This window comes from Dromiciops gliroides, chromosome 1, assembly GCF_019393635.1.
Source record: "Dromiciops gliroides isolate mDroGli1 chromosome 1, mDroGli1.pri, whole genome shotgun sequence".
NCBI classification, from domain to species: domain Eukaryota; kingdom Metazoa; phylum Chordata; class Mammalia; order Microbiotheria; family Microbiotheriidae; genus Dromiciops; species Dromiciops gliroides.
In genome coordinates, this window is record NC_057861.1 from 525,122,781 (window position 1) to 525,265,537 (window position 142,757).

At 43.9% G+C, this 142,757-nt stretch overlaps 5 protein-coding genes across 12 annotated transcripts in view; 2 read left to right on the forward strand and 3 right to left on the reverse strand.

Moving 5' to 3' along the window:
- Positions 1–1,011: 1,011 nt before the first annotated feature.
- ZNF768 (zinc finger protein 768) lies at positions 1,012–14,021 on the forward strand. The gene is made up of 10 exons (XM_043998213.1): positions 1,012–1,376; positions 1,551–1,658; positions 1,989–2,895; positions 4,965–4,998; positions 9,047–9,130; positions 10,288–10,619; positions 10,917–11,207; positions 11,311–11,500; positions 11,828–11,978; positions 12,172–14,021. Exons 1-10 carry the CDS (start codon positions 1,217–1,219, stop codon positions 13,401–13,403), a joined length of 3,489 nt encoding a protein of 1,162 aa, XP_043854148.1. The 5' UTR covers positions 1,012–1,216; the 3' UTR covers positions 13,404–14,021.
- A 4,720-nt stretch (positions 14,022–18,741) lies between these two features.
- Positions 18,742–60,971, reverse strand: ITGAL (integrin subunit alpha L). Its single transcript, XM_043979369.1, has 31 exons — positions 60,809–60,971; positions 59,493–59,595; positions 58,363–58,457; positions 58,196–58,263; positions 55,708–55,825; positions 55,379–55,509; positions 55,089–55,234; positions 53,502–53,634; positions 53,202–53,343; positions 39,521–39,597; positions 39,146–39,278; positions 38,861–39,015; positions 37,803–37,940; positions 36,641–36,838; positions 36,385–36,515; positions 35,721–35,878; positions 34,743–34,894; positions 34,539–34,610; positions 33,436–33,483; positions 33,270–33,343; positions 32,958–33,099; positions 32,200–32,304; positions 31,705–31,784; positions 31,162–31,248; positions 28,121–28,196; positions 25,859–25,966; positions 25,340–25,396; positions 25,096–25,194; positions 24,882–24,977; positions 24,666–24,776; positions 18,742–21,061 (listed from the first exon to the last, which is right to left on the reverse strand). The coding sequence occupies exons 3-31, from the start codon at positions 58,373–58,375 to the stop codon at positions 20,891–20,893; spliced, it is 3,219 nt and encodes a 1,072-aa protein (XP_043835304.1). The 5' UTR covers positions 58,376–58,457; positions 59,493–59,595; positions 60,809–60,971; the 3' UTR covers positions 18,742–20,890.
- Positions 60,972–91,776: 30,805 nt separating this feature from the next.
- On the forward strand, positions 91,777–96,775 carry DCTPP1 (dCTP pyrophosphatase 1). Its single transcript, XM_043975730.1, has 3 exons — positions 91,777–92,008; positions 93,396–93,506; positions 95,952–96,775. Exons 1-3 carry the CDS (start codon positions 91,887–91,889, stop codon positions 96,265–96,267), a joined length of 549 nt encoding a protein of 182 aa, XP_043831665.1. The 5' UTR covers positions 91,777–91,886; the 3' UTR covers positions 96,268–96,775.
- Positions 96,776–99,890: 3,115 nt separating this feature from the next.
- On the reverse strand, positions 99,891–123,443 carry ZNF771 (zinc finger protein 771). Of its 3 annotated transcripts, XM_043977606.1 has the most exons (4): positions 123,307–123,443; positions 122,718–122,906; positions 101,443–101,523; positions 100,154–101,198 (listed from the first exon to the last, which is right to left on the reverse strand). In XM_043977606.1, exons 2-4 carry the CDS (start codon positions 122,895–122,897, stop codon positions 100,374–100,376), a joined length of 1,086 nt encoding a protein of 361 aa, XP_043833541.1. In that variant the 5' UTR covers positions 122,898–122,906; positions 123,307–123,443; the 3' UTR covers positions 100,154–100,373. The 3 variants fall into 3 exon arrangements, with proteins under 3 accessions (XP_043833542.1, XP_043833541.1, XP_043833544.1); XM_043977609.1 differs by lacking the exon at positions 101,443–101,523; XM_043977607.1 differs by lacking the exons at positions 101,443–101,523; positions 123,307–123,443 and having other exon boundaries at positions 99,891–101,198; positions 122,718–122,859.
- A 15,383-nt stretch (positions 123,444–138,826) lies between these two features.
- The window catches only part of ZNF48 (zinc finger protein 48), a 6,753-nt gene continuing 2,822 nt past the window's right edge, over positions 138,827–142,757 (reverse strand). For 2 of the 6 annotated variants that reach the window (XM_043978383.1, XM_043978384.1), the window contains exons 2-3: positions 142,082–142,175; positions 138,827–141,376 (exon numbers count right to left, since the gene is read on the reverse strand). In XM_043978383.1, coding sequence (XP_043834318.1) covers positions 139,575–141,376; positions 142,082–142,160 — 1,881 coding nt within the window. In that variant the 5' untranslated portion in view covers positions 142,161–142,175 and the 3' untranslated portion in view covers positions 138,827–139,574. Of the gene's footprint in view, positions 141,377–142,032; positions 142,176–142,757 lie in introns of those variants that run through there. The other 4 variants (XM_043978381.1, XM_043978382.1, XM_043978385.1 and 1 more) reach the window with 3 other exon arrangements.

The window sequence follows — 142,757 nt, forward strand, 5'->3', positions numbered from 1 at the left end:
GGGGGAGGCAATCGGGGATGAGTAACTTTCCCAAGGTCACACAGCTAATAAGTGTCAAGTGTCTGAGGTCAAATTTGAACTCAGGTCTTCCTGACTCCAGGGCCGGTGCTCTGCGCCACCTAGCTGCCCCACCATTATTTTTCTTAAATAAAGTTCAAACTCAGCCCTGGTATTCAAAACTCTTCACTATCTGTAACCTAATTTTCCAACCTCAGGTCATTTTCTCCCTCAAATGTAACCTATATTCCAGACAAACTAGTCTGGCTCTGTCCCAAGAAGTCTGAAGCTCATGTAGAAGAGGGAATGCACTCATGTAAGAAGCCTTGGAGGAAAAGGAATTTGTGTCGCTTTCAAAGCATCCTTAACCTCAGCCTCCTTTGGTATTCCTCGAAGTACCTAGGATCAGATTCCTATATTCTGTATAACATTTTGAAGAACCCCATACTTGTCGAGGGACCTTTTTGCTCCTGACTATTTGCAGTGAATCTGGATCTAGAGTGAGAGCAGACGGCCAAACTTTCCTTAGGGGCTTGGGTTTATTGGAATAACGGAAACTGCAAGCCTCTTGTATTTGCTGTGTGACTGATATGTCATAACCTCTTTAGCCCCGAGTTTCCTGCATCTCTAAAATGAGAGCTCGAGTCAGAGCATCTGCTGCGGATAGCCAAAGTTCATAGATTAGGTTCACGGGTTCAGACACCCGTGGATGAAACCCAGGAAAAGTCATACATCCTTCTCTTACTGTTGCTAATCCGCATGCGCCAACTCAGGTTGGCCGGTTTGTGAGGGCATCGCTGGACTACAGATGTTCGATGACCGTGAACCTTTAAATCGAGCAGAGACTGAAGCAGAGTAGCGCCATCTTGGGTAAGGTCAATATCTGAAAGCAGCTAGGGGAGCCCAATGCCTGAGGCAGAGCAGTGAAGCTGGAGCGCCGCCATCTTTTCTGAGGGCACCCCTCGATCATCGCTCTCCCCCGCCCCCGCCCGCAACTTCATTCTCTACACCCCCCCCCCACCTCCCACCCCCGTCACCTCCTGCCCAACTGGAAGTGGATAAAAAGCCACCAGCTTCTCACGCCATCAGTCACGGCGGTGGTCTAGTAAACACTTCCGGTCCTCTCGCTTCCTCGCTGTCTTGCGTGGGCAGAGCCAGGGCTGCCCGAGGGAGCTGAAGCCAAAAGGGGGCTACCCCCGGGCATTCTGCGCCGCGGAGGATGAGCGCGGCCGGGCCCGGGCCGGGGGCGAGGGGCCCAGTGAGCTTCGCTGACGTGGCCGTGTACTTCTCCCCGGACGAGTGGGGACGGCTGCGCCCCGCGCAGAGGGCCCTCTACAGGGACGTCATGCGGGAGACCTATGGCCACCTGGGCGCGCTGGGTGAGGGGCGCGGCCGCGCGTGGGCGGGCCGGGGGACCGGTGGGCTCCGGAGAGGCTGAGGGTAGTGGGGAGGGGACCGCCAGGATGACTGACGAGGGGTCAGATATTCCCTGGATTCTGGGGCCCTCCACCATAATCTTCCGTGTCCACTCCCCCAACTCCCCCTCCCCTCAGGATTTCCAGGTCCCAAACCGGCGCTCATCTCCTGGATGGAACAAGAAGCCTGGGAGTCAGATGCCAACTCTCCCGAGGGTGAATGGGAGAAGGCAGTAACCTGTGGAGGTGAGGGATGGGTGCAGAGTGCTGGACTTGGAATCCAGAGAGATTTAAGTTCTGACTCAGGATTATTTGGGTGACAGTGACCAAATTGTCAGCTTTAACTTGGAAACTAGTTCTTTTTCGTGGCTGATGGAGGGTGGTTTCACCAAAAGGCTTCTGTCACACAGTGGGGGAGTAGGATTAAAAAAATAAAACAATTCTTTGTTAAAAAGTATGATTCTTTGGGGGGGAGGGGGAGGGAGATAGATGATATAAAAGCAAAAGATAGCACTAGCAGAATTTATTTTTTAAAATAATCAAAATAAGTTGGAGTCTGAATTATTCTTTTTACAGCAGGAGCTAAGAACAAGGAAAATAGGAAGATGTGTGGAGATGAGGAAGGACCTGTGATCAGGAGACTGGAAGATGTTGGACAGCTCACAACTAGGGCTGGGAAACACAAGAATCAGCCAGCAAAGCTTCCCTCTGCTCCCCGGGGCCGCCCTCCCTCCAACCCCAGCCTGTGTATCAACCTTTCATCACCCAGGACTGACAAACGCCACGGCTGCAACATATGTGGGAAGCACTTTGCCTGGCGCTCCACACTGGTGGAACACATCTACACCCATACTGGTGAGAAGCCCTTTCGTTGCCCTGACTGTGGCAAGGGCTTCGGCCAGGCCTCTTCGTTGAGTAAGCATCGAGCCATCCACAGGGGAGAAAGACCTCATTGCTGCCCAGACTGTGGCCGGGCTTTTACTCAGCGCTCAGCCCTTACCACTCATCTCCGAGTCCACACTGGTGAGAAGCCCTACCAGTGTGCTGATTGTGGCCGATGCTTCAGCCAGAGCTCAGCCCTATCTCAGCACCGTCGTGTCCACACTGGTGAGACACCCTTCCCCTGTGCTGACTGTGGCCGAGCCTTTGCCCATGCCTCAGACCTACGGCGCCACCAGCGTACTCACACAGGTGAAAAGCCATTCCCTTGTCCTGACTGTGGACGCTGCTTTCGGCAGAGTTCAGAAATGGTTGCTCACAGACGAACCCACAGTGGTGAGCGGCCCTATCCCTGCCCTGAGTGTGGGAGGCGATTCAGTCAGAAGTCAGCCGTGGCCAAACATCAGTGGATCCATCGGCCTGGTGCTGGAGGCAGGAGGGGCCAATTGGCTGAGGTACCACCTGTGCAAATTACCTCTGTCCGGGGAGATTTAGATCCCCCAGTGGGATTCCAGCACTACCCAGAGATCTTCCAGGAGTGTGGGTGACTGGCTAAGGACTATGGGATGGGAGAAACCAAAGATCCAAGGATGTCCCAGAATTAGACGTAGAGTCTAAAAGGGAAGGCCCAAGGATAGTCCTAAAACCCATTGCTATTGCCTCCTCCAATGGTTTGAGAAAGCCAAAGAGTTGTACCATGGACAGAGCTGCTGTACCAATTCCCTAAGGGCCTAATGAGTAAGGATGCTTGTCTTCCCCCTCCCTTCTGGAGTTTGTTATTCAAGTTGTGTCTGACTCTTTGCCTCATGGACTTTACCACACCAATACTGTTCATGGGGTTTTCTTGGCAAAGATACTAGAGTGAGTTTCCATTTCTTTCTCTAGTGGCTTAAGGCAAACAGAAGTTAAGTGACTTGCCCAGGGTCACAGAACTAGTAAATGTCTGAAGCCAGATTTTGACTCAGGTCTTCCTGACTAGCCCAGTGCTCTATCCACTGAGCCACTTAGGTGCCTTTTCTGGAGTTTACCATGCTTCAAAGCCACATCTCTCTACTGCCCCTCTTCCAAAGGAATGGCTATCCAGTATCCCTGAATTCTCAGTTTTGAGCCTGACCTTATTCTTGGTCTTTCCCGAGTTGGTTCCTAGCAGGGAACCTACTTTCCCTTCCCCACAGCAGTTCCTGGCTGTGTTAGGGTCAGGACCTCCCTCCTTTGTATACTGTAGGACAGTGAAGGAGTTTTCCTAAGAACAGCCTCTATATCATGATGGTGTAGCTGGGGATCTAAGTCTCTTCCCTCCCCCAACCATCCTCTTCAACCAGAGTTTTGTTTTCTATATCTTTCCTCCTTACTGCAGCAGGAATGGGAAAATGTTAGAAAAGATAACATTTTAAGGTACAGATGGAAACAAGAAAAAATTCTCCCAGCCCCTATACCATCACACCCAACTGAACACTCATTGATCTGGAAAGGGTGATGGAGGAGACTGAGGTTTGGGATGACACCTGACCATTTTAAAGTTCACCTGAACTTTCTGAAGCAGGTAGAACAGAAAATGGGAGTTTAGGTGGTTGAGGGACCTGGGTACAGAGGAAAGAGAAGTGGCTTGTGTGGCCTCCAGCCTCTCACTAATCTCTTTGTGGGTAGGAAGCAGTTCTCTACCAACCCAGAGTGCTTGAGGCCCTCAACACTAGACTCTGAGAACCAAAAATGAAGCCAGTTCAGACTCATGGCAGAACACAGACCCAGAGTTCAGAATGGCTTCTCAATTGGCAAGATGAATCATTGCTCTCCAGGAACAGACATTTATCTAAAAGCCCAGTGGTGTTGCATGAGGCTACCTCCTAATGTTGAGTCCATATCTATTGGTTGGGGACCTGTTAGTGTCATATTATGGGTTTCCCCAACCTGATCCCCCTTTAACTCTCACCCCACAACTATTAGGACTGAACCCAAACTTCAGCATTAGAAACGTCCACCCAAGAAATGGGTAGCTCCTCCTTTACATTGAAAGAAGTGTCCCATGGCAATGGCTTTGAAGCATGTGAGTTTGAGAGAGATAGCCCCTAGAGGGCATTGGACTGTGGAATGATAAGGGTCTTATCCACCAAACCCAACAGAGATCTCACCAGCATGAATTTAGGCATCTAGCCAATTGGCACTGACATTCATTGTTCATGCATGAATTTCCAAAGCCCCTTTAAAAAGCCATCTGTAGTCTATCTTCTAACACCTGAGAATTGTGCAAAGAAGGGGTGAGGTTAGGGTCCCAAAGCCAATACCCACCATACCAGGCAAGGGAACCTACCCAGAGACGCTCACTTCCTTTATTTTCCCACAAAGCTCTCCATTCCCCTAGAGCTCCAAATTATACATAATGCTCCAATGGTTGGACCCCCATCTATACTTCACTATTTTCTCTGAGTGGGGCCTCTTGCCATCTCTTCTCTAGGTATGTCCTCTACTGCAAAAACAGAGCAGGGTTCACACGGAATCCCTTCTTATACTCAGGATATGTGGGGTTTCTACCTAGTATAGACACGTTTATGCAGAACAAGGACCAAGCTGACCAAACCCACAGTTGAACACCCCACTGCTACACCCTCACTGTAGACCAGTGACTGGGCCTAGAGATGAGGCCCTTCAGGTAAGGCAAATTAATTTCCTAGACTCAGTGCTTTGGTTAGACTTCTGGCCACTATGAGCACACTCTGCTGGAGGAGGGCCAAGCTTACCCCCAAAGTACTTCCCACAGTTAAGACATCTGTAGGCTCTTCTGCCTCCAATTGCAGTGGCACTGGCAGTGACAAGATTGGTTAGAAACTTCATATGCTCTAGCTATTAGGGAGGCTGCTGCCTCAAGTGGGAAAGCTGGTGATGAAACAACTAGGAAGCCTGACTTGGAAGCCTTTATCCCTCAGGACTCATGTAGGGGCTTCTGATTTGGGCTATGGCTAAAGGTCTTGTTATAGAACTGGCAGGAATATGATCATTTCTCAGTGTGGGTTCTCTTATGTATGATATATATTCTGGGAAAAGCCTTTCTGGTAGTCTGACCACATTTGGATATACTGGTAAGTGATTGGGTATGAGTTCTGTAGGAAGTTCTTACCAAAGTCAGAGTATTTATAGGGCTTCTCATATGTGGATTCTCTGGTGCTTGCTGAATGACCAAGTAGGGGTTCTGGACAAAATCCTTTCCATAAACCCTGCAGCCACCTGGATGTCTAAAGACAGAGAAGGTGCCCCTGCTTAATTTCTGAAACTATATAGACAGGGTGTCCCAGAAGTCTTAATGCAGTTTAAAGCCATTAAAGTGTCAATTAAATCATCTTTAATCTCTGTATCCTTGCCAAGTTCATCTTCTGAGGGTCAAACATATTGGAAAGCTGGAAATATTTTGATGCAACACGGTTGTAAATGTTTTGTTTGTTTGTTGTTGTTGTTGTTGTTGTTGTTGCTGTTGCTGTAAATTGTAATAGCTTAAAAGAGAACTATGACTTTTGGGACACTGTTCCCTGACCTGAGATTTTCTTTGAAAATTCCCCTCTCCCCAGGACTTTCCCACTGGGGGTTCTTCTCATTCTTATTCTCAGTCCCAATGGTAAGAAAGAGAGAATCCAGATACTAGCCATTTCAGAAACAATTTCCTAGCTTTTTCAGTGTCCCTGAAAGCAGTGGTACAGTAGTATGAGTCAGGAGACCTAGGTGTGAATCCTGATCTTACACTTAGTTTTACAAGTGTTCATGGGCAATGTTCATGGATGTGGTGTTTCCTCATATAGAAAACAGGAATAACACAACACAACCTACCTTGCAGGATTGTTATGGAAAATGCTTTGTAAACCTTTAAGCACCACTGAAACTGAAATGTGGGGCACCTAGGTGGTGAAGTGGATAAAATACTAGCCCTGGATTCAGGAGGAACTGAGTTCAAATCCGGCCTCAGACACTTGACATTTACTAGCTGGACAAGTCACTTTAACCCTCACTGCCCCCAAAAACAAAAAGAAAAAAGAAATTGAAACTGAAGGTTATTATCAGATCCTTCCCACTCATCACTTCTCAGATACATTATTGCAAATCCTCTTAAGTGGACCTCCCCTTTCTAATCTTTTCTCCCCATGGAATATTTCCAAAGCAAGAATCTAATCATGTCACAGGATCACAGATTTAGAGCTGGAAAGGACCTAGAAGGTCACCTAGTTCCACCTGTACCCCACCCCCCTTATTTTACAGATGAAATTTAGGCCCAATTAGGGGAAATAATTTGCCCAATGTCTCATGGGTACTAAGTGACAAACTGGTGATTGAACCCTGGTCCTCTGACTCCAAATTGAGTTCATTCACCATGTTGTCATTTCCTCTACTTAGAAACCTTCAGTGGCTCCCTACAGCCCCTAGCATATAATATATAAATTCCCTGCCTTGCTATTTAAAGCCCTTCACAATCTGGCACTAATGTACTTATCTAGACTTATTAGGCATTACACTCCTTCAGGGACTCTATCTCCCAATTGAACTGACTTACTTTCTCCATCTCCGGCCTCCTTGCCTTTGCCCAGGCTATCCCTGAATGCACTCCTTTCTCCCCTGCACTTCTTTTTTTTTGGCAGGGCAATGAGGGTTAAGTGACTTGCCATGGCTCACCCAGCTACTAAGTGTCAAGTGTCTGAGGCTGGATTTGAACTCAGGTCCTCCTGACTCCAGGGCCGGTGCTCTATCCACTGCACCACCTAGCTGCCCCCAAAGTATGTGAAAGAGAATCCCAAGAAGGGAAGGAGGAAATCCCCCTGATCCTCAATAAAGCTAGTGTGTCATTTGAAAATATATGGGGTTGGGGCAGCTAGGTGGTACAGTGGATAAAGCACTGGCCCTGTATTCAGGAGTACCTGAGTTCAAATCCGGCCTCAGACACTTGACATTTACTAGCTGTGTGACCCTGGGCAAGTCACTTAACCCTCATTGCCCTAGGGGAAAAAAATAAAATATATGGGGTTGCCTATCTCTGTTCTAGGTTTTAGGGAACTTAGCTAGGGCTTCTAATATATTGCTACTTATAAATTGGAGGCTATAGCACCAGTCTTCAGAATTAAGCATTTATTTTTTTTTAGCATTAAGCATTTATTAAAGCATATTAAATGTTAGTAAAGAGAGAGCACATAGCTCCAAAAGTTCAGAAGCCCTACCTTACCTAGGATAAAGAAGAGAGAACGAAGGGGAGAGAAGAAAGTGAGGGGGAGCGGAGAGGGACCCCCTTGTCCCAAGGGTTTTTATTCTCTCAGGTAGAGGTGGGTCACTGCACATTGACCCAAGCTAATTGGCTAGTAACATGCAAGTCCATTGATTGGCATGACTTGAGGGTGGTCCTTTAGGTAGTCAGGAAGGTCAATCTGCATTTCCTTTGCCATTCTCCTGAACTGGACTGGCCTTAAAATAGGTCAGGCAAGGCTCCCTCAAGTTGGGGGGCCTCTGGGACCCCCAAACCCATTATTTTCTCACACTAGCAACCTTGATCTCTGCTATTGCTGTTCCATTGTCCTGGCCACACACTCTGCATCTTCCTCAAATACTTTCATGCCTTCAGATGGACTTCCAATTTTTTGGGTGAGGAACCTATACATACCTTTGCTCTCCCACAACAAAAACTTGGTGCTGAAATCCAGGAAGATCACTTCTTTTTTTTTTTTTTTTTTTTTTGGTGAGGCAATTGGGGTTAAGTGACTTGCCCAGAGTCACACAGCTAGTAAGTGTTAAGTGTCTGAGGCCAGATTTGAACTCAGGTCTTCCTGACTCCAGGGCCGGTGCTCTATCCACAGTGCCACCTAGCTGCCCCAGGAAGATCACTTCTAATCTCTGATACCCTCCATCTGGAGGTAAGAAAGAACTCCCTAGTCGCTACTTCCCTGGGGTCCTTGTCTAGCAGCCGGCTTTAGTTAAGAGCAGGATAGAATGCCTGTGCCTCTGGCTCAGGCGGTATCTGTTTGGCAGGCTTTATACAAACAGAGGATGCCCTGTTTTGAGTCTCACCTGTATGGGCACTGAGTCTGTCGGGTTGCTGTGTTGGGTTGCTGTCGTATCCCTGTGTACTTGACACAGGTGGAAGTAGTGGGGATGGGACAGGGATCTGTTCCCCAAACTTCACATTTGAGATGAAATGCGGATGATCTTTTATTGCACTGTTGCCTGGCCTTGGTATACCCTTGGGGACCAGGAGGTGTGGCCAGTAAATGGGACCCTAAATTCTAACACTATCCTACAATTGGATCTCTTCTGCCCTAGAGAGGGCAAGTGGACAGAAATACCTTATGTTCTGGCTTTTATGGCCCTGGCACAAGGACCCAAAGCTTAGCGAGCAGCATACAATATGTCTGGTTAAGAATCTAGCCTCCCCTCCACCTCCTAAACCCATTGAAAATCCGGAGTGATCTTCTGGATAAACCTCTCCTCACTCCAGTCCCAACCTCTGGCTCTACCTTGGTTTTGACCCCTCCCCAATCTCCCCCTCTACTTTGGTCCTGCCTCCTCATTCTCCTCTGGTCCTCAGCACCTCTGAGGTTTTTGGAACTCCCAAATCCCTCCTCCCAGTCCCTGCCCGCCCTAAGTCCTCCCTTTTGCCCACATCACCATCTCAGTCTCCTACCTTATACCTTTCCATGCCAACAATTCCTGACCCCCTTTCCTCTTGCTCTCAGTCCACTGCATACCAGGAATGGCTTATCATATGGGCCCCTCAGCAACTGGTTTACCCCGAGGGAAGTGGCTACCGGGTTGGGCTGGTACGAGTTCATGTCCCTTTTTCCTTGTCAGATTTGTGACAGATCAAAGAGAAATTAGGTAGATATTTTGGGGACCCCACCAAATTTATCGAAGGGTTTAAATCCATTACCCTGCAATCTGACCTGGCATGGGGTGATGTGGACATCATCCCGTGTAAGTGCTGTACAATGGATGAGAAGTGGAGAATTTGGGATTTGGCCCAGCAGAAGGGAAGAGAGCTAGCAGCCAGGTACCCAGATCTCACTTCTGGTGCTACTGCAGTCCTAACATCTGACCTTGGGTGGGATTACCAGAGGGACAGGGACAAGAAAAGGAATGTGCTGGGACATTTAGTTGGGGGAATGGGGAAGGGGGAAAGGAATAGAGAAGCATGTAAACTATGGAAAGCTGAAGGAGGTTACCCAAGGCTTTGGGGGAACCCTATGTTCCACAGCGGCCTCGTGGAAGTTGTGAGAGAGGACGACGGTCTGGAACCTAAGCCTCCGGAGGGAGGCTCCCTTTTTTTTTTTTTTTTTTTTTGGTGAGGCAATTAGGGTTAAGTGACTTGCCCAGGGTCACACAGCCAGTAAGTGTTAAGTGTCTGAGGTCGAATTTGAACTCAGGTACTCCTCCTGAATCCAGGGCCGGTGCTCTATCCACGGGAGGCTCCCTTCTTAACACGCCTTTCATTGGTCAGTAGGCTCCACTGGGCCCAGGCCAGCAAGATCTGAGTTCAAACCGGGACTCGGGCACTGTGTGGGCAAGTCACTTAACCTCTATTTGCCTCTGTTCCTCATCTGTAAAATGGGGTCACATTGAAGAAGGAAATGGCAACCCACTCCAGTATCTTTGCCGAGAAAACTACCCATGGGGTCACGGAGAGTCGGACACGACTGAAGGAACGAACAACAAAACCGAGTGTCCTGCTCTCCCTTCCCCAATACACTCACCTCTCCGCGTCCCATTTCCCCCTAAGATCATTTACCCCTTTGGCAACGAATGTCGGAGAGAGGGAAAAAGAAACTGAGTACCTAGGAGTCCTGAGATTTCAATCAAGCTGGGGGTAGGCGGGAGGGGAGGCAAGGGGGGATCGGGAGGGTGTATGGACGAGACAGGAAGCGGAAGGAAGCGCTCGGTCCTCCCTGTCTAGGTCCTCTCTAGAATTTCCTGGCTATAGAAGGTGGAAAGCGTTAACCCCTTAGCATCTGGAATCCGTGGGCATCCTAAGAAGGGTATCGAGGTGTGGGTGAGTGGGAGTGGGGAATGTGGGGGGAGGCGGAACTTGGAGAGCTCAGAGGAAAGGGGTGGTCGGGGGTGGCTTTCCCTTCCGTTGTCAGGGAGAACAGGCGGAAAGGGTGGGGACCACTTAAGGGATGCGAAGGACCGCAGGAGGTCTGTGCGCCGGAGCTGGAAGACCCTGCCCCGCGAGCGCCTTCGGGCCAATCAGGCTCCGCGGGAGGCTCCAGGAGCTTGGGAGCTACAGTTAACGCCCCCACGAGCAGGGGGGCGGTGGGGAGGAAAAGGGGCGGGAAAAGAACATAAATGGGCGGGGCAACAGCGCCATGTGACCAATCGCTGGCCCCCTTCGGATTAAAGAAGGTGGAGCCTCCAGGCCATCCTGCTCGCTCCGCCCCGGCGGCGGAGCCGTCTCCTTGGCAACGATCCTAGACCCGAGGGAGGGGCAGGCTGGAAGAGGGGTGGGAATTAGGGCTGGAGAATAGGTCTGTGAGAGAAGGGATGAGCAAGAGGCGGGGTGGGGGGGCCCGGGTGAGTCTGGGGGGCCTGGGTCTGAGTTTTGCTCACTAGCGGGGGCGGCATGAAGGGGCTCTCCCCTTGGCAGCAGGAGGGCTTCGCTGACGGTCACGCTGCTCCCGAGCCCCGTTGTAAGGCCGGGGAAGGCGCGTCGCAGAGATCCCGCCGTCCCCGTGTCAGAGGAAAGGGGCGGCGGCGGAGGTTGATCGCTGAGCCAGAGCCAGGGCTCGAGCCTGTAGGGCCGGCCGCTCCCCGCCTCGCGGTCCCCAGAGTCTGGGGTTGCTGCTCCGGAGCTCCGGAGCACGCTTGCACGAGTCGAGCGGCCAGCAGCCGGACGGACAGACGGCCTGTCTAGGCTCTGGGACCGAGCGTCCAGGCCATTATCCTTACCCCTCGCAGCTTCAGCACCCGCTCAGGCTCGCACCCCGGGGCTATCGGCCCTGCACAGGGTTAATGCCACCGAGTCGCACCTCCGTGGAATCCTAGAGCGGCAGCAGCGCCAGCATAGCGGGGAGCTGGCCGCTCACGGACACTTCCTGTGCAGGGGGGCGGGGGGGGGGGACGGAGGGGGCTGGGCAGCCGCAGCCCAGCAAGGGGCTGGGGAACCGGGCCACCGACACTTGGGTCCTAGGAAGGGTGTCTAGGGGCCAGAGGGCCGTCGATCCTCGGGTTCAGGCCGCCTAGATTCTGAGAGGGGACGGGGGTCGCGGGAGGAAAGTGGGAAAGAGTGAACTGGAGGAAGGAGGGAGGAGGGAGGAGGGGGGAGGGGAGGGGGCGGGGCTCCGGGGAGGGAGAGCTGGAGGCCTGGGGTCAAGACATCTGGATTCTGGGAAGGGGAGCAGGGCCCCACAGGCGCGCGCACACGCACGCGCTCCCGCGCGTCCCCCGGGCTGCGGGGAGCCCGATGCTCAGGTGACTCCTCCTGGACCGCGGGGCTCCCGGGCCCACGCCGAGAGGGAGCTTAGACTTGTAGGGCTAGAGAGGGAAAATCACTCTTGTTCTTCCCCAGAGGCTTCCCTCAGCTCCTGATTTCTAAAATGGAGCGAGAGGCCAGGCCGTGGGGCCTAGATCCCCAGAGTCCCGAGGAGACGGAGAGCCCGAGAGGCACCCCCACAGGTGAGAGGCACTGGGGCCCGATCCTGCCCATTGTACGGGGAGGGGATACTTGGAATTGGAGAAGACATGCAATGTTGGAAGGGTGGGAGGGGACTGAGGACCGAGATGCAGAACACCTGGGATGGAAATTGGAGTAGAGGATATTTAACAGATGAAGGAAGTTGAGTTTCTGACTTTACTCTTCTTTCCACAGGCAGTGAGTGTGGCAGAGCCAAGAGTGTGAGTGAGAATGAGGAAGAGGTTCCTCAGCAAGAAGACTCTGAGAATGAAGATGTTGAAGAGATACCCTTTGGAGTTGAACCTCAGAGTCCAGGTTTTGATGAAATTCCTGAGATGCCCCTGAGCCCTGAGGAAAAGGATCCTCTTGATCTGTCCCTGGACTCCTACACTGAAGGGTATGAACATCAAGCCCCTAGGGACCTGCCCCTGGGGACCACCTTTGAGGTGCCCTCAGGGACCCTGCTCACTGACCCCCGATTTGAGATTCTTCAGGAGAACCCTCTCAACCTCACCCAGGCCATCCACGGCCAATCTCGGCGTGGTGGGGGCCCTCGAGGTCAAGGTAGGCAGCCCCCTCGACCCAATATCTGTGGTATCTGTGGGAAGAGCTTTGGGAGGGGCTCCACACTGATTCAACACCAGCGCATCCACACGGGAGAGAAACCTTACAAGTGTGAAGTATGTGGCAAAGCCTTCTCACAAAGCTCTGATCTCATCAAGCATCAGCGCACACATACAGGTGAACGACCATACAAGTGTCCCCGTTGTGGCAAGGCCTTTGCTGACAGCTCCTACCTGCTCCGCCACCAGCGGACCCACACAGGCCAGAAGCCCTACAAGTGCCCACATTGTGGCAAGGCCTTTGGCGACAGCTCCTACCTCCTGCGCCACCAGCGCACCCATAGCCATGAGCGACCCTACAGTTGCCCGGATTGTGGCAAGTGCTACAGCCAGAACTCATCCCTTCGAAGCCACCAGCGTGTCCACACAGGCCAGAGGCCCTACAGCTGTGGCATATGTGGCAAGTCCTTCTCACAGCGCTCAGCCCTCACCCCTCATGCCCGAAGCCACACCCGAGAGAAGCCCTTCAAGTGCCCTGAGTGCGGAAAACGCTTTGGCCAGAGCTCTGTGCTTGCCATTCATGCCCGCACCCACCTACCTGGCCGCACCTACAGCTGCCCTGACTGTGGGAAAACCTTTAATCGATCATCCACACTGATTCAGCACCAGCGCTCCCATACAGGTGAACGGCCCTATAAGTGTGCTATCTGTGGAAAGGGCTTTTGCCGCTCCTCCACTCTCCTTCAGCACCACCGTGTCCATAGTGGTGAACGGCCCTACAAGTGTGATGACTGTGGCAAGGCCTTCTCACAGAGCTCCGACCTCATTCGCCACCAACGGACGCATGCAGCTGGGCGGCGCTGACCATGGAACCCCAGGAAGCAGGAAGAGGGTCACATTGGGAGGGGGTGGGAATAAGCAGCCTAGAGACATAGGTAGAGTTTTTTTTGGGGGGAGGGGAAAGGGAGAAGGGTTAGGGTCAGATACTTGGTTTCAGAGAAGGAAATTGAACATAAAACCTCCCTTAAAAGCTGGGGTAAGAAAAACAAACCTCTATGCTCTAGGAGAGGGGTCTAGGAAAGATGAATTGAGTATTCTGGCTTTTTCTGGGAAAATATCCCAGAAAAAGTTTTTAAATAAGGGGCAGGAGCCAACAGCCAAGAGCAGGCCTTCCCTGTGCCCTCTGAAAGTCTTTGGGAGAAACAGAGGAGAAGAATAGGCAGAATGCTGACTGCCTATGCACCAGTGCCATCTGCTGGACTCCCAGAGATGGCGAGTTGCTAGCTGTAGGGGGATAGCTCGCTAGGTGGATAGATAGAGTGGGAATTAGCTTAGTTGGGGAGCTCCCAGGCCCACTAGGAGTCAGGGAGAGGGTGGGACTGAGAATTGGGGTGGGGATCCGAGTATCTGGATTGGGCCTGGCCCCAGCATTCAATCTGGGGTCTCCTCTGCCCCATCCTGCTGCATCATCACTGATTCAATAAAAACCTCATTATGGAAATAGAGTGCCTCAGCCTCATACATCCATCTGGGGTTGGGGCTTTTGTTAATCAGTCATTTCTGTCATGTTGGACTCTTCGTGACCTCGTGGGCTTTTCTTGGCAAAGATATTAGAGTGGTTTGTCATTTCCTTTTTACAGATGAGGAACTGAGGTAACATGATTAAGTACATGTCTGAGGTCCGATCTGAACTTGGAACTTTCTTACTCTAAGCAAGCTACTCTATCCACTGCACCACCTAGCTGCCCCGGGTTGTGGCTAAGCTATCACTATCAATTCCCGATCCTGATCAGCCCATTCCAGGTTGAACCCAAACTGTTTGGAGACCAGAGAAGAGACACTAATACATGCTTATTCCACCCTAGCCAAAATGGGAATTGCCAAGTATGGGAAAAATCACTTAAGGGAAGTGTAGCCTAGTGGCTTCTCATTCCAGCTCCAGTCTAGGATCAAAGTCCCTGATGGCTGAGGCCAATGGGAATCTCTGCTCCGGGGGAGGAAGGCAAGGTGAAGAGGTCAGATTGCCTGAGGCCCTCGGGCTGGAGAAGGGTTGGCTTTGTTTTGTTTTCAAAGGTTTCCATTAGAAACACTTGGTAGAGCCCTCTGGCTGAGTCTGCCCTGGTTCCCCTCATATATCCCTACTCTCTTTAGCATTTTGGTCTTCAGTTTTCCAGAACTGAGCCACTGACTGGCTGCAATATGGCTTTTGTTGTTGAGTTGTTTCAGTCGTGTCCAGCTCTCTGTGATCCCATTTGGGGTTTTCTTGGCAAAGACAATGGAGTGGTTTGCTGTTTCCTTTTCCAGCTCATTTTGCAGGAAAAGAAACTGAGGGTTAAGTGACTTTGCCCAGGGTAACACAGCTATTATGTACCTGAGTCTGAATTTGAACTCGGGTCCTTCTGACTTCAGACCCAGCACTCTCACCACCTAGCCACCTCTACAACATGGCCTAAGGGAATGAAAATTTGATAGGGTGTTGGGGGGGAGAGCAACATTGGCCAGGAGAACAGGACCAAGGAGAGAGCTCTAACCGGAAGTGGATAAGTACTATGATGTGTAGAGAACCACAAGGTAGTATTTTCATTCTGATTCACATGTATTTACCTATTTTTCTTTTCAAGTTGGGCTTCTTGTCTGGCACCACCAACCTGGTGAGAGAGCATTGTCACCCAAGTTCTAGTGTGACCCAGCCCAACCCAACCCCTTTTCCTTAACCCTTTAATGGTGCAGACCATTGATTTCTTAGCTCTGTGCTGGGAAATCCTTGCTTTCAGGTATCATTTGCTCTCCAAGTCAAGTACCTCCCCAAAGGAATGATGGAACGATGGGAACACATTCATCTGTCTTCTCCTAAGTCAACTCAAGTGATACCCTGCTTATACCCCTAGCTCTATAAGGTAGATAGCCACATACCACTGGTAGTTTAAATCCCCATCTCTGCAATTCCTTTTTCTTTCAGTAGCAAAAACATTATTTCCTAGCCAGTAAGGTGAGCCTGGAGGAAGGAAGCCACGGGCACAACCCCACTCCTGTAGAGAAACCCAGCTGTCCCCTTGTATAATAGGAAGTTATAGAATCCTATAATAGTAGTTGTTTGTCCTTCATTTTGGAAGAGAACCAATTACATCACAGGTCTAAAGTCGGGTGACAGGACAAGAGTCAAAATGACTGGCAATGGCTCAGGATGTAGTGGATGGCACCTTCTATGCCTGACCAAGCACCTTCGCGGCCATTGGAACAAATTGTTCTCACCCATTCTGTCAGGGAAAGTTCTCAATTCTTGGGGTATACATCTCCCTAACTCACTGAGGGGTTTGAGGCCTGTCTGTTACCCTCAACCTAGCTTAGCCTGTCTGGAAGCTGTACGTGCTACTACAGCTTCTTGGAGTCACAGCTGAGAGTTGAATGAGCAGCCCTGAAAAGTACTCAGCAAGCCATCACACCAAAGGTCCCTGACTGCCCCATACACCTATAGTATTTGTTGAATCAAGGAATGGATGTCCCAAACTCTGTATCCACTCTGACCACCAGAGGGAGCCCAGAGGCAACTCTTGCCCCAACAACCATCCCTGCTAGCTCAATGAGATCTGACCTTTGACAAGAGGACAGAGGCTGATGAAGAATTTCAGGCTAATGCCCTCATACCACATCCCTTCATTTCTTTCAGTCTGTCCTATTCCCTCAGATATAATGGATGGACCTTAGAATTGTAGCAAATATACCTTTAGTTCCAGACTACCTGGTTAAGTCATGAATCTCCAAGGTAATGGCCTCTTATTTGTCCAAAATGTTCAGAGATGCTTTCTCCGAGCAGGAAAGGATGGTCCCCAAACTAGGCAGAAGCCTTTGTACCACCATCCTGATTCCCAAGCCTCTTTTCAAATTCGTTGCATCTCTATTACAGAATCACCAAATCTCTAAGCTACAAGGGGCTTCAAAGGTCATCTCGTCCAAATGGAATCTACATAAGAATCTCTTTAACAACATGCTGACAAGGGTTCAGCTCCACAGTGATGAGAAACAATCACCTTACTGAAGTAGACCATTCCTCTTTTAGGCAGTTCTGTTAGAACACTTTCCCTTCTATTGAGCCTAAATCTGACTCTGTACCTTCTATCCATTACTCCTAGTTCTGCTCTGTGGGTGAGTCCTAAACAAAGCAAGTTTAACCCATCTTCCATATGAAAAAGACAGTCATCAAGTTCCCCTAATTTTCCCTCATTCAAGCTAAATACCCCTAGTGTGAGTTGGCCCAGACACATGCACAGGCTACATATATTTCCTGCTATTGCATAATCCCTGGTAAAAATGCTTGTCACTGCATGTGTTTCCTCCCTGGTTTGTGGCACGGCAACCTGTAGAAGAGTGGACATCTATGTTAATGGGGAAATCTTTTCTTTTTCTTTTTTTTTTTTTTGCGGAGCAGTAGGGGTTAAGTGACTTGCCCAAGGTCACACAGCTAGTAAGTGTCAAGTGTCTGAGGCCGGATTTGAACTCAGGAACTCCTGAATCCAGGGTCGGTGCTTTATCCACTGCACCACCTAGCCGCCCCCGGGGAAATCTTTTTTGTTATCATCTTCTAATGCTATTTAATGAAATCTCTTTTTCTTTGTCCTCTGGTTAGCTTATAAAAGAAACACATCAATGCAGGGTTTGACAAATAAGACTGACCTAAACACAAAATATATCTCAAATCTGGTGTAGGCTTGGGGTGGGGGGGAAGTTCAGCAAAGGGAACGTATTAGTGGTCTTTTTTTGGCTTCCATACAATACTGCTTACTCATCTTAGATTTGTAGTAAATATTTTTTGAATTGTAGTTTATTAAAAAACCCAAGTCTCTTTCACAGAAATTATTGTCTAGTTATGCCTCCACTACTGTATCCATGTAGTTCCCAGTTAACAAAGTAACAACATGTATGATTTTAGTTTGGGAACAGTCCCCTTGAAGGAAGGTATTGTTATATCCATTTCAGATGAGGATAAGGAGGCTCAGAGAGGTTCAGTGATTTGCCCGAGACAATACAGCAAGTTAGTGGCAGAGTGAGAAGTAGATCACATATCCCTTAATTTCCAACCCAGGCTTTTACCCATTGTCACACTAACTTTCTGAAGGATCATAGACATGGGGATGTGTCTCTCTGAGATACAGGAGCCACTGACATAGTGTGATGTGGGAAATAACTGGAAACATCTTTCTTACCCTCTGCCTCTCCCATTGTTGAGAAGCATCTTCTGAATCCTTGGAGACAAGATGAAGATCAGAGAAGGAAAAAAACATGTCATTTGCTATCTTTCTACCTCAGTCTCCTCATCTGTGGAATGAGAAGATTATAGATAAACTCCAGGTTTCATACTAGATTTCACAGATGATCTACCAGTGTATGATTCCAAGTACAAACATGTCAGCCTTTAAGGCTCGCTGTAATCTGTTCCCAACCTCTCCAGTCTTATCTCCTGCTGCTGCCAATGTTCCCACTATGAAGAGCTTTTGCTCACACTGATCCAACCATTCCTGTTTTTCTGTTGGAATTTTTTTTTTTTTTTTGGTGGGGCAACGAGGGTTAAGTGACTTGCCCAGGAGGTCTTGAAGAAGGATGTGAAGGCAGAGTGAGGAAGGAGAGGAATTGGATGAAACAGGAAATGGATTAATAATGTATTAATTAAATTCAGTTCTATCAGGGCTGGGGAAGAGGGTCTGGGGGTCAGGAGCCATGTTTTTTAGGATTCTTTCACCATACCCAAGATACATATGAGTGTTTGCTTCCCACTGTCCTTTCTGGTCATCACAGCTAAAAGGGATGAACTATGGTATGAATAACAACAGCTCCTTGAAGGCAGGGATATTTATTTATTATTTTTTATTGTAGTTTTTAAATCATAAATGTATTTTATTATTATTTTTATATTTTGGTAGGGCAATGAGGGTTAAGTGACTTGTCCAGGGTTACACAGCTAGTAAGTGTCAAGTGTCTGAGGTCAGATTTGAGCTCAGATCCTCCTGAATCCAGGGCTGGTGCTTTATCCACTGCACCACCTAGCTGCCGCCTGGATTTTATTATTTTCCAGTTATATGTAAGGATAGTTTTCGACATTTGTTTTCATAAGATTTTTAGTTCCAAATTTTTCTCCCTCTCTCCCTTCCCTCCCCAAGACAGAAAGCAATCTGATATAGGTTATATATGTACAATCACATTAAGCATATTTTTGCATTAGTCATGTTGTAAAAGAAGAATCAGAAAATAAGGGAAAACCTCAAAAAAGAAAAACAATTAAAAAGTAGAAACAGTATGGTTCAATCAGAACCCACAGTTCTTTTTTCTGGTCAGGCAAGACTCCTTCGAGTGGGGGCCCCCAAAAACCCCATTATTTTCTCACAAACTCCCCTGTGCTTGGTTAAGAAACATGGCTTCCTTAAATGAAGCAATAATATTAAAATACTTTACAAAGGGCTCTCAACCATGAGACCCATGATGATTAACAATGTGAGGGGGAATAAAAGGGAGAGAAAAGACATTTGAGCTATGCATTGACAAAAACTAAAGGGGGCAGTCCCCTTTAGGAGGTAGATATTACAAACAGTGTATGCAATAGGAAAAGGAAAACAAAAAGGAAAATGTCCATTTAAGTCTTTGGAAGTCTTATCTCAGATGATTCTTGGGGTGTCATCTGGATGCAGCTCTGGATTCTGGGCATGGTCTCAGGTGTGGTTGCAGAGAAGTCTCTCAGGTGTCTTCAGATGCTGATGCTAAGCTTAACTGGAAAGTCGACTACAAAATTAGTCTTTTTTTTTTTTTTTTTGGTGAGGCAATTGGGGTTAAGTGACTTGCCCAGGGTCACACAGCTAATAAGTGTTAATTGTCTGAGGCCGGATTTGAACTCAGGTCCTCCTGAATCCAGAGCTGGTGCTCTATCTACTGTGCCACCTAGCTGCCCCACAAAATTAATCTTAACACAACTTCAAACAAGTTTGTCAATAACCATATCAAACAATGAGAGTTCTAAAAAAATATGTCTAAGCAAATTCAGAACCTTTTAGAGATTTTACAATTATGCATTGTCCAGTTGTTACATATGAAACAGATATAATAAAAACAAAAATTAAAGCACATTTTAAGAAACTTAATATTACTGTAAATCCCCCTATGGAGAATAAATTGAGAAGATGTAACTTCATTACCCCCATGGTGGGAGGAGCAGGAGGTGGGGTCAGGGGATGTGGGGTCTCAGCCACCTGGAGAGACACTGGAGTGGGTGGGGCCACTGCTTCCTTGTATGCAGCTCTGGAGTTTAAACATGGCAGCTTAGCTGGTGGGCGGGGACCACAGGGGGACCTGGGAGAAGTGTTCTAGCCTGAGAAGCAGGCTAGGCCTGGGCTCCCTTGTCTCCCGCAGTCACAGTGGTCTGAGCCAGGGGGGCAGAGGCTTCTGGAAGAGGCTAGGTTATTGCCTCCAGGCATGCAAAAGAAAGGCATAGGCTGGGAGCTGCAGGTGGGAAAACAACTCTGCATAAAGTAGGATGGCTAGAGTGAGAATCTGAGAATGTGAGGGAAAAGAAAAGTCACTTTGAGAAGCCTGAGAACAGAGGAGTTTGTAAAAGGAGCAGGTGAGGCAGTTTTCAGAGGCGAGTGCCCACATGGCAAGGCAGGAGTGGGGGAGAAGGCACAAGAAACTGGCGTCTCCCCCCACGTGCTCTCCTGGCTCAATCCAAACCAGAGTTCCCAATAAATTAAATCTTTGGGGGATATGTGGTGTAGGATTATTTGCAAATCTCTCAATGTTTGGAAATCAAATGATCTGTACTCTGGCCACAATGGTTATAAGTTAGAATAATTTTTTTTTAAAGTTAGAATAATTCTTATGCCACCTGAAATAGTTTTCATTCCTGGCTTCACTTTCAGTTTATCCTCATCCCAATCCATGAGGAGCTTTCCTAAAGGAGACTCCTGAGCAATATAGGAGGATTTGGTATGTTTAATCCCCATAATGTAATTCAAAATTTACCTTACTAAATGAAAAACAGACATAGGAAACCCTAACAGGGTCTTATTATAAACTAAGCCTAAAATTGTCTCAAAAACTTTTCCTCATATCTCCCTGTTTGCCTGCTCAAGTTTGAGAAAGGAAAAGTATAGATTAGAAGCAGGTAGAAGAAAAAAAAATTTGAAAATTTAAAGGGACAGACACATAAAATCAGCAAAAATAGGCGAGACATACAAGGCCCTATGACAAGGTGATGGTCATGCTAATACTAGATCTCAGGATTCCTAATTACTACCCTTGGACTTTTTCTGACTTTGGGGCCCCAGGATCAGGACTCAGGATCCCTAGGGTATTCCCTGACAGCTCAGGTTTCAGTCTGCACATCCTTCTCCTCCTCCTCCTCCTTCCTCTGGGGAAAGGAGCTCTGTACAGCTTGGGTCAGCAGCAGCAGCAGAGGGACTGGAGGCCTCATCTGTGATTCCATCCTGGACTGCACCATTAGCTTCCATCTTCTCTTTAAGGCCCCTTTTGAAGAAGCCAATCTGCCCATGAGAAGAGAAAAGAGAATGTGATGTTCCCCCAAACCAACACTGATCCTTCCATCCCTCTGCTCATGCCCTCTTCCTACACCCAGAGGATCCTCAATAGTTTTTTGTGTGTGGGGGTGGGGGGTGTTTTGGTGAGGCAATTGGGGTTAAGTGACTTGCCCAAGGTCACACAGCTAGTAAGTGTCAAGTGTTTGAGGCCAGATTTGAACTCAGGTCCTCCTGACTCCAGGGCTGGTGCTCTATCCACTGTGCCACCTAGCTGCCCCCTCAATAGTTTTTTTTAATTGCCAATCCTTTTATCCCCATTCAGAGTGAGAACCTCTTCCTTTTCTCTTTTTATTTTATTATTTTTTTTTGTGGGGCAATGACAATTAAGTGACTTGCCCAGGGTCACACAGCTAGTAAATGTTAAGTGTCTGAGGCCAGATTTGAACTCAGGTCCTCCTGAATCCAGGGCCAGTGTTCTATCCACTGTACCACCTAGCTGCCCCTCCTTTTCTCTTTGTATCCCCAGCACTTAGCCTAGAATTTTGCACATAGAAGGATTTAATACATGCTTTTCCATTCCTTCATTCATTACCTTTGCTTATAATTCACCTCCTTCAGGAAGCCTTCCCTGACACACTCCATTCAACTCACTCACTTGGGATCCCTGAATCTTTGTTTATCTTGTGTATACAACACAGCTCTGCCCCCCCCCCAAAAAAAAGCAGGGCCACTTCTTTCCAGTTTCCCCACAGTGGCTAGTACTGAATAGGAAGGTCACAGAACTCAGAATCAGGACATCTGTGTTCAAATCCTAGCTCAGCTATTTATTGGCTCTGTGAGTTGGAGCAATGTTTCATATTAATTTCACTGATTCCAGAAAATGTGGATAGAAGCATTTGAAGGACTGAATTTGGGGCACCAGGGCCACAGCCCTACTATGGTGAGAAGTCTAGTTTTGAAAGGAACTGACTCCTGAAAGGAAGCTAATATTGTATTTGCAAAAATAATAATAAAATCAACTGAGAAAATGAATAATTTAGGAAAGGAGATTGACATCTTGCAGGAATATTTCATTTCGAAGGGGATCAGTAACAGCAATAGCTTTGTGGTCACTGTATTTCTCAGTGACTCCACAGTAGGCAGAAGACCAGCCTAGCCCTGGGGCTTGGGGATAGGAGTCAGTGTATGCACTGAATGTGAGCATCGAGGGATGGTGGGGTACATCTCCCCTACCTGCTGCTTCCCTGAGTCACTGCCCAGTAGGCAATGCATGAAAGGGGTCCAAGGCACTCACCTTGTGCCAAAAGCAGGCTTGCCTGAATGTCCTGTCCAAAGGGTTGTGTCTTCTAATTTTGAGATGATGGGGGAAATTTAAATTGTGGGTGATAGTTTTGTTTTTCCCTATTCCCTCCTCCCATCAATTTTGTAAGGATGAAGGATATCTTTTGGGGGGTGGGGCGGGGCAATGAGGGTTAAGTGACTTGCCCAGAGTCATACAGCTAGTAAATGGCAAGTGTCTGAGGTCACATTTGAACTCAGGTCCTCCTGAATCCAGGGGCAGTGCTTTATCCACTGTACCACCTAGCTGCCCCAAGGATATCATCTTAATTGAGTGAATGACTATGAAAGAATCCCACTCATCTCCCTGACTTTGCCCTAGACACACACCCTAACAAGGGGCTTCCTAACTGGCTGAGAGAACCTAGACTTCAGAATACAACAGTGAGTTCTACCTAGAGCAGAGGTGTCATATAGTAACAGTAACTCTTTTCAGTAGACCAGAACAAGATTAAAATGTAATTGTGATATACTTAACAAAATAAATAAAAATACAATAAAACATAAATAGTTACATTTTATAATGAAGTCAATAGAGAGCTAGCAGGAATCCTTATATAAGGTTTAGTAGCCTCTGACACCACTGGTCTAGAGTACCTAGGCAGGAGAACCACAAATCACCTGGTCATTTTCTCCTTAGAGACACCATTCTCTTTTGGGGTGATGGGGGCACCAGAGAACTGGAAAAATTACAGTAATAATTCACATTGGTAGAGTGTGAAGCAGGCAGCTAGGTGACATGGTGAGTGGGCCTGGAGTCAGGAAGACTCATCTTCATGAGTTCAAATCCAGCCTCAGACACATACAACCTATGTGACCTTGGACAAGTCTTAACCCTGTTTGCCTCAGTTTCTTCATCTGTAAAATGAGCTGCAGAAGGAAATGACAAGCCATTCCAGTATCTCTGCCAAGAAAACCCCAAATGGGTCATGAAGAGTCAGACATGACTGAAATGACTAAACAACAAAAAAGAGTATGAAGCCCTTTTCCCACAGAAGTCCTGTGAGGTAGATAATGCAAACAGTGGTGTGTCCCATTTTATAGATGAGGCTATTAAAGTTGAAGAAATTGATTGTCTTATCTAATGTGATTGGCTTGCATCAGAGCCAAACTTGATACTGAATCTAACTCTCTTCCCACTACACTCAGGGGGCACAATGTACCATAAATCTTTGAACTCAGGACGCCAAACTGGTTTAGGGACCGGAAAGGCCAAGGGAAATAAGTACCCCAAATGGGCTTCCTTGATTGGTAAAGTAGTAAAAAGTGAAATCCCTGGAGCAAAAGGGAAACAAATTTCTTAGATAAACTTCAAAGAGGAGTGGGCACCACCCCCAAGAAGCTAAGATCATTAAGGACCATGGCTAGTTCCTTTACCCACCCAATTTACCACAAGAGGTAAGGAAACATGGTACAGTGGAAGATATGCTGAAATGGGAATCAGAGTACATGGGTTCAAATCCAAGCCTGGCTACTTACTACCTATGTGATCCCAGTCAAGCCATTTAACCTCGAAAGGACTGTTTCCTTTTCTGTGAAAATAAGGAGGTTGGACAAAATTGCGTCTAAGACCCAAAAATTTAGGTCTAAATCTATGATGCCATGATCCCAGGGATGGCTCTGCCAACCATGGGACCGTCTAAAATCCTAGAACAGCAGAGAAGAAAGAGACCTTAAGGCTCATCTAGTCTGGTCCCCTCTTTTTTTTTTTTTGTGAGGCAATTGGGGTTAAGTGACTTGCCTAGGGTCACACAGCTAGTAAGGGTCAAGTGTCAAGTATCTGAAGCCGGATTTAAACTCAGATCCTCCTGAATCCAGGGCCGGTGCTCTATCCATTGTGCCACCTAGCTGCCCTGGGTCCCCTCCTTTTTATGGAGGAGGCCCGGAGAGAAGCGATCCACCCAAGAGCACATGGCAAGCCAAGGGCAGACATGGACCTAGAACCCAGGTTTCCTGCCCCACCCCACCCTGATGCCATCCAGCCTCAGTTCCACTTAGCTTCTCAGTCCATGGTGTAGATAGACTCCTAGGCTCCTAATTTCCCTGAGGAAAGTCCTCAGTTACCCCAGCCCTTCTCCCTTATCTTTTTTTTTTTTTTTTGGTGAGGCAATTGGGGTTAAGTGACTTGCCCAGGGTCACACAGCTAGTAAGTGTTAAGTGTCTGGGGCCGGATTTGAACTCAGGTACTCCTGAATCCAGGGCAGGTGCTTTATCCACTGCACCATCTAGCTGCCCCCAACCCCAGCCCTTCTCAAGTCCAAGGGATCCTCACCTTGTAGAGAACCAGAAAAATCAGCAGCAAGAGGAGCAAGCCACCAATTCCACTAAGCACATAAATGTAGAGAGAATTCTTCTCATAAACAATGTCCACCTTTGTCAAAACCTAAGAGAGAAGAGAAAGATTTTGTTGAGAGGGTTTTTCTACCTTCTAGGAAGATTTTCTAGGAGTCAGAGGAAAGGAGAGTGATTCCTGAATGCTGCATAATACCTGGGATTGGGCAGACTCCTCGCCATAGAGGTGGTAATATTTGCTGAAGTTGAAGTTCACAGAGATATTGCTGCATAGGCTGGACATGGAAGAGGCCTGAGAAAGGGAGAATTTAGTGACTGCCTTATGCCTAGTCCCTACCCCACAGGCCCACCCCCCATCCCCATCCATCAGATGAAGCCCAAGGGTCTCAGCCACCCCACAGGCTGCCTACCTGGATCTCTTCTGTGAGCTCCACCATCCCGCTCACTTGGATCAATGTCTGTCTCCCAAAATCAACTTCACAGAGGAAGATAAGCCCTGGGGCATGGACCTTGGGAAAAAGGAAAAAGGGGAAGAAAGGAATTAAGTCAATTTTAAGATGCCAGGATTTCTTGCTGGGGTTGGAGATACATTTGAAGAATGAGCCTGCTTAGGCTATCTTTGCTTCTCACCCTTCTAGCACTTCCAGTGCTTACCTGAGTGCGGTTGAACAACTTATCCGGATCCTCAGGATAACAGGGTCCTGGTGGTACCTAGAGGAATGAGGGGGATGGAGCAAGGAGGGGAGGATTCTCCATTACCTCAGAGCATGGAAAAGGCATTGAAGCAGGTTTCTCTGAAGACAAACCAGCAGTTTCTGCTCCCTCCTTGATTGGATCCTGACATAGACTGATTCCTCACCCTTGATTTGCCCACCTTAGCTGATTCAGCCCTTTCCCTAGCTCAGCTCCAAGCATCTTGTGCCCTCCCCCAACTTCCAATGCCTGCTCAGACTCATTGAGCCTAGAATATGATGTGGTTCCTTGTAAACAGGAGCATTTGAAACACTGAGGTTGCCCCTCAGATCCAGGCCTCCCTTTTGCCCATCAGATACAGCTATCACTACTCCCTAGGCACACAAATCCCCCTAGCTCAGGCCCAGGAGTTCCCACCCTTCCTTTGACCCAGGTGTCCCCAAACCTCCAGGTTTTCCCATTGCTCCCTCTGACACTAACCATTTGGACAGTCCAGTTCCTTGTAGAGTATTCCTTCATCTGGCTTTTTGGCACAAAGACAAGGACCTCCAGAGTAGGTGGGGCATCAACAAAGAACCAAGTTTTCACCTGGGGACAGAGAAGAGACAAATTGTAGCCACGTGCCCTACGTCTATAGCTTCCCAAGATCTCTCACACCCTTTGTACCCCCAGGTTCTACTCTTGTCCCCTCTAACTCTCAGATGACTCATGCCCTGCCTTTCCAGGTTAACCTTAAGCTAAGTCCTTATGGACAGTGATAAGCCTCTGCCTTTAGCCTTATTTGGACCAATATTTTTTAAAATTATTGCTATCTTTTGCTTTTATATCACTGAAATTCCCAAATATATTACTCTCCCTTCCTCTCCTCAGAGAGCCATCCAATCTAACAGAAAAGGAATAGGAAAAAAAAGAAATTCAGCAAAATGAACCCACACATCAACCACATATAACATTATGCCCAATATTCCATAACCAGAGTTCCCCAGCTCTGCAAAGAAGCAGGGGGTGACATTATTTTCCTGTAACTTCTTTGGCTGGCCAACCTTTTTAAGGAATCAGTGGTTTGGAGGAAAATATAGAAGGAAGCTGTCTGGTGGAGTAGAAATAGGAGTGAGCTGGAAATCAGTCCACCTGGGCTCTAAACTTCCTACTCTTATGAGCTTAGGCAAATCTCTTCCCTTCTCTGGGCCTCAGTTTCCTCCTCTGAGGAAGAGACGAAACGAGTGGGTTAAACTTGATCATCTCTAAGGTCTCTCCTCCAGTTCTAAAATGTTGAGAGTCTCTGAGTCTTCTCAAGTTTGGATCCTGGGACCATAGCTTTAACACTGAAAGGGAGTTTACAGGTTATCAAGGCCAACGGTTTTGTTTTACAGATGGGGAAAATGGGACACATATAAGTGAAGTGACTTGTTCAAGGTCACACAACTTGTAAGTATCTTTGGTGGAATTTCAACTCATTGAGTTAACACTATCCATCACAGCAACTGGGTTCAAAATGATCTGAAGCAATGAAGCAAAATAACTATGAAATTCAACATGAATAAATACAGAGTTCTGCATATAAGGTTTTTTTTTTTGGTTTCTTTTTGGGGGGTAGGAGGGAGACAATCGGGGTGAAGTGACTTGCCTAGAGTCACACAGGTAGTAAGTGTCTGAGGCAGGATTTGAACTCAGGTCCTCCTGACTTCAGAACAGGTGCTCTATACACTGTGCCACCCAGCTGCCCCTGCATATAGGTTTAAAAAATCAATTGCACAAGTAAAGGATAGGGAATCAATCAACAAGCATTTATTAAGCACTTACTTTGTGCCAGAGGGCAGCTAGATAGGGTGCAGTGGATATGGTGCTGGGGCCTGGAGTCAGGGAGACTTATCTTCCTGAGTTCAAATCCAGCCTCAGACACTACCTGTGTGACCATGGACAAGTCACTTCACCCTGTTTGCCTCAGTTTCCTTACCTGTAAAATGAGCTGGAGGAGAAAATGGCAAACTAATCCAATATATTTGCCAAGAAAACCCCAAATGGGGTCATGAAGAGTTGGACCCAACTGAAAATGACTGAACACACACAACCACATGCCAGGCATTATGCTAAACACTGGACAGCTGACCACAAATTTAATAGGAGCCAACATCATGATGGGACTCCTTAAAAAAAAAAAAAAAAAACCTTAACAGCATCTTGGTTTGTATCAATCCAACTGTAGCATCCAGGTGATCCCATTGTATTTCTTTGAGTTTGTCTGGCTACATATGGAGTGAAATGTGTCCAGCTCAGGTTTGGGGCACTACATTATGAGAGGCTTTAACAAATTGCAAGGGGGCAGTCCAGAGGAGGATCTGAAAAGCATCTTATAAGATAAACCACATAACTCAGTCAAGTAACTGGGGGAGTTTAGCCTAGAAAAGAAGACTGGGTGGCAGAGGTATCAAGATGGATCTCTAAAGGACCTGATGGGCTATCATGTGGAAGAGGGATGGGATTTGTTTTGCTTAGAGCCAGAAGTCAGAACCTGAACCGGTAGGAGGGAAGGGACAGGAGCCACCCATTTTGGCTTATTATAAGGAGCTCCCTAATCATCAAAGCTGTCCAAAAATGAAGCCAGAGTCTAACCTTGGGCATGTTCCAGCATTAGGCCTGATGCTCATTGGCCAAGGTTCCTGTGGTGGGAATTCCAGGCTAGGTAACCCCCAAAATCTCTCTCAGTTCTAAGATTTTAAGATTTAAGCCTATGATTCCTACCTCATAAATATGCTGCACCATGCGGATCTTGGGACCTTTGCTTGTGAAATTGAGGTACAGAGTGGAGTTTCCCTTGCTGTGAAGAGAGAGAAAATGGGAGTGATAGATATGGACAGCTAGAGAAGGGAACACCAGGTACCATGTCCTATAGAACTGGCAGGTGCTATGGAAGGAGAAAGGATGCTGTCTTTAGCTCAATGGCTACCTTCCAAAACAGAATAAATGCAAAGTTTTCCATTTAGTTTCAAAAAATTAATTGTAGTTTTTTTTAAATAAAATGACTAATATGGTAATTTTTGACATAATCATACATGTATAATACATATCTGCTTACTACCTGGGGGGATGTGGAGGGGAGGGAGAGAGGGATAAAAATTGAAACTTAAAACTATAAATGAAAATATTTATTACTTTAAAAAATTAAGTTGCACAAGTTATTATTTGTCCTTCATTCTCATAGAGGTCCATGACATACATCAAGGTGATGTCATGACTTGCAGTGAATTGGATTTAAGTGAGGGAGGGCTGTGCAAAGTCACCAGCCTCAGCCTCCCCTCCAGAGCCATCTGGTTCCAGTGACAAGATATACATCAGGATGACTGGAGATGTCCCTGGATGTTTAAGGCAATTGGGATTAAGTGACTTGCCCAGGGTCACACAGCTAGTGTTTGAGGTGAGATTTGAACTCAGGTCCTCCTGACTTCAGGGCCACTGCTCTACCCACTGCACAACCCAGCTGCCCCAATTGTACAAGTAAAGGATAAGGAAAACATGGCTGGGAGATCAATCAAAAAGCATTTATTCAGTGCTTGTTATGTGCCTGGCACTGAACCCCCATGGCTATTATTGATATGAAAAAGAGTTAAGTGTTTTAGTTAACCTCAAGTTTAATATAAACCAATAGTGAGTCATGGCTCCTAAAAAAAACCCAAAAAGATAAACCTGTCTTTGATTGAACAAAAGAAAATCTAGTGCCTAGATTCATTTGCACATCCTCACCAGCTCATAGGGGAGCAAGAAGATGGTGACATACAAATAAATTTGGCTCTAGAGTTAGAGAACCCGGGGTTCTGTGCCAGCTCTGCCCCTTACTGCCTATATGACCTAGAACAAGTCCTTTCCCCTCTCTGGGCCTCGGTGCTTTAACCTGTATTATGAGGAGGTTGGAAGGACATCCCTCCCAGCCCTAAATCTATGCTCCTATGATTTCCACTCCTGCCTATCCCAGAGATTTGAGGCAGGGACCCTTGATGGTAACAAGGAGAGGATTAATATCACCAAAGGTAGAACAGAAATGAAGATACCATATGGCCCCCTGGAGCATAGGTATCAGACATTTAGCCTACAACACTTCCAAGTGTGGCCTGAACCAGATGAAAATGTACTTGGGAGGGGGCAGCTAGGTGGTGCAGTGGATAAAGCACCAGCCCTAGATTCAAGAGGACCTGAGTTCAAATCTGACCTCAGACACTTGACACTTACTAGCTGTGTGACCCTCATTGTCCACCCCCCTCCAGCTCTGGAATTCTGTGTTCCAAGGTTCCTTCTACCTCTAATGTCCATGTTTTAATTCAGTAGAGTTAGAATGTGTTTTTGCTGTATGTACCCTTTGCCGGACTGCACCCTCTTCCTTAGAGAAAAACACCTTCATATCCTTTGGGTTTTCTTGGTTCAGTATCTCAAACAATTGACCAAACCATTCTCTAGGTCAGAGTCCAAGGGAATCTGAGGTAGAATAGAGCAAAAAGCTGGGCCAGTCCAGTTAAGTAGGGATTCTTTTTTTTTTTTTAATTTTTGTGGGGCAATGAGGGTTAAGTGACTTGCCCAGGGTCACACAGCTAGCAAGTGTCAAGTGTCTGAGGCTGGATTTGAACTCAGGTCCTCCTGAATCCAGGACCCATGCTTTATCCACTGCGCCACCTAGCTGCCCCTAAGTAGGGATTCTTAATTGAGTTTCTCATCTCATCTTGGCTTTGTCCTTTGGGCTACACCTGCTGAATTCATAGTTCTCTTCTTCAGATCTTTTAATTCTGCCACACAGAGTCTCCTAATTGTCACCATGACACTTCTCTGATCAAGGACTTTTGATGGCTCCTCATTGCCTACCATGTGCTTTTCAAAGTTTGGCTGAGAAACATGTGGTATAGTGGAAAAGGTGCTGTAGTTATAATCATTAGACCTAGGTTCATAGTCTGGCTCTAACTAAAAACATAAGCAAATCCCTTCATCTCCCTGAGTCACAGGATTCTCATATAGATAATAGGGTTAATAATAATTGTATTCTCTTTACAAAGTAGGTGGGTTGGGGGAGGAGTCATTAACCCATATAGTATTTGGGGGGGGCAGAGCAATGAGGGTTAAGTGACTTGCCCAGGGTCACACAGCTAGTATCAAGTGTCTGAGGCTGGATTTGAACTCAGGTCCTCCTGAATTCAAGGCCTGTGCTTTATCCACTGCCCCCCCAGCTGTCCCCCCCCCCCCCCGTAGTATTCTACAAATGTAAACTGTTCTTCTTCCAGAACCTGGAGATTATGGAGTGCTTTAAATGTCAGGCAGGGAGTTTGACCTTTATCTTTTTGGTAGGTAATAGGGAGCTATTTAGGATTTTTTTTTTTAAAGACGAAGGGCATGAACAGAAGATTAGTCTGGTGGGGGTGTGAAAGATGGAAAGTAAGAGAAAGTCTTAAGTTAAGAAGATCTGTTAAGAGGCAATAGCAGGGCAGCTAGGTGGTGCAGTGGATAAAGCACTAGCTCTGGATTCAGGAGGACCTGAGTTCAAAGCCAGCCTCAGACACTTGACACTTACTAGCTGTGTGACCCTGGGCAAGTCACTTAACCCTCACTGCCCCGCCAAAAAAAAAAAGAGGCAATAGCAACAGCTTGAGACAAATTGGTCAGTCCTGGGGTTGGGATTTGGGGCAAGTCCCACCTGGGAGTTTCAGAAAGAGTAGGCATTCAGAGGGCAGGTCGCGAGGGAGGGAGCTTAGGAAGGGTGGGCAGAATGCCTGGATCTTTGGTGGAAGGGGCTGAGGAAAACATACTCTTCGATCATCACGTTGATGGGAAACAGGACAAGGATCTTCTCGGTGGCCAAATTGTCTGTCAGTAATACGGAGTCCTCATTGTCACTACAGACATAGATCAGTTGGTCAGTCAACGAGCACTTATCAGCACAGGATTCAAACAAAGGCAAAAACAATCCCTGCCCTTCAAGAGCTTATACTCTAATAGGAGACACCGCATGAAAACAACAATCAGATAGATACAATGAAAATGCAAGATAACTTTAGAAGGAAGGGGGGCAAGCAGCTGGGGAGACCAGAAGAGAATTCCTGAAGATGGTGGAATTTATCAATTCAAGAAAGCCGGGAGGTAAGGAGGGAGGGGTGAGCAGGGAGAGCTTTGCAGCCCCCCAGGGACAGACAGTACAAATACATGGTCTAGAGACTGTCAAGGGTGAGGAGTTGCATGTGGGGCAATACTGGGAGTGAGCTGGGAAAGGAGGCACAAGCATGCTAGGCCTGGAGAGTAGCAGAAACATGAGGAAGGGGCTTTGAGAGAAGGCATGCCTAGAGTTCATTCACCTGCTCACATTTGCTTTCATCTCCAGGAAGTCACCCCAGGAGTTGTTCAACAGGGTGTCAAACATCATCTGGATGAATACCTGAGGTCAAGGAGGCATCAGAAAGGATTAGATGGTTCCCCAGAACTCAAGCATCATACCACTCACACCTCCCTTATTCCTCCTTCCTTCCTGGGGCACAGACATGCCTCCTCCCTGCATTCCATCTTATGATTCCCTTCCTCAGATGCATGTGTCCTATCCTTTCCCAGACTTTGGAGAGTGGTTGATCCCTGCTTCTCCTCCTACTTGTCATCCCAGACCTTTGGGGCCCATGATTCCATAGGATCTTTTTTTTTTTTGCAGAGCAAATGGGGGTTAAGTGACTTGCCCAGGGTCACACAGCTAGTAAGTGTCAAGTGTCTGCAGCCGGATTTGAACTCAGGTACTCCTGAATACAGGACCGGTGCTTTATCCACTGCACCACCTAGCTGCCCCTGATTCCATAGGATCTTACCGTACTGCCTCCTTTCAAGATGGGAGAGCTCACGTTGCAAGACAGAGTCCAGACAGAGTGCTCGGCCTCATGGCTTCCTTCCTCACAGCTCACAGGGACCTGACTCTGAGGTTATAGACAGTGGAGGAGAAAACCAAAGTTATTCAGGGGTACCCTGAAGGGCAGAGTTATCCTCCTGAACATCTGTCTCAAAGAGATTAGGGATGTGCCTCAAACAGGACTAGTGGACCTAATGGAAAGAGCCCTGGCTAAGGATCATAGCTTGGGACTTCAGGGGGTCATCCAGTTTTGAGCCTTCATTTCACAGGAAGGAAGGCCCAGAGAGGTTAAATCACTTACCCAAGGTCACACAGGTAGAAAGTGACAGAGGTGGGATTCAAACATGGGCCCCTCTGACTCCAAATTCACCTGGTTTTTTCTCTATGCTATCCTTAATCCCAAGTCCCAACCTGCCTTGTGATCTTGGGCAAGTCACTTCCCTTTCTGTGGCTCAATTTCCTTCACTGTAAGATGATGCCATTGCTCTAGATGACCTCTAAAGCTTTATTCAGCTCTGAGATCATAGGACAAGTTCTCTCTTACTAACTTCTGATATTTCTTTCTTCCAGGAACTTAAGGGTTTAAAGACTCCCCCTTTCTTGATCCTGTTTGTATTTTCAGCTTACTAGTCTTTTAAGGTTGGGAGAAGAGAGCAGAGATTGATTGGGGGAGGAAAGCCAAGACTTTGGGACTAAGGCACTCACTAGTCACTTCTTTACCTGGAGCATGGACACTTTTCTGAAGGAGAGGCCCTGGGGTAGGATCAAGCCTAGATGTACTCGGTAGGCATCTTCCCCATCATTACTCAGCTCCAAAACAACAGAGAGGCTGGATGAAGGTGCCAGGTACAATTTAGCAGATCTGAGGAAGAGGTCAAGGCACAGGCCCCAGGGCCCACCAATCAATCAATAAGCACTTAGGAAGTGATTGTGATGGATGTGCTGGGCACTGTTCTAATCAGGATCAGGGAAGTGGGATCAGGATCAGTACTGAGGTCAAGGGGCAAAGGTCAGAGCAGTGACCATACAAACCTTTTGCGATGAAAGTTCAACTTCAGATTGGCCTCACACTTCTTGTCTTCTCCACAGTTCTTCTCAAAAGGAATCTAAAGAGAAAAGTGCCAACAGGGGATTCCTTCCACCCACCCCTAAAACTCCTTTCTTCTCTCCCTCCCTGTCTCCCAGCCTCTTCTCTTACCTCCTTGGTTTCTGAATGTGGGACCGGCCTCATTGTAGGCTGTATTTCCTTTTCAGGTGAAGAGCCATGGGGGAAACCAGGAGAAAGGATAGGGAGAGAAAAGGAGCAGTCATTTAGATGAGAACTTTTAGAGAAGGGTTAGACTCTGGGTAATATCTGGCTATGGTCTCTGACCCTTTCCCAAAGTCAGCTCTACCCCATGCTACAGAATCGGTGTTCTTCTCTTCCCAGTCTGCTGTTGCCCTTAAAAGAGGTGACAGACTCAGGCAGCAAAACAAGACAAGCATTTTTGGACATAGCCAAAGTGGGAATTTCTTTTGCTTGAGCATACATATTGTTAAGAGGGTTTTGTTTTAGGGGCAGCTAGGTGGCGCAGTGGATAGAGCACCGGCCCTGGAGTCAGGAGTACCTGAGTTCAAATCCAGCCTCAGACACTTAACACTTACTAGCTGTGTGACCCTGGGCAAGTCACTTAGCCCCCATTGCCTCACTTAAAAAAAAAAAAAGAGGGTTTTGTTTTTCTTCTTTTTTTTTTCCAATTGGAAGGGGAGAGGTGGGAGCAAGAGAAAATAAATGCTCACGAATTGAAAAAAAAAAGTGGAGGAGGATGCCATAAGCTGAGATTGACCTGTTGAGGCCTTTTGAGTACAATAGTTGCTTAAAAGCAGACACTATTAGATACCTAATCAATACTTGTTGATCAGATGCAATATAATCAATACTTGTTGATTGGATGCTTGATTGAGTCCATAGGGGAGGTTTCCTCTGATATTACCACTCCATGACAGCCTCCTAACTAGTTAATCTCCCTCCAGAAACCTCTTTCTGCCCCATTTCATCTTGAACACCTACCCAGTACTCATTTTGTGATGGAGACAGTCTGGCTCCACAAACCCGTGCCCTTTGCCACATTACTTCATCACTAAGCCTCGGTTTTCCCATTTTAACACGAGAGGGTTTCACTAGATGATCTCTAACTTCCCTCCCAGCTCTGACGTGCTAAGTTCTTAAGGTCCCTTCCGGCGATAACTTGGGGATTCTACAATTATATAGAATTGAATTTTCCCCTCACCCAATACCCCATCCCTGCAACTTCCTCTTACATTGTGTTCACCCTCAAAAAGAGAATAGCTCAGGGAGACATTGATGGGGGAGATGTAGTCCTCAATGCATACCTAGAGGGAACAAGTATATCAATATTATCACTGTCTGATGAACTTCTCCTGCCCCAAGCTGGTAACTTTTCAGGATTACAGTCAGCCGCCATATTTCCCCTCCCTAGAGCCAACCCCCCCTAATTTCCTCACAGGAAAATTAAACCAATGTTGGGTGCAGGACTTCTTTGGGGTGACAGTCATGTTTCCTCCAGTCTCCTGTTTCCCTCCAAGGAAATAGCCCCGACTTCTGATCCGGTGTCCATCCAGTTGTAGGGTATATGTGAGATTAGCCACTAGAGACCCTGGACAGAATAAAGAGGTTTGGAAGGCTGGGATGAAGGAGGCCCGAACTCTGAGCAGGAGAATGGCATGATAGAAGGAACAACAGATTTGGAGCAGAGAAAGTGGGATTGCAGCACTGGCTTTGCTACTAGCAACAAAAGTATGAGTTTGGGGAAGTCTAAGTTTCTTTGTGCTTCATTTTCCTCATTTGTAAAATAGAGATTGGCCTAGATCAAAGCTTCTTAAACTGTGGGTTTATACCCCTATAACTGAATGTGGGGGTGGTGAAAAATTTGGCAACAGTGAAAGGTTATGTATATAACCTTTTATGTATGTTATAAAAATTTCTCAGGCAAAAAGGGATCATGAGTGGAAAAAATTCAAGAATATCTTTTTTGTATCCCCCTTGGCAGTCTAATGAAGCCTATGGACCCTTTTTTAGAATAATGTTTTTAAAGGCATAAGATAAAGCACATAGGATTACAAAGGAAACCAATTATCTTGAAATGCAGTTATCAAAAAAAATTTTTTTTAAGTTTATGACCCTCAGTTAGGACACCCTGGCCTAGGATCTTTTTTTTGGGGGGGGGAGGGTCAATGAGGGTTAAGTGACTTGCCCAGGGTCACACAGCTAGTAAATGTCAAGTGTCTGAGGTCTAATTTGAACTCAGGTTCTCCTGAATCCAGGGCTGGTGCTTTATTCATTGCCACCTAGCTGCCTCCTGGCCTAGGATCTTTAAGGTCCTTTCTGGTTCTAAATACATGAGACAAAGGGATTAAATGGAGCTGCACAATGTGGGGGGAGAGAACTGTTTTGTGGAGCAGAGGTGACTAAACAGCACTGACCTAGGAATTTGGGTGTGAGGTTTTTGGCCCAAAAGCAGACAGTGATGTTGACCCCAGCCCTCTTTGCACTGGCCTGGTAGGAACATTCCACTTCTTGCACTGGGATTTCCACTGGGGAGAAGTCTAATGAAGAGATGATGTCCAAGACTGGACGAGAGCTGGATGAGGGGAGGTCAAAAGGAAAGGTCAATTCAAGTGAGAATTCACAAAGGAAGGTGGGACTCTGGATTGTATTTAGTTGTAGCCTTTCCCCCTTCCCAGAGCCATCTGCCTTCAGACCCTTTTAGATTTCATGTTTCTTTAGAACACTACCCTTATTCTAGCTTCCATTTTTTTTTAAGTGAGGCAATTGGGGTTAAGTGACTTGCCCAGGGTCACACAGCTAGTAAGTGTTAAGTGTCTGAGGTCGGATTTGAACTCAGGTCCTCCTGATTCCAGGGCCGGTGCTCTATCCACTGCACCACCTAGCTGCCCCGCTTCCATTTTTTTAATGTACAGGATTGTCCCAGGCTGAGATCTGCCTGATTTAGGGTGGGTGCTGTCATCCTTTTCCCCTCAGACTCTCCCTTAACAACCATACATAGGCATCAGTTTTCCTGTCTCTTAAATTCCCAAAGTCGGTGTCTTTTCTAGATCGAATTCAAAAGATCCCACGTCATCTCACCTCAGCATAATCACTTGGCCCCGACTTCCTATGAGAACATCAACCAGTCCATCTCCTCCAAGATCCATGATACCATGGATGGATTGCCCAAAGTACTGGAGTCCTGGGGACAGCTGGTCACCCTCTATGCGCTAGGACAAAAATAGAAAAGCCCCACTAAGTCAGGAGCTCTGATGTCAAACAACTGGGAAGGGGCAGGGTATGGATACAGGATTAGGATTAGGTTTTTGGGCCCCAGTCCTGGCAAGCTCCTTACTTGGCTAGGCTGGGAACTAAGTCCATCAGGCTTCCCATTATAGATGTAGATGGCTCCCTTATTCTCCAGTGGGGCTCCCACAGCCACGTCTGTTAAATCATCCCCATTAATGTCAGTCAGGGCAGAGATGGCTGCTCCAAAACGACCCAGGGGATATCCAATTTCCCCTTGGAGCTCCATCATCATCTGGAATGTCAGCTAGGAGCAAAGAGAAAGGATCACACATTCATTCATTCATTCATTCATCCATCCATTCATCCATCCATCCATTCACTCATTTATTACCTCCAAAAGTGTTTATTGAGTATATACCACGTACAAGACACCATTATCAGATACTGAGATTACAAAACAAATATAGCAAAAGGGTAATTTCTGGAATCTTAGAGCTAGAAAGCATGTTAGATCTGGAAGGGACTTCAGCTGACCGAATCACATTCAAGATAAGGAAACTGAAACCCAGAGAAAAGAAGCATTTTGGCAAAAGTCAAACATTGATTGAGTGGCACAGGCTAGGATAAAACTTGGGTCTCCTAAATCTCAGGTCAGTGCTCTTTCTCCTTTGTGTGCCATCCTCAAGATTCTTACACTCTAGATAGGAAAAAAATTCACATTCTTGAAAAAGCTAAGTTGCCGTATAAGCCAGGGAAACTAAAGAGGGCTTCCTTTGATCTGCTGGACTAGAACTTATGCTTTGGGAGCAGCTAGGTGGTGCAGTGGATAGAGCACCAGTTCTGGATTCAGAAGGACCTGAGTTCAAATCTGGCCTCAGACCCTTGACACTTGCTAGCTGTGTATTCCTGGGCAAGTCACTTAACCCCAATTACCTCACCAAAAAACAAAACAAAACAAAACAAAAATCCCCCAAAACCAGAACTGATGCTTTGATCCCTTCTGGTAGGCCCCATGCTTAGGCATAGGCCAGAATGATCGATAACTATAGTAAGGGCAGTAGAAGGGCAGAAAAGATCAATGTTAACAAACTTAGGGTGATCATGAAGGAAGCAAGACTTGGGCTGGCCCTTAGAAGAAACAGGCTGTCTTTTTCCTTTTCCATACTTCTCTTGTGCCCCTTAACCCCTGCTACACATAACACACACATACACACACACACACACACACACACACACACACACACACACAAAATGCTGTGGTTTTCTACCTCTTTCCTATGGTAGACAAAAACACGGCCTCCTCTCCGATCTCCATAGAACAAGGGAGCTCCGACCAATAGCAGCTCCATCTCCCCATTTTGGTCCACATCGATCCCACACAACTCCCCACCAAAATAAGAACCAACCTATAGAGAGAGAGAGAAAGAGGAGGTGGTATAATGATGATCATGCACATTTATATAACACTCTACAGAACACTCTTCTCACAATAATTCTGTGAAGCTGGCTAGCATAAATAATATGACCTCCACTTTACGGAAGAGGAAACAGGTTAAGAGACTTACCCAAGATTACACAAGAAAGTAAATGTCAGAGCTCAGATAATGACAACTGGTGACATTTAAGCAGAACTTTAAGGTTTATGAGACACTTCACATAAATTATTTCATTTAATTCTCAAACAGTCCAGTGAAGTAGGTATTAGAGTGTCATTTATTTCTATTTTACAGATGAGGAAACTGAGTCTCCAAGAGGTTAAGTGACTTGCTCAAGGTCACACAGCTAGTATCAGAGGCAGGATTTCAATCCACTGAACTGTAATTAGAGTAGGACAACTCAGAGTCAGAGTTCAGGGCACTAAAATTTAGCAGAGAAGAATAGCACTTTATGTCCTTTAACATTAGAGAAATAACTAAGCTTACTTAGCATCAGAATTTCAGGAATAACTAGTTAAAATAAGAAGTTACCACCTGGGGTTATCCTCTCCACCCTCATCCCCCCAGACACAGGACAGATAAGTTCCTCTTTCTTTGACAAAGTAGCCTTCCCTAAAGTGGTCTCACTGGCTTCCCACAACCGAAGAAGATGAAGAGACCAGTTCCATTTTTCTCGTCCTGTGCAAGTTTTGTGCCATTTGCCTCAGTCACTAAAATTACTAGTGATAGCTCTGCCAACCTAGGTTCCTGCCTCTAAGTCAAGAGCTCTTTCTATTTCACTAGGGTACTGGGGATGCCTAGGTCTTCATCTTGTTCAACTCCTTCAGTCTCAGGTTTGCTCTCACCATCACACACCTTTAACTCTACCTGTGGCCACATACTCTACTCACCTGGGTCCCTTCAAACTTCTGAACTTGGATCCAGTTTCTTCCCTTGCTCACTGGTTCTTGGAAGAGTAATACCCGACCTATATGCTGATATCGAGGAGCACCAGCTGCCAATAGTTTCCTATTTCCCTTGGAGAGTAACCAGGTTACTGTATAGCCTGCGGAGAGAGCCAGAGACTTGGAGACAAGAGCCTATAGGTCTGGGTAGAGGGCCAAGGGTCTCTGGAGCAAGGCACTTACTTGTCTTTTAACCAGGAAATTAGGGGGAGGGTAACAAGACAATCTTACCTAAGTACCCGTTCTCTGCCTCCTGGTTCATGGGTTGGTTACCCACAAATGTTTCATCCTTCAGATCCTGCTCCAGGTCAATAAACCCCCCAGACCAATCCAGAGCCCCAGCAGCTCCCACCACAGTGCGGCCCTGCAAAAGGAAAGACACTAGGGGCAGGTCAGCTGTTTTTGTGCCTCTCCTCAGAAACAACTGCATCTCTGGGTTTTACTCAGCTACTTAGATCACTATATATGGGGCCTCCCCACTCCAATTTTCATCCTCGACACAGGTGCTAAGGTGATTTCCCTAAAGTATAGGTCTGACTGTGTCATTCCCCCTACTCCATAAACTCCAGTGTTTCCCTACTGCTTTTCTCCAGCCCTCAAGCCTACCTTGGTGAGGTCAGCACTGATCCCACTGGAAGACAGCTCCATCTTGAAATCACTCTTATTTTGATGTTTACTAGTGCCTGTGAAGAGTCATAGACAGTATGTGGTACAGTGGAAAGAATATTAGCTCCTGAGTCAGATGATGTGGGTACAAATTTTGGCTCTGCCTCTTACTACCTATGTCATCTTGAACAAAACTGCTATGGACCTCAGAGATGACCTAGTTCAGTGGCTCCCAACTCTTTTGAGGATAAGAACTCTTTTTAACGAGGACCACTTCCTTCAAATAATAGTAGTTGTATTCTTTGTGATCATTAATTGAGAAGTAATCATGACCACAGCTAACATTTATAAAGGAACACTGGCTCTCTGGCTATTCCTCAAACAAGATCCTCCATCTCCAGACTCCAGGCATTTTCACTGCCTGTTCCCCTTGCCTAGAATGCTCTCCCTCCTCATTTCTATCACTTGGCTTCTCTGGCTTCCTTCAATTGCCATCTAAAATCCTATCTTCTACAAGAAGCCTTCCCTAAACCCCCTTAATGCCAGTTCTTTCCCTCTGTTGATTATCTCTGATTTATCCTGTATATGTCTTGTTTGTACATAGTTGTTTGCATGTTATCTCCCCCATTAGACTGAAAGCTACTTGAAAGCAGAGATTATCTTTCTGCCTTGCTTTGTATATCCAGTGCCTGGTAAAAAGGCACTTAATAGATACTTTGGGGGGGGGCAATGAGGGTTAAGTGACTTGCCCAGGGTCACACAGCTAGTAAGTGTCAAGTGTCTGAGGTCACATTTGAACTCAGGTCCTCTTGAATCCAAGGCCAGTGCTTTATCCACTGTGCCACCTAGCTGCCTCAAACATACTACTTTTGGGGGGGGGGGCAATGAAGGTTAAGTGACTTGCTCAGGGTCACACAGCTAGTAAGTGTCAAGTGTTTAAGGCCAGATTTGATTAATAGATACTTTTTGATGAGCACTTTTTGGTTTGCAACACATATTATCTAATTTTATCCTCACAACAACACTGTGAGATAGGTGCTATTATTCTTTCCATTTTATAGATGGGAAAATTGAGATAGACAGAGACTAAGTGATTTATTTAAGGGCACACAGCTACTAAATGTCTAAGGGAGGGCTTGAACTCAGGTCTTCCTGACTCAGGTCTAGCATTCAATCCAATGTATCACCTAGCTGCTTCAAATACAGAATGACGAAAAATTACCATGAATTCAGTCGCCTTTTAAATGAATTCAATGAATCATAACAGCTACATATATTTGAAAAATAATAATACGTGAAATAGGTTTATCCAAATTTATAGAAGGTGTGTTTTATTTATTATCAAATGGGGTCCTTACAATAGCACATAGATTTCGAACCACTGAATCTAGTCCAGCCCCTTCATTGAGTTTTTCAAAAATTAATTTTATTGCTATCTATTATCTTTTTTTAAAAGTGAGTCGATTGGGGTTAAGTGACTTGCCCAGGGTCACACAGCTGGCAAGTGTTAAGTGTCTGAGGTCGGATTTGAACTCAGGTACTCCTGACTCCAGGGCCAGTGCTCTATCCACTGCGCCACCTAGCTGCCCCTGCTATCTATTATCTTTACACTTTAATCATTACACACCTACTTCTACTCGGACAAAGAATACTAATTAAGTAAAGATTTGCTGATGCAGAAAACTTGTCTGATAATTAGAATGTGAGTTCCTTTCGGATTTGCACCATTTCTCCACACCCCCAGACCCCCTGCCCAGTGCTTAGCTCAGTGTCTGGCACGCAGTAAGTAGGCTCTTAAATGCTTTTGACTGACTGAGAATATACATTCTCTCTGCTCACTCTCTTATTTGGTGACTCATCACCTTCCACGGGTTTAATTAGCATCAGATAATAGCAGATAACTCCCAAATCTGTATATCCAGCCATAGTTTCTCTCCTGAGCATCTATCACTGCCTATTGGACATTTCAAAATGGATGTTCTATGGGCATCTGAAGTTCATCATGTACAAAACAGAACTCTTTCTTTTTCTCCCAAAATCTAGCTCCCTTCTGAATGTCTCCATTTCTCTAAAGGGCACAACCATCCTTCCAGTTACTCAGGTTCCTTGCCACCTTGGTGTCATCCACACTCCCACTCACCCAATGTATCCAATTTGTTGTCAAGTCTTATGCCTCCACAGCCTCTTTCATCCATTCCTTTTTCTTGACTCACAGGGATGCTACCCTAGTACAGTCACCATTCTCAACACCTGTCTCTTGGACTATTTCAATAGTGCGCGCACGCACACACACACACACACACACACACACACACACACACACACACACACACACACACCCCACACATCTGTATTACACCAACTGTCCCCCATACCTGGAATGAACTCTTCTTAGAATTCTTTGTTTCCTTCAAAAACCAAGCTCTATCTCTGTCATTAACCCTTTCTTGGTCCCCTCAGCTGCCACCACCACCCCCACCCCACCCCCCAAAAAGAAATGACCTTGTATTCATTTTGCATATTTATATATGCATATATTGTCTCCTTGAGAACAGAAATTGTTAAATTTTTATCTTTGCAACCCTGGCACCTAACACAGTGCCTGGAAATAGCTGGCAATTAATAAATGTTTATTGATCAACTGAATGTATATGATAGTCTGTCCTATGTCATAGTATTCTGTTATGAGGAGTCAATTTTTCCATTTTATAGATGAAGAAACTGAAACCTGGGGATGGAAGAGGCTTACTTAGAGTCACAGACACTAAGGAACAGGGAGGCCAGTGCAGGGGGAAACTCCCCACCCACCATCCACCCCCACCTAATCGCAAAATGATTTAAATTGTCAAGGACTGAGAAAGAAAAGCTAACCCTAATCCTCAGAACTCTATACAAATGAGCATTACACTTCAGTGTCTCTAAGCAGTTATAACAAAGTTTAGCTCCCTCATGATTATCCATCCATTTAAAAAAATAGATAGACAGACATAGATAGATAATAACTAGACAGATGATAGACAGACAGATAGAGAGAGGATAGACATAGACAGACTGATGATTGATAGACAGACATAGATAAATAGATAGATAGATAGATGATAGACATAGAGATGATAGCTAGGTAGATGCTAGAAATAGACAGATAGACACATGATTGATAGATAATAGACACAGGTAGACAAACAGACATAGACATATAGATGATAGATGGATATAAACAATAGGGGAAGCTAGGTGGCGCAGTGGATAGAGCACTGGCCCTGGATTCAGGAGGACTTGAGTTCAAATTTGATCTCAGACCCTTGACACTTACTAGCTGTGTGACCCTGGGCAAGTCACAACCCCAATTGCCTCACCAAAAAAAAAAAAAAGATATAAACAGACACAGATAGACATAGCTGAAAAATAGATAGATAGATAGATGACAGATATGGGTAGATAAACTGCCTCTTATTTGAAGGACCTCATGCTTGGTGCCAAGAGCAATAAAAAGATACATACTATAGGCCCCCATCCTCAAGAAGCTAGCATTCTAGTTCTTCTTTGTCTCTAGTAAGGGCAGAGAAGATATAATAACAAAATACTCATCATCCCCCTCTCCTGCTTAAAAACTTGACTAAGAAGATAGAAGACATGTGATCCAAGCTACACTGAGAGCCAGTGCGGTCTCCAGTGGAGTCAGAGGGTTGGACCTGGAGTCAGGAAGCTCTGGTGCCTATCCCACTTCAGACACTTGGCAGCTGTGTGGCTCTGGGCACAATGTCTACTTCCTCCCACTGTGTACCATTTATTCTTTTGGCTTCAGAGAAAACACACTCTCCTGGTTCTCCTGCCTCTCTAGATACTGCTTCCTTTTTCTCTTTCACTGTGACCCCTTCATGTGAGTGTTTCCTCCAGGTCTGTCCTTGGCCTTCTCTTCTCTCTCTACACTCACTCTTCCTTTTTTTTTTCTTTTTTTGTGGGGCAATGGGGGTTAAGTGACTTGCCCAGGGTCACACAGTTAGTAAGTGTCAAGTGTCTGAGGCCGGATTTGAACTCAGGTACTCCTGAATCCAGGGCCGGTGCTTTATCCACTGCGCCATCTAGCCGCCCCTACGCTCACTCTTTTTTTTTTTAATTAATAAAGTATTTTATTTTTTTTCCCGTTACATGTAAAGATAGTTCTCAACTTTTGTTTATACAAGCTTTCCAATTTCAGATTTTTCTCCCTCCCTCCCCTCCCTCACCCCTCCCCTCGACAGCAGGTAATCTGATATAGGTTTTATATATATATATATATATATATATACACACACATACACATAATAACATTAATCATATTTCTGCATTAGTCATGTTATAAGAGAAAAATCAGAGCAATGATGAAAAAACCTCAAAATAGAAAAAACAACAGCATCAAAAACAAAAGAAATAGTATGGTTCATTCAGTATCTATACTCCACAGTTCTTTTTTTTTTTTTTCCTGGATTTGGAGATCCCTGGAACTCTTCTGTACCATTGCATTGGTGAGAAGAATATAGTCCATCACAGTAGATCAACACTCAATGTTGATGATACTGTGTACAATGTTCTTCTGGTTCTGCTCATCTCACTCATCATCAGCCCACGCAAGACCCTCCAGGTTTCTCTGAACTCCTCCTGCTCATCGTTTCTTTTTAATTTTTTTTAGATAGTTTTCAACATTCTTTTTTTTGTTTGTTTTTGTTGGGGTTTTTTTTGTTGTTTTGGGGCAGGGCAATGGGGGTTAAGTGACTTGCCCAGGGTCACACAGCTAGTAAGTGTCAAGTGTCTGAGGCTGGATTTGAACTCAGGTACTCCTGAATCCAGGGCTGGTGCTTTATTTACTGCCACCTAGCTGCCCCCATGCTCATCGTTTCTTACAGCACAATAGTATTCCATTGTATTCATATACCACAACTTGTCCAGCCATTCCCCAATTGATGGGCATCCCCTCAACTTCTAATTCCTTGCCACCACAAAAAGAGCAGCTATCAATATTTTTGTACATGTGGGTCCTTTTCCCCTTTCCATGATTTCTTTGGGAAAAAGACCCAAAAGCCCTACACTCACTCTTTTTTTTTTTTAATTTTTTTTAAATTTTTTTTGCAGGACAATGGGGATTAAGTGACTTGCCTAGGGTCACACAGCTATTAAGTGTTAAGCCTACACTCACTCTTAACTATCTTATTCACTCTGACAGCTTCAAAGACCACCTTCACACTGAACCCCAAGTATATCTTTCCCCCAGCCCTGACCTCTCCTCTGAATACCAGACATGCATCCAAAACTCCAGCCTGTATCTCCCCAGTACATACCTCAGTACTTATCTCTGGATGATGCCCTAAACTCAACATGGCCCAAACTGAGCTTATTACCTTTCTCTATAATTCTATTCTACCTTTTAAAATTATTATTTCAGCCTGTGGAACCACCATTTTCTCACATTCAAAACGTTGGTGTTTAGATAAATTAGGAGAGAAAGGAATAGTCTACCTATCAGGTCTTTGGAAAGGAAAACAGTTTATGACCAAACAAGAGATAAAGTATATTATGAAATGCAAAATGGATGATTTTGATTACATTAAATTAAAAATTTTTTGTACAAACAGAAGCAATGCATTCAAAATTAGAAGGGAGGCAGAAAGCTGGGAAACAATTTTTGTGGCCAATACTTCTGATAAAGGCCTCATCTCTAAAATATATAGGGAACTAAATCAAATTTATAAGAATCCAAGTCATTCCCCTATTGAGAAATGGTCAAAGGATATGAACAGGCAGTTTTCTGATGAAGAAACCAAAGCTATCTATTCCCATATGAAAAAATGCTCTAAATCACTATTGATTAGAGAGATGCAAATTAAAACAACTCTGAGGTACTACCTGACACCTATCAGATTGGCTAAAATGGCCAAAAAGGAAAATAATAAATGTTGGAGAAGCTGTGGGAAAATTGGAACACTAATCCATTGTTGGTGGAGCTGTGAACTGATCCAACCATTCTGGAGAGCAATTTGGAATTATGCCCAAAGGGCAATAAAGCTGTCCATACCCTTTGACCCAGCAATACCACTTTTGGGTCTTTTTCCCAAAGAAATCATGGAAAGAGGAAAGGGACCCACATATACAAAAATATTTATAGCTACTCTTTATGTGGTGGCAAGGAATTGGAAGTTGAGGGGATGCCCATCAATTGGGGAATGGCTGGACAAGTTGTGGTATATGAATACAATGGAATACTATTGTGCTGTAAGAAACGATGAGCATGGGGGCAGCTAGGTGGCGCAGTAGATAAAGCACCAGCCCTGGATTCAGGAGTACCTGAGTTCAAATCCAGCCTCAGACACTTGACACTTACTAGCTATGTGACCCTGGGCAAGTCACTTAACCCCCATTGCCCTGCCCCAAAACAACAAAAAAAAACCAACAAAAACAAACAAAAAAAAGAATGTTGAAAACTATCTAAAAAAATTAAAAAGAAACGATGAGCAGGAGGAGTTCAGAGAAACCTGGAGGGTCTTGCGTGGGCTGATGATGAGTGAGATGAGCAGAACCAGAAGAACATTGTACACAGTATCATCAACATTGAGTGTTGATCTACTGTGATGGAATATATTCTTCTCACCAATGCAGTGGTACAGAAGAGTTCCAGGGAACTCATGATAGAAGAGGATCTCCAAATCCAGGAGAAAAAAAAAAGAACTGTGGAGTATAGATGCTGAATGAACCATACTATTTCTTTTGTTTTTGGTGATGTTGTTTTTTCTATTTTGAGGTTTTTTTATCATTGCTCTGATTTTTCTCTTATAACATGACTAATGCAGAAGTAGGATTAATGTTATTATGTGTATGTATATATATATATATAACCAATATCAGATTACCTGCTGTCGAGGGGAGGGGTGAGGGAGGGGAGGGAGGGAGAAAAATCTGAAATTGGAAAGCTTGTATAGACAAAGGTTGAGAACTATCTTTACATGTAACAGAAAAAAATTAATTAATTAATTAATTTAAAAAAAAAAGTTGGTGTTATTTTTGACTCTTCCCTTATTATCTTTCACATCTAATCGTTATCTAGTCCTGTCCACTGAGCCTCTGCAACATCTCTAGCATCTCTCCCCTTCTTTTTGTTCCAGATACCACCATCTTAGTAAAGGTGCTTTCTAGCATCCACTTGCATTTTTTTTTCTGGTCTTGGCAGTGACGTTTATTGAGAGATGGGGTGGCAGGGTCTATACAATTGTGATTGTGAGGGAGAAAGGGTGGGGGTTATGTTGTGAAGAAGGCACTGGTGGCCCCATCCCAGGGGCCTGGTTGGTGTAGTGTAACTGGGCAGGAAGGAGGGGGATACACTGCTTCTGCCCCAATAGTCCATCCATGCCATTGGACAGGAGAGGTAACAGGCCCCATTTGGGGGAGGGCCCCAGATAGCAGGGTGGGTACAGAGCCAGCCATGTCCTGAGGTATAACTCCCGTCCCCAGGCCAGAAGAGTTAGAGCAGGAGGCAAGGGCAGCAGCCACTGCCAGCCTTCTTTCTTTGGGGAGGAGGGTCTGGGCGGGCAGCTCTTGCTCCTGGTACTTCCTGTAGGGGGCAGGGGCTTCATTTAGGGGAAGCAAGGCTGGGGCTGAGGCTGGGTATCTGCAGCTGGGGATGGGCTTGGCTGGGATATCAGGGGTCCTCTAGCTTGCCAGGAAGGGCTGCCGGGGCTTGGAGAGGCAGACTTGCCTAAGCTGCTAAGAGATAGGGACCCCTGCATTTTTACAGAACTCCTTCTAATGGTTTCTTTAACCTCTCCTCTGGTCCTAGAGTCAGGAAGACCCGAGTTCAAATTAGGCCTAAGACACTAGCTGTGTGACCCTGGGCAAGTCACTTAACCCTGTTTGCCTCAGGATAACAATCACACCTATCTTCCAAGGCTGTTGTGAGGATCAAATGAGATCATAATTGCAAAGTGCTTAGCATAGTGCCTGGTATATAGTTGGCACTATATAAATGTTCACTATTATCATTACTACTCTCCATCCCCTTCAATTTATCCTTCACACAGATTAATCAATGGGGTGCTGTCACTTCTCTGCTTATAAGTCTTTTGTGATTCTCTGTTTTATACTGAGCAAAATTCAAATTCTTTTGCCTGAAAGGCAAGGCCTACCATCATCGGATACCACCCTTGTTGTTGTTGTTCAGTCATGTTCAACTCTTTATGACCCCATTTGGGGTTTTCTTAGCAGAGATACTGGAGTGGTTTGCCATTTCCTTCTCTAGCTCATTTGACAGATGAGGAAACTGAGGCAAACAGGGTGAAGTGAGTCGCCCAGGGTCACATAGCTAGTAAGTGTCTGAGGCTGGATTTGAACTCAGGAAGACGAATCTTCCTGACTCTAGGCCCTGCACTCTTTCCACTGCCTCCTTGCCAGTTTTACAGATTTAAAACAGATTCCTCCCTTCCAGAAACTCTCCTCTCCAACAAAGCCAGTTCTCTCTAACTCCTGAAAATTCTCTTTTCCTTTCCTTGTGCTATTCTTTCTATCTAATTTGACCTCTTTATCTCTTGAATACCTATCCTTTAAAACCCTCTTCAAATACCACCTTTTCCAGGAAACCTTCCTGAAATTTCCTGACAATAATAGTTTTCTCCCTTGGACCTCACAAATCACTTTGTTCTTGATGACTTTGATAAACTTACCATGTGTTGTTTTCTATTGGGGTTGACTGAATGTATTTTTTGCTATCTCCCTACTAGTCTGTAAGCTCCGTGAGGGCAGGGACTGTGTCATATATAAACTTTGTAACTTTCCCAGGGCCTACCACAATGCTCTACAAACAGTAGTCGATTAATAAATGTTTGTTGCATGAATGAAGTAATGAAGGAATGAAGCCTTTGCTCCAACTGGGCTGACAATCATCCCAGGAAGCATTTTGAAATTATGCTTAAAAAGGGACAAAAATATCCATATTCTGGACTAATGGCCTTACTGCTAGGCATATACCCCAAGGAGGCCAAAGAAAGAAAGATGGGCCATACACAACAAAATATTCACAAGTAGTACTTCTGGGGGCAGCTAGGTGGCGCAGTGGATAGAGCACCAGCCCTGGAGTCAGGAGTACCTGAGTTCCAATCTGACCTCAGACACTTAACACTTACTAGCTGTGTGACCCTGGGCAAGTCACTTAACCCCAATTGCCTCACACACACACACACACACACACACACACACACACACACACACACACCAAAAAAAAAAACAACCCACAAGTAGTACTTCTGTGGGGAGCAAAATATGGGAAATAAAGTGGATGCCCACGAACTAGGGAATGGCTAAATAAGCAATGGTCCACGTGGAGTATTGCTACACCATAAAAAACAACAAACATGAAACATTCAGAGAATCCCAGGAACCCATATCAACTGAGTCAAAGTATTTAGCAGAATCAGGAAAACATTCTATATAGTAACTATAATAATGTATAGATAACACTTCCACATAATAGCCCTTCACACACTGAAGACAGCTTTCATTCCTGCTGTGAGTCTTCTCTAAGCTAAACACACTTTCTGTTCTTTCAATTGATTCACCAGTGGCAGGGCTTGGAGTCTCTTTCCCATAACTCATTGATGGTTCCCTTAAAACTGTTGACTGTAAAATACAGGATGTGAAAACTAGACTGAAATTTAGAATGTGGAACACAGACCATCTGAACTGGAAGGGACTCGAGAACATAGAAAGCGAAAGTCAAAAGGAAAAGAAGGAAAACAAAAAGAAATAAGGGAGTGTCACTGAAGCATTTTTTAAAAACATTCATGGACTGCTGGAAGACATTTACTAGCTGTGTGATCCTGGGCAAGTCATTTAACCCTGATTGCCTCCCTATCCCCCGAAAAATACATGGAAGAGAATAGTAGGAAATCAGAAGGAATCACAGGCAAGCAGGAAACTTTGAAAGTTACATGCTGAATTTATTTCTCACATATATACACATATATGTGAGAAAATATATGTGTGTGTGTATATATATATATATATTTGTATATGTGGTATTGTTGTTGTTATTGTTGTCGTTGTTGTTGGGTTTTTGTCCTTCATTTTTGAAGAGGACCATGACATCAGGCTGATATCATGACTTGCACTGAATTGGGTTTAAGTGAGGGAGGGCTGTACAAGGTCACCAATCTCACTTTCTCCTCCAGAGCCATCTGGGTCCAATAGCAAGATATATACCAGGATGATTGGAAATGGCCCTGGACGTTTAAGACAATTGGAGTTAAGTGACTTGCCCAGGGTCACACAGCTAGCTAATGTCTAAGGTGAGACTTTAATTAAGGTCCTTCCAACTTCAGGGCCAGTGCTCTATCCACTGTGCCACCTAGCTGCCCCTTATGTGTGTGTTTGTGTGTGTATAGTGTATGTATATATATATATATGTGTGTGTGTGTGTGTATGTATGTATATGTGTATATGTATATGTGTGTATACACATATATTTAAGAAAAGTAAGCTATACATGATAGAGATTTATAGTGCTATGTACAATTCTCTTTTATTTTATTAAACTCTGTATATGGGAATGAAATGTAAAAGAAAACAACAGAAAAAGAAACCAAATGCTATGTAATTATAATGACCAAACTTGTCCTCTAAGAAGAATTGATTAAATCCATTTCTATCTTTTCTTTGTAGCAATGGGGGATTCTTGGTGAAGAAAAGGCAATTGATGAGCTGTTGGTTTTCTTGAATTGCCTTTTTCCTCCCTCTTTTTTTCTAAAATCTTTGTATAAGGGATGGTTTGCTGAGTAGGGGAGATAGTAGGGGCATATTTAGAAATGAAAGTAATTGACAGGATTTCAGTGAAGACAAGATAAAATTTTAAGTGTCAAAGTTAGGATTTTAATTCCATTCTTCTAAATCCAGGCTCAGTGCTCCATCCCTTTTTTTTTTTTTTTTTTTTTTGGTGAGGCAATTGGGGTTAAGTGACTTGCCCAGGGTCACACAGCTAGTAAGTGTTAAGTGTTTGAGGCCAGATTTGAACTTAGGTACTCCTGACTCCAGGGTCATTGCTCTATCCACTGCACCACCTAGCTGCCCCCATCCACTTTCCAATGAGTAAACTATTGGTCTAATGTCAAACTGGAGAGAGGTCTCCATTGGAGGGCCCTAGGGATCTATCTGTCCTTAGCTCTGTTCTGGTTACCATTTTTATATATAACTTGGTTGAAGACAAAAAGGCATATTTATTGAGTTTGCAAATGATATAATGTCAAGAAAAATAATTCATACACAGGACAACAGAATTATGATCCTAAAGGATACCAACAGATAGTGATGATTGACTGAAACTAACAAGATAAAATTAAACAGGAGGGTTGTTAAATACTATGCCTATGGTGGTTTTTTTCTATGCTTATGGCTTAAAAAAAACAAAACCAAACCCTAACTCCAAAAATAGAGGATGGAGAGAACTTGCTTCATATTAGTTCAAGTGAAAAATGTCTGACTAACCAGAAGTTCGACCTGAAGTAACAGTGTGATGTGGTAGCAAAAAGGGGAAAAAATGCTATCAAACTCTATATTAAGGGAAGTCTAACATCCAGAATAGCTGGGGCAGCTAGATGGTGCAGTGGATAGAGTGTCAGACCTGGAGTCAGGAAGACTCATCTTCCTGAGTTCAAATCCAGTCTCGGACACTATAAGACCCTGGGCAAGTCTCAATTTGCCTCAGTTTCCTCATCTGTAAAATGAGCTGGGGAGGGGCAGCTTAGGTGGCGCAGTGGATAGAGCACTGGCCCTGGATTCAGGAGGACCTGAGTTCAAATCCGGCCTCACACACTTAATACTTACTAGCTGTGTGACCCTGGGCAAGTCACTTAACCTCAATTGCCTCACCAAAAAAGAAAAAAAAAAATGAGCTGGGGAAGGAAATGGAAAACAACTCAAATGTCTCTGCCAAGAAAACCCCAAATGGGGTCACAGAGAGTCAGACACGACTGAAACAACTGAACAACAAACATCCAGAGTAAGAAGATGTTATCACTTATCCGACTACGTCAGAATATGTTGTTTGGTTTCTAGAATGTATTCTCAAAGCAAACAGCACGTTAAGGGGACTATTGATATGCAAGGTGTCTTCAATATTATGTCATATTATGGACAGCTAGATGGCAGAGTGGATAGAGCACCAGACCTGGAGTCAAGAAGACATCTTCCCGAGTTCAAATTTGGCCTCAGATACTTGCTAGCTGTGTGACCCTGGGCAAGTCACTTAAGCCTGTTTGCCTCAGTTTCCTCATCTGTAAAATGGGCTAGAGAAGGAAATGACAAACCACTGCAGTATCTCTGCCAAGAAAACCCCAAATGGGGTCACAAAGAGTCAGAAGACTGAAAAAACGGCTGAAGAACAAAATTTTGTAAAAGTGTTATTTTTTTTATCTTTATGAATAGTGGAAAGAACAATGGACTTGAAATCAAAGGACTTGGGTTAGAGTCCAGGTTCTGACACTTATTAGCGTAGTGTAACTCTAGGCAAGACAATCTGAGTCTCAGTTTCCTCATATAAAATGAGGGTAATAATGTGGTGAACAAAGTACTTTATAAACCACTAATGTAAAGCACCAGCCCTGGATTCAGGAACACCTGAGTTCAAATCTGGCCTCAGACACTTGACACTAGCAAACTATGTGACTCTGGGCAAGTCGCTTAACCCTCACTGCCCCACAAAAACAAAAGAAAAGAAAAGAAAAGAAAACCCCTAAAACAAAAAACCCCAACTAATGCTATACAGTTGTGTTGCTGGTAATATTATTTTTTTTTAATTATTATTTTTTTTTTTTTGGTGAGGCAATTGGGGTTAAGTGACTTGCCCAGGGTCACACAGCTAGTAAGTGTTAAGTGTCTGAGGCCGAATTTGAACTCAGGTACTCCTGACTCCAGGGCCGGTGCTCTATCCACTGCACCACCTAGCCGCCCTGGTAATATTATTATTATTAATTATCTTTCTAACTAGATTATAAGCTTCTAAAGGGAAGGAACTAAGTGTTTCTTGTTCTTTTTCATATCCCACTCAAATGGAGCAGGACAAGTACTTGTTGGTTAGCTAAGCTGTTGAATAAAATTGCTATAAAAAATTTCAGATTTTCAGAACAAAGAAATCAGAGCATGATTATTTTCATTGAAAAGAGATTCGTGGGATAGCTAGGTAGAGCAGTAGATAAAGCACTAGCCCTGGATTCAGGAGAACCTGAGTTCAAATCCAGCCTCAGACACTTGACACTTACTAGCTGTGTGACTCTAGGCAAGTCACTTAACCCTCATTGCCCCCAAAGAAAAAAAAAGAAAAGAAAAGAAAGGGGATTCTTCTTTTTATACCTATGTAGTATAGTGGGTAAAGCACCAGGCCTAGAGTCAGAAAAAACCTGAGTTCAAATCCAGGTGGGGAAGTCACTGAACCTCTGTCTGCTTCAATTTCCTCATCTGTTAAATGGGGGTCATAATATCAACTACCTCCCAGGGTTATTGTGAGGTTTAAATAAGATTATATTTATAAAGCTCTTAGCACAGTGTCTGGCATACAGTAGATGCTACATAAAAGTTATTATTGCTGCTGTTATTACTCCTCCTCCTCTTCCTCCTCCTCCTCCTCCTGCTCCTGCTCTTCCTCCTCCTCTCCTTCCCAGGGCCTGCTCCTCACCTTCAACGTCAAAGATCTTCTTCTCCAGGTCATCAAACAGTCCCTTGAGCTTGTCATAAGTATCCAGAATCTTCACAAAATCTTCATTGGGAGTTGAGGCAAAGTCATTAAGTCTCTTAGGTGCTTGAATTCCACCCCCAATCTGTGGGAGAGTGAAGAGGTTATCTCAGCAGGCTTCCTGAATGATGCTTTAGAGCCCTTGATGATCCCCACAACCCACTGGGGAAGGACAAGAGCAGAAGCGCCCTGGGTCTGGGGAAGAGCTGGAGCTACCATGGTGGCAGCCTAGGGGACACATACCCCAATCACATAGCGGATGATGTGTTTGGCCTCCTCAATGTTTCCGCTATCAGTAGCATCCCCATCTGTGATGATGATCATAACTCGCACAGCCTCAGGGCGGGCACCCCGACTCACATTAAACACATCTTTTCTGTGTTAAGAAATAGAGCAAAGTGAGGGCCTTCTCTCCCTCCCCTCTTTCCCAGCACAGTGGGCCATGGTCTTCCTTCTGGGTGATGTTCCTGTCTCATTATGTCATGTTCATGGGTAAAAGCAAAAAGTATCCTGGTGTGGGGAAAAGAGCTTGAGATCTGGGTTCTTCATGTCCAGCTCCCCCACTGCCCATCCATGGGATATTGAGCAAAAGCTGGGAATAAAGTGGAGCCATTGACTGGGGAACTGCCTGAACAAATTGTGGCATATCAATGTAATATACTATTACACTGGGGGCAGCTAGGTGGCGCAGTAGATAAAGCACCGGCTCTGGATTCAGGAGGACCTGAGTTCAAATTCGGCTCAGACACTTGACACTTACTAGCTGTGTGACCCTGGGCAAGTCACTTAATCCTCATTGCCCCGCAAAACTAAAACAAAACAAAAAATATACTATTACACTATTAAAATGATGAGTAGGAGGGATGCCGAGAAACAAAGGAAGACGAATTAATTGGATGGGTTAAGAGGAGAAACACAAACTGAGATCAGGTTAACCACAATGATCTAGATTCATTACAGAGGTTAGATAACAATGGATACCAAATGAGGCAGGCACAGACTGATGTTACACTGTATGGGTCAATTTTGCATCTTTTTCTTTGTTATCAGGGAGGCTTTCGGGGAAGGGCATATCAGAAAATGACCAGGCTATAAAAAACACACACACAAAGACATCCATTTTCTATATACAGGGAGGGCCAAAAGTCATTATGTTTTGTTTGTTTTGGTTTTGGGGGGGTTGGTGAGGCAATTGGGGTTAAGTGACTTGTCCAGGGTCACACAGCCAGTGTTAAATGTCTGAGGCTGGATTTGAACTCAGGTCCTCCTGACTTCAGGGCTGGTACTCTATCTACTGCGCCACCTAGCTGCCCCAAAAATCACTATGTTTTAATAACGTTTTGAAAATAATTTTTTCTTTATTTTCTCCATTTATGAGATTCAATTTTTCATACATAATGCAAATTCATTTTTTCTTTTTTTTTTCTTTTTTTAAAATGAGGCAATTGGGGTTAAGTGACTTGCCCAGAGTCACATAGCTAGTATGTGTTAAGTGTCTGAGGCCAGATTTGAACTCAGGTCCTCTTGACTCCAGGGCCAGTGCTCTATCCACTGCACCATCTAGATGCCCCTTATTTCCTATATATACTGTATATGAAGCTATAGTACTATAAGTTAAAAACCAAAAATAAAAAGTATTAAATATTGAAACCCCTTCATGACTTTTGGCCCACCCTGTATATGTGTGTATACACACATGTATATGTGCATGCATACATACACATGCATGTACACGTGTTTTCCATAGGTCCTAGAGCTTTAGTTTGGAGGCCCAAGTGAGAAAATGTGTATGCAAGTAGCCCTTGTAGCCACAAAAAATAAAGAACTCACACAACGTGATTGATGCCCCCAAAGGTGTTGGTAAGTTCTTGCATGTGTACAACCTTAGCTAGCAGAGTATCAGGGTTTTTGGTCTTGATATAGTCTGAGAAGTAGAATTCGGTCTTGGAGGAGCTGGAGAATTGGACAGCTGCAAACTGGATAGAGATAGAGACAGGGGACTTGGCTGGCCTACTCATTCCACATTTGGTTCCCCCCCACCCCCCCACCAAAACTGCTTCCCCCTCTCCCAGCCCTTGCTTCCCTCCCAGGACCTAATCACCCAGCTCCAGTCCCCGTACATGGAATGAAGAATTGCTCAGTTTTCTCATCACATCTTCCATGAATTCCAGGATTTTCTTGAAATCATTGTTAGTTATGCTGTAGGATCCATCGAACAAGAACACCAAATCTACGTTTGCTTTTAAACACTCTGCAGAGGGGCCAGATATAAGGCAATCAACAGAAGAGACCACCATTATTTCATCCCAGTACCATCCCTGTCCCTGTTCCTTTGGCATAGCCATTGCTAGGTCATAGATAAAGCAGCTTAGGAGGTTGCATTTTTCACTTGTGTTCTAGTCACTCCCCAAAGTGATAGCCCCTTTGGTAGGGCTGGGTTTCCTCTTACCCTGATAACCAGGACGTACAAGAAGTGCAGGCCCACCCAGATTTGGGGGGAAGATATAGCAAAGGCCACTCAGATAGAAGTTTTGATCACATTCCCTGGCCAGCCCAGGGTCACAAGCCTGTGGGAAACCAAAGGTGGAGGACAGTCAGAAGCCTCCTAATCAAGCAGCCATCTATGGATCTATCTGTTGCTATTGGTTTTGTTTTTTTTAATGAGGCAGTTGGGGTTAAGTGACTTGCCCAGGGTCACACAGCTAGTAAGTGTTATGTGTCTGAGGCCGGATTTGAACTCAGGTCCTCCTGACTCCAGGGTCGGTGCTCTATCCACTGCGCCACCTTGTTGCTATTGTTTTAACTTTTTTTTAAATGACAAACTTAACACTGTTGTTAGCAGAGGAGAAAGGTTTTTAGAATAGCTAGCACAGAATCTCAGACCTGGAAGGTAGGTGAGGACATAAAATCTGGAAGAGAATTTAAAGTTTATCATAGAGAATATGAAAGCTAGCTTGATATTTAGACTATGGGGAACAGACTATCAGAACTACAAAGGGACTTGAAAAGATAGAAAGGGAAGGCTAAAGGGAAAAGAAAGAAAACAAAAAAAGAAAGAAGGGAGAGTCACTGACACATTTAAAAAAACAACCCAACACTCTGAGAGGAGAACAATAGGAAAACCAGAAGGAATCACAGACAAGTAAGAAAGCTTTAAAAGTTATATGCCAAATTGATTATATGTACTTAAGAAAAGCAAGCTATACACAATAAAAATTCATCATTTTGGGGCAGCTAGGTGGCACAGTGGATAGAGTACCAGCCCTGGATTCAGGAGGACCTGAGTTCAAATCCGACCTCAGACACTTGACACTTACTAGCTGTGTGACCCCGGGCAAATCACTTAACCCTCATTGTCTACCCCCCCCCAATTCATCATTTAATGTGGAATCTCTTTTTTGTTCCACTATGTATATGGAAATGCTCGTTTTATTTGGCATTAAGTTCAGAATAAAATGAATAAAAAAATTTAAAGGAAAACTAAAAGGAACTTTAGAACAGAGAACAAGGAGTTTTAGAACAGAGAAACACGTCTTTCAGGTTTGGATGGTACCCTGGGATAAAGAATTAGTTAGAAGGGACCTTAGAACAGGTAGGAAAAAATGTAGAACTTAAGAGATGGAAGGAATCTTTCAACCCAGAGCACAGAACATCATCACAGCTGCAAGGTTACTTGGGAACCATTTACTGAGTCTCCATTCCCAGCCTACTGCTCTTCCTACTACCCTATGCTGGCTGTTTTTTCCTGTTTAGTGGTCTTGCCCATATTTCTTTCACCCTCTTCTTACTTTTCCTCTTTCTCACTCTAACTTTGTGTATATGGTATCTCCCCTTTCCTCTCCACCTACCAGAATACTACCTATGTTTATCATTGCTATGTGACCTCAGACAACTTGCACTCCCTTTTTGACTGTTTCCTCCTTGGAAAAGAGAAGGATTTGGACCAGATGGTGTCTAAGTTCTGCCCTAACATTCTCTGAGAAAGTTAAGCTTAAGACAGATTTCCATTCTCTATGACACTTTAAAGTCTTCTCAAGCCCATAGTGATTTCTTCTCCAATTTTACTTTCTGCACTGTCACTTGTCTCCCACACACAAGTAGACTGTAATCTTGCGTGCAGGTAACACATCTTATTCCATTGAGTTGAACACAGGGACTTTACTTAACATACTTATGTACCTACTAAACTTTGATTATAATAATTTACATTTTTAGGGGCAGCTAGGTGGCACACTGGATAGAGTACTGGCCCCGGAGTCAGGAGGACCTGAGTTCAAATCCAGCCTCAGACACTTAACACTCACTAGATGTGTGACCCTAGGCAAGTCACTTAACCCCAATTGCCTCACCAAAAAAAAAAAATTACATTTTTAAGGTTGGAACATTATTATTCACTCATTTTACAAATGAGGAAACTGAAGCCCAGAGAAATGAAATGACTTATCCAAGACCACAGAGTTAATATAAATGATTGGCAGAGCTAGGACTTAAATAAACCCAGGCGTATTTATTACAAGTTTATACTCTTTTCTTTTTTTAAATTTGATCTTTTCCCCCAATTATATGTAAGAACAATTAACATTTGTTTAAAAAAATTTTTTAAGTTCCAAATTTTCTCTTTCCCTTCCCTCCACATTGAGAAGGCAAGCAATTTCATATAGATTATACATGTACAGTCATGCAAAACATATTTCCATATTAGATCACTCTTTTTATTTTAAGTCAATGCAGTTAAGTGACTTGCCCAGGGTCACACAGCTAGTAAGTATCTGAGGCTGAATTTGAACTCAAGTCCTCCTGACTCCAGGGCCAAGATCACTCTTTTCTTGATTGATTGATTGATTGACATTCTCTCTGTCTTTGTCTGTCTCAAACCCTTTATCTCTAGTCATATACCTTCCCTCCCTCCTCAAGGACTGATCCTCTATTTCTCTTACCATGAAGCGCTCATCTGTGGGATCCATTGCCAACGTCATGCCCAGATACTTGGAAGTGAGATTGGCATCTGTGGTAAGAAAGAAGATCAATGCCAGCGGCAGCTCAGAAGCCAACAGAAGCACCCTTGACTATGACCAGACTTCCTGTTACATATCAGGGCTCTCACCTTTCAGATCCATTGGCTGGCAGTGTCCTGTGGATGGCTGGCACTGATAGAGGTTCCCGGTACTGTTCCCCTCACCAGGAGCTCCCACAACAACCCTGATGGGAAATGATTTCTGTAAGACAGAGATGCTTGGATCTTGGGAAACGCTGGGACTCCTATTGGAGTCAACCTTTCTCTCTGGGGGCTGTGACCCCAAAGCAATACCAGATGCTGCCTCAAAGAGTCCTAAGCATCCCTCCTCATTGCCAGTGCTTCCTGGTGAATCCCTCCCATTTTCCCACCATGCCTCTTAGCACCTCACATTTGAATGTGTGCTTTATAATTTTCAAAGGTATACATCCAATATAGAATTATGTGAGTTTTGCAAAAGCCCTAGGAAGGAGTCAAGGCAGGGAAGATTATCCCAATTTTTTCTTATTTTATCCAGACTTGTGATTCCATTGGTATAAAGAATTCCTGGTGTGGAAAACCCTCTACCCACAATTCATTTGTAACGTATAGGCTTGAGATTTGCCTGAGGGTACTGACAGGTTAAGGGACTCATCCATGATCACACAGCAGGCATGTGTGCCTTGAACCCAGGTTTTTCTGACTCCAAGGCCATCCTTCATCAACAATGCCAATTTTCCACATATAGCAAATATCAGAATAACTAAAGTCAAGTCTCTGGACTCCTAGGCCAGTGTCCTTCCTGCTACCTTACACATCATCTACCACCAAAGCCTACAAAGGTATAGAAGGTAAAAACCTGGGCCTCCCTCTAGGGCAGTGGCCTCAAAAATTAAATAGAAATGAATCCTTGGGCCAGCCACCATATTGACTTAGAAAACCACAAATTAACATTGTCTGTATTGTATTGTATTTTTGCTTGTTTTTGTTAAATATTTCCCAATTACATTTTTTTTAAGTGAGGCAATTGGGGTTAAGTGACTTGCCCAGGGTCACACAGCTAGTAAGTGTTAAGTGTCTGAGGCCGGATTTGAACTCAGGTCCTCCTGAATCCAGGGCCGGTCTATCCACTGCACCACCTAGCTTCCCCCTCCCAATTACATTTTAATCTGGTTCCCCATAATACAGGGGTTTTGCTGCTGCTTGAGGTCGAGTTTGGAATCTCTTCTCTAGGGCCTTACCCATTTCCAACCTGCAAGACCTGATACCCAAAATGGCTCCCTGCATCTTGAAAGGAAAAGCTCTGGGGGTGGCTGGTATCCAGGTTATAGCTTAAGGTCGAGACTGCAAGAAAAGGAACAGAGAATCAGGAACTGCCAGGCGCTTAAAACATCCCCCTCTTTATTTCCCCAACACACCTGGCCCCTTCTCCTCAGTTCCCTGGGCTAAGAGCTCCAGGAACAGATTTAGGGCTGGGAAAACCTAGGGATGAGAACTAAGAGGAGGCCACAGCTTCAATAAAGGCCTAAGTGTTTCATGTTTATCCACTCTTTTGTGGCTTACAAAAAGGAAACAGGAGAATGTGCTGAGAGCCAGGCAGTGGGGGAAGCAAGGATCTGTATAATAGAGGAGAGAGGACAGGAGGTGAAGAAGGGGACAAGAAAGGAGGGAATTTCCTTTCTTCTTTTCTCCATCCCCCCCAAAGGAACTGTGGTTTCAAGATCCCAGATTGGAGCTATCTCCCAGTGACCAGGACTGACCACAACACATCACACTTCCCCATTCTGGAAGCCCCAAGGATGTGGGCTTCTGCCTCTCCGGATTGAGCTCTCCCACTAGGCTTTCCATTAAGATTTCTAGCCTCCACTTCCCCAAGTACCTCCCCGCCAACACACACACAATCCTCTATATATTGGCTCTTGGCTCTTCTCCTCTCAAACACCCAGCCTCTTCACCCTACCCCCAACTCTGTCTCATACTAAACATCAACTCTAGCTGCCCCAGCAACACCTGCCCCCACTCCACCTCAAACATCCAACCTCAAGTACTCAGCTTCCTAATTTCAGGCACCTCTTCCCAGTCTTCCCACCGGTACCTCCTTTTTCCACTTACAAAAGCATCATGAACTGAGATTTCTAATGCTTATGTCAACTGTCTCTCATATCTTCTTCCTCTGTTTCTGTTCTCGCTGCTCTGTCCCTGCTACTCTCTCTGCACTCATTCTCCTTCGATATTTTCACTTTTTCTTGTTCCCTAGGATATTGTTTTTGTTTTGAGGGCAATGAGGGTTAACATGACTTGCCCAGGGTCACAAAGCTATTAAGTGTCAAGGCCGAATTTTGAACTCAGGTCCTCCTGAATCTGGGGCCAGGGCATTTATCCACTGTGCCACCTAGCTGCCGGTTCCTAGGATCTTGAGTCCCAGTCAGGTTGTTCATGCCTTCTCCTCCTTCTCTGACCACTCTTCCTCCATGATTCAATTCCCAAAAAACCTCCCCAACCTACAGCCCCAGGCTCCTGTTTCCCCTTAGTCTCTGCTCTTCTGAACCCAACTTACCCCAGAGAAAGATCCCAAGTAGTGCACCGTGAGTAAGGTACTGGCATCCTTCATGCAGCTTGCCAAGTGTGGAGGGATGGAGAACAGAGACTCAGGAATCTCTAGGTCTGGGCGCAGAAAAAGCAGTTTGCTAAAGCAGCTGCCAACTAAGGTAAAAGGAGGAAATGACCTTCTCTCAGGGCCCCCTGGTAGCAAGACTTTTTCATAGGGAGGAGAGGAGGTGTCATTGGCTGATGGAGTTATGAACCAAACTCGGCTTAGAGAGGAAGTGTGATGGGCTGATTTCATGTGTAGCTGTTTATCAGTTTGCATCTCTGCACTGCATTATATCAAATGACTATCTCATAAGCTGTAGAGCTGGAAAGGATTTTAGAGATGTTCTCGTCTAATACTCCCTTTTTTTCTAGATTGGGAAAGTGTGGCCCAAAGAGAAGAATAACCTACAGATTTGGTACTGGTGGAAAGAGCAGTGGGTTTGGATGCAGAGACTCAAATCTGAATCCCAGGTCTTGCTGATTCAAAGTCCATTATTTGTGGTTTTAATTAATGTCTTTTTAATTTTTTAATTAATTTATTTTTTCGGGGCAATGGGGGTAAGTGACTTGCTCAGGTCACACAGCTAATAAGTGTCAAGTGTCTGAGATCGGATTTGAATTCAGTCCTCCTGAATTCAGGGCTGGTGCTTTATCTACTGCACCACCTACCTAGCTGCCCCCTAATTAATGTCTTTTTAAAAAAATCATATTCATTTGCTCAACTCCCCATTGATCCCTTTTCCATAACAAGAAAACTGGTTAAATAGAACTGACTAGCAAAAGCATTCACATAAGACAGTTTTATCAACACTCTCCATTCCAATCCTCTTTCCAATATACCTCTAATTTGTGTCTTCTAGCTTTCATTCATTCCTTAGCTAGGTACTAGCTTCAACAGAAATCCCAAGAAATATGCTTGTTCAAAAAACCCCAAAACTGAGGTAATAGGTAATAGTATGTATGCTGGAGCTGGCTTGCACAGACTCAGGAGAGCTGGATTGTTAATTTTTCAGTGTGAACGTTTATGCCTCAGAAATCAACAAAGGTCATAAATCAGGAGCTTGATTTATCATTATGTTGATCTTCTAGAGTTAAAAATTGATGGAGAACATGTCAATAATGAACATTAAACTTTAAAATTATGTCATGAACACATTCTCTCCCCCGCCTCCCACATGGAGCTAATTGTTAAACATTTACCGGGGGCAGCTAGGTGGATAGAGCACCGGCCCTGGAGTCAGGAGTACCTGAGTTCAAATCTGACCTCAGACACTTGACACTTACTAGCTGTGTGACCCTGGGCAAGTTACTTAACCCCCATTGCCCCACAAAAAAACAAAAACAAAGGGGGCAGCTAGGTGGCACAGTGGATAGAGCACCGGCCCTGGATTCAGGAGTACCTGAGTTCAAATCCGGCCTCAGCACACTGACACTTACTAGCTGTGTGACCCTGGGCAAGTCACTTAACCCCCATTGCCCCGCAAAAAAAAAACCACCAAACAAAAAAAAAAAAACAAAACCAAAACAAAACCAAAACCCATTTACCAGCACTTTTACCCAAGAACCAGCATAAGTTGCAAAACACTCATTTGTACCATGTGATTCATTCTCTGTGTTTTTTCTGATCTTCACACCTGCATGAATATCTATAAGTGTGCCTAACTACACATATAGCAGAATTGTGAATTGTCCAGACATTCCAGAAAGCAATTTGGAAATATGCCCCAAAGACACTAAACAGTGACTTGTATATCTGTGAAACCTGGGCATGTACCAGGGCCATGCCAGGAAACAGAATTGCTTTTTTTTTTTTTAAAGAAAGCATGAGGGGCAGCTAGGTGGCACAGTGGATAAAGCACTGGCCTTGGATCAGGAGGACCAGAGTTCAAATCCAGCCTCAGATACTTGACACTTACTAGCTGTGTGATCCTGGGCAAGTCACTTAACCCTCATTGCCCTGAAAAAAGAAGAAGAAGAAAGAAAGTATGAGGGGGGCAACTAAGCGCTACAGTAGATAGAGCACTAGACCTGAAGTCAGGAGAGCCTGAGTTCAAAGCCAGTCTCAGACACTTTGGACACTTACAGCTGTGTGGACCCTGGGCAAGTCACTTAACCCCAATTGCCTCACCAAAAAAAAAAATTATGTTACCAATTTAATTTTGCAAAACTTTCTATGGCCTGTTCAATGTACACCTTATTTAAAATTCCCCTTGGAAAATGTCTTTCATGTTGAAATTTATCATATCTTAGACAGTGTGTGGTATGTAAATGCCAGTCTTAAGCAAGATATTAATGAATGAAAAGCAATGATTTTGAGGGTCTGCTTAAAGCCCAGCTCAGCTTCTTGGTTTAAGCATGACCCCTGCAATGCTCTGGTTGTACAAATGAAAAATGTCTCCTTTTTTCCACCTTTTTATCTTATATTGTTTGTATTATACATTTCTGACAATGAAGTGTTAATTTTATTGTACTTTTTGGTACCTTTGGGAATCTAAATGTATTATTATTATTTTTTTTTTTGGTGAGGCAATGGGGGTTAAGTGACTTGTCCAGGGTCACACAGCTAGTAAGTGTTAAGTGTCTGAGGCCATATTTGAACTCAGGTCCTCCTGACTCCAGGGCCAGTGCTCTATCCACTGTGCCACCTAGCTGCCCCGAATCTAATGTATTAGAATGTATTTTACATATGTTCTAATTACCATGACATGGATATAGAAACTATCCTAGCTTTTGAAATAAAAAATTAACAAAAAATAAAAGCAAACAAACAAAAAAAAGAATCTACTGGTCACCTCCAGGAAGACACAAAATGAAAACTCCCGAAATATCATAGCCTCAATCCAGACTTCCAGGTCAAAGGAAAAAATACTGCAAGCAACCAGGAAGAAGAAATGAAGTATTGAGGAACCACTGTCAGGGACACATAAGATTTGGCAGCTATGACTACAAAAGGGAGAAAATATTAGAATACAATATTCCAAAAGGCCAGTAACCAAGGATGATTTACCCTGAAACTTCAAGTAGGAATTCATAAGGATGGAATAGAGGATTTTCTAGCGTTCCTGATCAAAAGACTAGAGCTGAGGGGCAGCTAGGTGGCGCAGTGGATAAAGCACCAACCTTGGATTCAGGAGGACCCAAGTTCAAATCCAACCTCAGACATGACACTTACTAGTTGTGTGACCCTGGGCAAGTCACTTAACTCTCATCACCTTCCCCCCCCCAAAAAAAAAAGACTAGCTGAATAGAAACTTTGAAGTACAAATACGGGAATCAAGAGAAGCCTACAAAGGTAAATTCAATGGAACAACTGCAAGGGGCCAAATAAGATGAAATACTTACATTCGGATATGGGGAGAAGAAACAAATGTTCCTTGAGAATCCCCCTGTCCTCTGGGGTTCCATATGGAAGACAAACAGAAAGTGTGGGTGTGATTTTATTCTGTTTTGATGATTTTAAGGAAGAAAAAAAAGGAAAGGAAAAAGGAATTCATCAGAGAAGAAATGAGGAAGAAGGGGGGTAGAAACTATTTCCCATAACTGTAGTGCACCAGAAAAATAAGTATACAAAAACAGAGGAAGGGGTTGGAGGAATGGGCATCACATGAACTTAATTTTCATCTGAACTGAAGAAAGAAAGGTTGAACACACTCATATTCACTCCACAAGAATTGGTTTAGTGATACATTAATTCAGCAGGAAAATAACAATAAACATTTGTATAGCACTTTAAAGTTTGCCAAGCCATTTACAAAAATGGTTGTTGTTGTTTTTGGTTTTTGGGTTTTTTTTTTAGTGAGGCAATTGGGGTTAAGTGACTTGCCCAGGGTCACACAGCTAGTAAGTGTTAAGTGTCTGAGGCTGGATTTGAATTCAGGTCCTCCTGACTCCAGGGCCAGTGCTCTATCCACTGTGCCATCTAGCTGCCCCCTACAAAAATGGTTTTATCCTAACTTTACAACCCAGGAGGTAGGTACTATTATTATCTCCATTTTTTAGATAAGGAAACTGAGGTAGACAGGGGTTAAGTGACTTGGCCCAGGGTAATACAGCCAGTAAGTATCTGAGGTAGGATTTGAACTTAGCTCTTCCAGACTCCAGGTCCAGTGCTTTATCTGCTCATTTCTAGAAAAGGAAAGGGAAAAGAGTAAAGAGGGGCTGAAGAGGGGAGGCTAGAGTCATGGAGGGAGTAGTCACAACCAAACCAAACTCCAAACTCTGGAAGAAAAGTGTGACACATGCATGCTCTAGAACTATTCTTCTAATTTTCACAGGTAAGGTGAGTCCCCAGAGGACAGCTTCTATATCCATTGTCAAGGTTTTAGTGGAGGGGCTGGGGTGGATTTCTAGTACTGTAGCTCATGGGCTCCTACCAGTGTGCTCCACCTCCACCCCTCATGACTAAAAATTAATATCAATTGGTCATATAGACTTAATTAGCTTTTAGGACAGGTTATCTTGCTAAGTTGGCATAGTATGAAACAATTGGTACAAAGCATCACTACAAAAATACTACTAATACACAAAGAGTCCATGGGAAGATGGACTCAAGGTGAGAGGGCACCAGTGTCAAAGGGGCATAACTCACAGCTCCCAGAAGTCCCTTTTTCTGGTATCCCCCATAAGCTGATTTCTGTTGGGACTCCTTGTAGTGTCCTAAAGCTGCCTTTCCTCAGTGTCTATTGACCTTGGCTCCTGATACAGACACTGCATCAGCTGCTGCTGTTCTGGGGAAGATGTTAGAATGCTGATGAAAAATACAAATCCTCAAATCTTCTGAAGTTTGCAAGGGCTTCCTCTGGTCAGGGGGAGGGAAAGAGGCCAAAGTGTTCTCTTCCCCACCTACCAAGTGGTTCTTTCTCAGAGGCTTGGCTTCTGCTACTAAGCTTTCAGACCTTCAAATCCTTGATTCCAAACTGGTTTATTGATTTTGTACAGGCCCCCACAGAATTCGATCCCATCTCCTAACCAATCCAAATATATTTCCTATGCAGTGTTATTCCATTCCATTCCTAAAATTGACCAAGACTTTATTATACCTTGTCTAAAGTCTCTGGCTGATTGAAAGATTCAATAAAAATTACCAATCATTAGTATCTATCACAATCAATTTCCCCCACCACCTTCTTCACTGAAAAGCAGGACCAAAGAGAGGATATGATAGGAGGTACACATTTAGCAGTCATAACCATTACCATTAATGGGATGAACACAAACATAAAATGAAAAAGGGTAGCACAGTAGATTGAAAAGCAGAATTCAATTAATATGATGCTTACAAAAAAAACACACATGAAACATAAAGATTCACAAAAAATTAAGTAAAGGGTCCAGAGAAGAATTTAATTGTGTTTCATACGAAGTTGAAAAATCAAGGATAGCTATCATGATTTCAGACAAATAAACAATAAAAATAGTACATGGTTAAAAGAGATAAAAAGTGACCTTATATTATGCTTATAGTCCCCATATCCATTAAAAATAATATCAATAATTAATAACATAATACACCAAATATCACATCTAAACATTTAAAGAAAAGGTTAATCAAATTACAAAATGAAATAGAAAATTGAAATAATCACAATTGGGGACATCACCTTTTCACACAGAGATAAATCTAACAAAAATATAAAGATAAAATAAGTACATAAATAGAAATTTTGAAAAGTTAGATCTGATAGATATCTGGTGATTACTGAATAATAACTGAAAAGGGGGCTGTATTTTTCTCAGCTATACATGAAAACTTTACAAAAATTAACCATGTATTTATTAGTGTACAAAGGGAGCAGCTAGATGGCACAGTGTGTGCCATGTGTAGAGTCAGGGAAGTCTCATTTTCCCAGTTCAATCCACCCTCAGACACTTAACAAGCTGTGTGACCCTGGCAAGTCACTTAACCCCCACTTGAATCAGTTTCCTCCTCTGTAAAAATGGGCTACAGAAGGAAATGGCAAACCACTCAGTACTTTGCTAAGAAAACCCCAAATGGGTGACACAAAGAATAGGACACACAACTTGAAAAACAACTGAACAACAAACAAAATTAGTATATAAAACCCTCATAAACAAATGCAGAAAAACAGACATATTAAGAGAATCCTTTACTGACCACAATTAGATTAATATTATGATCAATAAAGAACCTCTAAAGAGTCAAACCTAATGAAGACTAAATAATGTTTAAAGAATTGTTTGGGTCAAAGAACAAATCATTAGAAACAATAAGTAAGTTTTGTTAATCAAGTTGATGACAATGAGACAACATACCAAAACTTTGGGATGTGGCCAAAGCAGTTCTAAAGGGAAAATTTATATTTATTTACATATTAATCAATAAATGAAAATAGCAGATCAGTGAATTGTACTTATCAGTTTAAAAAAAAACACACCTAGAAGAGCAAACCCATGGGAAGATGGACTCAAGGTGAGTCCAACCCTAAACCAAAAAAGGAAAATTCTGAAAAATTAAATAAGAGATTAATAAATTGAAAGCAGAGATTCACTGAATTAACAAATAAGACTAGGATTTTTTGTAAAAAAAAAAAACCACCTAATAAAATAGACAAACTGTAAACTAATGGAATAAAGATGGAAAATTATCAATATGAAAAATGAGAGAATGCACAAAGTGAAGAGGAAATAAAGGGAACTATTAGTAAGTTTTTCCCAGTTATATGCCAACAGAATTGATGACAAATGAAATGGATTAATATTTATTAAAACATAAAATATTCAGATTAACATTATAAGAAATAGAAATTTTAAATAACAATATTGAGGAAGAGACACTGAACTAGGCATAAATGAACTCCTAAGGAATGGCTAAAAAAAGCAGGGTACTTGAATGCAATAGAATGTTGCTATACTGTAATAAATTATGTATGTGATGAATACAGAGAAGTATGGAAAGATTTACATGAACTGATAAAGAGTAAAGTAAGCAGAGACAAAAAATATATATGCAATGACTATAATAATGTAAACAGAAAGAACTATCCAAAAAGTCAAAAGCAAATGTTGCAAAAACAAAGACTAATCATGGTTAGAAAGAAGAGATGAGAAGACACTCCCAATGAAACACTTTGTAGATGTAGAAAGATCACAAACGTTCATGTGTACATTGCACATATTTTCAGACTTTTTCAATGTATCGATTCAAAGTATTGATGGTATTGCTCTCTGAGAAGGCAAAGGGAGAGAAAAGGGGGGAAAGTATGGTAATGTTAAACAAAAAAAACACATCAATAAAAACTTGTGTTTTTCAAGTTAGGAACTACCAGAAGAAAAAGAAAAAAAAACGGGCTGGATATGCTTTTAGGTGAATTCTACCCAAAGTTCAAAGATTCCAATATTACATAAATCATTTGCAAAAAATACAAAAAAGGATCCTATCAACTCGGAGGTGGGCAGAACCCTAATAAACAAAAGACAAGGGAAGAATAGGAGGGAGGATTTTTTAACTAACCACTTAAATGAGAAAGGGGAAGGAAAGGGAAAAGATAGGAAGAAATAGTAATAGTAATATTTCTACTAAATATACTATATTAACAACAGAAAAAATTACTTCATTTAAGTAAAACTCCCCAAACATGAGAAAGAATTGAGAAATAGGATTAAACAGTGAGAAGAAGGGCAGTTAGGTAGCACAGTGAATAAAGCACTAGCCCTGGATTCAGGAGGACCTGAGTTCAAATCTGGCCTCAGACACTTGACACTTACTAGCTGTGTGACCCTGGGCAAGTCACTTAACCCTCACTCCCCTGTAAAAAACAAAACAAAGATAATTAGCTAAAGAAGATATAATGGAGGGAAAAACAGTGAGAGGAGAGGGAGAAAACAGACTGTGGTTACAGGATTGCATCAAAATTCTTTAAAGAAAACAAATCACAGGGACAAAGTACTGATTTATTTTATTTTTATCATAAAAGTATCTTATTATTTTGCAATTACATGTAAAAATAGTTTTCAACATTTGTTTCCATAAGATTTTTAGTTCCAAATTTTTCCCTCCCTCCCTCCCCTCCAACCTCCCCCAGATAGAAAGCAATCTGATATATGTTATATATGTACAATCACATTAAACATATTTCTGCATTAGTCATGTTGTGAAAGAAGAGTCAGAACACAAGGGGAAAACCTCAATAAAGAAAAAAACAATTAAAAAGTAGAAACAATATGGTTCAATCTGCATTTAGAATCTACAGTTCTTTTTTCTGGATGTGGAGAACATTTTCCATCATGAGTTCTTTGGAATTGTCTTGGATCATTGAATTGCTGAGAAGAGCCAAGTCTATCACAGTCGATCATCGTACAATGTTGCTGTTACTGTTTACAATGTTCTCCTGGTTCTGCTCACTTCACTCAGCATCAGTCCACCTAAGTCTTTCCAGGTTTTCCTAAAATCTGCCTGCTCATTATTTCTTACAGCACAATAGTATTCCATTACATTCATATACCACATATCTTGTTCAGTCATTCCCCAATTGATGGGCATTCCCTTGATTTTCAATTCTTTGCCACCACAAAGAGACCTGCTATAGATACTTTGGTACATGTGGTTCCTTTTCCTTTTTCTATGATCTCTTTGGGATACAGACCTAGTAGTGGTATTACTGGGTCAAAAGTTATGCACAGTCCCATAGCCCTTTGGGCATAGTTCCAAATTGCTCACCAGAAATGGTTGGATCAGCTCACAACTCCACCAACCATGCATTAATGTTCCAATTTTTCCACAACTTCTCCACCATTTATTATTTTCCATTGTTGTCATATTAGGCAATCTGATAGGTGTGAGGTGGTACCTCAGAGTTGTTTTAATTTGCATTTCTCTAATCAATTGTAATTTAGAGCATTTTTTTCACATGGCAATAGATAGCTTTGATTTCTTCATCTGAAAACTTCCTGTTCATATCCTTTGACCATTTCTCAATTGGGGAATGACTTGCATTCTTGTAAATTTGATTTAGTTCCCTATAAATTTTAGAAATGAGACCAAAGTACTGATTTAAGACAAAAAGATGAACTTTAAAAAAACCTCCTTAAAAAGGGTCAGTACTAAAAATACAAAGGGAGTTGAACATAAACCTTACTCTTATTACATCAAATATGAATGATTAAACAATCTAATAAAACAAAAAGTATAGCAGAATGGATCTCTTGCTTATGAGAAACATTTAAAAAGCAAAGAATACATAGAATGAAAATGAGAAGCTGGGACAAAGTTTACTAAACATTAGGCAACTCCAAAAATTCAGGAGTTGCAATCATGCTCTCAGGCAAAGCAAAAATAAAAATTCATAATATCAGTAGAGATTATCAAGGAAATTATATTATGCTTAAAGGAACCACAGATAATAAATTAATATCAACATTAAATTTATGTGCATTAAATAGCATAGCATCTAAGTTAATAAAGGAAAAATTTACTGAATTGCAAAAAGACATGGATAGTAACATAAGAATAATAGGAAACTTTAATATTCTTTCAGAGCTTGGCAAAATTTAATAGAAAGATAAATGGGAAAATATAGAAAAGAAAAAAATGTTCAGTGCCTTCTGAATGGGATGACTAAATAACATGCATATATCTTAGCACCACATAAAACTTTTACAAAAATGGATGATGTATTCAGGCCCAAAGAAATTGTAAAGAAATTTAAATAGAAATATTAAAAATAGCCTTTATATACCATAATCCAACCAAAAAGTAAGTATCTCAAAGAGCACAACCAAAAAACACAGACCTAAATGGGACATAATAATGAAATCCCAAATAATAAGTGTGTTGAAGAATGAATCATAGAAGCAATTATAACCACTTAAAAGATAATGAGAATAATGAGACAACATAGTATAATTTCTGGGAAGCACCTTGGACAGTCTTCAAAAGAAAAAGTATATCCCTAAAAGCATACGTTAATAAAACGGGAATAATTAGTGAACTAAATGTGCATTTTTTAAAAATTAGAAAATTAACAAATTCAAAATAATCACAAAAAAGGAAACTTTTAAAATTAGAGAAACAGATAAATTGGAAACCAAAACTACTACAGAATTGATAAACAAAATCAAATGCTGATTCTTTTAAAAGAACAAAATTGATAAAGCTTTAGCTAACATGGTTCAAGAAAAAAGAGAGTAAAAAAACAAATTAACCAAATAAAAATGAACAATGTACAATCCTAGCAAAGAAGAAATAAAAAGAATTATCAAACCCTAAAATACACAGTTATTTGCCAACAAAAACTTAGAATTAAAAAAGAAATAGAGGTTTACCTACAAAAATATCAAAAATAGCTAAGTTAACAAACTACCAAATAGAGATCTTAAAGAATCCAGTCTCAGAAAAGGAAATTGAACTAGTAGTAAAAGGAACCAACAAATAAAAAACTCTTGCTCCAGAGGGATTTGTAGTAGTCTATAAAACATCTAAAGAATAATTAATACCTATGTTATATAAATTATTTCACAAATTGAGGCACAAAGTAGTCTACCAAACTCCTTTTATGAGGCAAAAAAAGATGACTACAGGCTTCATTTCCCCTTTGTCCACTAAAGTCCACTCTCAGGACCAAAAGGAGCCATACTCGTTTACTGCCCTTCCATCCTGCCGGTGGTTTCTGCCTCTCCTTGCTGTGACTCCTAACTTTGGTGGCCTTCTGGTCATCTTCATGTACATTCCTGGACCAAGTAGAGAAGCTTACTGGTGTCTCTCTTTGGATTTCTAGGTGATTGTCCTATCCAGTATCCTTTTTTTTTTTTTTAATTTTTGTAGGGCAATGAGGGTTAAGTGACTTGCCCAGGGTCACACAGCTAGTGTCAAGTGTCTGAGACTGGATTTGAACTCAGGTTCTCCTGAATCCAAGGCCAGTACTCTATCCACTGTGCCACCTAGCTGCCCCCTATCCAGTATACTTTTAAGATATTTGTTAGGATATATGTGGAAGAGCTGGGGTCCCCTACAACCGGAAATCAACTCAAGATCTCAATCTCAATGCATTTCAAGTTGAATTCATTTCCCTCCTCCTAATCCTGAAACTCCTCATAATGTCTCTATTTTCTGTTGATGCCAGATACCTTATCCTCCCAGGAGGCCCTAAGCTTCCTCAAAAGCAAATAAATGTCTTTTTTCATCTTGAAATCTTCTAATGTTTAGCCCAAGGCCTTACACATAGTAAACATTTAATATATGTTTGTTGAATTGAATGGCACCCAGGTAGGTAATCTCATATTATTGGAGACTTTTCTCTTTCTCTAACCTTCCACATCCCATCAGCTGCCAACACCTGTCATTTTTACCCTTGTTAAGGGCCTTAAAATTTCGATTGAATTTAAAAGTTCTGATGTGTTTGCTAAGAAATACTGTCCAGTCACCCCTTTTGTGTCAACACAGATGTATGTGTTTTAAATGAAGTTCCATATTTTAATAGTTACAGGACATATGCTAATACAGGACAAATGTTAATAAGACAATTAATAAATTCATTCAACAAATATTTACGAAGTCCCTAGTAGCACATAGGTGGCACAATGGATAGAGCTGACCAGGTTCAGAGTCAGAAAGTCCTGAGTTCCAATTTGGACTCCAACACTTACTATTTGATCCTGAGCAAGTCACTTGACACCTGTTCACCTCAGTTTTCTTATCTGTCAAATGGGGATAATAATAGCACCTACCTTCCAGGGTTGTTGGGTGGATCAAATGGGATGATAATTGTAAAGTGCTTAGCACAGTGCCTGACACATAAGGACTATATAAATATTAGCTATTATTAGTAGTAAATAAGTACAAATTGATGTGCTGGGTGATGTGGAAGATTTAAAAACAAATGATTTAGGGGCAGCTAGGTGGCACAGTGGATAGAGCACCAGCCCTGGAGTCAGGAGTACCTGAGTTCAAATCTGGCCTCAGACGCTTAACACTTACTGGCTGTGTGACCCTGGGCAAGTCACTTAACCCCAATTGCCTCACTAAAAAACAAATTATTTGGTTCTGGACTTCAAAAAGCTTACAATTGGAGGAGGATATAAAACATTAACCAATATGTATGAATAATAATGCAAATATTAATAATTGCTGTCATTCATCATATTATATTCATCACATATATTTCTCACATGTATCATATCAATTAATCATAGTTATCCTATTAATTTATCATATTTACAGGCTTCAAGATTTACAAAATCTCTTCCTTATAACACCCCTGTGCACTATTATTACCTCAGTTTTGCAAATCATGAAATAGAAAAGTGACATCCTATAGCTACTCAAATCTAGTTTTTTTTTTCTCCTGACTTCACCAGATTCCATACCAGTACAACATACAAAGGTGAAAATGGGAAGTTCATAAATGTAGTACCAAGTATAATGGGGACATGGAAGAGAGACAGAACATTTCCAGGTAAGAGGAAGGAGGAAAGTGTTCGAAAGAGACAGAGCTTCGCGCAGTGCCTGGCACAAAGTAGGCGATTAATAAATGTTTAGTGAATTGAAATAGGCCTTGAAGGATGAGTAAAATGTCTACAGATGAAGCTAAAGTAATAGAAGGGAAGGTATTGCAGGCATGGGGGGGCAGTGTGAGCCCAGGCAGAGGAAAACCCTGGAGTGTCTTGGGGCAGGTAGATGAAGAGGGGTGATGCTTCCCAACCTTCCCCTCAGGGGGTCAGAGGTCTTCAGGGCTGGAAGGGGCTTTGGAAGGGTTCTGGTCCAGCGCCCTTTCTTCTCACAGAGGAGAACAGAGGGTGTGTGATTCCCTCTGGGGCACACACTAAGTGGCTGGGAAAACCCGGGCCACTTCTCAATTGCCACACTTCAGTCCTTCCAAACCACCCTGACCTCTTAGCCCAAACTCAGGCTGGGGTTCTCACCCCACCCCAGGGCGTACCCCGGCCTTCCCAGGGGCGAGGCTTAGATCATCATGCTCTGCGCTGATTGGGCCTCAAGCCTAATCGGGGGCGGAGACTGGGCATCTTCGGAGCCCGAAGACAGAAGCCGAGAACCTGAAGCAGGAGACTCCAAAGAAGCGGGGTGGGGAGAAAGGGGCTTAGAGGTCGCCATCTTATTGGGCCCCTTCCAAAGGGGATCTCATGAGTAGGCGGGGCACAGCAGCCCTAAAGTGGGTAGCCAAATTTGCGCGAGGCAGCAAGGCCGGGTACAGAGACTAGACCGCGGGGTTGTGGATGTCAGCTAGCGAGTTCGAGACTCGCCTCCGACCCACGCCCTCGCCTGACTACCCGGAATGAGCTTCTCTCGCCCCCCAAGTTCCACCCACCCCCCGTGACCATACACCCCTTCACTTTGGTGGGGCTCTCCCTAATCTTACTGAGGGCTTTGGAAAATACCTCCAAAAACGTAGGCGGCCGTGGGGTATTAGCAGGCAGCACCCACTTCTCTGGTTGGCCTTTTATCTCCAAAAAAAGCGCTCGGCTCCGTGCCAGCCGCTGGGGGAGGGATATAGCATCAGGAGCTTGCCGAGTCCATCTACGTGATAGGCAGATTCAGGGGAAGGAGGGCTTTGGGGCTCACTAGGTGGCCAAGTTTATTCATTTATTTGTGTTTTAACATTCATTTTATTAAAAATCTTTAGTTTCAAATTGTCTCCTTCCCGTCCTCCCCTCCCCCCACCTTTTGAGGAGGCAAGCAATATACCAATTACATGTGAAGCCATGCAACACATTTACATATCAGCTATGTTGCAAAAAAAAAAAAAAGAGCAAGAAACACGAGTTTTGTAAAAGCATGTTTCAGGGCAGCTAGGTGGCGTAGTGGATAAAGCACCGGCCCTGGAGTCAGGAGGACCTGAGTTCAAATCCGGTCTCAGACACTTGGCACTAGCTGTGTGACCCTGGGCAAGTCACTTAACCCTCATTGCCCTACAAAAACATGCTTCAATCTTCAATCAGAGTTTATTAATTCTCTCTCTGGAGGTGGATAGCATTTTTCATCCTGAGTCCTTTGGAATTGTTTTGGATCAATATATTGCTGAGAATAGCAGTTGATCATCTACAATATTACTATTACTGTGTATCCTGATTCTGCTCACTTCACATTGCATCAGTACATTTAAGTTTTCCCTAGTTTGTTTTTTTTTAAACCATCCTGCTCCTCATTTCTTATAGCACAATAGTATTCCATCACAATCATATACTACAACTTGTTCAGCCATTGCCAATTGATGGGCATCCTCTCAATTTCCTACTCTTTGCCCTGGCGACCAAGTTGAGAGAGCAGAAGTCCCATCTATTCTTTGTTTACCCACCTATTATCATGTAACTGAGGCTGGACCATATTGTCACTCTTTGATCTCTCCCCCCACCTATGTTCTTATTTTATCTTTAACTTTCTAGTAAAGTACTAACTTGCAAGAACTTCAACATTCCAAAAGAGTCTTCCTTTTAACCAAAGGGAATTTTTACCAGGTGAGGACTGTAGCCCAAGGGACAGCATCCCTTCCAGCTGAAAAGCAAGATTATTTCCCTCCCCTTTGAAACAACCAAACCAAGAAAGCTGAGGCAACACTTTCTTCATAGGCCTTCTTGCACTTGACTTTACTGGTATAGAAATATTTTATTAACTTGCCTAATTTGGGGGGGCCTAATCTGATTGAGGTACTTAATCTGGGACTGTTAACTGGTTATCTGACCACTATTAATTTAATATGGGCCCTTTATAAAGTTCCCACACTGCTCCCAAATTGACAAGCAAAAGATTAAGAAGCCTCTTCCATTTTAACAGCAGAGGGTTTATTTATGAGATACAATTTAAAATTAAGAATACAGGGAGGGGCAGCTAGATGGCACAGTGGATAGAGCACCAGCCCTGGAGTCAGGAGTACCTGAGTTCAAATCTGGCCCCAGACACTTAACACTTACTAGCTGTGTGACCCTGGGCAAGTCACTTAACCCCAATTGCCTCACTTTAAAAAAAAAGAAAAAAAAAAGAATACAGGGAAATAAAATGTACAACCTGACTGCATTCTGGCATGTCTCTTTCCACCTGCTGCGCCTGGAACTTTTTTAGTGTTCTCATGGGTACCAACAGACCTTCTTCTAGCATTCTCCTAGTGCTCCAGCGTCCCCTGGCCTCCTCCTTTCTCCAACCTGTACCCTGTGCTGACCACTTCTGTGCTCTCCGCCGCCTCCTCGTCCTCTGGCCCCCCTTTCTGTCCGTTCCTCCAACCTCTTAACCTTCCAGCCTCTCCCTTTATATATGTTCCTTCTCACCCCTCAAATCTCGGGCTCCCTGAGCCCCCACAATGTGCACAGGGACCTCTACACGGGCTACACCAGAGGCCAGCCTGGATGAGCCCGGGGTCTCTCAGGTAGATCGGCTCAGGGTGGAGGGAGCTGGGGCTTTTCCCCCCAGCTGTCTGACCTAGTGTCTCAGCCCACGGGGCTTTTTTGGCTCAGCTGAAGCAGAGGGGGAGGGGCACCAGCCCCTCCCACACAGAGAAGAAAAACCTGAGGGCCTAAGGCTTTCTAATCTCAGCCCAAAGGTAGAGTCCCCAAATCAAAATAAATTTCCACACTGGTTTACTTCAAAGACATTTGGTTGAAACACTTTTTTTTTTAAACTGCTACTTCCTTACAAGAGGGACATGTCTCTCATTATCTCTTTTGTCTTCAGAACATCCAGGTAAGGTAGGTAAGATTATTATGGCCACTTTACCTGTGAGAAACTTTAGCCACAGAGAATTGTCATGGGAATTGTTATGGGAGGCTAAACTGGGGAGCTGGAATAGCCAAGTCCCATCTATTCTTGAATCAAGAGCATTCCTTAAGAACTGTCAGCTTGGATGATTTCATGAAAAGATTAATATGAACTGATGCAAAGTGAAGTAACCAGAACCAGGAAAACATTGTACACAGTAACAGCAATATTTTACTATGAGCAACTGAATGACTTAGCTATTCTCAACAATGCAATGATCCAAGGGTTCAGCTAACTGGCTACTTACCAACATAACCTAAACCTTAGTAACTAATCTCTCTGCTTCTGTTGGAAGGATAGGTGGGTGAGTAGGGTGTATTAGTCAACTAGGTAATTACTAAGGTCCCTCCAAACTGTATTTCTCTGTCATGTCCCAGATCAAAACCTTAAATAACTCAAATTGCTTATAGCATAAAGACAAAACTCCTGAGGCTGGCATTAAATAATTTCTACATTCTGGTTCCATCCTCCCTTCCTAGCTTTGTCTCCCTTTATTATACTTAGGCTGTCTTCCAAACAATTACTTGCTATTGTTCTCAGAACTCATTTTTTTGCCTCTATGTTCTCTCTTTCAGTGAACTCATCATGGATTCAATTACTATCACTATACAGATGGCTCCAAGATCTAAGTATCTCTCCTCAACCACCATCCCATATCACCAACCACCTATTGGCTATTTATTTGTAACTGAGTGTTACAAAGGTATCTCAAATTCAATTCAGTCAAAACAGAAATCATTATCCTTCTCCCAGTACCCACAATGATTCCAAACTTTCCTATGCCTATGGAGGGCAAAGCCATCTTCCAGTCATCAAAATGTACAAACTTGGAATTATCCTCTACTCATCACTCTCCCTCATCCCACATATTCTATCAGCTGTTTTGTTTTGGTCAAATCTACCTCCACAACATCTCTTAAATTAATTAGTTCCCTTCTCCCAACTCACATGGCCAAAATCTTTGAGCAATTGTCATTCATCTCTCTCCTGAACTATTGCAATAGCCTCTCAATTGGTATCCTTACTCCAAGTATTTCTTCCCTCCAAGCATCTCCCTCCTCCAATCCATTCTATGTAAAGCTACTAAAATGTTACTCCTAAAGCACAGTTCTGACCATGTCACTCTTCTATCGATTTCCCATTACCTCTAGGATCAAATACAAATTCCTGTGTTTGGCACTTAGACCTTTAAAATCTGATTCCAGCCTACCCTTCCATCTGGGTCAGCTAAGTGGCACGGTGGTACAGTACAGGAAGATAGAGTATAGGACCTGAGTTCAAATCTCACCTCAGACACTTACTAGCTGTTTGACCCTGGGCAAGTCACTTAACCCCAATTGCCTTAAACATCTGGGACCATCTCCAGTCCTCCTGATAAATATCTTGCCCCTGGACCCAGATGGCTCTGGAAGAAGGAGGTTGGTGACTTTTCATAGACCTCCCTCACTTAAATCCATTTCAGTGCAAGTCATGCCATCACCTTCCAATGTCATGGTCTTCTTTGAGAACAAAGGACAAACAACAGCATGTGCCCTTCTATCTGTAGTGGAGAAAGAATTTTTACCTGTACTTAAAATCTGTCCTACCTGCTTTCTCATTTACTTTATTGCTTTATGTTCTAAATGATTATGATCTAACTTAAAATGCAAAGCTCCTAGTTTTCTTTTGGGGGTCCCCTCTGGGATTACAACCCTCAACCCTAGTTAATAACTAGGTTTTCACACCTGATTCAATTTATATTGGAAATTACATTAGTTGGGTTTGAGGGGTAAAGGACAACAAAGAGAATCTATTATCAATACAAAAACTTGCAAAGTTGGCAGAACTGTTTTCTTTAAGCTATCCGGTTCTCCTGGGGTCTTTTAAATGTCTTTCAAGAGCTTGATACCCTGTCTTTCAGATGTGACTGTTTCCCCCCACCCCTTCCCCATTCAGTCCTTTCCATGCTATCACACAGGTGCTCTTATCTGGGAAACTGAATTGTAGAATTTTGTGTCAAAGCCCTCTCCTGCCAGTGCCAGTTCCTATACTGTGAACACCCAGGATGGTTTCCAAATGTATACTTGAACCTTCCATCCCTTTTCCTACTCCTGTCTTTACTTAAAGCCTACTTGCTTCCTATTCCTGACATAGGTCCCCAGTGTCTGTTGTTTGGAAGAACAAACACCAAAATCTGAAATAATTTTAGGAAGAAATTTATTAGGTCTTTTGGTAGAGGAGAGTGAGCTGGAAAGGAGGTGTGGCTCTCTCTTGTCTAGGTTCTAGAAGGTTTGCATTATATTGGATTTAGACAACAGTGCCAGCACACAAACCGCATGTACATAGTTAAACAATTTTGCTGAGAGGGCAACTTGAAAGTGAGGTAGATGGAGACAGACATGAGTTACTGTAAATATTCAATAAAATTTGGGCATATCCAAAACACAGCTTGGGTGGACCCAAAACAAGCCCTGGGCATGGAGACCCAAAACAAGAATCCTTTGGGTGGATCCAGGACCTCCAGGGAACACAAAATTTTTTGTAGTTGTCTCTAATATTCCTAGAGAGTTCCTGGGGTCAGGTGACATTCTGGGCATGGACAACCTTTAATCACATAAGGTTGAATTTAAACAGCTTAATAATTTTTCCTGAACAATATGATAAATCATTATCCCATATGTTTATAAATGTATAAATATACTATTATGTTTATATACCACTATATATTTATTTTTATTGTATTTTTTTAAATTAACCAAAATCTGCCTTTGGTCTCTCTCACTTCTTCTGCTCAGCTGCAACTGAAAAAGAAAGAAAAACAAAGTAATTGTGACAAATATATATGTGTGTGTGTGTGTATTCAAGAAAAAAATCCCACATTAACCATGTCCAAAAAAAAGTTTCCATTTACATTCTCAGTCTATTACTTCTCTGTCAGGAAGTGGGCAGCAAGTTTCATCATGAGTCCTCTTGAATCATGGCTGGTCATTGCACTGATCAGAGTTCTTAATTCTTTTTAAAGTGGTTTGTGTTTATAATATGTTTGTATAATACTGTTTGTATTTATAATATTGTTGTTATTATATAAATTGTTTTCCTGGTTCTTTTCACCTCATTCTGCATCGATTCATACATTTCTTCCCAGGGTTTTCCAACATTGTCCCCTTCATCATTTCTTACAGCATTAGAGTATTTCATCACACCATAAAGTGATTGATCAGCCATTCCAGTGTGGAGAATTCTCTTATTTCCCAGAGGAACTGTATGAAAAAACCGGTCTAACATATTGAAAATCCTGAGGCCAATAAAAAGCACATACCAAACTGACCCAGAGACAGTCCTTCCAAAGAGATTTCTTATCTGCTAGAGAATTTCTGTCTCACCTCCCTAACATTCCCAAGCCATCTGGGGTTTCATAGACCTTCCAAGAGATATCCTTATTTGCAAGGACCCCTGTTTCACATCCCCCATCACACTGCTTGCTTTCCAGGCTTGAAATGTCAGGCTGATTTGTGTTGCAAATCAGTTAAGAGCAACCTGTTGCAAACCAGAAGCAGAGAGTTAATCAAGCCTGACCTGACATATCAATAAATCTTAACTATCCAGGGACTGCACAATCCCACTTTCAACTGTTTAAATATCTGCCTTTCCCAAGTTTGAGCAGGCTATTCTCTCTGAGAATAGCTCCCATACATGTATGTGTACAGGTTTTGCTAAGAAGAATTAATAATCAATGGGTTCTTGCATTACTGAGCTGTCCTTCACTCTGTTTTGTTCATTTTAATTGGTTAATTTCGTGGGGCTCTGTCTGGTATTTTTTGACATTCCTCACTGATCTGGGAAGGATATAGTATTTTGATTTTTCTTTACTATGGTTCTTGGGGAAATTGGGGTTTCTCATACTGGTTCATAAGCTGTGGGGGACATTTCATTCTGGTACACTTTATTATTATTTTTTGTGTGTGTGTGAGGCAATTGGGGTTAAGTGACTTGCCCAGGGTCACACAGCTAGTAAGTGTTAAGTGTCTGAGGCCGGATTTGAACTCAGGTACTCCTGAATCCAGAGCTGGTGCTCTATCCACTGCGCCACCTAGCTGCCCCTCTCTGGTACACTTTAACAAACTGTTTCACTCTGGTTGTAGCTTACTCTGGTTTACTGTGGGGACAATTCTTTTTTTTTTCCTGGGCAATTGGGGTTAAGTGACCTGCCAAGGGTCACACAGCTATTAAGTGTTAAGTGTCTGAGTCTGAATTTGAACTCAGGTCCTCCTGAATCCAGGGTCAGTGCTCTATCCACTGTGCCACCTAGCTGCCTCGACAGTTCTCTTTTTAACAGGTGTTAATGGGTACCCCTTCAGTTCCCAATTCTTTGCCACCATGAAAAAAGTTGTTATAAATATTTTGTATGTAGAGAGCCTTTTCCTCTTTCTTTGATCTCTTTGATATATAGACCTAGTAACTACTATATGCTTTAGACCAGAGATAATTTGCTTCCTGTAGAGTCAAAGACTGACCAGAAATTTTTTATCTTGTTCCTAAACTTTCAGATAAAATTGTATCTAGCAACTAGTGACCAGTGCCTAATACCAACTTGCTTCCCACACAAGATATTAAATTGTAACATTCTTGAGGGCAAAGACCTTATCATTCATTTTTGCATCTTCTACACCACTGAGAATAAATCTCTGGTCTAAGACCATTTTTTCAAGCCTTACCTTCCATTACTCCCTTACTCTACACTGGTAGTGTCAAGCTCAAGTAGAAACAGAGCCACTATCTGTACATAAAGATCTCCACCAGTACATATTGACTTAGTTTTAAAATGTAATATTATCTATGGTTTTATTGTTGTATTTATTTTGTTAAATATATCACAAGTATATTTTAATCTGATACAGGCTGCACTTGAGAGTGTTGTCAGCTCTCTTCCACCTGTATTTGCTACCTTTGCTTTCCACCCCAAGTCAGCCAAGCAGTGGGGAAGATCAAGGAAGAACTAAATATAAGAAGTAACCCTGGGGCAGCTAGGTGGCACAGTGGATAAAGCACTGGCCCTGGATTCAGGAGGACCTGAGTTCAAGTCCAGCCTCAGACACTTAACACTTAACTGGCTATGTGACCCTGGGCAAGTCACTTAACCTCATTGCCCTGCAAAAAAAAGAAAAGAAAGAAAAAGAAAAGAAATGGCCTCAAGAAGTAACCCTGGGGGCAGCTAGGTGGCGCAGTGGATAAAGCACCGGCCCTGGATTCAGGAGTACCTGAGTTCAAATCCGGCCTCAGACACTTGACACTTACTAGCTGTGTGACCCTGGGCAAGTCACTTAACCCCCATTGCCCCGCAAAAAAAAAAAAGAAGAAGAAGAAGAAGTAACCCTGGATTGAGCCTGGAAAGAAGTTTAGGATTCTAAGAGATGGAGGTGAAACAAATGCATTGTAGGCATAGGAAACATTGAGCAAAGGCACGGAGATAGATTAAATGCTAATTCAGTGGACTGCTAAAAAGCTAGTCTGATAGAAAATGGAATGTTTGGCTGGGAGTATTCTGGGTCATCCCTGACTTAGTCTAGGTTCATAGCATCAGTCTGGGTAATGGACCAAAATGAGACACACCCAGAGACTATATAAGATTTAATAACAACAACAATAACAACAAAAGGTTTACTTAACAGCACTATGAAAAGGCGATTGGGCAAGAAGATAACATTAGTCCACTAGATGCGGTTTCTCAATCCTCTGCATTTGCAGTGGTGGGACACCTGTTGATGAGAGTGTATTGCTCTGGATTTCCTGACTCTTTATGCTCTGAAATCTTCTATTTACAGGACCAGGAAGTTATGCCAACACTTTGAGCCTTCGTCCCCTGCTCCAATTAAGTTTGGAGGGCCAATGAAGTCTCATGTACAGTTTTATTAACTTTTAGGTCAAAGGAGAGACCAACCAAAGAGTACTGCTTTAGGAAATGCAGAATCTCCAAGTCTTCCCCTTCAAGCTTCAGAGGATGATCTGATATGCTCTTTCTCATTTGTTTACTCTTTGGTGATGAAAAGCCTTTTAACCAGCTGTTGAACTGAAAAGGAACAGGAATAGAAAGGTTTGAACAGACCAACACTGTCTCTCTGCCGGAAGCTTACTGCTGCTGTCTGATCTCCCCCACCTTGCTGCCTCCCACATCCCTGTTGTGTTTATTCTTTCCTGTTCTTAGGTGAATGAAAACCTGTGAACTTTCAAAGACCTCAAGAGCCAGCAGAGGTGCAGCAAAACTTCCAGTCTGCCAGTAGCTAAGTCAGGTGAAGAGCCAGCCAGCCAGGAGGCATCAAGTGCTGGCCTACATGGTCACCGATGCCATTTGCAGGACCTTTGATCACTCATGACTTTTAGAAGCTCAGGAGATCATAACCTCATCTGATTCACCCCAAATATTTATTTACATAAGATCACAAAAGAATAAACAAGATAAGGGTAGAAGTGAGGTGGCATGTACTTGTGACCACATGGTGACTAGGTGGAGAGATAAGGCAGCCAAAATAGAGAATCTGCTACATTATCTGCCTCTACTTTCTTTTTTTTCGGGGGGGGGGGGAAGGGAGGGCAATGAGGGTTAAGTGACTTGCCCAGGGTCACACAGCTAGTAAGTGTCAAGTGTCTGAGGCCGGATATGAACTCAGGTACTCCTGAATCCAGGGCCGGTGCTTTATCTACTGCGCCACCTAGCTGCCCCTGCCTCTACTTTCTAGCATCTAAGTAGGAAAGCCATTCCCTGCCTATGTGATCATAAGCTTAGCCCTGGCTGCTATTTTTCCCATGGACTGTTCTGGCCAGTCCTTTGTGCTTCCCTTTTCCCCTATGCTTTGTGACTGCCCTTTGTACAGTGGTTTATCTTATGACTTTGATTGTGTAATATTGTTTGGGTAATATGAGTGGAAGCCACAGCAGTTTCAGATATTTTGGTAGAGAAGTCCAACACCCTTTTTTTTTTTTTTTTTTGGTGTGGCAATGAGGGTTAAGTGACTTGCCCCAGGTCACACAGCTAGTAAGTGTCAAGTGTCTGAGGCCAGATTTGAACTCAGGTCCTCCTGAATCCAGAGCCGGTCCTTTATCCACGGCACCACCTAGCTGCCCCCCAACACCCATTTTAAAGACAGACACTGAATGGGGAAGTAGCTATGTGATGGGCCGTCCATGGGAACTCTCAATCTTGATGGAGTTGCCTGTGAAGCCAATCCAAGATGATAAGAGAAATAAATAGCAATGAAAGAGATTTATAATATGTAATCTGACATTTATAATCTGAAATCACACATCTCTGACTATTGTCATTAGTGAGCCAAAAGCCCAGAATGAAGGGAGAGAGGAGATTCTCCCTGGGCTGCATGGGCTCTCCTGGGCATTTCATGTTACATATGGGGAGCCACCCTCTCTAAACTCTTTCCAGCTGTGTTACCCTACCCTAGGAACTCTATTAGATGTATACTACATATGAGGGGGTAATTGCTACTACAGTGTTATTATTTCTTTTTCCTTTTACTAAGTAATAGGAGATAGTTATATTTAAGATCTAAAAGTATCATCATTGTGAATGGCTGCTTTGAGTAAGTAGAAACACAATTTTGGGGGCTTGAGAGCTACTGTAGTAAATAAGGGGATTGCATTCTCCCACGACAGTTACCCCTAAGACCTCCAAGAGAATTTTAATGTAACCAAACAACACAGTGCCCCTTCTCTGGGAACCTAGACTTGCCATTGTGGGAGCAGGTTAGAATAATCCAGTCAGACTCATGTATAACTTACATTGAATTGCTTGAGTTCTTGGGGTGGGGGTGGGAAGGGAGGGAGGAAGGAAGAGAAGTTGGAACACAAAGTTTTAAAAAACTTGATGACAAAATTTGCTTTTACATGTAATTTGGAAAATAAAATTCTAAACAGAAAAAAAAAAATGATCCAGTCAACTTGTGGGGATTAAAATTGTCCAAGCTACAATAAAAGAGACTGAGACAGAGCTCTGAGCCAATAGGTCCACGGTCCCCTCTAATGAAGTGGACCTCAGATGTTCCTCATGATCTGAGATGCCCCCTTCTTCCAGGGCCTTATCTTTATAAGGTTTGATACCAGATTTGATGCCTGAACATTCTAAAGAGGCTATATACATCAAATCCAGCCTCAGACACTTGACACTTACTAGCTGTGTGACCCTGGGCAAGTCACTTAACCCTCATTACCCCACAAAAAAATAAATAAATAAAAAGAGGCTATATACAAAATACAGAATCCCATTGGTTGATAGATCTTGCTTTGTAAACCAAAAAATGATGCATCAGCTAGAAATGGTATGTCAGCATCAGGATCTCAGGCTGGGCAAAGCATAGGGCATCTCCACTAAGAGGTCATGAGATGGGTAGTTGTTCATGTTGGACAAGAAAGAGTGGTCAAGAGGTACAAAAATAAGTTGGAAGACTTGCCATGTAATTGAGTCACCTCCACCATACTAGGTTTGGTCACCATGACAAGGAAAAACAAGAGTGGAGGCCTCTAGTTAGCTTCCTATGATTGAGCAAGTGAATTTATAATCTACAGCTCATAGCTCCAAGGTCTAATATACAGAATTTATAATCACTACCCCTATGAAAACATAGAAAACCGATTAATACTGATTAAAATAGAGTGGGGGGGGCAGCTAGGTGGCACAGTCGATAAAACACTGGCCCTGGATTCAGGAGTACCTGAGTTCAAATCTGGCCTCAGACACTTGACACTTACCAGCTGTGTGACCCTGGGCAAGTCACTTAACCCCCATTGCCCTGCAAAAACAAACAAACAGGGGCAGCTAGGTAGCGCAGTAGGTAGAGCCCTGGCCCTGGAGTCAGGAGGACCTGAGTTCAAATCCAGCCTCAGACACTTAACACGTACTGGCTGTGTGACCCTGGGCAAGTCACTTAACCCCGATTGCCTCACAAAAAAACCCCCAAAAAAACCTAAACTAAACAAAAACCAAAACAAACAAAAAAAGAAATATAGTCGGGGTCCAAATGAATTATTTCTCACAAGCCTAGAGAGTGAGTTGGTGTCCATACTTCCTCTGTGAGAGATATGAGGTGCTATAATGTGGGTGGTAACCCCAAGTACTGTTATAAAAAGAATGATCTTGTGGGTGTCTGATGCAAAATGAAAATGTCGGCCATAGAAGATATAGAGTCTGATAAATAAGAAAGAGACATCAGTACATAGAATGAAGTCACCAAACATGAGGGTAGGTAGGGATGGGGTAGAAAAGAAGGCTAAAAACCAGCTACCAAACTCTTCAAGAAAAAAAGGGAGGTCAGTGTGAGGAAGGGTAGGAGCTGGAAGTATGTAGAATCCCCAACATTGAGGAATGAGGGGGGGTACTGAATGATAGCAGAGGGAGGTAGTGAGGAATAAGGAGTGTGGTGTTTCCTATTCTCAAATCTTTCTGAGACTCATGTTATCATGGTGGGCTCTCACTGGAAACTCTGAGACATATTCTGTGTACTACTTACTAAGGCTTTCAAGCTGGGGCTGTCCTGTCTCTCACAGCCCAATAAAGGACATTTTCCAAATGCTGGTACTTGACACATCTATTTCTTCATCGTCTTCTTTTTTCCCAGCTTTCTGCTTTCTTTTTTTGTTGTTGTTGGTTTTTTGGTGGGACAATGAGGGTTAAGTGACTTGCCCAGGGTCACACAGCTAGTATGCGTCAAGTGTCTGAGGTCACATTTGAACTCAGGTCTCCTGAATCCGGGGGCTAGTCCTTTATCCACTGTGCCACCTAACTGCCCCTTTCTTCTTCTTTTTTGCAGGGCAGTTGGGGTTAAGTGACTTGCCCAAGGTCACATAGCTAGTAAGTGTTAAGTGTCTGAGGTCAGATTTGAACTCAGGTCCTCCTAACTCCAGGGCCGGTGCTCTATCCACTGCACCACCTAGCTGCCCCTCTTCTTTATCTTTATTTCTGTTATGCTTTCCCCTACCGCAACTTTCGAACCATTGTTTCTTCTCCCGGTCTCTTCATTTCTCTCTCCCTTTCTTCCCATTACTCATGGTTAGACTCCCACTGACTTTCCCCACCCCATAGTTATTCTCTACCTTTCTTTGACTCTACCTCCTATCTCTATCTCTCCATCTATTTCTATCTGACCAGTCTCTAGCCTTTCTCTTTCCCACCCTATCTTTATACTTGTTTTCCCACCTTTTATAAATCTCTCCCATGTCTATCTCTCTCCATCTGTTTATCTTCTCTTCTCTTTCTCCTTCTGTTTCAATTTCTCCCTCCCTCCATATATCTATCTCCATCTGTCTCTCCTAGCCACCCTATTTCTAACTCTCACTCTCATTTTGCTCTTTCCTCTCTCATTCTTTCTTCCTCCCTGTCTCTCCCTGCCCTACTTAGTTCTTACTTCCCCCCTCCTTTATCTCTTACTCTCCCCTCTCATTGTCTCTCCTTCCTTCCATCTCTTGCTTTTGCTCCTTCTTCCTCCCTTCCCTCCCCTCCTTTACATGGGCACCAGTTCAAGATACCAGGGTGAAGAAGTGACTCATCTGGGATAAGTCTTGTTTCTTCACACTCTTATTTCTCACATTGATGGCAGACTTCCTGCTTACAGGTGTGAATTCACAAGGAAATGGAGTCGTGAGAACATAATTGACTGACAGAGTAGAAGCCTTGAGAGAGAGTTGGAAACAATAGAAAGATAACAATGATAGCTTCATCTGATTACAAAGCAGTTTTTATATATAATTTCATTTATATTTTACAACAAGGCAGTGAAGGGCAAATGTTATTTATGTCTAATTTACACATAAGGAAACTGAATCGAAGAAAGCTGCTGTGATCTGCCCAAGGTCACATGAATAAGGCAATAAATAAATGGCAATTAGAACTCAAAGTCAAATTTTCTAACTCTTGACCCAGGATTCTGTCCTGCATTTTTAAAAAATCAAGGGCAGAGGGAAACTTGTATGTCTTCCACCGCAATGTTTTTGGGGTTTTTTTTGGGGGGGGGGGGGACAATGCAGGTTAAGTGACTTGCCGGGGGTCACACAGCTAGTTAGTGTCAAGTATCTGAAGTCAAATTTGAACTCAGGTCCTCCTAAATCCAGGGCCGGTGTTTTATCCACTGAGCCACCTAGCTGCCCCCTTGGTTTGTTTTAGATTGGGAAAACCAGAATCCTGGGAGCATAGATTTAGATCTAAAAGAGACCTCTGAGATAATCTAACCCAATCCTCTCATTTTCAGATAAAGAAACAGAGCCCCAAAGAGGTTGTGATTTCCCAATGCCATCTATCCTAATGAGTAGAAGAACTGGGATTTTATCCCTGAGGCCTAGACTCCAAATATGGAGCTTTCCCTACTACCCCGCATGCCATCTGTAGAATCCCAGGCCCTGAGTTCAAATCCTGATTCCACCATTTACTGTGTAATCTTGGCCACTTAACATCTGTGGGTTTCAGTTTTCTAGTCTGTAAAATGATGGAGTGGGACCAGATGACTTCTAGGAAACCTTTCAGTTATCATTCTGTGCTCTCTCCTTGCCAGCTTTCCCTAAAATAAGGCTTGACCTAGAACATAAGGGACTGAGTGACAGGCAAATCCTTTGCTAGAAAGAACTTAAAGATAGGGGCTCTCTTGGAGAGCCTTGAGAAAGATGCTGGAGCTTTATCTCATTTAAGTCAGTGCAAGGATGGAAGGCTCAAGATCTCATCAGACATTGATACATCCAGAAGGGGCCAGTTTAAAAGATATCTTGAGTGAAATAGAGAAAGAATGAGAAAAAGCACCCTGGGGAAATACAGAGAACATAGAGTGATCTAGGATTGGAGGGAGCTTCAGGTAGGCTCAGATCCAGCCATTCATTCATTTATTAATAAATACCTTTCTTGGCTTCTGTAATCTTGCTTTCTTCTGGACCTATTCTTTTTTTGGGGGGGGGGCAGGGCAATTGGGGTTAAGTGACTTGCCCAGGGTCACACAGCTAGTAAGTGTCAAGTGTCTGAGGCCAGATTTGAATTCAGGTCCTCCTGAATCCAGGACTGGTGCTTTATCCACTGTGCCACCTAGCTGCCCCCTCTTCTGGACCTACTCTTAACTATCTGATTTGTCTGACTAAAGGCTCTTTTGTTTGTTTTCCTGTCCCTTACATGTCCAATTTGCCCTCCTCTATTTTCTTTCAACAGTCATTTGTGATCTTACATGTTCCTGTGGATTCAGTCTTAGGTGGATGACTCCCACATCTACATATTCAACCCAAATCTCTCTTCTGAACTCCAGGCCCACTCCAGTTACCTGCTGGACATTGACAGAGAGGAATGGGATCTCTTGGGAAAGGCATACCCCTGAGCAGGAGTCTGAGAACTATGGGTCAGATACAGATTTAGTGTATATACTTACTTTTCTTCTTCTTCTTCTTCTTCTTCTTCTTCTTCTTCTTCTTCTTCTTCTTTTCGGGGCAATGAGGGTTAAATAACTTTCCCAGGGTCACACAGCTAGTGTCAAGTGTCTCATGCCAGATTTGAACTCAGGTCCTCCTGAATTCAGGGCCGGTGCTCTATCCACTGTACCACCTAGCTGTCCCCTAGTGTGTATACTTTTAAGGATGGTTTAAAGTACACAGCCAATCAGCAGCGTTCTGCAGCAACTCAGGATAGATAAGTAACAGAGAAAGGAGGAATCATTCAAGGGAGAAAAAGAGGACTTCTAGGGCATGCTGGGAGCATTTGTTATCAGAATGAAAAGACATTCCCTGTTCAAGGGCAGGAGACAAGGGGAGGTGACCAAACACTTTTTTTTTAAGTGAGGCAATTGTGGTTAAGTGATTTGCCCAGGGTCACACAGCTAGTAAGTGTCAAGTGTCTGAGTCCAGATTTGAACTCAGGTCCCCCTGATTCCAGGGCCAGTGCTCTATCCACTGCGCCACCTAGCTGCCCCTAAACACTTTTACAATTGGGAAAAAGGCCTCTTTAGACAAAACTGAAGATTTTAAGTAATCATTTAGGCCATACTGCAGGTGTCTCTTATTCAAGGACAAGTAATTGGTGTTTTTGTTTTTGTTTTTTGCAGGGCAATGGAGGTTAAGTGACTTGCCCAGGGTCACACAGCTAGTAAGTGTCAAGTGTCTGAGGTCGGATTTGAACTCAGGTACTCCTGAATCCAGGGCCAATTCTTTATCCACTGCGCCACCTAGCCGCCCTGACAAGTAATTGTTATAATGGTGGATCAGACCTTCCAATTTTACTGTGTCCTTGCACAGTTTATGATGTTATTCAACTTATGGTTGAATACTTATTCAGTAATAGTTGGAGACTTTCTGTTATTAGGCCATCAGATGGTTGAAGGAGGAGATCCCTACATTGTTAGTCTACCAAAATGTTGCAAAATGATTGTGGTTCCTATTCCAAGGTATAACGAGGAACAAGGGTCTTTTCTATTTTGCCAGGAGGAGAACAGAGAGAAGGCCAGATGGTTGGATCACAGATTGTAGGAAGGGAGTAATTAAAAAGAGGCTAGAAAGATAGTTTCAGGCCAGGTCTTAAATAGATTTAAAAACTAAACAGAAATGTTTGTATTTTATCCTTGAAGCAAAAGTGAGCAGCTGGACTGACAAAGCCAGATCTATACTTTTTTCTTGGCAATGAGGTTTAAGTGACTTACCCAGGATCACACAGCTAGTAAGTGTCAAGTATCTGAGGCCAGTTTTGAACTCAGGTCCTCCTGACTCCAGGGCCAGTGCCTTATCTGCTGCACCACCTAGCGGCCCCCCAAGATCTATACTTAGGCAAAATCACTGGTAGTGGTAAAGAGTATAGACTCAAATGGGGAAACTTGAAAGGGATGTGAGGAGGACCTCAAGGAAGGTGGTAATTCATTGAGCAGAGAGAAGGGGTCATATTTGAGAGATGTAAAAGTAAAAATGGCAAAATTTGGCAACTGATTAGACAGAGGGGTAAGGGAGAATGAAGTGTCAAAGATAATGTCAAGGTTAGGAACTGGAGAGACTAGAAGAATAGTGGTGCCTCCATTCTCAAAGTAACATATCAAATTATCATTGACCATATGAAAAATGCTCCAGGTCATTATTGACTAGAGAAATTCAAATAAAAGCAATTATGAGTTTGTACCTCATGTCTAAGATTGGCAACAACAAGGAAATGGTAAAGAACAAATATTGGAGGAGCCACAGGAAGAAAGGCACACCAAACCCACTGTATGAACTGGAAAGCAGTTTTCAATTATACACAAAAAAGTCACTAATCCCTAGATTCCTTCAAAGCCCAATTCACATACTAGTTTGTATGGGCTTTTTCTAGTCTTCCCAGTTGTTAATGCCCTCCCCCCTCCACAATTACTTTGCACTCAGAATGTGTGTATATATGTGATCTTGACATATCTGTATACATAATCAACAAGCATTTATTACTGGCCTACTGTGTCATAAACCACACTGGATTCTGGGAATATAACTTCAGTCCCTGATGTCAAAGAGCTTACATTCAGTTAGCATAGCGAGGAATGGTGAGCAGGGAAGGAAGTTTAACCTAGGCAGTCACAGACACTGTGAACTGAGCCACAAGGAAAATATTGTTATGACCTTTCCAGGAGCAGTGCTTAATGCTGATTTGGTTATTGTTGCCTGATCAAGAGAGGAAGTGGGGAACAGGGCAGGGCAGGATGGCAAGATGCCTAAACCGGCGTGGCCCTGGTACACAGGTACACATGTACCGCGTGGTATACAGCAGACACTTAATAAATGCTTGTTGACTGATTAACATCAGCACTCCTCTGCCAGGGATCACCTCTAGGGAACCTTCCGCGGTGCTTGCTTCTTGGCGCCATCTGGTGGCCAATAGAGAAGTGGCCACCCCTGGCCTATAGTCCCAAAAACAACTTTTTGCGCTTGCGCTCCGGCTCTCGTTTCCCTTCCTGTGTATCATCTAGTCGTTGGTACCCCAGGGCCTAACAACCGGCTCTTTAAGAGCTCTCGCCCCTCCCTCAGGAGCCGCTCACTCTACGCTTCTTTTGTGGTCCAATTCGAGTCCATCTTAGGCCCACCCCCTCAAGAGTCGAGCTCGAAGCTCTCTGATTGGCCTATGTGTGAACCCGGGAGAAAAGTAAGGTACGTTATTGGTTCCTTCTCCGGTGCTGTCCCGCCTCCTCCCCGCTTTCTACGGCCTTGCTTCCAGCCTGCGCCTGCGCAAAGAGAGAGCGCGCTGGGGGGCCAGAGCCCGGGAAAATCTGGCGGGGAGAGGGGGAGGGGTTGAGCTGGGGAGATACGATACACGTGGCTTCACTGTTAGTGGGTCCTCTACAGCACGGGAGCCGCCCCTTCGCTCTGCAGCACCATGCCGGGGGGCAGCGACCCCGAGGGCGCGGCGGCGGCGGCGGCGGCGGGAGGAGCAGCAACTACAGCAGCGGGGCACGATACCCCATTTAGCTTCAGCCCGGAGCCCACGCTGGAGGACATGTGAGATGCACGCCCCACTCCTCCTTCCCCAGCTCCGGGATGCTACCCACCCCCTGGGGGGAGATGACTGGGGTGGTGGTGGTGGTGGTCCCTGCTGATCCCGAGCCTTCCTGCCACCCAGCGATGGCCTGCCTATTCTAGAATGCAACCTGGCGAAAGCCTAGACTTGTATTATTTCGTTATTAGTATTAGCAACTCCCAGGTGAGGAAACTCCCTCTAACAATATCGGTTAGCTCCTCCTCTGCAATTGATAGCCTTCTGGTTAAGTGATTTACCCTGGGCCACACAGCTGGGACTTGAACCTAGGTCGTAGGTCTTCTCTCTACTATGCTGCCTCTCATACATAAATATACTGGTGAAAAAACTGCCCAACGTCATTAAGTGTTGTAACCACAGAGAGCGCTGGACTTGGAGTTGAGGGACCTGTAAGATGGGGGTCATAGTGGCTGCACCTACCTCCCAGAGTTGTTGGGAGGGACAAATGAGATATTTGCAATGAGCTTTGCAAACCTTAAAGTTGTATGTAAACGTTAGCTATTATTATGATGATGTTGACTAACGGTAACTTTGTGACCTTAAGTTAATTTTTATGTAGCCGCCTAGAGCCTCAGTTTCCTCATCTGTAAGGATCGCAGTGGGGAAAGCATGTAGGATTTGGTGTGAGAGGTTTGTTGTTGTTCAGTCACATCTGACTCTTTGTGACCCCATTTGGGGTTTTCTTGGCAGGAGTGTTTTGCCATTTCTCTCTCTAGCTCATTTTACAGATGAGGAAACTGAGGCAAACAGGTTTACATGACTTGCCCAGGATCACACAGCTAGTAAGTGTCTGACACTGGATTTGAACTCACGAAGATGAGTCTTCCTGACTCCAGGCCAGGAACCCTTTCAGCTTCACCACTTACCTTCCTGGCCTCAGATTGGGGCAGCTAGGTGGTGCAGTGAATAGAGCACTCGCCCTGAAGTTGGGAGGACCTGAGTTCAAATCTCTCCTCAGACACTTACTAGCTATGGGACTGTGGGCAAGTCACTTAACCCCAGTTGCTTTAAAAAAAAACAACCAGGTCCTGATACATATTTTGCCACTGGACCCAGATGACTCTGGAGGAGAGAGTGAAGCTGGTGGCTTTGCACAGCCCTGCCTCACTTAAATCCAGTTCACTGCAAGTTATGACGTCTGTCATGATCCCCTTGGAGAACAAAAGACAAAGAACAACAGCGTGGCCTCAGTTTACTCCTCCATAAATTGAGGGGTTTGTAATAAATTCTCATTAAGATCCCTTCTAGTTCTGACAGTTAATTCTTTGACCCTGGCCTTGCTGTTGTACAAGGTCCCTTTTCTCACCTAGATTTGATTCCTCACCCTTTCCCCTTCCTTCTCTTCCGTAGCCGACGCCTCCATGCAGAGTTTGCAGCAGAACGGGACTGGGGCCAGTTCCATAAACCAAGGAACCTCCTCCTGGCCCTTGTTGGGGAAGTGGGAGAGCTGGCAGAGCTCTTGTGAGTAGTTGGAATGGGATAAGGATTGGGACAGGTGGGGAAGAATGATGCATGGGAACCTTCCCACCTTCCTTTCCCACTGTGGCATCACCTGCTCTGTTGGATTAATCTATGGTGTTTTACCATTGCACTGTGGTACAGTGGGGTAAAGTCTTACAAGGCATCGGCCCTGCCCTCAGAGGGTTTACAATCTAGTAGGGAGGATGAATAAAATATATATTATGAAATGCTATCCTCAGAGAGAGAGAGAGAGAGAACACTGATAGACTCTGAATGCAGATTGAAGCATACTTTTTCTACTTTCTTTACTTTTCAACTTTTTTTTTTGATATGTTTTCTTTTGCAACATAGCTAATATGGAAATATGCTTTGCATGACTTCACATGTAGAATTGCTATCAAATTGCTTGTCTTCTCAAGAAGGGAAGGAGAGAGAATTTAGAACTTAGAATTGTTTTAAAAATGTTAAATTTTTTTTTACATTTAATTGGGAAATTTTTAGTGAAGTGAATAAAATATATTGAAGAAAAAAACATGAAAATACAAAGCAGAATTTGATAGGTGCATGCACAGGAGAGATAGAAAGTAATATGATCAGGGACAGCTAGGTGGTGCAGTGGATTGAGCGGCGGCCCTGGATTCAGGAGGACCTGAGTTCAAATATGGCCTCAGATACTTGACACTTACTAGTTGTGTGACCCTGGGCAAGTCACTTAACCCTCATTGCCCTGCTCTCTCCCACCCCCCACCTTCCCCCCAAAAAAGAAAGAAAGAATGTGATCCTAGGGTTGGAGACAGGAAGATTTGGGGGAGGGAAAAGAACTTTCCTGGCTTCATAGAGAAGGTGGCATTTGAGCTGAGCCTAGAAAGACAGATGGGTAGGATTTTACTACCCATGGAGATGGTTGGGGTGGGTAGGACCCCAAATGCTAATAGTATAAGTTAAGACAGGAAATAATGAGGTGAGAAATAGCAATGGTCCAATATGACTGAAGAGAAAGAAAGGAAAGGAAATTAATAGGAAATAAAGCTAGCAAGGGCCACATCATAGAGAGAAAAGGCCTTGGCTGTCAGGCTAAGGATTTTGGATTTTATCCTAAATGGTGGGGGAGCCACTAACAGCTCTGAGCAGAAAAGATCTGAGATCATTAGACCTGTGTATTAGGAAATTACTTTAGTAAGGGAAGAAAGGATGCATTTAGAAAGAGAAAGAGACTGGAGAAAGGGAGACCAGTTACAGTAGTATAGTAGTTCAGGCAAGAGGTGACAGGCTTGGAGTGGAGTAGCCTTGGAAGGGAGGGAACAGATGGATGCTGAAGACATTTCAGAACCAAAATGGATGGAACTTAGAGACTCATTGTAGCGGGCAGGGGAAAAGGGGGGTATTAAAGGATGAATGAGGACAAAGAGTTTTCAAAGACTTGGGAATTTTGATCAGCCACTGTCCTAGGGCAGAGGTGTGGATTTGGGGTCTTCTGAAGCAGATTAGAATGTAATTGGGAGGGGCGGCTAGGTGGTGCAGTGGATAAAGCACCAGCCCTGGATTCAGGAGGACCTGAGTTCAAATCCCACCTCAGACACTTGACACTTACTAGCTGTGTGACCCTGGGCAAGTCACTTAATCCCCATTGCCCCACCAAAAAAAAAAAAACCTGTAATTGGGAAATATTTAACAAATTCAAACTACAACAGAACAAGTAATGTTGATATGTGGTTTTCTAAGTCAGTATACAATGTACAGGGAGCCTTTTGTATGATTCAGTAGACTTGTTTCTATTTGAGTTTGACCCCTTTTTTTCTAGAGGACTCATAATGAAACACACCATCCACATCCTGATAGAGAGATGATGGACTGACTCCAAGTGAATTATGAGACCTTTTTTGGACAAGGCCAATGCAGGAATTTGTTTTGCTCGACTATACACATTCATAACAGGGTTTTTGTTTTGTGTACACACACCCTTGGGGGTGGGGGGAGATTACATCTTCTTTTGAAAGTAAAATAAGGGGCAGCTAGGTGTCGAAGTGGATAAAGTACTGACCCTTGATTCAGGAGAACCTGAGTTCAAATCCAGTCTCAGACACTTGACACTTACTAGCTGTGTGACCCTGGGCAAGTCACTTAACCCCCATTGCCCCGCAAAAAAAAAAAAGAAAGAAAGTAAAATAAAATTTAATTAAAAAAAAAAAAAGACTGAGGCTCCAAGCCTGGGGCTGGTTTGGGGGAAATGAAAAACTCAGTTTGGGATGGTACTGCCCTGAACATCAAACTCACTAAATAAAGAGAGCAGGGCCTAGAGCTTAGGTATTGGGTTTGGAGTTAGGAGCTGTCCAAAGAGGAAGAAGCAGAGGGTGAGGCTGTGGTTGTGGGGGCTTGGACTTGGGCTCCTGGCCAATGCCCAGTGCTAACATCCATCTCTGTCTGTCTGTCTGATCTTCCCTTCAGTCAGTGGAAGCCTGATGGTGGGCCTGGACCCCTGTCCTGGTCTGAAGCGGAACGAGGGGCACTAGGGGAGGAGCTCAGTGACGTCCTTATCTATCTGGTAGCCCTGGCATCACGGTGCCATATTGACCTGCCACAGGCTGTGCTGGCCAAGATAGAGACCAACCGGCGCCACTACCCAGTCCACCTTGCTCGGGGCTCTTCCTGCAAGTACACAGAGCTGCCCCGTGAAGATGTACTGAAGTCTGAGAGCCATGGCCCTGCACCAGGAGCCACAGAATGTGCCCCTGCCTCCAGGGGAGAGGAGGGGACTAACTAAAAAACAGGACCTGTGGAACAGGGATGGGAGCTGGAATTCATGGGACTAACTCCAGGAGCACTGGTGAGGGACAGCCCATTATGGGAACCCACTGAGAAAACAGGGACACAAAAGCCTTCTCATATCGTCCTTTAGTTGTGTTACTAAATCCTAGAAATGCAAGATTCCTCCACCCTCCTAAATCCTACTAGAAGAGGGACTGGATGGGATACATGAATGAAGGAGGTACTCAGGTTGTCATTTTTTCTTTTAATAAAAGGGTTTAGGATGAAATGATTGCTGCTGTTACTTGGATGGGGAGAAAGAGAGAGGTATGACTGAGGGAGAACAGGAACTTTGATTAAATGGGGGTGGTGCAGCTAAGACCCACTGAGAGAGCCTTAGGTCTATATAATATTCCTTGCTTTCTCTAAAGTGCTCCCTTAACTTCACGAACTTGGACAAATCACTGTTCTAGTTTCCTTACCTGTTAAATAAAGAATTGGGCTGGACGTCTCCAAGCCAAATAGACTATGTTTGCTTCTTAAAATACTTGGGAGGAAGGGAGGGTAGGTCCCTTTTTCATTTGACTGATGGGGAAAGGCCTCGTCTGTTCTAAGGCCCAGAGGGGTGACTTGCCCAAGGTCACACAGCTCATTCTTGGCAGTCAAAGAACACAACAGTTTCTTGGGGATAACCCAGTCAGTGATATCACCCTTCATTGCTCAGTAAGCATAAGTGGCTCCCTATTGCTTCCAGAATCAAATATAAAATTCTGTGTTTGGCGTTCAAAGCTCTTCATAACCTAGCCCCCTCCTACCTCTCCAGTCTTCTTACACCTTGCTCCCCGACACATACTCAGCTGCAGTGACACTGGCCTCCTGGTGGTTCTAAAACCCTCCATCTCTCAGCTCCAGGCATCTTCTCTGGCCCTCCCTCTAATCCAACCACTCACCTCCCTGGCTTCCTTAAAGTCCCAACTAAAATCCCTTCTAGAAGCCTTCCCAGCCTGTCTTAATTTCAATGCCTTCCCTCTGTTAATTATCTCCCATTTATCCTGTCACATGTCTCCCATTGGATTGTGAGCCCCTTGAGGGCAGGTGCTGTCTTTTGCCTTATTTTGTATCCTCAGGATCTGGCACATGGTAGGCACTTGATAAATATTGACTGATCACTTGATAGTGGTGGGGGCATATTAGTCCTAAGAGTCCCAAGACCCAACTGAGTTCATTGCTGATGGCAGACAATACTTGGGAGAGCATAAAGACGGTAGAGGTGAGGCTGTTGGGCTAAATCAGCTTTTCTAAATGGATTGTTTCTGCCAGCAGCTTCTGTGTTGCCCTTAGATTTTTCCCGCAATCCAAAAGCCTAAAAGAATGATAGCGTGATGTAGTGGTGTGTTTACTTTGTATTCGTGTGTCATTACCCAGACAGAATGTAAGCTCTTGAAGGCAGGGACTTGGATTTTTTTTTCCTTGTTACATTCCCATCTCCTGACACATAGTAGTACTTAGTAAACATTTGATATCAGCACAGTTGGATCCAAGGCCCTGCTTGTACTTGGCTTAATAAGTAGGTTGCCTACTAAAAATTTTACCTCTGGGCTTCTATAAAACCTGGGGATTCTAAATTCCTGTACTGTCTGCTTGCCCAAGTAATGCCAGAAATGCTTTGTAAACTACAAAATGCTAAAGAGATGAAGGCTGTAGTTAAATCAGGAGTATAGGACGATCAACTTGGCTAAGAGCCTCTGGGCAAATCCTTTCCAGTTCTGGATCCTGCTGGAAGTAGAACATGGTTCATTGCTTTAAAAAAACAGGGACTCAATCTGTGTCCAGCGGCATCACAGGAAAGGGACAAGGCCTGGAATACAGAGGATGGCCAAGACTTCATTTCACAAGGGACCCAAGCTAAAGGCAGTGTCTGAGCCAAGGAAGGAGGCTAGAAAAAGGTAGCCAGGAGGACCCCACTTCCTGTGACCACAACAGAAAGAGGGAGGGAGAGGCCAGAGAACAGACTTCTCAGAGAACAGGGGAGAAGGGCTGGAATTGGGCATAAATGGCACCCTACTTCCCTCCCTATCCCCTTTCCTTAACTTGACCAGATTTCATTATTCCAATTTCGTTTTTTATCCTCTCCCATCTCCAAGGCATTACTTTAGCAGTAAGGCCCAGAGCAGTCCCGAATTTGGAGCTAGAGGGGCCAGGATTGAATCCCAGCTCAACCTGGGTGATGTCAACCAGGTGATTTATTTCTATGAGGTCTGCTTGCTACCCTGTAGAATAAGAGGGTTGGACTAGACCTCTCAAATCATGTATCTAAATTTGTAATCCTGAGTAAAAAAAACTGGGTTTACATACAGTTTCTTCCACTGAGCACATGGGTGGTCCTTCACCTATAAAACGGGGCCTTATTTCACATGGTTGTCACAAGACTCATGAAAACAGGAACATAAAATATTCTGTACACTTTGCAGCCCTCCAGGAATGTATATCTTGGCTCTTCACCTCTTCAAGTCCTGAGTCAGGTGCCACTTCCTCCTCTCCCTTGCACTCTTCTCAATTCACCTTTTCAGCTATTTGCACATATGCCCCTTCCCCTCATAAGCAAATTTTTCAAGCGCAGGATCTGTCTTCCTCATTCAATCCTTTCAGTTGCATCTGACTTTTCATAAGCCCATCTGGGATATTCTTGGCAGAGATGGAGTGGTTTGCCACATCCTTCTTCATCTTGTTTTAAAGATGAGGAAACTGAGGCAAGCAGGGTTAAGTGACTTGCCCAGGGTCACATAACCAGTGTCAGGTCAGATTTGAACTCAAGAAAATGAGTGCTTTATCACGCTGCCACCTAGCTGCCCCAATCTGTTTTACTTGATTTTTTAAGCAAGTCCAGTACAAAAAAAAATTGGGCCTTGCACACAGAAGCTATTTACCTAAGGACCAGAACTGAACTGCACAGGCAACTAGTACAGGGGAAAAGGTACAGGAAGACCCAAGTTCAAATTCTGCCCCAAGATACATCCCTGGACATGTTATTTAACCTGTCTGCCTCACATTCCTTATCTGTAACATGGGGATGATAGCACCTCTGTGCCAGGGTTGCTGTGAGGCACAAATCAAGTATCAAGCGAGATATTTGTAAAGGACTTTTGCAAACCTTAAAGTGCTAGCTGTTCTTACTATTCTTAAGTGGGACATTTCCTGAACTGAATGAGTGGCTCTAAAATGTTATTCAAACATTGGAAGCAAAGGGCTTTGCTATGTACTGAGGATTCAACTCCCCAACCCCCACCCCCACCTGACCTGGCTCTGGAGAAGCTTACATTGGGTGGGGATGGGACCGTGGCTAAGGATACACCTGTACAACAGCAGGCTAGGGAGCAAGATGCTTAAAGAAAAAGTCCAAACAAAGTGCTGGGTGAAATCTAGATATAATTTTAACCATTTTAAAGATATATTGCAAAAGGGGGGTTCGTGGTTTGGTCAGAGGCTTAAGCAGATGACCTGAAGGTCCGTCCCTTCCTGCTGGGGAATTCTGGGACTCCGTGGTTCTGTGGCAAGCTGGAGACAAGGGCAGATGGAGGGGGAGGTGCCCAGAATGGCCCCTAGGTATGGAGATCTCTCCTTCAGACATATCACCAGGCAGAAGAGGAGGATAATAACTTTATTCAGAACACAGGCCCCATGTGTGTAGGAGAGGAGGGGGGGCCAGTTCCTCCAGATAACACAAGCCCCTGACCTCCTCCTCCTCCCCACCTTGGCTGGAAGCATCCCTGGAAGCCCTCTGCCCACGGTACCCCCGTTCTCTCAAGCTGGTTCCCACCTTTCTCCCTTCAATTCTTCATCTGCAGAGTAAAGGGCAATTAACTCACTGAGAAGAAGGGGAAAGCCCCAGGTAGGCAGGGGCCTGTCATAGCTGCTCCACTCCCTTAGAAATGTTCTAGGGGCCTTCTGGAGACAGTGTGCTGCTTCTGGCACGCTTCCCGTGACAGAGACAGAAACTTCTCCTCCCAGAGTTCTCCCCATTCGGTGGCGGGGCACCTCTCTCCCCGCTCCCTCCCCCTGGGGAGTGGGGGCCTTCTCTCCCGCCGCTTCCCCCCCGTTTCTCGCCCCGTCTCTCGCCCCGCCTCAGCTGCCCTCGCACTCCGGGCAGCGGTCCGTTCTCTCATTGGCCCCGACTCTCCCCACGCCGGCCGCCAGCTTGAAGCCGCGGCCGCAGCCCTCGCAGATGTACAGGCGCCTCCGCAGGTGGGCCCGCCGGTGGCGGATGAAGTGGGAGCTGAGGCGGAAGCGGCGGCCGCACTCTGGACAGGGGTAGGGCCGCTCGCCCGTGTGCGTGCGGGCGTGCTCCGCCAGGTTGGAGCGGTGGCCGAAGCCCCGGCCGCACACCTGGCAGCGGTGCGGCTTCTCGCCGGTGTGCACCCGCCGGTGCTTGGCCAGGGCCGAGCTCTGGGCGAACCTGGTCCCGCATTCGGGGCAGGAGTAGGGCCGCTCACCCGTGTGCGTGCGCCGGTGCCTGGCCAGGCAGGAGCTGCCCCCGAAGCCGCGGCCGCAGTCCGGGCACGTGTAGGGCTTCTCGCCGGTGTGCACGCGCAGGTGCTGCGCGTAGTTGGAGCTCTGCGCGAAGCGACGGCCGCACTGCGGGCAGGCGTAGGGCTTCTCGCCCGTGTGCCGGCGCCGGTGCTGCCGCAAGTTCGAGGCGGCCGAGAAGCGCTTCTCGCACTCGGGGCAGGCGTAAGGCCGCTCGCCCGTGTGCGTGCGCCCGTGCTTGGTGAGCGCCGACTTCTGCGAGAAGCGGCGCCCGCACTCGGGGCAAGGGAAGGGCCGCTCGCCGGTGTGCGTGCGCGCGTGCTTGGCCAGCGTGGAGCGGCGGGCGAAGGCGCGGCCGCACTCGGGGCACGCGTGGGGCCGGGCTGGGTCTGCCGGCGGCTCCGGGGCTGCGGTGCTGGGGACCTGCGGGGAGGAGACAGGGCAGGATTAGCCGGGAGGGCAGGACCCTACAAGGAGCCCCAGGGAGCTGCGAGTGCGATCCCCCATCCACGGCCAAACGAGGAATCAGCCCCAAAGGAGAGAATTGTGGTCAAATAAAACAGTACAATTCTTGTATCCATAAAATAGGAACTGGGGGGTGGGGGTGGGGGTGGGGAGAGGAATCTCAGATAATAATTTGGATTTCTGAGGGGAAAGGAGTCCGTACCTGTGATTTCATCGGAATGGAAGCTCCCTCCACCAATGCAGATTGGCTATTTGTCTGTAACTTACAGTTTGAGAGAATTGCCTGGGACAGAGAGAAATTACATGACTTAATCATGTGACTATCGGGTGTCGAAGGCAGGATTTGAACCCAGGTCTTCCTTACTCCAAGTTCAGCTCTCTATCTACCGTGCAACATCGCCTCTCTGATATCTAAGATATAGATGGAATCGACACATTCACAGGTTTAAGAACTATTCCCCAATTAATAAAGGGTCAAAGAATATGAAGTTTTCAAAAGATAATTTCAAACCATCAATCGGTACAAAATGTTCCAGGGAACAGGGGAAAGGAATAAGGATTTACATAGCACTTACCATACCAAACACTGTGCTATAAGCATTTAAAAATTATTATCTCATCTGGCCCTCATAACAATGCTGGGAGGTAAGTGCTCTTATTATCTCCATTTTACAGTTGAGGAAACTGAGGCAAACAAAGGTTAAGTGATTTGGCTAGGATCTAACAGCTACTAAGTGTCTGAGACTGAATTGGATCTTGTGCTCTATCCGCTGTGCCACCAGCTGCCTCCAAATTGTTACTAAGATAAATTAAAATTAAAACAACTAAGAACTCATCTCATACTCATTTAACTGAGAAACATTATGAAAAACAGAAATAGTCCATTTGGAGAGGATATGTGAAGACAGGCAAATTAATGCCCTGATGGCAGAGTTGTAAATTGGTTCAATTGTTCTGGAAAACAATCTGAAATTCAAAAGAATCACTTTACTGTTCATGCCCTCTGATTCCACTGGTGGATATAGATATCCCAAGGAGGTTCACCACAGAAAGGTCATTTTTATTCCAAAACAGTCACAGCAGCACTTTTAATAGTAGCCAACAAACAAACAAAAGTCAGGAACAAAATGGGTGCCCATCAATTGGAGAATGGATAAAGAAGTTGCAAGTATGGTAACCTAAAGGAATATTATTGCACCAAAAGAAACATTGAGTATGAGGACTTTAGCGAAACATGGCATGACTTCATTTGAACTGAAGCAGGGTGGCAAAAAGCAGAAGCAGTGAAACAATATACACTGACTACAACAATGTAAATGAAAACAACAAAAAGATTAAAGTCAATGATCAACATTTGCCCAACAATGGCTCTCACCCCTTTGTCTCAGTCTCTCTCATCTATGGATGCTAAATGTTCCATATCCTGTCAGATGGTCACTGTCTTTTTTTTTTTTTAACTCAGTGTGTTTTTTTGTGATGAGATAAGAATTCTATGGAGAGAGAAAAATACTGGAATGCCTGTGGTATAAAAAACAAAAGTATTACTAGTAACAATAATAATAACTAGCATTTATATGCAGTTATCTCAATTGGTTCTCATGATAATCCTATGAGGGAGGGGTTATTACCCCCATTTTACAAATAGGGAAACTGAGGCAGACAGGGGTTAATTGACTTGCCCAAGGTCATATAGATAGTAAGTGTCTGAGGCTGGATTTGAAATCTGGTCTTACTGACTTTAGGCCCAGAGTTCTATCCACTGAGTCACTTGGCTGCCTCTGGTTCCCCACTGGGTTATCAAATTCTGTTCTCCTGCATGACAGGCAGGGACACTCACTAGTATACTGTACTTTAAAAACAAATAAAAATGGGGGGCAGCTAGATGGCGCAGTGGTAAAGCACCGGCCCTGGATTCAGGAGTACCTGAGTTCAAATCCGGCCTCAGACACTTGACACTTACTAGCTGTGTGACCCTGGGCAAGTCACTTAACCCTCATTGCCCTGCGCAAAAAAAAAAAAAACAACAACAACAAACTAAAAGGCCCAGAGAGCTAAAGGGACGTATATTCTTATTCATTCATTTCTTTTCAGAGATCACACGACCTTGCCAATGATAGAGCCAAGACTGACACCCAGTGCAGTGCTCTTTCCTAAATCATGTTGCTTCTTTCTTTCAAAGGTATTTGGCATCCCATGGCAAAAACGCTGTTGAGCTACAGCATTCAAAGTAAAAAGGCAAAGAGGGGAAGCATAGGAAGTATTTACTTGTAACAGTTAACATTAATTCAATTGAGGAAAATGAGTAAAAGAAAAAAATAATTAAACTTAGTTTTCAATAAGCTTAATAAAAACAGGCAAAGGGATCTCCACATATAGAGGAGAGGTCTAAAGAGCCAGGCATCCGTCCAGAAACACTCAATGGTCTGTAAATAGACCTTCAAGAGCATCCGAAAAATATGTTGTTTTTCCCAGGCATCACCAGGACAGGAAACAAACAAACAAAACCAGGTTGTTAATCCAAGAGCTCCCTTCACAACAGAGAATGAAATTGCAAATGAGGAGAACAAAAGCAGTGCAAGTTGGGCCAGTTTTTAAGAAGGAGAATGGTAAGGAAGAAGCATGGCCTCCACAGGGATACAAGCAGGAAAGCCAATGCAAAAAGAGAGAGCTGAGCCTTGCCAGAAGCAGGGAAACAATCGCCAAGCACATTTCAATTACTGCACTGGTCCACGTAAACTGAAGCCCATTTCCCAATCTGACTTTTGGGAAACCTCCCTGCAACCTATTCTAGGGCTCTTAGCATCACAGACTCAGATCCCAGAATATAGAATGTGTGGGTTATCTGGTCCGACCTTCACATTCTGTGGGCGAGAAGGCCTGAGAAGGGAAAATATTTGCCCAAGGTCATGTGGCTAAGTCACAGGATCGTGGATTCTGGGATGGCTGGGCGCCAGAGATGGAGTCCGACCCTCTCATTTCACAGATGAGGAAGATGAGGTCTAGAGAGGTTGTAGTGACTTGGTTAGTCACATAGCCAGTAAGTAGCAGAGGCAAAATCCGAACTCAGGCCTTAAGCAGTGAGGTGGTTCAGTGGATAGAGCACCAGACCTGGAGTCAGGAACACCTGTTTTCAAATGCAGCCTAAGACACTTACTAGTTGGGTGACCCTGAGCAAGTCAGTAAGCCCTCTTTGCCTCAGTTTCCTCACCTGTATGGAAATAATAACAGCACCTGCCCTCCAGGGTTGTTGTGAAGATCAAATGAGATAATAATTGTAAGTCACTAGGCATAATGTCTGACACAGTGTAAATGCTATAGAAATGTTAGGTATTATCACTGATGCATGGCAGCCAAACCAGGAGAAACAGCCTCCCTATCAGGAGAACTCCTATTGGAAGGGCCCATGCTAGACCTTCCTGATGCTACTGACACAAGGTCAAGGAAACAGACCCCTCTTTGCAGGCATCTGCAGAGCCCAGAAATTCTACCTCTCTTCCCAGGCTGGAGAAGTCCAAGAGAGCTGGAGGGGGAAGAGAGTGCCCTGGCAGTGCCCTCCCCAAAGAGTCTATCCTTGTCCAGTAGCTGGCATTTTCTTCCCACTCATAGAGAGATGATCTTCAGGGTTCCCCACTCAAAGCTACAGAGGCAATTATGTAGATCCCATGGGGTGGTGGGGATTTCCAAGCTTTGCAATTGAGTGAGGTGTTGCCCTGGGAGAAAAGTGAGGGAAGGCATAAGAACTACCCATCTGTGGTTATCTTCTTCCTCCCACTCAGTTTAAAAAATCCCACCTTCCCACATGAATTCCCACTCTAAATTTCTCTACTTTCCTGGATTAAAACTTGTCATTGCAAGTTTAACTAGGTTTTGAACATATTTTTTTATTATAAACTTAATAATAATACAAGATTCCTTGAAAAATGCAACAACAAAGAACTTTCTTCCACAATCCTCTGATTATTAAGGGAGACATAAAACAGGGAGAGAGAGGCTTGCCAAGCATGTTTGCCACTGTTAAAGAAGATTCTCAGTGCACTCTAAATGGAAGAGGAATTCTTTATAGATGGCAAGGACTTCCATATGTTTCTATTTGTCAATGACACTATAAGCGTTACATCAAGCTCAGGAACATTTCAGAACCTTCTAATAGAGATTCATAATCAAAGGAGTTCAGAGCAACTATGCACACTTGACAAATCAAGTGGATGAAGACTATCTGTTGCCCACAGACATACAGTTGGATGGACAGATCTTAAAGCTGGTCCATCTGAAGAGGTTTCTTGGATAGACACTCTGGATGAACCCAAGTGATCAAGAAACATTCATTAACTATCTACTATGTTCCAGGTTTTGTGCTTTCCCCAGATCAGGAGGACAGAAGGCTGGACAGAATTTGAGAAATTACAGTGTTTTCAATGACCCCAAACTCCAGAAACAGTAGTCCATCTTTTTTTAACACCAGTATTCCTCCAGGGATGCTATAGATCATAGCACACCAGAGTATTCCAAGAATTAAAGTTGTGAGTCAATCATGAGGCAATGAAGAGACACACGAAAGGTATAAGTAACTATTATCAATACTGCCAATGAAGAATTGTGCAAAAGCAGCAGCATAAAGGATTTCATCACAGAAATGTGTGTCCAGAAAAAGAGATGAGTCAGTCATATCAAGAGCAAAGGATAACTCACAGGCTGCCCACATGTTTTACTGCCATCTAGGCAAAGTCAAGAGATTTGGAAGGAGGACTCTTGACACATGTGGAAGATTTACAGGGAGGACACCGACAAGACAAACCGAGGGTAAGAAGATACACTTGGAGCACAGTCTGTACCCTTGGGAGGAGTACCTGTTTTGAGAAAAATACAGGTTCATTTAAGAATCAAGGCAGAAATTGAATCAGATCAGTATTATGAGAGGCAGTGTTGAATGGCGCATAGAGAGGGGGCTGGCCTCAGAGCCAGGAAGAGTTAGGTCATTTAACCTCAGAGCTCCTTAGGCAACTCTCTAAGACTATAAATCTCAAAGAGCATGTTGACCTGCTGCACTGGTAAAGGGAGTTTTGGGAGTTTCCTCACCTGGAAATTCCAATGAAATCACCCAAATCCAATCCCTATCTAAAAATATCATAAATTTAGAGCTAGAAAGGCCCTCAGATGCCACCTTATTGGTGAAAACAAACAATGGGTTTAACTTTGGAGTGACAAAGTCAGTAGCATTTGTTATGATCCTTACATTTTTGTATATCAGAAATTTATTTATTTTTTAAAAAGTAACAGTAATTTCTCTCAAATAAGTTGGTGGCTTTTGAAAAATATGGCAATTCCATGTAATTATTTTTCAGTGTATGCCTACACTAAATAATATTTATAAAATTTCATGTAAGGGCAAGTTAGTGCTTCTGTCATGTACAAAAGCCCAACCCAGAATCAAGAAGTTTATGAATTATTTATCACCAGATACCCCTACAATTTGCGGTGGGTGATGGGTGAGAAATAACCCCCCTTGGGGCAGCTAGGTGGCGCAGTAGATAGAGCACTGGCCCTGGAGTCAGGAGTACCTGAGTTCAAATCTGACCTCAAACACTTAACACTTACTAGCTGGGTGACCCTGGGCAAGTCACTTAACCCCAACTGCCTCACTAAAAAAAAGGAGAAATAACCCCCCCTCCCAACCTCCCTAGTTTGGCCATAAGCCGGCTAATTCGGTGGATTTTCCAAATACCCCCCCACACACACGGACTTTCCCTTTGTCTAATCTCCCTTAAAGACTTTAAGCCTCTAAAAGTCTTGCTTTAAACAGAAAAGCCAGCCCAGTTTAAAGGGCAAGATGCTCGAATATTCTACTATCCCTTTGATTTTTCTCATCGGAATGTATTGGGACGGCATAACATCCCGACTTAGAGGAATAGTTTACTCAATGGTCCTTCATAACATTATTGGTTTTTTCCTCATTCAGGCAGCAAAAAGTTTTTTGTATAATAGTATAAGTGAGAATCTTTGGGAAAATACGTTTAATATAAGTAGAAATTTTATGCCTGCAATTGAAATACCTTTTAATACCACATCCATAGTTCATACGACTAAGGATTTTATTTTTTTTTTGTTTTTGTTTTTGTTTTTGTTGTTTGTTTTTTTGTTTTTGTTATTATCATTGTTATGATATGGGGGAAACTCTCACATATAGAGAGAGACCTCAAAATGGCTGTTTCTACTAGAGATGATCCAAGTTTAGAATCAGATCAGAAACTACTCCCTCTGCAGGAAGCTATAGAACATAGTAAAAAGGGAGTGCCAATTCAAGTCAGAAAATATAGCCCCTTTAGACCAAGTGACTTGAGCGCATGGAAATCAATCATCCCTAGTTTTGAGAAAAATCCAAACACTGTAATTTCACAGTTAAGGACTATATTTAATGCATATCAACCCAGTTGGGCTGATGTTACTTGCCTTTTGGAAACTTTACTGTCCCCAACTGAGATTACAGATATTATCTCAGCAGGGAATGCCCTTGTTGCGAAAGGTAAGGCCGATGTGGAATGGCCTCTAAAGGATCCAGAGTGGAATTATAATGATGATAGGGATTTCCAAAGATTAAAAGATGCTAGAGAAACACTTCTGAAGGGAATGGAATCTTGCTCTAGAAAACCGGAAAACTGGCAGAAATTTTTAAGCCTACCTCAGGAGGCTAATGAAAGACCAAACAGATTTTATGATAGACTTTGTGAGGCCGCTAGACAGTACACCAGATTGGATCCAGTAGATTTAAGAGATTCCTGTATCGTTCTCAACACATTTGTTTATAATTCACTGCCAGAAATACGCAGATACTTTCTGAAACAATGTCCAGACTGGAGAAATCTCACAGTAGATAGAATTAAGGAACTTGCAAATTATGTCTTTGACTCACGTGAGGAAGATCCAGATCACCCTAAACAGAGCATTCTGGCACCAGCGATTCCTAGTCAGCCATGTGGACACCGGAGCAAGGACACTAAGGTGTGTTGTTACTGTCGTAAGGAGGGGCATGAATTGAGAGAATGTAGGACTTGGAGAAGAAATTCTAATTCTAATTACAGGCGAAATCAAAATAGAAATAGACCTTTTTGGAGGAATACAGAAAGGCAGTACCAGAATAATGGTAACCAAGATCCCCCTCAGAAGAGGACACAGGAATGATGGTGTCTTGGGGAGGAATGGAACATAGATAATGAAAGCCATATATTCCCAGATCCGGATTTTTTTAATGCACTTGTGCCAGTCCATTCACCTCCCCAGAGTAATGAACCACATGTCACCTTAAAAGTGGGGGAGACTTATTATGATTGTCTGCTAGACACAGGAGCCTCTAAATCAGTATTAGTAAGCAAACCAGATGCTGGGTGTAGACCTGTAGGATTTTTGAATGTAGTGGGAGTCTCAGGAAAGAGCCAGAGAGTGGCAAAATTGAATCCTCGCATGGTATCTATGGGGCCCTTAACAGTAGAACATTCATTTTTACTCATGCCTGATGCCCCTGTAAATTTATTAGGTCGTGATCTCCTTTGCAAGCTTAGAGCAACCATATCTTGTGCTCCAGATGGGGCTGTCTCCCTACAATTGCCAGAGGATACTGTTCATTTATTACCAATTTTACTTACAGAAGCTCAAGGAACAGCAGGGGAGGTATCCAAAATCCCCTCTGACATTCCTGAGTCTTTATGGGCCTCATCCCCTAATGAGGTGGGGCTCCTTAAGTCTGCCATGCCTGTTACCTTTAAAGTTAAGGGGGGACCACCCCCCTCCATTCCACAGTATCCATTGTCTAGGGAAGCAATAGAAGGGATCACCCCTATAATTGAGGCTTTGAAAAGCCAGGGTATTATTATTCCATGTCATCACTCTCCATGCAATACTCCCATTTTGCCAGTTAAAAAACCCAAGCCTGGGCCAGATGGTAAACCTGTTTATCGTTTTGTGCAAGATCTTAGAGCGATTAATAATTATGTTATTCCTAGACATTCTATAGTCGCAAACCCGGCTACAATAATTTCATCGATTCCCTATGAATCTACATGTTTCACAGTGGTAGACCTTTGCTCTGCCTTTTTCTCCATACCAGTACATGAGGACTTCCAATATTTATTTGCTTTTACCTGGAAAAATAGACAGTGGACCTGGACTAGACTCCCACAGGGATTTGTAGACAGTCCCACATTATTTTCCCAAATTTTACAGCAGGATCTGGCCTCTATTACCTTTAAGGGCTCCATACTAGTACAATATGTTGATGACTTACTTTTGGCCTCTCCTAATGCTGAAATTTGTCAGGAAGATAGCCGTCACTTACTGCTGAAGCTGCACAAGAGAGGACACAAGGTTTCCAAGACAAAGGTACAATGGTGTTTGCCCCAGGTAGAATATTTAGGATTTATTTTGGCTGCTGGAACTCGCTCTGTCTCTTCTAAGCGAGTCCAGGCCATTCAACAACTCTCTGCCCCCACTACTAAGAGGCAGTTGAGAGCCATTCTGGGAGCAGCTGGGTACTGTAGACAATGGATACCCTCTTTTGGTGAAATTACTAAACCCCTCATAGCTCTTACAAAAAGTTCTGTTCCAGACATTTTACAGTTGGATCCCCAGCATCTCTCAGCCATAAAAGAATTAAAACGGGCCTTGTTATCAGCACCTGCCCTAGGACTGCCAGATTATAGTAAGCCTTTCACTCTCTTTGTGCATGAACAAAGGGGGGTGGCTTCTGGAGTCCTGACTCAGTCACTGGGGCCTAACCAACATCCTATAGCCTACTATTCAATTCAGCTGGACCCTGTAGCGGCTGGAGCGCCACCTTGCCTTAGAGCAGTGGCGGCCACAGCGCTTTTGGTAGAAAAAGCCTCTGATTTGGTCCTAGGTAACCCTCTAACTGTGCAATGCCCTCACGAAGTGGAGGCTCTCTTACTACGTCACAGGACACAAGCCTTTTCAGATCAAAGGCTGGCTAAGTATGAAATAACCCTGTTAGGTAATGAGAATATCACTTTAAAACGCTGCACAGTTCTTAATCCAGCAATACTACTCCCTAACTTACCATTCTCGGGGGAACCGTTGCATGACTGTGCTTCTTTAGTTGATATGGCTGAAAAACCCCGTGACGATCTTTTTGATACACCTTTAGAAAATCCTGATCTTGTTCTCTATACAGATGGTTCCTCATTTATGAGAGAGGGAACCCGTTTTACTGGAGCTGCTGTAGTTTCTGATTATGACACCCTCTGGGCAGCTTCTCTGCCTTCCCATTTTAGTGCACAGGCTGCTGAACTTGTGGCTCTTACACAGGCCTGTAATATAGCTAAAGATAAGAGTAGCCTTTTTTTGCCGGCTTGGCGGGACTCCTGGCAGCGCGGCACAGACGGTCTCCCTCACTCCAAAGGTGGCCTTTTTCGGTTTGGTGAGTTTTTATAAGGAATATAGACTAAGCCTAGATTTAAGACGATTTGTACTGTATTTCTATTTTCCTATCCTTCTAATCAACAACACCTTATATACAATAAAGGCTCTATCTAGAAAACCAGAAGCTTCTTCCATTTACTAGTCTGGGAGATAAATTAAGGGAAAGGTTAAGTAGGGGAGATTTATGATCTAATATCCAATTTTAAATCTCACACAATATTTCAATTATAGGGTCTAGACCTGGGATTTTACTGGTTTAGGAAACTCCCTCAATCAATACAGGTCAGCATCTTTTCTTCAATATACAATCTGAGAGAGTTACCTAGGACAATGAGACATAAAACGACTAATTCTGGATCACATAATCAATTTATGTCAGACAGAGGCCTGAACCCAGGGCTTCTTGGTTTTGAGGCAATACTTCCAATATTTCACAAGATCCCTAATTTGGATGTACTCCCTCTAACAATACCAATGACAATTTCTTCATGTATGGCTATGGCCAGAAAATTCATCACCCTTTGGCCAGCCTGCTGCCTCAGAGCCTCTCCAAAGTTGGCCAGGCTGATCTCTGGACCATGAATATACAATCTGTCACTAGGCCTGTCCTCAACACCTTTCTAGTGTGGTAGCATCTTCCAGAATTTGCACCGAACAGGTGGAGCCTTTAAGGACACAGGATCACTTCCATGCCACGATGAGACACTTAAGAAGACCTTGGCAACAAAGAGGACACTCTGGTACAACATCGAGCTCTCTCTTCTTGCTGGTGTTCTGCATCTGCTGCCTGGCCTCTTTCTGCCCAGGTGCCAGATCATTACAGCCTAGCTATTTTAACTTCAGTCTTGGCTCAGATCTCTAAAATCTGCTGACTTCTTCCTGCCACTGTGGGACTTCCCTGCACTCTAATTCTCTTAATCTGCTTTAACTTAACAGTAGTTCTTACCATTCCCTGTGCGGGTATCCAGTCTCCCAGTCCCCAGCCTTTCTCCCTAGAATGACCCCTTTGATGTCATCACCCAAGCATTAGAAACGCAAAGGGATGATGAAAAAATGAATTATATTGCAAATTGGACTATCTCATCAACATCCACCCTAGTCATAAGAACGTAGGCTTAGAACTAGGAGGAACCTTATAAGTTACTGAGTCCAGCTCCCTTCATTTCACAGATGCTCAGAGAAGAGATAGGCCTTGAGTCATACAACCATTTAGTATCTGAGGCAGTATTTAAAGCAGATCTCCCTCACTCCAAGTCATTATATCATGCGGCTTCTCAGTTTTAGTCCTGAGGCCATGGCTGCTCCTGGCCACCATGGTCAGTGCTCAGGTGAGAACCAACAACTGTGTCCCCAAACCCTGTCCTCAGGACCAAGCATGTTCCATTCTGGAAAGAGCACTGGACCAGGAGTTAGAATACCCCACTTTCATCCTTTGTTACAAGCAGTGGCTCTCTGGGGGAGTGCCGTATTTGGAAAATGAAGATGATATCTCCTGACAGAGAAGTGATGGACTCAAGATACAGAATGACACACATATTTAGGGTCAGAGACAATGGGAGAATTCCTTTTGCTTGACAATGTGTATTTGTTACAAGGGCTTTGTTTTTCTTAACTTTAAAAGAAAAGCAAGTTGTACACAATACAGCTTTCATGTATAATCCTCTTTCTGTTCTACTGTCTATGTGGAAATGCTCATTTTATTTGGTGTTTGTTACATTCAGAACACAAATAAAGTTTTTTTAAAATGAAGGTGATATGAAAAGGTGTAAAAACAAAATATATTTTTTAATAATAAACATTTATATTTATAGTTTTGGGTTCCAATTTTTATCCTTCTTTCCCTCCCTCCCCTGATCCCTCCCTGAAGTGGCAAATAATCATATATGGGTTATACAAAAAACAAAATATATTAATAAAAAAAATTTTTTTAAAGAAGTCCTGGGTTCTAATCACAGCTCTTTTCATCAACTTGCTGTGTCCCCTCTCTGAATCTATTTCCTCTCCTGAATTGAACTCACTGTGTCTCCTCTCTTAGTTGGCAGTATACTTTCCAGGCATATACACATAGATGATGAGGCTGGCACATGCACTGCCAGTGTTTGGGAGGTTCCAAAGGAAAAGTGTGGGAGAGAAGCGGTATTAGGGCTGCCTACCAAACAGAAGGTCTACAGAGCCCTTGGGCTGACCTCATTCTTGTATGCCTGTGAAACGTGGACAGTATAACAGCTCCATGCCAGGAAACGGAATCACTTCCATTCGAATTGTCTCAGGAAGATTCTGAAGATCACCTGGCAAGATAAGGTAGCAGACAGTGAGGTCTGGTACCTATCTTGAGCTGAACTGCCAAGCATTCGAACTCTACTACAGAGAGTGCAACTTCAATGGGTGGCCACGTTGTTTGAATGTCAAACGTGTTTGCCTAAAAGACTATTTTGTGGAGAACTCACACAAAGCAGGCACTCACATGGAGGCCAGAAGAAGTGATACAAGGACACACTCGAGGTCTTTCTGAAGAACTCTGGAATCGATTTGTGACATGGGAGACACTGGCACAGGACCACCCAGCATAAAGTGCCTGAATCACGGAAGGCTCTGCGCTACACGAGCAAAGCAAAATTGCAGTCACTCTAAAGAAATGTGAGATATGCAAATTTAGAGACATCTCCACTCCAAATGTTCACATGGACTATCTGTGCCTGATCCATGGTAGAGCCTTCTGAGTTCATATTGGTCTGATCAGCCACAGTGGGACACACTGTACCTTGACCCCGACATAGTGATGTCATTTTTGGTCCTCTCCAAGAATGGAGGACAACAACGTCCTCCATAAGATGAGGAGATTAAACAAGATGCTCTCAAAGAACCCCTGTAGCTCTAAAGGGTGACCCAAGTTTTCTGGGAGAGAATTAATGTGGACTGGGGGGTGGGTATTAGCAAGAAATTTAAAAAGAATTATTCTAGCGCTGTTATTGGGGACTTCCTTGATTCAAATGGCTAAGAAGTAACTAAGCATAAGCACTGATTATATACCAGGTACCATATTCATGCCTGACCTCCAGGAACTGATAACATAATATGGGAAAGTAAGCATTAAATACATTAGGGTATATGTAATAAGAGAAACAGAGAAGTGTGGGCAAAATGTTAAGAGAAATCTGGGGCAGGAGAGATTGTTTTCATTAAAGAAAAGGGGAGGTGGGGGGAGAGAGAGAGTTACAGAAGACCTCCTAGATGAATGGATGAGAAGGTCCCTAACATGAACCTTGAGGGAAAGAAGGAAAGGAAGCCCCTCTGTCTTCTGACAGAGCCAGACAGAAGGGGAGGCCATTCCAATTACAGAGAAGAGAGATGGCCAAATATGATCAGGAATAGAAAGTCGTCCAATTTGGCCAGAACGTGGAGAACATTTAGTGTACCAACAGGAGATCAGACTGGAAAGGTAGGTTGTGGAGAGCCTCAAATACCAAGAGCAGGCATTTATATTTTATTCACCAGGCAATGGGGAACCACTAAAGTGTTTTGTTTTGTTGAAGGAGGGGAATAACAAGGAGGGGAGTAACAAGATCTGAATGGTACATTAGGAAGATTACTCAGATAGTGGTAAACTGCAGAGAGAAGAGAATGGAAGCAGGAAAATAAGTTAGGAAGCTTTTAAAAGTCTAGTCAATTTGGTCCAGACATCCCACGGCAAGGGATACCCCGAGGAGGTCAAAGATAGAAGGAAATGTCTCATATACAAGGAACTATTCAAGGCAGTATTTTCTGTAGCAGCAAAGAACTGGAAATAAGGTAAGTAGAGGCCACTGCCTGAGAAATGGTTAAAAACAAACAAACCGGGACAGCTAGGTGGTGCAGTAGATAAAGGACCGGCCCTGGATTCAGGAAGACCTGAGTTCAAATCTGGCCTCAGACACTTGACACTTACTAGCTGTGTGACCCTGAGCAAGTCACTTAACCCTCATTACCCAGCCCCAAAACAAAATAAAACAACAACAAAAAAAAACCCATGCTTTGATATTGTTTGATGAAAAACTGTGAATGACTTAACTATTCTCAGCAATACAAGGATCCAAGACAATCCCAAAGGATGAAACATACTCTCTACCTCCAAAGAAAGAATTGATATTGATTGAACACAGATTGAAGCAAGCTATTTTTCACTTTCTTTCATTTTCTCTTTTATTCAAGTTTTTAAAATACAAAATTACTAATATGGTAATGTTTTGCACAATTGCATATATATATATATATATATATATATATATATATATATATATATATATATATATATATATATATATATATATATATATATATAAACCTATATCTGATTGTTTACTGCCTCAGAGAAGGGGGAGTGGAGGGACAGAAGAAGGTATAAAATTCGGAACTCAAAACTTTAAATGAAAATGTTTGGGGCAGCTAGGTGGTGCAGTGGATAGAGCACCAGCCCTGGATTCAGGAGTACCTGAGTTCAAATCCGGCCTCAGACCCTTGACACTTACTAGCTGTGTGACCCTGGGCAAGTCACTTAACCCCAATTGCCTCACCAAAAAAAAAAAAAAAAAAAGAAGAAAATGTTTATTATTTTTTAAAAAAATAAATAAAAAATAAAACTGCCCAAAAAACATGCTTTGGTCTAAATTATTTCTATGCTGTAAAAAATTATGAATACGAAGAATTCACAAAAGCATGGACTTATGTAATGAAAAGTAAAGTAAGCAGAAGCATGAAACATACATGAAAACCACAACAATAAAAAAGTCATGCCACATACTTATAATGACCAAGCTTGAACTAGAAGAAAAGATGAGAAAATGTACCTTTCTCCCTTCTTTGCAAAAGTTGGGAACGGTGGGTACAGAACACTATATATACTGTCTGTCTTGGTTGATGTGTATATTAGTTTAATCAAATTGCTTTTTAAAAAAAATCTTTTGCATTATTTATTATGAAGGATAACTTTCTTGATAGAAAGTAATATATTTTTGTGTATATATACACATATATACACATGCACATACGTATATATATTTGGAAAAGAAGGTGATTTAAAAAATAGATGTTTTAATTGTTTTTTCAGTCATATCCAACTCTTTGTGACCCCTGTTGAGATTTTCTTGCAAAGATCCTACAGTGGTTTGCCATTTCCTTCTCCAGTTTATTTTACAGATGAGGAAACTGAGGCAAACAGGGTGAAGTGACCTGTGCAGGGTCTCAGAGCTACTAAGTGTCTGAAGCCAGATTTGAATTCAGGAAGAGGAATCTTCCTGACTGGTGCTCTATCCACTAAGCCACCTAGCTACCCACAAAAAAACAACAATAGAAGATACCAATAATTAAAAAAAAAAACACAAATCTGGGGCAGGGGGCAGCTAGTTGGCACAGTGGATAAAGCACCAGCCCTAGAGTCAGGAGGACCTGAGTTCAAATCCGGCCTCAGACACTTGACATGTACTAGCTGTGTGAACCTGGACAAATCACTTAATCCCAACTGCCTCACTAAAAAAAAAAAAAAAAAATTAAACAAAATCTGGGCAAGAGGTGATGAAGACTCTGAGCTGGCATAGTTGTAGCTTGAGTAGAAAGGAAGATATAGCAATGAAAGATATGGCTGGTAGCTAAACTTGAACAAGATCTGGATGTGAGGGGAAAGGGGAAGGTCAGAGATCATTTCAAGTCTGGATCAAACCAGAAAGAAGAGGAAGACGAAGGGGTGTGTGTGTGTGTGTGTGTGTGTGTGTGTGTGTGTGTGTGTGCACGCGTGCGCGTGCGTGTGCACACACACACACACATAAATTCTTACACAGAAAGGCAGAGACAAATTAGGAGAGTCAGGTTTTGGAGGAAAAAAATCTTAAATTCTAAATTGAATTTTAGACATGCTGAGTTTGAGGTTCCAGTGGGAGCAGCCAAGTAAAAGTGTTTAGTGAGCAGATGGAAGACTCAGGCCATTTACTTGCAGATCTATTGTTCCTTTTCTTGAGAGAGGTTGAGAGGTAGAGAAACAGACTTGGGAAAAGGATATAAGGCCAGAATAGAAGCTGACAGAATGGGAAAATAGAGACATAATGAGGGAGTGAGTTAAGAAGAAAAAGTAATGGGAGGAGAAAGATAATGGAGAAGGTGGAAGGGTAAGAGATTATTGTTTAAAAAAAAAAAGGGGGAGCAGCTAGGTGGCACAGTGGATAGAGCACCGGCCCTGGAGTCAGGAGTACCTGAGTTCAAATCCGGCCTCAGACACTTAACACTTACTAGCTGTGTGACCCTGGGCAAGTCACTTAACCCCAATTGCCTCACTTAAAAAAAAATTTTTTTAATTAAAGAAAAAAGGGAAATTTTATAGTTCAGGATCTTAGAGATGGTGCAGTTTTAAGTGATGGTATGACCAGCCTGGTGGGCCAATCTTCAGATGACAGGAAAGTGGGAAGAAGTTAAGCCAATGCATGACAGAATCAGGATTCAAAATATTCCAACAGGCTTGCTGGGCCAAAACTAATGAAATGAAATTTAATAGGTCTAATAGTAAAGCTTTACTCTTCTTGGATTCAAGAAATAAATGACATGAGTATAGGGTGGGAGTAACAGGCATTCCTATAAAAAAAGGTCTGAGTATGCGAGTTGACCATTAGATCAATGTTAGTCAAAGAAGTGATAAAGCTGCAAAAAAAGGCTGATATGATCTTAGGCTATGTATAATGACCAGATGAAATGAGGTGACAGTACCATTGTACTCTGAGTGTGACCAGGACAAAAGGGGTTAGAGACATGATATGATCAGGAATCATTCAAGGAAGCAGGCCATGAACGTCCTGGACCCGGAAGGATGAAATCCTCCATCTGAAGTATTAAATTCAGTTCTAGATGCCACATTTTAAGGAGTAATCTGTAGTTTAGAGAAGAAAAGACAGAGGAATAGTGCCCTGCAGATGATAGGTACTAAGAACTATTGATGGGAGGGGGCAGCTAGGTGAAGCAGTGGATAAAGCACTAGCCCTGGATTTAGGAGGACCTCAGTTCAAATCTGGCCTCAGACACTTGACACTTACTAGCTGTGTGACCCTGGGCAAGTCACTTAACCCTCATTGCCCCACCAAAAAAACCCTACAATTGATGGGGTATACTTTTAAAAAATTATCAAAGATGAATATAATTAACCCAAAACTATAAATAAAAATGTTTATTACTTTTAAAAATAAATGAATATGATGCTATGAGAAATAACAAATATGATGAATTCAGAGAAGCATGGGAAGACTTACATGAACTGAAACAAAGTGAACTAGGAAGAATGAAATCAAAGTACATAATGACTATAACAATGTAAATGGTAAGAATAAAGCATTGAAACTGAATGCTGTATAATTATAATAACAATGGTTGACCCCAATAAAGTATTGAGAAAATGCATCTTTCTCTTTTCATAGGGAAAGAAGGAAGTGGAAGACTACAGAAGTTGCATAAATGGTCAGATACAATCAATAAACTAGTTAGTTTTGCTGCATTTAAAAAAACAACTTTGTTACAAGAGATGAATCAATGGGTAGGGCAAAGAAAAGGGATATATTACCTAATGCGGAAACTGTAATAACAAAAGGTTATCAATAAAATGATATAAGATTTAAAAAATTGTGACAGATATCACTCAACCAGGAGAAATTTATACTGCAGCTTTAAAAAAAACGTCAGTTTGTTTAACTGAATGGTAATTATTTTTAGCATCTAAAGGGCCATTTTGTGGGAAAGGGGAATAGATCTGTTTTTGCTGGCACCAGAAGGCAGAACCAGGGCCAACGAGGGGAGGTTATAAGAAGGAAGATTTCAGTTTCACATGGGCAGACATTTCTAACAGTCAGAGCTGTCGAACAATGGAATAGACTGCTTTGTGTAGCAGTAAGTTCCCCATCAGTGGATGTTTTTTGTTTTGGTTTGGTTTTGGGGGGTTTTTGCGGGGCAATGAGCGTTAAGTGACTTGCCCCGGGTCACACAGCTAGTAAGTGTCAAGTATCTGAGGCCAGATTTGAACTCAGATACTCCTGAATCCAGGGCCGGTGCTCTATCCACTGCGCCATCTAGCTGACCCCAGTGGATGTTTTTAAGCTGAAACTGGTTACCTATCTGTCAGGGATCCTGTAAAGGAAATTCCAATGTGGGCAGAAGTTTGGACTGGCTAAGAGGCTACAACTCTAAAGCCTGAGCCAGGTTAAAATAAAAATATAATACAAAATAAATAACGCTAATCTTTGGTTTTCTAAGTCAATATACAAAGGCATGGACCCTATTCTATTCTGAGTCTGACACCCCTGGACTAGATGACCTCTAAGGTTGAAATCCAACTTTAAGTAAGATTTTATGAACACAGATTCTTTAGCCTAAAAGAATAAAATGAGGGAACAGTGAAGTATAGTAGGAGCAGCTGTGTGTCATAAGAATTCTATTTTAGCTATAGGTTAGTCTAGGCAGCCACTACTAGACTGTAATCTCCATGAAGGCAAAGAATGTATTTCATCTAAACTGTTAATCCCAATTAGCACCATGCTCCCTCTCCACATAGGAGGTGCTTAACAAACGTTTGTCAGATTTGAATTCCTGTTTGTGCAATGAGTATACCGACCTCTTTTCCTCCCTCCCTTGTTCACGATCTCTGGAAAAAGAACAATAGATCTAGAGGTACATGATTTGGGTCCTGGTTCTGGCTTCTGCCACTGATTCTGTGTGACCAGTTGTTCAGTCCTTTCAGTCAAGTCTGAATCTTCATGACCCCATTTGGGGTTTTCTTGGCAAAGATACTAGAGTGGTTTGCCATTTCCTTCTCCAGCTCATTTTACAGCTAAGGAAACCGAGGCAAGCTGGGTGAAGTGACTTGCCCAGGGTCACACAGCTGGTACGTGTCTGAGGCCAGATTTGAACTCAGGTCTTCCTGACTCCAGGCTCAGTACTTTCTCCAATTTGCCACTTAGGTGCCCCCAGGTGACCCTATCATCCCCTAATCTACTACCCTATACCTTTCCTCACATTCACAGCTAAACTCTTAGGGGAAAAAAAGCTGCCAATATTCATTGCTTCCCCTTGCTCACCTCCCACTTACTTACTTCTTAACCCCTTACAACCTGGCTTCTGTCTCTACCACTTCACCAAACCTGTTCTCATCAAGGCTACCAGTGACCTCAATCACTAAATCCAGTGGACTTCTCTCAGCCCTCATCTCTCTGGACCTCTCTGCATTGTCTGACACTACGAAGAGCCCCCTCCTCCTACATACTCTCTCCTCTCTGAGTTTCACAACACTCTCATGATAGGGTTCTCCTGCCTGTCAGACCATTCCTTCTCTGTCTTCTTTATGGCTCCATCAATCACCCAGATGTTATTCTCTGGCTGTGGGTATACTCCAAAGCTCTGTCCTAGCCATCTCCTATTCTTGCTCTATGTTTTCTACCTTGGTCATCTCATTGTTTCTCATAGAGTCAAGCATCATTTCTATGCAGATGGTTCTAACTGAAGAAATACTTAGTAAGCACTTGCTAAGTGTCAGCCAGTGTGCCCGTCCCCAAAAAAAGGCAAAAAAACCACATGGTCCAGGCCCTAAAGGAGCTCACATTCTAAACAGGGAGACAACATACCAACAACTACATCCATACAAGATTTGTTCAGTCGTTTTTCAGTCATATCCAACTCTTCCGGAGCCCTGCTGGGGTTTTCTTGGCAAAGATACTGGAATGGTTTGCTATTTCCTTCTCCAGCTCACTTTACAGATGAGGAAACTGAGGCAACAGGGGTATGTGACTTGCCCAGGGTCACACAGCTAGTGAGCATCGGCAGCTGGATTTGAAATTCAGGTCTTCCTGACTCCAAGCCTGGCACTCTATCCACTACACCACCCAGCTGCCCCATATACATACAATGTAAATGAAAGAGGGAAGGCTCCAGCAGGAATAGGGAGGACCAAGAAAAGCCTCCTACAGAAAGTGGGATCTGAGCTGAATCTTAAAGGAAGCCAGGAAACTAAGGAGGCAGGAGTGAGAAAGAGAGTATTCCAGGCCTAGGGTCAGTTGCTACAAATACATTCAGGAGATGGGATGTGATCATATCTAGAGGGAGCTAGGTGATGCAATAGATATAGTGCTGGATCTAGAATAAGACCTGCGTTCAAATCCAGGCACAGATACTGTGTGACCCTGGGCAAGTCACTTAACTCCCATCTGCCTCTGTTTCCTCAAATGTAAAATGAGTATAACAATACCTAACTCCCAAGGTTGTTGTGAGGATCAAGTGAGATAATACTTGTAAAGTGCTTAGCACATTACCTGGCATGCTTCCTTCCTGCCTTCCTTCTTTCCTATAAATCCAGCCCTCATCTCTCTCCTGAGTTCTAGTCCTGCATCTCCAACTGCCTGTTTGACCTCTCCACCTGGACATCCCAAGTATCTCAAACTCAATATGTAAAGAACAGAACTCATTATTCACCCCACTCCCCCAATCCCCCTCTTAAATCCCTGATTCAGCTTAGGACACTACTATTCTCGTAATCACAGGGCTTCACGGCCTAGGAGTCACTCTCTCTAACCCTCCATATCCAATCAGTTGCCAAAGCTCATCAATTCCACTTCCTTGATATCTCTCAGATCTGTCTCCTTCTCTCTACTCACACCAGTCACCCTAGTTTAGGCCCTCATCATCTCTTACCTGGACTACTGCAATGGCCTCAAACAGTGTCCCTGCCTCAAGTCTCTCACCTCTCCTATTCAACCTACACCCAGCTGCCAAAATGATATTGCAGGCCTGACCGTGTCCCTTCTCCTCAAGAAGCTGCATTGGCTCCCTGCTGCCTCTAGGATAAAATACAAACTCTTCTGTTTTGGCACTTAAAGCTCCTCGACAAGCCTAGTGCATAGTAGGTGCTTAATAAATGCTTGTTGATTATTAGCAATTTCTGGACCTCAATTTCCTCCAGAGAAGGTTAAATAATCTCTAAACATCCCTTTCAGAAACGACTTTTTAAGATTCTGCCCATTTTTCAAGGCCCAGTTCATGGTTTACCTTCTCCAGGAAATCCACCCTGAATTGCCTCCTCACACCATCTCCAACTCATTTTGCTCTGATTGTCTGTATTTTACAATCAGCACCAGGTGATGTGTGTATCCTTTTGTTCTTTAGTTATTTCATACCTCAGTTCAAAAAACATTTATTAAGTGCTTCCTGGGTGCTGAACATTATTATGATAGATGCTAGGGGAAATACAAAGTTTAGGTAATTTAGAATAATTTAGATAGCATCCAGTCTAGTAGGGGTAAGAGATGGCTATGACATACAAAAATACATGGGAAGTGCATCAGAGTTGCAGACAAAGTATTTCATTTGTCTGTCTTGAATTCCAAGTAGACTGTTAGCAGCATCCCCTTCCCCCCACCTCAGAGAATTAGTGTCTTATCTTTCTTCTGTCCTTCCCTCCAGTTTAGTTCCTGAAACTCAGTATCAGTAGCTCCTCACTCCTGGCCCTTATCACACCCTCCCTCATGGTAGCCAAATACACATCATCTGCTCTCTCCCACAGTGCTTAGTGAGCACACAGGCAAATGATAGAGGCTCAAAACACTTGCTGATTGACCTTCCCCATAGGGCAAAGCATGATAAATAGTCCCTGTGCTGACTACAGCAGGAGGAACTGAAGTTAGACTTCGGAATAAGATCCCAGTGTCTGAGTTAATAGGTTTTAAGCCCTTGGTGTGGGGGAGGGCCAGCCAAGACAGTTGGCTTGGACCCCAAGATTCAAAATCAGGCACAAATTGAGTCAAGCCTAAAAGATGTGGTTAATAGGCAAACAAGAACCTGGCTAAACTCAGCCAATTCCACACTCCTCCCAGACCATTCTGCCCAGTGGGGTACCCAGAAAACATCTCATTAGCCTCTTGGCCAACCTGCCATGGAGGAAAGAGCCATACAAGAATATGGAGGCTGGAGGATACAAAGACCCCTGGAAGGGGGAGGGAGGGTGTGTGTGTGTGTGTGTGTGTGTGTGTGTGTGTGTGTGTGTGTGTGTGCATAAGGACCTACCTCCTTGCCATCCACTGGAATCTTCAGCTTGACCACTTCATATTTCTCCTCACCCTCTTCTTCCTCGCCCTTCACCAGCAGTACCATCTCTTCTTGCATCTCTCTCTCCTCCTCCTCCTCCTCCTCCTCCTCCTCCTCCTCCTCTTCCTCCTCCTCCTCTTCCTCCTGCTCTCCCGGCATGGCCAGTCCCTGAGAGGTAGAGGACAGGGGGCCCGACATTTAGAAGCAAGAACCCACCAAGATTCCCCTCCCCCAGCTCTCAGGCCCTCTCTCGCTGTCCCCTCCCCCTGGAACTCTCCCCTAGGCCCATTCTCCTCCCCGTGGCCCCCTCCCTGCCAGCACCCCTCTCCGGACTCACTCCAGGCCCCTCCTCTTACTCCCCTCTCTCCGAAGCCCCTCCCTCCGAGGGCCTCCCCTCCCCCAGGGCTGAGTCACCCCCCCGCTTCTTCTCCCCTCCTTCCCCGCCCCCCTCCTTGCTTCCCTCCTCTCCTTCCCCGGGCCAGCAAAGGGTCCGCCCCAAGCCCCCGGAAGCGGGGCTGCCAGACGCAGCCAAGGCCAAGGCCAAGGGTCAGGGGGGCGGGGGACTCACCGAGCCGCCGCCCACTCCTGCTACTGCGCGGGGAACCCCGGCGTCCGGGAGCACGCGAGGCCGCGGCTGCACCAGCAGCAGAGGATCTCCGAGCGGTCCGGGCCAGGGGCCTGAGGCCGCGGGCCGAGGGGGGCGGGGGGCGGGGGCGGTGCCGGAGCAGCGCGCTGCCGATTGGTGGCAGCGCTAGGGCCCCGCCCCCTCCAGCCCCGTACCGCCTCGCGGGGGAGGGAGGAGCGCGAGAGCCCGCCCCTGAACTGACCCGGCAGTCTCCTTCCCTCCTCCTTTTCCTTTTCCTCCTCCTCCTCCTCCTGCCGCTGACCCCTCCCCGGCGTGGGACCGCCCAGCGCTTGGACACTGGGGCGCCCGACCCCATCTCCACCCTGAGGCTTCCCTGCGCCGCCTCACCCCCAAAGCCGGAGCTCCTGCCAGGGTCCCCATCCCCGATTCTGTCCTCCCACTGCAGTCCTCAGTGGCCTACAGAGCAACGTGGTCCTGGAAAGAGCTGGACTGGCAGACCTGGGTTAGAATCCTAGCTCTACTCCATACTATCCTTGTGACCTTGGGCAAGTCACTTGCCTACTCTGTAAAACCAGGGCGTGGAACTAGACAGATGGCCTACAAAGTCCCCTTCGAGTTCTGACATTCCTTCACTGTGACACTGGCCCCCACAAGGACCATGGGCATTTCAGCCTCTTGCCCTCACTTATACAGCATTATCCCTCCTTTTCCCACCTCCACCCCTCTTTTCCTCAACTTCATCCTTCCTTTCCCCTCTTCCTTCCCTCCTTTCCTCAGCTTCATCTCTCCTTTCCCCTCTTTCATCATCCCTTTCTCCTCCTCTATCCTTCCCTCTTCCATCCCTCCTTTCTCCTCTGTCCTTTCTTTCTCCTTCTCATCCCTCTAGAGTAGTCCCCTCCTTCCTCCCTCTCCTTTATTTCAGCCCTTCAAGGTTTCACTTCTGAATATGACCCAAATTGTGTGACCTTGAGTTAGTAATTACCCACCCTCTCAGGTCTTTTGGTTTCACATCTGTCCCATCTGTAAAATGCAGGTAATTGTTCTTACTTTCTCTTGCAAGGAGCAAACCTGTTTGTGCATTTAGCATGCATTATTGTGTATCATAGTTGCTCCAGTATGTTGTATACCTGTAACCCATAAACTCTAATTTTATGAAGAAGCTAGTAGTACATCTCATCAAAGTCTCACAGGATGCTTAGCACAGTTCTCTGCACCCAATGGTGCTTAATAAATTCTTGTTGAAAAATAAATATTGCAAAAGAACAAAGAACAAGCTTGGTCCCCGTCTTAGGGGGAGAGGTGGTGGTCCTTAGGTATTACTCAATAAAGCATTACATTCTGGGAGCAGCTAAGTGGTACAGTGGATAGAGCACCAGCCCTGGATTCAAGAGGGCCTGAGTTCAAATCCAGCCTCAGACACTTGACACTTAAAAGATGTGTGACCCTGGGCAAGTCGCTTAACCCTCATTGTCCCCCCCCCCAAAAAAAAAAGAATTACACTCACACACAGTCCAATTAGAATTAAGTCAAAGACCTCACCCCTCAGGTAGGAGGGCTTAGAAACATTCTCCTCAGAGGAAAGGCAAAGCTTTGATAGAGGATAGAGGATAGAGGGGTATCCACTTGAAAACTGGAAAATTCCCTTTTGGGGTTGGGTGGGGAAAGCCTGGCTGGATGCTTGTCATATTCCTGAGAGTGGAGGTTGATTTTTTTGGAATGATGGTCCTGACCTCTGGGGTTCTGTCTTCTAGCTCCGGTCAGGTTAGGTAGTAGCCACAACTAATTGACTTTCCTGCTATAGAATTTTATCTCCCCTTACTTCTTAGGTGTGTTAGTCCTGATATGATAAGCCCTGACATGGGGCTTAGAATAAATCAGAAGAAGTTTCTCCTGTGAGAAGCAAAACCAGAGATGACCAAATAACAGGACAGTCATATACAGGAATCAAGGGACTATTAAAGTTTAGACTGACCCATATCAGGACAGACACACCTAAGAAGCAAGGGGAGATAAAATTCTATTGCAGGAAAGTCACTTAGACATGGCTACTACCTAACCAGAGCTAGAAGAAAGAAAGAACCACAGAGGTCAGGACTGTCATGCCAAAAAAAAAAAAAAAACAAAACAAAACCACCAAACAAACCCTCAACTCTCAGGAATATGACAGGAATCCAAGCTTTCTCCACCCCACCCCAAAAGGGAACTTTCCAGTTTTCAGGTGTTCACCCCATCTACCCTCTATAAAAGTATTGTCCTTTGTCTGATTCAGGGAGGTAAAAGTTCTAGACTTTACTAGTGTTGAATAAAAACCTTGCTTATATCATTAATCAGAATGTGTGCAAATTTTAATTCTTTAACAGAGGAAATCCAAGAACTAGTATTTTTTCCCTGGTACAGTCCCATGTCAAAAAGTATACAGGGTGACTGGAGAATTGGACTTGGAACAAAGAAAAGGGGGGCTCCTATCCTGGGCTTTACACAAGCTGACTATGTGACCCTGGGCAAGTCACTTAACCTCTTTATGCTTTAGGAAACTCTCTAAAACTTTAAATTGAAGAAAAGGCCTCAGACCTTTATTGTTTGAGGGAGTTTCTTCATCTGGGAATTGCTGACACCCATGCTGATCCTTCAGGGTATAAAAGCAGCAAAAAAGCACTTGGTTCAAAAGCTTTGTGAAGTAGGTTGTGTAATTCAATTAAATATACATTTAAGTATATCCCCATTTCCCCAACAGCAAAACTAAGGTACAGTAAAGTAACTTAATATAACCTCACACAGCTTGTGTCAGAGCAGGGAGCAAATCTTCTGACTCCCAATCCAGCTCTTTTTTCACTATACTGACCTTGGAAGAAGCTGAAAGTGCCCAATGAATAAATGAAAGCAAACAAAGCATTTAAGAAGTACTACATATACCAACCACAGTGCTAAGAATTGGAGTCACATATATATAACCTATATCAGATTGCCTGCTGTCTAGGGGAGGAGGGGAGGGAGGGAGAAAAATTTGAAATTTGAAATCTTATATAAATAAATGCTGAAAACTATCTCTACATGTAACTAGAAAATAATAAAATACTTTTATTTTAAAAAATGAAAATAAATGGAAAAAAAGAATTGGAGTCACAAATACAGAACAAAAATGAAATAGTTGCTGGCCCTCAAGGAGTTTACATTTTAATAGAGGGAGATAATTCATAACAAGGGAGAGTCAAGAAAGGGAATGCCTCCCACCCCTTTAGAGGTCAGCATTGCCCCTACAACCTGTAATTTTATTTTTATAATACTATTTTATTTTTTCTAATTACATGTAGATATAAATTTTAGCATCCATTTTAAAACTTTTTGAGTTCCAAATTTCCTACCTCACCTCCCTCCTCTCTAAGACAGTAAGCAAGTTAAGTTATATATGTGCAATCATGTAAAACATATTTCTGTATTAGCCATGTTGTGAAAGAAGAAACAGACCAAAAGGAAAAAAAAAACATGAAAAAAATAAAGTGAAAATAGTATACTTCCCACTTTGCATTCAGACTCCATCAGTTCCTTCTCTGGAAGCAGATAGCATTTTTTATCATCAGTCCTTTAGGATTGTTTTTGACCTTTGTATCACTGAGAAAAGCTAAGTCATTCATAGTTGATCATCATTCTGTGTTGCTGTATAATTGTGTATAATGTTCTCCTGGTTCTGCTCACTTCACTTTGCATCAGTTCATGAAAGTCTTTCCTTGAAACTTTCCTCGAAATTTTAGAGAAATGTTTAGAATTCTAAGAGGTTAAGTTGACTTGCCCAGGCTCACCAGCCAGTGTGTGTCAATGGTGGGTCCCAAATCCATATTTTCACTGCTCTGAAGCTGACATTCTCTGTCCTCCAAGCATCAACTTTGTCTGATTTGATGCAGGAGGCAGCTGACATCCCTTTTCCAGGAACAATGGTGTTGTTGATTTGGTTATTTGGCCTAGAGCAAGAGGTGGCCAGCAGATAAGGTGGGCTGGGGTGTGGATTGGGAGGGAAAGGTATAAATACTTCAAGCAGCAAAGCAGGTGGCAAGATGAAGCATAGTTTAATGGTCTGGTCTGGGTCTAGTAGAATTATTCAGTAATCAGGAAGATCAGACCCACATGGCCCCCCAAATTGAGTGCATTAATTCTTCCAGAAACTGAGGGGTGTGTGTGTGTGTGTGTGTGTGTGTGTGTGTGTGTGTGTGTGTGTGTGTGTGCCACCCAGTCAAAGATTTGGTGGATTTTTTTCACTGTGGTATAAGCGAATTGAGTATTGACTCTGGAATCAAAAGAACTTCAGTTCTAGATCCAGATGGCCTCCTTCAATCATTTGGCTGAGCATTTATTAAGTGCCTACTAAATGCCGGGCACTGTGAGAACCACTGGAAATACAGAGATAAAAATAGATGAAAAATAGTTTGTCTTTTACGGTTCAATTTACTCATCTACAAAATAAGAATCTGTAGTAGTCTCTTAAATTTCTTTCTAACTCTAAATCACTTCAGTTTTGTTTATGTAAAGGGGATTGATAAGGGAGACTTTCCCCCATGAGTACAACCCCTCAGTTCCATGCTAAAAGGTAATTTGGTGGGCAGCTAGGTGGCGCAGTGGATAGAACACCGGCCCTGGAGTCAGGAGTACCTGAGTTCAAATCTGATCTCAGACACTTAACACTTACTAGCTGTGTGACCCTGGGCAAGTCACTTAACCCCAATTGCCTCACTAAAAAAAAAAAAAAAAAAGGTAATTTGGTAGCTGGGAAATATTAGTCTATGGAAGGACCTTGGATAAGCCTAATGTGAAAGGTGGTGCTTTCACTGAGCTTTGAAGGATACTAGGGATTCTAAAAGGCATAGGTAAGGAAGGACTGCAACCTAGACAACAGCTTAAACTTTTTTCACTCTCCACCCCTTTTCATCTGAGAAACTTTTATTCGACCTCAGGTGAATAGGTATATAAAAAAGGTATACATAACCTTTGTTGCCAAATTTTTGTGACCCCCACATTCAGTTCCTCAACCTCATATAGGGTCGAAAAACCCACAGTTTAGGAAGCTTTGATCTAAAGTTGGGGGAATGGATTGTGTAAAGTATCACAGGTGGGCCCTGGAATAGTTTTAATGAGAAACAACAAGAAGGAAGAAAGGAAGAAATCATCAGAAAGGGGAAAGGCAGGTGGGAGCCTTTCACAAGGGCTTTAAGTGCTAAACAGAGCTGGTATCTGCTTCTAGAGGTAACTGGTGGTCATAGGAAATGATTGTGGCATTTGGAAAAAAAAAAACAAAAACAAAGAGCACCTGGAAATCTTTAAAAATAAATTTAGCACTGGCCCTGGATTCAGGAGGACCTGAGTTCAAATCCGGCCTCAGACACTTGACACTTACTAGCTGTGTGACCCTAGGCAAGTCACTTAACCCCAATTGCCTCACCAAAAAAAAAATAAAGTAAAATAAATTTTAAAAACAAATCCTGGCACATGTGCTCTGTGGTTTACTTTGTTGAGACTGGATAGAGGGGAGGGAGGTAGTGGATGCCACACCAAGGCACAGGAACTATAGCACTGGCAGAACTACAAAGTTAAATATATTTGAGTGGGAAGGGTCTCTGAACCCAGAGGGCCAGGGGCTAGTGTGGAGGTTGAGCCCAGTGTAGGCTAGAGTTCCATAATCAAGAAAGTATCAGAAGGTGAAAGCCCTGTATCCAAAAGTAAAGGTTCAGGAACAGCTAGGTGGCACAGTAGATAAAGCACCAGCCCTGGATTCCGGAGGACCTGAGTTTAAATCCACCTCAGATACTTGACACTTACTAGCTGTGTGACCCTGGGCAAATCACTTAACCCTCAATGCCAAACCAAAAAACAAAACAAAACAAAACAAAGTAAAGATTACCAGGATTGGTTTCAAGAAGGACTTGGATACTAAACTGTTCATACCCTTTGAACTAGTAAGACCACTAGCAGGGATATACCCCAAATCGTGCAAATAAGAACCTATACATACAAAAAAATTATCTATAGCAGCTCTTTTTGTGGCAGTGAAGAATGAGGAATGGCTGAACTTATTGTGGTATGTGAATGTAACAGAATACTCTTGTGTTATAAGAAATGACGAAAGGGTTCAGAGAAACCCAGGAAGACTTATATGAACTGATGCAAAGCGAAGTAGGCAGAAATAGAACAATTTATACAATTGTTGTAAGACAAACCAGTTTGAAAAACTTAATGATCAACAGTAATGACAAGTCAAGATTCTAGAGGAACAAGGATGAAGCCTGCTACCTGTTTCCTGATGTGGAGGGGTGGATGGAGAAATATTGGTTCTTGGATTTTCTCTATTAAAGAATTAAGGGACTTCTGGGGCAGAGCCAAGATGGCAGAGGAAAGGCAGTGAGCTCCCAAACTCATGACACGATTGCTCCAAAAAACATCCAAATAACACCATAGGAAAATGCCTGGAGCAGCAAAACTCACAGAAGAATGTGCTAAAATCATCTTCTAATCAAGAACAGCTTGGAAGGTCAGAAGGAGGGAGCTACTGTGCTGATACATGAGTGGAGCCCAACCCCACAGTCACCCTGACACAGATCCAGTCCCAAGAAGGCCTCACCAGAAAAGCAGACCCCCCCAGAGCCTCTGAATCAGCTGAAGCGCCAGTGTTGTCTAGAACTAAGCTCACAGTCTGGTGAGTGGGCTGAGCCCTGGGCAGGGGGGAGACTACAGGGGTCTATGTTGGTGCTAAGGCAGAACTTGGATTTTATACCCCTGCTGAGAACCAGGAGGTAGGCTCCAGTATCAGTGGCCCAGCTGGGGAAGGGGTACAGGGTTGTCAGAGCTAACAACCATAACACAAAAAGCTGGTTGATTAGCAAGTTGGTCTGGGGTCATCTAGGACCATGAAACAGGCCGGGCGAGGGAAGAACCTGATTCTCCTTAAATTATACCACCTAGGACTTCTTAAACTTGGGATACTGCAGCCTGGAAACAGTGCCCCACTTTAAGGAGCTAAAAGTCTAGTAAAAGAAAGGCAAGATGAGCAGACAGAGAAAGGTGAGGACCATAGAAAGTTTCTTCAGTAACAAGGAAGACCAAAGGCACCCTCAGAGAAAGATGTCAACATCAGGGCCCCTATATCTAAAGCTTCCAAGAAAAATACGAATTGGTCTCAGGCCACAGAGGTGCTCAAAAAGGACTTTGAAGATAAAGTTAGAGAGGTAGAGGAAAAAATGGAAAGAGAAATGAGGGTGATGCAGGAAAAACATGAGAAAAAAGTCAACAGCTTGAAAAGTCAAATTGGCCAAATGGAAAAGGAGGTACAAAAGCTCTCTGATGAAAATAATTGCATAAGAATAAGGATTGAACAAATGGAAGCCAGTGACTTTATGAGAAACCAAGACACAATAAAGCAAATCCAAATGAATAAAAAAATAGAGGGTGATGTGAAATATCTTCTGGGAAAAACTGCTGACCTGGAAAATAGGTCCAGGAGAGATAATTTGAAAATTATTGGTCTACCTGAAAACCATGATCAAGAAAAGAGCTTAGACACCATCTTCCAAGATATTCTCAGGGAAAATTGCCCTGAAATTCTAGAAGAAGAAGCTAAAATAGAAATTGAAAGAATCCACTGATCACCTCCAGAAAGAAATCCCAAAAAGAAAACTCCTAGGAATATTATAGCCAAATTCCAGAGCTCTCAGGTCAAGGAGAAAATATTGCAAGCTGCCAAAAAGAGAGAATTCAAGTACTGTGGAGCCCCAGTCAGGATAGCACAAGATCTAGCAGCTTCTACATTAAAGGACCAGAAGGCATGGAATATGATGTTCCAAAGGGCAAAGGAAATAGGATTACAACCAAGAATCACCTACCCAGCAAAACTCAGCATAATCTATCAGTAGAAAAAAATGGGACTTTAATGAAAAAGAAGACTTTCAGATATTTGTGATGAAAAGACCTGAACTAAATGGCAAATTTGACTTTCAAATACAAGACCCTAGAGAACCATAAAAAATTGGAGTTGGAGGACATACCTGGGGTCGTACAGTAGGCAACTGTCTTGTGTCTGAGGCCAGGTTTTGGCTGGGATCCCCCTGGGTCCAGGGGTGATGATTTGTCCACTGTGTCACTTAGCTAGACGATAACATCTTTAGGGTTAAATTGAGGGGTGAAGGGAATTCGCTGGGAGAGGGGGAAGGGCAGAAGTGAAATCCTACATGAAAGTAACAGGAAAAGGCTTATGGAGTTGGGGAAGAGATGGGAGAGGAGCAGGGCAGTAAATGAATTTTACACTCAGAAAAGGCTCAAAGACCTTAAACTCATCAGAGCTGCCTCAAGGAGGGACTAACCGACACACCCAACTGGATGGAGTAATCTGTTTGATCTGGGCAGTAAATGAGCCTAACACTCATCAGAATTGGCTCAAAGACCTCAATCTCATTAGAATTAGCTCAAGGAGGGAATAATGTACACACTCAAATGGGTGGAGTAATCTCTCTAACCTTGCAGGAAAATAGGAGGGGAAGGGGATAAAGAGAGAGGGGCAAAAGAAGGAAGGGCAGAGTGGGGGAGGGGACAGACAGAAGCAAATCCCTTTTGAAGAGTGATAGGATGAAAGAAGATGGATAATAGAATAAATATCAGGGGAAGGGAATAGGATGGAAGGGAAACAGTTAACAATAGTAATCATGAAAAAGAAAAAAGGGGGAAAAATTGTACAAAAAATATTTATAGCAACTCTTGGTGGAGGCTAAGAATTGAGAATCAAGGAAATGTCCATCAATTGAGGAATGATGGAAAAAGCTGTGTTATATGATTGTAGTGGAATGGTCTTGTGCTACAGGAAATGACAAACAGGATGATCCCCGAAAAACCTGGAAAGACTAATGAATATCGATGTATAGTGAAGTGAGCAGAGCTAGGAGGACATTGTGTGTAGTGACAGCAGTATTGTTCAATGAGCAATTGTGAATGACTTAACTACTCTCAGAAATGCAATGATCCAAGACAATCCCAAGGAACTAATGAGGAAGCTTACTACGCACCCCTATAGAAAGAACTGATAAAAAGAACACTTGTGGATTGTACATATCTAACCTTATTGCGATCTTGTGGAGCAGGAAGAAAAGGGAGGGAGGGAGGGAGAAAAATTTGGAACTCTAAATCTTATGAAAATTAATGTTGAAAACTACCCTTACATGTAACTGGAAAATAAAATAAATGTTTGTTGCTGAAAAAAAAAAAAGAATTAAAATTTGCACACTTCCTGATCAAAGATGAAGGAAAGCTTTTATTTGGCACAAGGTTATGTGGCCTGGAGGAAAGTCTAGAACTTTGACCTCCCCAAACCAGAAGGACAACACTTTTTTTCGTTTGTTTTGTTTTGGTTTGGTTTTTTGGTGGGGCAATGGGGTTTAAGTGACTTGCCCAGGGTCACACAGCTAGTAAGTGTCAAGTGTCTGAGGCCAGATTTGAACTCAGGTACTCCTGAATCCAGGGCCAGTGCTTTAACCACTGTGCCATCTAGCTGCCCAAAAATCAACATTTTTTTTTTTTGCAGGGCAATAGGGGTTAAATGACTTGCCCAGGGTCATACAGCTAGTAAGTGTTAAGTGTCTGAGGTGGGATTCAAACTCAGGTCCTCCTGAATCCAGGGTCAGTGCTCTATCCACTGTGCCACCTAGCTGTCCAAGGACAACACTTTTAAAGAGGGTAGATAGGGGTCCACTTGAAACTATAAAGTTTCTGGGGCAGTTAGGTTGTGCAGTGGATAAAGCACCAGCCCTGGATTCAGGAGGACCTGAGTTCAAATTGTAAGGACACTTAACCCTAACTGTCCCACAAAAAATAAATAAATAAATAAATAATTTGAAACCACAACAACCTAGAAAGTTTATTTTTTGGGTGGGGTGGGGAAAGGTTGGATGCCTGTCATTTTCCTGAACGATGGAGTCGTGGGGGATTTTTTATTTGATAGTTCTGACCTTTGGGGTTATCTCTGTCTCCTGGCTCCAGCCAGGTTAACATTAACACACCCAGTTAACATTCCTGATATATATATCTTCCTTTACTTCCTCAGTATGTCTGTCCTGTTATCTGGTCATCTTTGAGTTTGCTTCTCACAGGAGAAACTCCTTCTGATTGATTCTAAGCCCATATCACTGACAGAAATGATACACCCAGGATATTGAATGAGACCTATATTTTTGTACATGGCCAATAGAGGGGATTAGTTTTGCTTGACTATGAATATTTGTTACAAAGGTTTTCTTTTTCTTTTCAAGGGTGGGGCAGGGGAGGGAGATAGGAGGGAAAGAAAAATTTTGGTTAACTAAAATATTTTTTTTTTAAAGCTGGAACTCAAAAAACCTTCCTCAATTCAATGAGACCCCAATTCAAGGTCAGGTCTAACTGGGACTTGATCTCAAATTCAAAATCCACAAGACCACAGAAGGACCCACTGAAAACCAAAGCTTGGGCAGGAGCGTGTCAAGATGTGGTCTGTTTTTCTTCTAATGAAGGGACCAGGTACCTCTATCTTTGACTCTGATGAAAAATTCCACCTAGAACCTTTCTGGTAAAGTGAATTCATTTCATGCTGCTTTATCTCCTCCATCTTTACCTCCTGCCAAGTAGTAGGGTAACTGGTACATAACAAGTGACTCGTCAAAATGGGTTCAAGATTTAGACATAAAGGGTGATACCATAGATGAATTAGAAGAGTAAGGAATATTTTACCTCTCAGATCTATGGAGAGGAAAACAATTTATGTCCAAACAAGAGATAGAGAATATTATAAAATACAAGATGGAAAACTTTGATTACATTAAATTAAGAAGTTTTTGTACAAACAGAAGCAATGCAGTCAAAATTAGAAGGGAGGCAGAAAACCGGGAAACAATTTTTACAGCCAACATTTCTGATACAGGCCTCATTTCTTTCTTTTTTTTTTTTTTTGGTAGGGCAATGAGGGTTAAGTGACTTTCCCAGGGTCACACAGCTAGTTAAGTGTCAAGTGTCTGAGGCTGGATTTGAACTCAGGTCCTCCTGAATCCAAGGCCAGTGCTTTATCCACTGTGCAAGGCCTCATTTCTAAAATATATAGGGAACTAAATCAAATTTATAAGAATCCAAGTCATTCTCCAATTGAGAAATGGTCAAAGGATATGAACAAGCAGTTTTCTGATGAAGAAGTCAAAGCTATCTATTGCCATATGAAAAAATGCTCTAAATCACTATCGATCAGAGAAATTCAAATTAAAACAACTCTGAGGTACTACCTCACACCTATCAGATTGGCTAATATGACAAAAAAGGAAAATAATGTTGGAGAAGCTGTAGAAAAATTAGAACACTAATGCATTGTTGGTGGAGCTGTGAACTGATCTAACTATTCTGGAGAACAATTTGGAACTATGCCCAAAGGTCTATGGGACTGTTCATACCCTTTGACCCAGTGGTACCACTGCTAGGTCTGTATCCCAAAGAGACCATAGAAAACGGAAAAGGATCCACATGTACAAAAATATTTATAGCAGTTCTCTTTGTGGTAGCAAAGAATTGGACATCAAGGGAATGTCCATCAATAGGGGAATGACTGAACAAGTTGTGGCATATGAATGTAATGCAATACTATTGTGCCGTAAGAAACGATGAGCAGGAGGAGTTCAGAGAAACCTGGAAGGACTTACATGAACTTATGCTGACTGATAGGAGCAGAACCAGGAGAACATTTCATACAGTAACAGCAACATTGTGTGATGAACAATGGGGATAGACTTGCCTCTCCTTAGCAGTGCAACGATCCAAAACAGTTTCAAAGAACTCATGATAGAAAATTTTCTCAACATCCAGAAAAAAAGAACTGTGAATTATGAATGCAGATTGAACCATACTGTTTCTACTTTTGGACTGTCTTTTTCCCTTCTTTTTTGAGGTTTTCTCCTTGTGCTCTGATTCTTTTTTCACAAGATGACAAATGTAGAAATACTGTTTAATGTGATTGTACATATGCAACCTATATCAGACTGCTTTCTGTCTTGGGGAGGAATGGGAGAAAAAAATTTGGAACTGAAAATCCTGTGAAAACAAATGTTGAAAACTATCCTTATATGTAACTGGAAAATAATAACATACTTAAAAAAAAATAACTCAAGGAGCCACTGGACAGAAATGGGTCTCACCATCTAACTACCAATCCTTTTCCTCTACCACCCACAAAATAGCTACAATGAATGCTGATTTCTTTCACTGTGTTATTATGGAGTGAGTAATAGATTTGGAGTTCCTTTCCTCCTGGTCAACTAAGATGTTAACCTCCTTGAGAGCAAATCTTACTATCTTTCTTTTTTTTTCCACAGCAACAAAGGATCTTAACCAAAGTTGGCACTTTTAAAGATATTGTTAAATGTAATTGAGGGGGCAGCCAGGTGGCATAATGGATAAAGCACTGGACCTGGATTCAGGAGGACCTGAGTTCAAATCATGCCTCAGACACTTGACACTTAATAGCTGTGTGACCCTGGGCAAGTCACTTAACCCTCATTGCCCAACAAAAAAAATTTAATTAAAAAAAAATCTAATTGAACTAAACAAAAAAGAAAATTAAAAAAGCATCTAATTGAACTCTACATAATGCCCTTTAAGCAGAACATGGACCTACTGATGTTTTTTTCAAATTCAAGCCTGGCAGCTGCATTAGGTAGGGTGGCAGAGACCAACAACCTGGGCAGGTGTGTGTTCTGGTCCAAGACCAGGCTTGCTGCTAGACTGTGTCCCAGCACAAGGCTAGAGGCCTGACATTCCAAGAGAGGCTTTATCTCCAGATCCTCTAGTAGGAGTCCTAGAAGGTTAAGGGACAGGGAACAAGCCTTTATTAAGAGCTTACTATAGGGGGCAGCTAGATGGTGCAGCGGATAGAGCACCAGCCCTGGACTCAGGAGTACCTGAGTTCAAATCCGGCCTCAGACACTTAACAGTTACTAGCTGTGTGACCCTGGGCAAGTCACTTAACCCCAACTGCCTCACTTAAAAAAAAAAAAAAGAAAGAAAAAAAAAAGAGCTTACTATATGACAGGCACTGTGCTAAGCACAAATCTTATCTCAGTTGATCCTCACAATCACAGCATCTTAGAATCTTAAGATTTAGAAGAACTACATTCTAGTATAATCTTCTCACTTTGGAAAGAAAGCTAAGGCCCAGAGAGGGGCAACTAGGTGACACTATAGTGTTGAGCCTGGCATCAGGAGGATCTGTGTTCAAATGTGACCTCTGACATTTACTAACTGTGTGACCTTGGGCAAATCATTTAACCTTTGCCTCAATTTTCTCATCTGTAAAATAGGGGTAATAATCGCACCTGCCTCCCAGATTTGTTGTGAGGATCAAATGAGATATTAATTGTAAACTGCTTAACAGTGGTTGGCACCAAAAAAAACCCAACAAAAAACAAGGGGGCAGCTAGGTGGTGCAGTGGATAAAGCATGGGCCCTGGATTCAGGAGTACCTGAGTTCAAATCCAGCCTCAGACACTTGACACTTACTAACTGTGTGACCCTGGGCAAGTCACTTAACCCCCATTGCCCCACAAAAAAACCCCAAAAAACAAAAAAAACAGTGGTTGGCACATAGTAAGCACTATATAAATATTAACTATTATAATTCCAAAGAAGCTCAACTAGATAGTTTAGAAGAGCTGGGACAAGGATCCACATCTCTCTAACACACTCTCCACTATACTACGAGGCAATGGTTTCTGGTCTGCACAGTGCAGGAAAACCAGATGACCTCCACTGCCCCATGCGACGTAGTCCTCTAAAGACCTAGACCGGCCCTTTGTCATCGCCAGACTAGCCCCCCGGAAATCGGAAGTGAGCCAGGCGCTTTGGCACTCTGGGAAATGTAGTCTGTGCTTTATCCTTGGCCAAGCGCCTTTGCTCAATCCCCTGGATCTGATTGGTCTCTTTCTTGGACGTGATTGGCCTATCCAGGCCTATGGGCCTCCTCACTGCCTAAGAAACTCTGGGCAGAAGACAACAGCCCGCGGCAAAAGAGTGGGAAGAAGGGCAATCTAAGCACAGCGATTGATTGAAAGAGCGGGATGAGGAAGAACTGCAGTCCCAATGGCTTAAGCGGTCCACAGTCAGCCAGACAGCCCAAGTTCGGACCTCATTGGCTGGGACTTTACCCTTCTAATGCAATAAATTCATTTCCTCCTTTTTTGACCCACCCATGATCTCCACCTAGCAGAAGTTAGCAGCACATCCTGCTTCTCCCATGCTGCATGTAATTCTAGGCAGGATTTATTTGTATGGAGCCAAATACATGGCTCCTAATACCTTGGAGCCTCTCGAATTTTGCTCCCGCAGCATTTAACTGGGGAGGTGGGCTTGAGACGCGGCCCAGCTGTCCTCATTGGCAAGGATGTGCAAAGGCGGGCCTAGCAGACCCGGAGAACTGATTGTTCCATTTTGTTCCCGCCCCGCCGCACCAAGGGACCCCCCCCACCATCGTCATGGTAACAAGCCCCGCCCCCTGACAGTGGCTTTTAGGACTTTCTTTCGTGGGTGTGGTGTCTGGGACTGGGGTGCCCCAAAGGATCCCGTGCTCAGTTACAATAATCTCATATACCAAGGAGAGTCGGAGGGGTTCTAACGATCAGAGGACGCAAGGATGGCAGAGATGGCAGGCGCGTAATCAGTCAATAAGCCTTGCTGTAGGTACAAAGAAAGGCTTACAACAGGTAGTTCCTGTCCACAGGGGAAGCTGCACACAGATAAGCATGCAAGCTATATACAAGTTATTTTTTTCACCCCTGTGGAGCAATGAGGGTTAAGTGACTTGCCCAGGGTCACGCAGCTAGTAAGGGTCAAGTGTCTGAGGTTGGATTTGAACTCAGGTCCTCCTGAGTCCAGGTCCGGTGCTTTATCCACTGTGCCACCTAGCTGCCCCCTATACAAGTTAAATTAACAGAAGGAACTAGAATGGGGGTTGGGAAAGGCTTCTCATATAAGATGGGATATTTCAGAATTGAGGGAAGCCAGGGAAGCTTCATCTCTTCCAGTTCCAGCATTTCATGAAGGAGAGAGAAAAGGAACCTAGAGCAGTTAAGTGACTTACCCATGTTGGAGGCAAGAGCTGGGGCCCAAGTCTTTCCACTTCTTTATCCACCCCACCCAAGCTACCTCCAAAGTTTACTGGGTAAATGCAAATTCTAGTAGAATGTCAACTCCTTCCAATGAGGGCATTGGTTTTCGTTTTGTTTTGGAATCCCTGGTATCTTACCTTGAAAGTATCGGGCATATGAAGAATGAATGTGTTTCCACTGCCTGTCTACATACTACCTCCAACAGACTGCAAGCTAATTGGAGAGCAGGGACAGATTCATTTTGGTCTTTGTACCCCCAGCACTTCCAAGTGTCGAGCAAGTAACAGATGCTTCATACCGTTGACAATTTCCTGTCTCTTCCTCCTCAATCCCTGTACAAAAACCCACACAGTTTCAAGACAAGAGACAGTTTATTGGAGATGAGATAGTGTCAACAGAGATCCCAGAGATAAAACCCTTATTGCCTACCTAGCCTCTTTTTTGGGGGGAAGAGGGGGGATGGAAAAAAAGTTCTCCTTGAAGGTTCATTCACATTGCTAGGCCTCTCCCCTGCTTTCTCCACCCACAGCCACCTGGCCCCTTCTGCAGTCCTGAGGAACTGAAGACTGGACACTGCTACCCATCATCATGTACACGAAAATGACTCTACAGAACCATCAGCAGCAGGGCATGGCATGTGTGGTTTCTCAAATCACAGGGTATAGAATGGTACTACTATATTCCACAATCTTGTCAGGTCCCCTTCTCACCTAAAGTCATGAGGTTGCATGGTGGCTGATTGGGGAGGGTGGGCCAAGTACACTGGCCCACCCAAGGATTGGTCTGGCTTCATGGAACACTAGTCTAATTCTGTCCCCGGATAACCAGTTCAGAGGAAAAGCCCTGAAATAGAAGTCAAAGCCCCAGCTGGCATGGAAGACAGTACCCACACTGGTCTTCCCCCCGGCAGTGTTAATGGGAGCCCTGATGTCACCAGCGGGGAATGGTGGAGGCTTGGAGCTGGAGAAGCCCTACATTCCCTGACCTCCTCTTCTCTGGCTCTCTGCCTCCTGCCTCTCCTTTCCCCCTCTGGTTATCACTTCCCTTACTCCCTACCTCAGGCAACAGCAGATTCCCTCCCATCCCCCTTCTGGACCCATCCCTCTGGCTCCATCATTCTAGTCCAGTCCCCAGCTCTGCCTTGGGGGGCCGAGCTCTGTTGGGCCCTGTTCCGTAGGGCCGTAGCGCCAGATGTCCACGCTGGTGCTTGATGCGGGCTGAGCTGTCTCCAAAGCCCTTGCCACACTCTGCACACTTGTAGGGTTTCTCTCCTGTGTGCGTACGCCGATGTTTCACCAGGTCTGAGCTTCGAGGGAACTCTTTCCCACAGTACCCACAGGTATGAGTCCGGCTTGTGCCAGGAGGTCTGCCCCGAGGCCGGGGAGCAGGGGCTGCTGTGCCAGGAGGATTGTGGGGCCGAAGGAGGGCTGCTGGGGGGGTTGGTGCTGGGCGGGCCCGTTCACCTCGATGGGTGCGCAGGTGCTTAACACGGGCTGAGCTGTCAGCAAAGCCTTTTCCACACTCAGGGCACAGGTAGGGCTTTTCACCCGTGTGCACACGATGGTGCTTTACCAGGTCTGAACCTCGACGGAATCCCTTCCCACACTCAGGACACTTGTGAGGCTTGTCCACTGCTGGCGGGGGCGGCTCTCCAACCTGGGGGCCCTCTGGCTCTGGTTCTAGACCAGGGAGCCCAAAAGGGCCCTCCCCAGGATGGGGAGGACTACGTGGGACAAGTGGGGGACTAGGGCCATGGGGAACCGGTGGAGGACTTGAGTTGGGGGGTGGGCTGGGGCTGTGGGGAGCCAAAGGGTATCCATGAATCGCAAAGGCCTGTGGTTCCAGGTGGGTGAGTCGATGTCGCAGGAGGGTAGAACCAAGGCTAAAGGTTCGGCCACACTCGGGGCAGCCATGGGGCCGTTCACCACTGTGTGTACGAAGGTGCTTGACACGGGCTGAGCTGTCCGCAAAGCCCTTGCCACACTCTGGGCACAGGTAGGGCTTTTCACCTGTGTGCACACGCAGGTGCTTTACAAGGTCGGATCCACGGGCAAACTCCTTTCCACACACGTCACATCCAAACGGTTTTGGCCCCAAGTGGCTGCGCTGGTGGCTCAGGAGGCTGCAGCTCAACACAAAGCGCTTCCCACACTCAGGACACATGTGGGGCTTGTCCTTGGGTCCAGCTGCTGAACCCTGTGGGATGGAGGAAGGAGCCCGGGCCACTCGCCGGGCTGAGACTGTGCGGGGAGGCCGTTCACCCCTGTGTGTCCGCTGGTGCTTGATGCGTGCTGAACTGTCCCCAAAGCCCTTGCCACAGACAGCACATTTGTATGGCTTCTCACCTGTGTGTGTGCGCTGGTGTTTCACCAGGTCTGAACTCTGCCGAAAGCTCTTGCCACATTCACCACAAATGGTGGGGCGCTCCCCAGCAGGGATTCGAGGTCTCGGAGTCCGAGGGGGACCTGGAGCTGGTGGGCGGGGCCGGTATGGCTTTTCCCCACTGTGTGTTCGCTGGTGCTTGATGCGTGCTGAGCTGTCCCCAAAACCCTTACCACATACCCCACACTTGTAGGGCTTCTCACCCGTATGTGTGCGCTGGTGTTTAACCAGGTCTGACATCTGCCGGAAGCTTTTCCCACATTCACCACACACAGGTGCCCTCTCCCCTACCTGTGCCCTCCGTGTTTCTGAGAGAGGTCTGGGAACTCGAGAACGGGGTTTCCCATGGCTTGCACTTGCCCATATATCTTCCCAGGTCCCATCTGGCTCTAATTTGATGGCGCTATCTCCTTCATCCCGGCCTACGGCCACATCTTGAGTTTCCTTGAAACCCAGGCCAGATACCTGTTGGGGATCATCCTCAAAATTCAGCCCATCGTGATGAGGGTGATCTTCATTCTCACTCCCCATACCTGTCAAGAGAAATGGGGAATTGTAGACCCTGCCCCTTCCCCTGCAGCCCCTTTGCTGGAGACTCACCTCTTTTGGGAAACTTTCCTTGACCAGACAAGGTATGAGTGAGCTTTCCTTTCTCTGGCTTGCCACATCATATAAGCTGCTCACCTCACCTGACACTGACCACCTGGTTCACCTGGCATACCTTCAAAATGCTTGTGTGTCTAAGGAACACAGAGGCAGATCAGTCTCCCTCTCTATACCTTAGTATACGGTCTTCATCAGTTGTTACAGCTGAAAAAAATCCATCATCTGGTAGCCAATCTCTGCTGTTAAGTTTCTGGTGCATGTCTGTGATCACAGCTATGCATTTCCATCACTAGGCCTGTGCTTAATAACTAACAGTATTATTCTATGTATATTTAGCACTTCAGGGTCTCCAAGGCACTTTTCTCACAGCTCTTAAATGCAGCCAGTGAAACATTCTGGTTTCTAGGGACCTGTCAGAGCTGGTGCTCTATCAGCTGTGCTTCCCCAAACCCTCGTGATCCAGTGAGGCATCATCATATTAAGATTTCAGCACAAGAGAGGGTGGTAGGGCTTCTTTTTTGGGATTATCCCATCTTCTCAACCAGCCTGGAAAGCTATTTAAGGGAGAGGCCTCGTCATATACCTTTCTGTATCCAAGGTCTGACAGATAAGTGATGCCATGTTACCTTCACCTGTTCGGGTGCTTCTGAGGAGCTCTCTCTCCTCTGAGCCTTGAAGATCTGGGTCCCATGGCTCAGCCCCTTGCTCCATCCCAGGGAGGATATTCTGGAGAGTTTAAAAAAAAAAAAACAACCCTTAGGGGCCATACAACCCCACTAATTTCTTCTGCTTCCTACTGACTCAAAACATAATTTTATCCTGACCAGGGCAGCGAGTTTTTCTTCCACAGCAACAAATAGTTCCTGTTTACCGAATATTTTAAGGTGCATAATAACTCATATCTATATAGCACTTTAAGGTTTACAAAGCATTTTCCTCACAACAGCAACATGAGATAGTTCATGCACATTTTAGAGATGGGAAATGGAGAATTTAAGTAATTTAGGATGGGAGAATTTGGGAGCCAGAACAGATCATCTGGGGGCAGCTAGGTGGCGCAGTGGATAAAGTACCAGCCCTGGATTCAGGAGGATCTGAGTTCAAATGTGACCTGACACTCGACACTTACTAGCTGTGTGACCCTGGGCAAGTCACATTTGAACTCAGATCCTCCTGAATCCAGGGTTGGTGCTTTATCCACTGTACCACCTAGCTGCCCCTCGGTCTGTGAACTTTTTGTTTGTTTTTGGTCTTTTGCAGGGCAATGGGGGTTAAGTGACTTGCCCAGGGTCACACAGCTAGTGTCAA

Bases quoted from the DNA above. Each gene is read 5' to 3' on its own strand.
- ZNF768 (XM_043998213.1), top strand. From the start codon at position 1,217: ATGAGCGCGGCCGGGCCCGGGCCGGGGGCGAGGGGCCCAGTGAGCTTC. The intron at 2,896-4,964 runs GTGACTGGCTAA...CCCTCACTGTAG, and splicing joins GAGATCTTCCAGGAGTGTGG to ACCAGTGACTGGGCCTAGAG. The intron at 10,620-10,916 runs GTGGGGAGGAAA...TTTGCTCACTAG, and splicing joins CCCCCACGAGCAGGGGGGCG to CGGGGGCGGCATGAAGGGGC.
- ITGAL (XM_043979369.1), bottom strand. The intron at 55,235-55,378 runs GTACGGGGACTG...ATCTCTATCCAG, and splicing joins TGAGCAATTCTTCATTCCAT to TTTGCAGCTGTCCAATTCTC. The intron at 24,978-25,095 runs GTAGGCAGCCTG...TCCCTTTCTCAG, and splicing joins AGCTCACAGAAGAGATCCAG to GCCTCTTCCATGTCCAGCCT.
- DCTPP1 (XM_043975730.1), top strand. From the start codon at position 91,887: ATGCCGGGGGGCAGCGACCCCGAGGGCGCGGCGGCGGCGGCGGCGGCG. The intron at 92,009-93,395 runs GTGAGATGCACG...TCTCTTCCGTAG, and splicing joins GAGCCCACGCTGGAGGACAT to CCGACGCCTCCATGCAGAGT. The intron at 93,507-95,951 runs GTGAGTAGTTGG...TCTTCCCTTCAG, and splicing joins GGAGAGCTGGCAGAGCTCTT to TCAGTGGAAGCCTGATGGTG.
- ZNF771 (XM_043977606.1), bottom strand. From the start codon at position 122,897: ATGCCGGGAGAGCAGGAGGAAGAGGAGGAGGAGGAAGAGGAGGAGGAG. The intron at 101,524-122,717 runs GTAGGTCCTTAT...TCTCTGTCCCAG, and splicing joins TTCCAGTGGATGGCAAGGAG to GCAATTCTCTCAAACTGTAA. The intron at 101,199-101,442 runs GTACGGACTCCT...TCCTCCCCGCAG, and splicing joins CCATTCCGATGAAATCACAG to GTCCCCAGCACCGCAGCCCC.